Raw genomic sequence first — 120,672 nt, forward strand, 5'->3', positions numbered from 1 at the left:
TGAGCCTCATTTAACTTGTTTTAAGGACATTACATCAAAGTTGGATCAGCATGTAGTGTGGTTTTCCACTTTAATTTTGAGTGTGACTCCAAATCCAGACCTCCATGGGTTGATTTTAATTTTTGTGTGATTTTGTTGTCAGCACATTCAACTATGTAAAGAAAAAAGTATTTAATAAGAATATTTCATTAATTCAGATCTAGGATGTGTTATTTTAAATCAAATCAAATTTATTTATATAGCCCTTCGTACATCAGCTGATATCTCAAAGTGCTGCACAGAAACCCAGCCTAAAACCCCAAACAGCAAGCAATGCAGGTGTAGAAGCACGGTGGCTAGGAAAAACTCCCTAGAAAGGCTATGTGGGGTGGTCAGTCCTCTTCTGGCTGTGCAGGGTGGAGATTATAACAGAACATGGCCAAGATGTTCAAATGTTCATAAATGACCAGCATGGTCCAATAATAATAATAATAAGGCAGAACAGTTGAAACTGGAGCAGCAGCACGGCCAGGTGGACTGGGGACAGCAAGGAGTCATCATGTTCAGGTAGTCCTGAGGCATGGTCCTAGGGCCCCCAAGAGAGAGAAAGAAAGAGAGAAAGAGAGACCCAGACAGGATGATCACATCAGTGACTCAACCCACTTTAGTGTTCCCTTTATTTTTTTGAGCAGTGTATATATATATATGTATGATGGGATGTATAGACAATATGGACAGTATATGGATAGAATAAGTAGTATATCTGAAGAATAGCCTATGTACAGCAATAGATAAATAGGTCAGGCCTTGACTAGAACACAGTATATACATATGAATTGGGTAAAACAGTATGTAAGCATTGTTAAAGTGACCAGTGTTCCATGACTATGAACATAAGGCAGTAGCCTCTAAGGTGCATGGTAGTAACCGGATGGTAGCCGGCTAGTGACAGTGACTAAATGTTTTTTACTACTCTTCCTGGGGTCTTCTTGACATAATACAGAACATGAATAGACAAGAACAAAAAATTTTAAGGACAGAACTACATGCAATTAAAGTGTGTCAGTGTGGGTATGTACATTGACTATGCAAACGATTTGGAATTTAATTAATGCTTCTTCTATAAACAAAAAGTGATGTAGTCAGTCACTCTACTTTTAGCCAAGGGAGTCTTGTATGCATAGAATTGAAATTAGCCTTCTGATTACAGTAAAGAGGAAAACAACCGCTTAAACGTCCTGTTTTGAATGCTTCATGCTGAATTAACCCGAACAAAGACCGCAGTGAGGCGTAAAATAGTAACACAAGAGGAATAAAATACACAAGAACGGAGCCCAAATGTCCTTTATATATTCTTTCTATATACACTTGTGTTCCCCATGTACTATTTGTATTGATTTGTTGTTTAACTTAAAACATGGGCGAGGGAGGAAAGAATGAACTTGAAATGGACCGCCCTTGCCCGGAAATTCATCACTCGTTCGTCCCGCGACGATTGTGTTTTCAGCCACTGGTAGCTTGTGGGTGCTTTATATGCACTACAGTCAATTATGATTGCATGTCGACTTATATTAACTATATAATGATTAATATACGTATGATATCTAGCAAATTAATTAGCTAGTTAACGTTATCCTGCCTAACTAATTCTGATGAAGGAAACATTTTTATTTCTACAATTTCCAAACGCTAACCAAACAAAAACATTACTTTTGCGAGACGTATTCGTGCATTAGTAGCACAATTTCTAACTTATTTACTTTCGTTTTTACTTACACTTGTATGTCGACTCCATATTGACATTGAGGTTTTAAGTTTTGGCAGACTTTTCTTAGCGGATGTACAATCATCGCGAATTGAATTATGGGTCATTTCAGGCCCAGAGTACACTTTTTTTAATATAAAGTGAAAAAAGTTAGCTTTTGAATTAGACCATTTGCATTTGTGAATATTAAATTGACCTAGTATTATTAGCAGATTAATTAAATATACTACATCTTTATCTATGTCAGAATTTCTGAAATAAATAATATCAAAACCATTAAATAGTACAACCGTCCTATTTTTTTTTTTGTAACAAAATTCTGTATGTCAATCCAAGAAATTCTACTATAAATACAGGCAAAAAAACAAATGCAAAATGAAGTCTTCTTCACCATTCCAAAGAAATCACATTTATAGTCAATATTCAGCTTGAATCTTTCCAAAACATGTTTCACCGGATAAATTCTATGTAACATTTTAAATGAAACCTCCTTTACCTTGTTACTGATACAATATTTGCTAGCAATTTTCCATGCATTCCCCCATTGTATATCACCATAGATATTTGACCAAAATAATATTGCGGAGGGAATTGTAGTATCACAAACAATATTCCTAATCTGTTTATTACTACATTTAATAGTTGATGTTAATATTGCCAATTCATATATTTTCATGTAAATCTAGAGATACAACCCCCCCTTGGAATCGCATTAAAAACAATTGCATATTCTTTTGGGGTTATTGGAATTTTAAACTTATCAAGAAATTCCCCATATGAGAGTAGATATCCATCCTCATTCAGTAACTGACCAACCAAAATAATTGTATTCTCAAACCAGTTACGAAAAAAAAGAGACTTATTTTTAAATCGTGTATCTTTGTTGTTCCATATAAAGTATCTGTGAGGGGAACAATTGTATTTATACGCTAACATCCAACCTAAAATGGCCTGCTTATGGAATTTGGAAAATTTTACTGGGATTTTATCAACATTAAATAAAATGACCTCGAAGCAAAAACTTTAAACCAACAGTGTCACGACTTCCGCCGAAGTTGGCTCCCCTGCCTGTTCGGGCGGTGATCGGCGGTCGTCGTCACGTCCTACTAACCGCTACCGATCCCATTTTCGTTTGTCTGTTGGTTTGGTCTTATTAGTTTCAACTGTGTGTCTTTTGGTTTAATTAGCTTCCCTATATGTAGTAGTTTGACCCGCCCTTGTTTTGTGCGGGATTGTTTTTTGTTACTCTGTTGGTTGTGGTTTCATGTTTGTATTCTCCGGACTGTTTGGTCCTGTGTTTGGGCTGGTCTGTTTTATGCGCACTGTATGTTGGCGTGACCGTTTTCTTTCGGAGAATAAATTACGATTTACCGAACCCTGCTGTCTGCGCCTGAATACAACCCACCACTCCTAGTAGGCTGTGACAGAATCCCGCACCTCTACATGGAATCAGCAGGAGCAGCTGCATCTCCTCTCCCATCGATGGAGGAAAGGGTCCTCCATCATACCAGCGTTCTCAATAGGATTGGTTCAGCCATGGACCAAATGATGGAGAGGATGGATCGATGGGAGAGGAGTGGCCTTCCCACCTCATCTCCAGCACCCCCTGTTCCTGCTACCGCATCTGGCTCCGGGGCTCTTAGGCTGACGCTCCCACGGGAGTATGATGGAACGGCGGCTGGGTGCCAGGGTTTCCTTCTACAACTGGAACTGTACCTGGCTACCGTGCGTCCTGCTCCCTCCATAGAGGAGAGCGTGAGCGCCCTCGTCTCCTGTTTGACTGGCGAGCTCTCGAGTGGGCCAACGCAGTGTGGAATGGTCTGGACTCGGCGAGGGATCATTACCCAGAGTTCACCCGCCGATTCCGAGCTGTGTTTGACCATCCACCAGAGGGTCGTGCGGCGGGTGAACGGCTGTTCCACCTGCGTCAGGAGACGAGGAGCGTGCAGGACTTTGCCCTGGAGTTCAGGACCTTGGCCGCAGGAGCAGGGTGGAACGACAGGGCCCTGATAGATAATTTCCGATGCAGTCTCAGGGAGGACGTCCGCAGGGAGCTAGCATGTCGGGACATCACCCTCACACTGGATGAACTCATTGACATGGCTATCCGTCTCGACAACCTGCTGGCTGCCCGCGGGCGTTCGGATCAGGTCCTGTCGTTTCCACTTCCCAGCACTCCTGCCCCTATTCCTATGGAGTTAGGAGGAGCGGCTTCGAGGGGGACCGGAGGAGGAGCGTCCTCCTGCACCAGTTGTGGTCTGCGAGGGCACACGGCCGACCGGTGCTGGAGGAACTCGTCTGGGAGTCGGGAGGGCAGGCGGAGCACTACTCGGTCACCTCAGGTGAGTAAGCACCAGACTCACCCAGAGCTTCCTGTCGGTCATATGTATGTGTTAACTTATTTCCCTGGGTTTCTTCCCTCTCTACAGCATAAGGCGCTAGTCGATTCAGGCGCAGCTGGGAATTTCATGGATCGTGGGCTCGCGTTAAGGCTAGGGATTCCCCTGGTGTCGTTAGACCTACCTTTCCCGTTCACTCCTTAGATAGCCGACCATTAGGGTCAGGAGTAGTTAGGGAGGCTACGGTGCCGCTGGACATGGTAACGCAGGGGGGTCATAAGGAGCAGATTAGTCTGTTCCTTATAGATTCACCTGCGTTTCTAGTGTTGTTGGGAATTCCCTGGCTAGCTCAACACAACCCAGTGATTTCCTGGCGACAGGGGGCTCTTAAGGGGTGGTCAGAGGAGTGTTCAGGCAGGTGTATAGGAGTTGCCGTTGGTGCGACTACGGTGGAGAGTCCAGACCAGGTGTCCACCGTGCGCATTCCCTCTGAATATGCCGATTTGGCTATCGCCTTCAGTAAAAAGAGGGCGACCCAATTATCACCCCATCGTCGAGAGGACTGTGCGATAAACCTTCTGGAGAACGCTGCACTTCCTAGGAGTCACGTGTATCCATTGTCCCAGGAGGAGACAGTAGCGATGGAAACATATGTTGCTGAATCGCTGGGACAGGGGTACATTCGGCCCTCCGCATCACCCGTCTCCTCAAGCTTCTTTTTTGTGAAGAAGAAGGATGGAGGTCTGCGTCTGTGCATTGATTATAGAGGTCTAAATTCCATCACAGTGGGGTTTAGTTACCCACTACCTCTCATCGTTACGGCGGTGGAATAATTTCACGGGGCGAGCTTCTTCACAAAACTGGATCTGAGGAGTGCGTATAATCTGGTACGTATCTGGGGAGGAGATGAGTGGAAAACTGCATTTAGTACTACATCTGGTCATTATGAGTACCGCGTCATGCCATATGGGTTGAAGAATGCTCCAGCCGTCTTCCAATCCTTCGTAGATGAGATTCTCCGAGACCTGCTCGGGCAGGGAGTGGTAGTGTACATCGATGACATCTTGATCTATTCTGCCACACGCGCGGCGCATGTGTCTCTGGTGCGTAAGGTACTTGGGCGACTGCTGGAGCATGACCTGTATTGCAAGGCGGAGAAATGTGAGTTTTTCAAACAGGCCGTTTCCTTCCTGGGTTATCGTATTTCCACCTCCAGGGTGGTGATGGAGGATGACCGTGTTACAGCCGTGCGTAATTGGCCAACTCCTACCACGGTGAAAGAAGTGCAGCGGTTTTTAGGGTTTGCCAATTACTACCGGAGGTTTATCTGGGGTTTTGGTCAGGTGGCTGCTCCCATCACCTCACTGCAGAAGGGAGGACCGGTGCGCTTGCGTTGGTCAGCAGAAGCGGGCAGAGCTTTCAGTCGTTTGAAGGAGCTGTTCACCAATGCGCCCGTGTTGGTGCATCCGGACCCCTCTTTAGCGTTCATAGTGGAGGTGGACGCGTCCGAGGCGGGGGTCGGGGCCGTACTGTCCCAGCGCTCGGGCGTGCCACCCAAGCTCCGCCTTTGTGCCTTCTTTTCGAGAAAGCTTGGTCCGGCGGAGCGAAACTATGACGTGGGGGACCGGGAGTTGTTAGCTGTAGTCAAGGCTCTGAAGGTGTGGAGACATTGGCTTGAGGGGGCGAAACACCCTTTTCTCATCTGGACTGACCATCGTAATCTCGAGTATATCCGGGCAGCGAGGAGACTAAATCCACGTCAAGCTAGATGGGCCATGTTTTTCACCAGGTTTCGGTTTACCATCTCATACCGGCCAGGCTCCCAAAACACCAAAGCCGACGCGCTGTCCCGCCTCTATGATACCGAGGAGCGGTCCGTTGAGCCAACTCCCATCATTCCACCTTCATGTCTCGTGGCACCGGTAGTATGGGAGGTGGACGCGGAGATAGAGAGGGCCTCACGGTTAGAGCCGCCCCCCCCTAACTGTCCAGCGGGGGCTCAGTACGTGTCGAGGGGGGTCCGGGATAAGCTGATCCGGTGGGCTCAGACCCTCCTCGGGTCATCCTGGCATCGAGAGGACAGTGCGGAGTCTTAGAGGGAGATACTGGTGGCCCACACTGGCTAAGGACATGAGATTTTATGTCTCCTCCTGCTCAGTGTGCGCTCAGAGCAAGGCTCCTCTGCACTTGCCTAGAGGGAAGTTACAACCCCTCCCCGTTCCACAACGGCCGTGGACACACTTATCGATGGACTTTCTTACCGACCTTCCCCCGTCCCAGGGAAGTACTACAATCCTGGACGTTGTGGATCGGTTTTCTAAGTCCTGTCGTCTCATCCAGTTGCCCGGTCTCCCTGCGGCCCTGCAGACTGCGGAGACCTTGTTTACCCATGTCTTCCGGCACTATGGGGTGCCTGAGGACATTGTTTCTGATCGGAGTCCCCAATTCACATCCAGAGTGTGGAGGGCGTTTATGGAGAGTGTTTGGGCTGTGTTTGGGCTGGTCTGTTTTATGCTGGCGTGACCGTTTTTTGCCGGAGAATCAATTACGATTTACCGAACCCTGCTCTCTGCGCCTGATTCCAACCCACCACTCCTAGTAGGCTGTGACAAACAGAGTCAAATAAATACTTAGGGAAGGCATTCCAAATACTGTTCTGGTTCTTGATATACTTCAGAATCCAATTTATTTTCAAACTATTATTTAGAGTATTGAAATCTAAAACCTCAAGACCTCCTTGTTATTGGGTATTAGTGAGAATATCTTTCCGTAGATAGTGAGGCTTGTTCCTCCAAATAAAATTATAAAAAATCTTATCTAAGTACTTTACAATTTTAGGAGATAATTCAAGTGATAACAAGACATAAACCAATTTGGATAACCCTTCAGCTTTGGACAATAAAACCTGACCGTATAAAGAAAAACTTCTCAGCAACCAGAGGTTCGATTTCTTCTTTGTTTTCTCAATAATGGGGTTAAAGTTTAATTCACTCCTTTGTTTTTAATTCTCGCATATAACAATTCCAAGATAATTAACCGTATCTTTAATTGGGATACCATATACTTCCTGTAAAACACAGTCCTTGAGTGGAAATAAGACTGACTTATTGATATTAATTTTCAAACTCGAAACGAAGGAAAAATCTTCAATATAGGAAACTGCTTTAGAAATCTAATTTCTGTATCTCAAAAATATGGTGGTATCAGCCATTTGACATTGTTTAAATTCCTTGCCAAGTGCTAAAACACCTTCAAAATTCCCTTTCTTGATATGAAGAGCCATAATTTGAGTAGCCAATGAAAATAAAAATTGACTAATTGGGCAGCCCTGCCTAATGCCACGGCCAATATCAAATCTTCGGGATGTCCCGTGAGCTAATTTTACAGAGCTAGAACAACCACTATATAAAGTTTGGACTGCTTTCAAAAAAAATCACCAAATACCCAAAAAACATATTGCTTTGAACATAAACTCATGTTCTACAGTGTCAAAAGCTTTATAAAATACAAACATAAGAAAACTATCATCAAGGATGAGGTCATTATAGTCAATCATATCTAAGATCAACCTGATGTTATTACTCACGTGTCGACAATGCATTAAACCAGATTGTTCTTCATCATATTTACCTTTCATAAATAAAGGTAAATTAAAAATGTAATAATCTATTATATGATGCAAGCCTTGTTTCAACCTCTTAGCAAATACAAGAGCAAATAATTTCCCATCATTATTCAACAGGCTAATGGGTCTCCAGTTGTCAATATAAAGACTATCCTTATTAGGTTTGGGAATCAAAGTAATTACACCTTGCTTTAAGGAAGCCGGTAACTCCCCTTTTTCTATTGATTCTTGGAACATAGCAAGAATGAAAGGAATCAATTTATCATTGAATGCTTTATAAAACTTGCTTATTAAACCATCATTTCCAGGGGACCTATTGTCCTTAAGGCTTTTAATTCAGTCTTGTCTCAATTTCAGATAACTCATCATCACAAAAATCCCTGAAATCATAATCTATCTTCTTAGCAATGTTTGCTACATTGTCTAAGAAAAGATTCATATTGGAAGTTGACTGGACTGGTGTATATAGATTCTGATAAAACTGGACAACATGCTGAGAGATTTATTTTTGTCATGCCCTGACCATAGAGAGCCTTTGTTTTTCTATGGTATAGTAGGTCAGGGGGTGACTGGGGGGTTTTGTAGTTATTATTTTCTATGTGGGTTTCTAGTTTAGTTTTTCTATGTTGGTGTTTGTTATGATTCCCAATTAGAGGCAGCTGGCTATCGTTGTCTCTAATTAGGGATCATATTTAAGCAGAATTTTTTCCCACCTATGTTTTATAGGATATTGTTTTGAGTTAGTGTATGTTACACCTCTTAGTTACGGTTCGTTGTTTGTTTCGTTCTGTCTTTGTTGTTTTGTGCATTTTTAATAAATAATATGTGGAAACCATATCGCGCTGCAGCTTGGTCCAATAATTATTCAGATGACTGTGACACTTTTGGATTTTCATTGGGAGTATTTTTAATCATTCATTTACATATTTTCACCTGCCCTTTTTTTCTAAATTAAAGAAATATTTTGTATTTTTCTCTCCCTCTTCCATCCATTTTTGTCTTGATCTTACAAATGCTCCCCCAGCCTTTTCCTCGTAGATACAGTCTAAGTGTATTTGCAATGATAGCTCCAGTAATTCCTGATTAGTTAGTTCAGTTTTTTTAGTATGATCCATTATTCCCTTTATGATGTCACATTCTCACTCTCTTGGCATGAGCAATTTCTTTCCCCATTGAAATAGCCAAAAGCCTTATATCAAATTTCACTAGCTCCCACTAACTTCCAAACGTATTCATAACACAGGCACAATTCCAGTATTTATCAATAATTCCTGCTACTTCCTTCTTAAATACTTCATTACCTAGTTAAGTCTTGTTCATTTTACAGTAGCATTTACTAACTTTTTTTGTTGACAAAACATGCATATTTATCTTTATTGAGATCCCTTTGTGGTCTGTTAAAAATCGATGGTTCAATCGAGACTATATCAACCTTGTCAGCCATTTCTTCAGATATCAGCCAGAAATCAATACAGGATTGCATAGATAAATCTTTGGTACCCCATGTAAACATAATATCTGGGCTCTTTTGTCTCCAAATATCTAGAACACCTAACCTTAGACATATATTCCTTATCTCACAAACATAATTGCTATCCTTAGGAGGCCATCTATCTAGATTATCATGTAATACTGTATTAAAATCTCCACCCAGTATTACCTAGGCCAATGGAAATTTAGACAATTTTACTTATTTCCCTCTCAATGTCTCTAAATAAAATACAGTTACTTGACTTATTGGAAGAATAAGTATTTACAACAATGAATTGAATGTGGTTGACATCTACCAATAGTATAATCCATCTCCCTGTATTATCTGCTTCATGACTCAATATATGACCCTTAAAGTTGCCTTTTAAAACAGTGACACCTGCTGACCGATTAGTAGCAAATGAAAACCAAATATTCCCCCATTGCCACTTCCAAAACGCAGTATCTGTGGAAAAGGCATGAGTTTCTTGAATGAAATAAAAGTCAGCACTCTTACCCTTACAATACAAAAAAATATTTCCTTTTCAAAATATGACGGATTTCCCTGGCATTAATAGAAAAAACAGAAATGGACATTTACTATCACAGTGACTATATGAAGAACATTACACTTGTTTTCACATGAATCGGGTTCTCACAAAAATAAAAGGTCTTACTAGTTGCAAATAAAAACAGTCCTATGAACCACGCAAGTGGTTGACCTAAATTATATATATATATTGTTTTATACAATTGCAAATAACATTGTACCATAGATTGGTAAAACAAAAAGCCATCAAGATAACATTGTCAGTGCGAATTTCCTTGCCATAAAAATAGATATATATAAAAAAAGTTTTGCTCACACAAACAATGCTCTTTCCTCAAGAAATATAAAGTTTTATCAGATGCAAATAAAACTCAGTGCTGCACCACTCACTTGATAAATCCAGCAGTCAACAAGCTAGGCATCAGCGTGAATTTCCCTTTGATTAGCAAAAGCCTTGGCTCCCGCAAAGTATGCACTTTTCCCTTCCTTCCTCTGTCAATCATCCTCCACAGATGATTCCGAGCTTCTTTGTCAAATGCTGTCAGATCCTCAGGTTGTTCTTTAAATAGTCCTTTTTCTTTGCACTTTTCCATGTCATATCCCTCGCTGTCCTGGAGATGAATCTCACGATCACTGGTTGTGGTGGCTGGTTGTTTTCCCTATCTCTCAGCCTTCCCAGGCAGTGCACTACATCCAGAGAACCTGCAACAACATTTCGCTCTTCCTCCGCGACTATTGCCCTGCAAATGTCCTTCACTCTTGCTTTGATGTTGTCGTCAGATTTTTCTGCATAAATTCGAATATTCCACCTCCGACCATACCGGTCCATCTTGTTTACATTTGACTCCATTTCAGTGAGTTTTTTCTCCTGCTTTGCAACCTGAATTTTTAATATTGCGTTCTGCTGCTTCAATTTTTACTTTATCAGCATTGAAATCAATCGCTTTCTTCATGTTCAAATCAAATCAAATCAAATGTATTTATATAGCCCTTCGTACATCAGCTGATATCTCAAAGTGCTGTACAGAAACCCAGCCTAAAACCCCAGACAGCAAGCAATGCAGGTGTAGAAGCACGGTGGCTAGGAAAAACGATACTGTTAACGATACTGACAGTGTTCTTTTTCACCAAATCCATGATTTCATCTGCGTTCTCTTTGATTTTAACCGTGAGGATACGGACGATGTTGTCCTGTAGCTGGCTCAGTGATGGTTCACTTCTCAGCTTCTTTGGAAGTTGCTCTTTGGTTGGGGTATTCAGGTATGAATCACATTTATCCCCTTTTTTACACTGCAAACATATGAGTGAGTTTCAACAATGTCTCTTTTCTCCTTGGAAGTTTCAACATCCATTATCTCAGCAACAGTTTGGTCATGTCCTGATTCCATGCTACTAGCTATGAAGACGTTAGCAAGCTAATTTAACTACACATGCTGAAACTTTTCGGTAGCTAACGTTAGCTTGTTCGTTGGAAATCGTCAAAAATATATTTCAATGGTTTGATTAATTACAAAATTATTCAAAATAGCTACATTGTATGGTTAGATATCATTTGTTTGTGAAAACAAAAAACAAATTGCAACTGCACCCTAAAACTATAAACTTTGTGAGAAAATCCTAAAATTGTTCCTCAGCTAGAAGTGTTACACCCTCTCATGCCGCCATCTTGACCCCTTGGTCAACTTTAAACAAGTTTACCAAACCCTCCATGCTTTTTATCTTGACTGTGATATTCGTATCCTATCCTCTTCAGTGTGACAGGCTAGCTGCAGACACAGCCATTGAGCTGAGGAGAAGGGGAGTGGCCTCTGTCAGTCTATGACCTTGAGTAGTTCAGACAGAGTTGGTGTCTCAACTCATCATCATTGAGAAGGATTCTCCACCAGGTATTGATCCTAAGGTAGATGATAAACCATTTGACAGTATTGCTCTTCAATATGAGTTTGGAAGACTGATGCTGTTTTCTTCATGATTTTCTGAATTATACATTTTCATAGGCTTTACTAGTTCTTATTATTTCACTGTAGTGACTTTGATAAAGGCATTACCCTGTTTCTCTCAATTCAGAGATGTATTTGCCAATGAAGACACCACAGAGCTGAGTGGGAAGTGCATTGTGGAGCTGGCGAAAGGTACATTACATTTACATTATACTACAGCATGTACATGGTCATGCACCGTTATACACTCAGTGGCTAGTTTATTAGGTACACCACCCCGTTCACAAAAATGGTTAGCTCCTACAGACAGTTAGTCACGTGGTCATGGCTTGCTATATAAAAAAGGCAGACAAGCATGAAGGCATTCAGTTACTGTTCGATTAAACATTAGAATGGGCAAAACTAGTGACCTGAGCAACTTTGAGCGTGGTATGATCATCAGGTCAGGCGCGCTGGTCCCAGCATCTCAGAAACAGCCGGCCTCCTGGGCTTTTCACGCACAACAGTGTCTAGGGTTTACTGAGAATGGTGCGACAAACCAAAAACATCCTCTGTCCTCTTCCAGGACCTAGGATCAAGAGAGACACTCAAGTGTTTTAGTACTATATCTCTTGACACAATGATGAAAATAATCATGGCCTCTAAACCTTCAAGCTGCATACTAACTAACTAAACTACTGAAAGAGTTGCTTCCTGTGCTTGGCCCTCCTATGTTGAACATAATAAACGGCTCTCTATCCACCGGATGTGTAACAAACTCACTAAAAGCGGCAGTAATTTTTTATTTTAATTTAATTGTACCTTTATTTTACTAGGCAAGTCAGTTAAGAACAAATTCTTATTTTCAATGACGGCCTAGGAACAGTGGGTTAACTGCCTTGTTCAGGGGCAGAACGACAGATTTGTACCTTGTCAGCTCGGGGATTCGATAATAAAGCCTCTTGAAAAAGCCAAACCTTGACCCAGAAAATATAAAGAACTATCGACTATTGGAAACCCAAATTGGTCTACACGGACAAGTTCTGGCCGTGTTTAGATCTTATCTGTCGGAAAGATATCACTTTGTCCTCTGACAAATCAACTGTACATTTCGGTGTTCCTCAAGGTTCCGTTTTAGGACCACTATTGTTTCCACTATATATTTTACCTCTTGGTGATGTCATTCGGAAACATAATGTTAACTTTCACTGCTATGGGGATGACACACAGCTGTACATTTCGATGAAACATGGTGAAGCCCCAAAATTGCCCTCGCTGGAAGCCTGTGTTTCAGACATAAGGAAGCGGATGGCTGCAAATGTTCTACTTTTAAACTCGGACAAAACAGAGATGCTTGTTCTAGGTCCCCAGAAACATAGAGATCTTCTGTTGAATCTGACAATTAATCTGGATGGTTGTACAGTTATCTCAAATAAAACTGTGAAGGACCCCTGATCTCTCTTTTGACAAACATATCAAGACTGTTTCAAGGACAGCTTTTTTCCATCTATGTAACATTGCAAAAATCTGAAACTTTCTGTCCAAAAATGATGCAGAAAAAGTAATCCATGATTTTGTCACTTCTAGGTTAGACTAGTGCAATGCTCTACTTTCCAGCTACCTGGATAAAGCACTAAATAAACTTCAGTTAGTGCTAAACACAGCTGCTAGAATCTTGACTAGATCCAAAACATTTGATCATATTACTCCAGTGCTAGCCTCTCTACACTGGCTTCCTGTTAAGGCAAGGGCTGATTTCAAGGTTTTACTGCTAACCTACAAAGCATTACATGGGCTTGCTCCTACCCATCTTTCCGATTTGGTCCTACCGTACATACTAGAGGTCAACCGATTAATCGGAATGGCCGATTAATTAGGGCCGATTTCGAGTGTTCATAACAATCGGAAATCTGTATTTTTGGGCGCCGATTTCCGATTATTCTTTATTTTATTGAATTTTTTGTATACCTTTTATTTAACTAGGCAAGTCAGTTAAGAACACATTCTTATTTTCAATGACTGGCCTAGGAACTGTGGGTTAACTGCCTTGTTCAGGGGCAGAACGACAGATTTTCACCTTGTCAGCTCAGGGGTTCCAATCTTGCAACTGCACAGTTAACTAGTCCAACGCGCCAACCATTGCACTCCAAGAGTAGCCTGCCTGTTACGCGAATGCAGTAGAAGCCAAGGTAAATTGCTAGCTAGCATTAAACTTATACTATAAAAAACAATCAATCAAAATCACTAGTTATAACTACTAATCCAGTTTAGCAGGCAATATTAACCAGGTGAAATTGTGTAATTTCTCTTGCGTTCATTGCACGCAGAGTCAGGGAATATGCAACAGTTTGGGCTGCCTGGCTCATTGCGAACTAATTTGCCAGAATTTTACGTAATTATGACATACATTGAAGGTTGTGCAATGTAACAATAATATTTAGACTTAGGGATGCCACCCGTTAGATAAAATACCGAACGGTTCCGTATTTCACTGAAATAATAAACGTTTTGTTTTCGAAATTATAGTTTTGTTGATGATTGAATTACAGGAGAACGAGACCAAATCATGGACGCTGGACAGAGTGGATTTCAGTTGTAGCAAAATGGCAGTTTATTGAGTCAAAAGATATCTTGTTCTGCAGTTTAACGTGCACGGACTTAGTCATATGACTCAGTAAGGAGTCAGCTGAAAAAGCGCTTAGACAAAGGTTACAGCAGTTTTTATACATAGAATAATGTAGGTAGAGTCTTGTCGTGTCGCCTTCTGAATGGTCCCGAAGGGTTGGAGGCGGACCTGCTCTAGCCAGAGCAGGAGCCCCATTGGTGCACAGTAGAGTCTTCTGCTCTGGGCACCCGACCAGTAGAGGGGGGATGAAGTGTGTGTGTTTATGCAAGAAGGTATTTGTGTGTCTGGGGATCGTGAGGTAGGGGGAACTGAGAGGGGCAGTTTTATGGCTGGGTGTGTGTGTTCGTGCGATGGAATGTCTGTGTGTGTCCTGGGGTCGTGAGATAAGAGAACTGAGAGGGGCAGTTTATGGTTGGGTATATGTGTTCGTTCCTGTTTGGGCAGGGATACGTGCAATGACTTGAGTCAAGCGGATAAGTTTGGCGCTGTATAATATATGAGCTATGTGTATGAATATATGTATATATGACAGTTTCCGGATTCGATCATATTAAAACCTCTTACTTCTACCCCCTCCTTTTTCGAACATTCTGTTAAAAATCGCGCAACTTTTCAGCGTCCTGCTACTCATGCCAGGAATATAGTATATGCATATGATTAGTATGTGTGGATAGAAAACACTCTGAAGTTTCTAAAACTGGTTAAAGCACGGCTGTGACTATAACAGATTGTGTGTTTCATTGAAAAACGCAAGAAAAACTGCTCTCTGAAAGCTAAAAATAATTTCCATAAGTCACTTCCATGAGTTGTTAAAAGAGGACAAAATTTAATATCGACCTGCATGCAATTCATACAAATTCCACACGATGTCGCCATTGTCGTCATTTTCAATTGAATTAATTGTTGGAAAATCCATCTATCTGGCATCCGTTTCTTCCAGTCTTCACCCGGATGTTGTTAATGTGGACATTGGCAGCCATTGATTTGCAAACGAGGAGCTATTGAATATACATCGCCCTGTAATCATTTTGATAGATTATAAACGTTTACTAATACCTAAAGTTGGATTACAAAAGGATTTCGAAGTGTTTTGTGAAAGTTTATCGTCGACTTTTTTAATTTAAAAAAATTACGCAGCGTTTAAAAACGATGTTTTTTTCTGAATGACACAGCTTCCATACAAAGCTATTTTGGGTATATATGGACCGATTTAAACGAAAAAAAGACCCAATAGTGATGTTTATGGGGCATATAGGAGTGCCAAGAAAGAAGCTCGTCAAAGGTAATGAATGTTTTATATTTTATTTCTGCGTTTTGTGCTGCGTCGGATAAGCAGAGTCTTTGTTTACGTCGCATTCAGGCATTTTCAGGTGGTGCATGCTATCAGATAATACCTTCTCATGCTTTCGCCGAAAAGCATTTTAAAAATCTGACTTGTTGGCTAGGTTCACACCGAGTGTAGCTTTAATTCAATACCCTGCTTGTGAATTTTGATCAAGGTTTGAGTTGTAACGAGTACATTTAGCGTAGCGCATTTGCATTTCCAGGTGTCTAATGGAGACATCTGCGTCTCAAGTATAGTCAAGAAGTTAATGACCAAAGGCTCGTATTTCTGTGTGTTATTATGTTATAATTAAATCTGATTTGATAGAGCAGTCTGACTGAGCAGCAGCAGGCCCGTAATCATTCATTCAAACAGCACTTTCGTGCGTTTTGCCAGCAGCTCTTCGCAAGCACAGCGCTGTTTTTGACTTCAAGCCAATCAGCCTAATGGCTGGTGTAACCAATGTGAAATGGCTAGCTAGTTAGCTGGGTGTGCGCTAATACTGTTTCAAACTTCACTCGCTTTTAGATTTGGAGTAGTTATCCCCCTTGCGCTGCAAGGGCCGCGGCTTTTGTGGAGCGATGGGTAACGATGCTTCGAGTGTGGCTGTTGTTGATGTGTTATTGGTTCGAGCCCAGGTAGGGGCGAGGAGAGGGATGGAAGCTATACTGTTACACTGGCAATACTATAGTGCCTATAAGAACATCCAATAGTCAAAAGTATATGAAATACAAATGGTATCGAGAGAAATAGTCCTATAAATACTATATTAACTACAACCTAAAACCTCTTACCTTGGAATATTGAAGTCTCATGTTAAAAGGAACCACCAACTTTCATACGTTCTCATGTTCTGAGCAAGGAACTTAACCGTTAGCTTTTTTACACAGCACATATTTTACATGGCACACATTTTTACATGGCACATATTACTTTCTTCTCCAACATTTTGTTTTTGCATTATTTAAACCAAATTGAACATGTTTCATTATTTATTTGAGGCTAAATTGATTTTATTGATGTTTTATATTAAGTTAAAATAAGTGTTAATTCAGTATTGTTGTAATTGTCATACTTTTTTTTTTTTAAATCGGCCGATTAATCAGTATCGGCTTTTTTGGTCCTCCAATAATCGGTATCGGCGTTGAAAAATCATAATCGGTCGACCTCTAGTACATACCTACACGTACGCAACGGTCACAAGACGCCGGCCTCCTTACTATCCCTAGATTTTCTAAACAAACAGCTGGAGGCAGGGCTTTCTCCAAAAGAGCTCAATTTTTATGGAATGGTCCTACCCAAAGACCTTTAAGTCATTATTGAAGACTCATCTCTTCAGTAGGTCCTATGATTGAGTGTCGTCTGGCCCAGGAGTGTGAAAGTGAACGGAAAGGCACTGGAGCAACGAACCGCCCTTGCTGTCTCTGCCTGGCCGGTTCCACTCTCCACTGGGATTCTCTGCCTCTAACCCTATTACAGGGGATGAGTTACTGGCTTACTGGTGCTCTTCCATGCTGTCCCTGGGAGGGGTGCGTCACTTGAGTGGGTTGAGTCATTGACATGATCTTCCTGTCTGGGTTGGCGCCCCCCCTTGAGTTGTGCCGTGGCGGAGATCTTTGTGGGTTATACTCAGCATTGTCTCAGGGTGGTAAGTTGGTGGTTGAAGATATCCCTCTAGTGGTGTGGGGGCTGTGCTTTGGCAAAGTGGGTGGGGTTATATCTTGCCTGTTTGGCCCTGTCTGGGGGTATCGTCGGATGGGGCCAGTGTCTCCCGACCACTCCTGTCTCAGCCTCCAGTATTTATGCTGCAGTAGTTTGTGTTGGGGGGCTAGGGCCAGTCTGTTATATCTGAAGTATTTCTCCTGTGTGAATTTAAGTATGCTCTCTCTTTCTTTCTCTCTCTCTCGGAGGACCTGAGCTCTAGGACCATGCCTCAGGACTACCTGGCCTGATGACTCCTTGCTGTCCCCAGTCCACCTGGCCGTGCTGCTGCTCCAGTTTCAACTGTTCTGCCTGCGGCTATGGAATCCTGACCTGTTCACCGGATGTGCTACCTGTCCCAGACCTGCTGTTTTCAACTCTCTAGAGACAGCAGGAGTGGTAGAGATACTCTGAATGATCGGCTATGAAAAGCCAACTGACATTTACTTCTGGGGTGCTGACCTGTTGCACCCTCTACATCCAGTGTGATTATTATTATTCGACCCTGCTGGTCACCTATGAACATTTGAACATCTTGGCCATGTTCTGTTATAATCTCCACCCGGCACAGCCAGAAGAGGACTGGTCACCCCTCATAGCCTGGTTCCTCTCTAGGTTTCTTCCTAGGTTCTGGCCTTTCTAAGGAGTTTTTCCTTCTACACCTGCATTGCTTGCTGTTTGGGGTTTTAGGCTGGGTTTCTGGACAGCACGTTGAGTTATCAGCTGATGTAAGAAGGGCTTTATAAATAAATATGATTTTGATTTGAATCAGTGGTAGTCCTGTGGGTGAAAACAGCTAGTTGATGAGGTCGAATGAGAATGTTAAGAACATCAAGCTAACATGCAGGCCACAAACAGGCAAATAACAGCACAACACAACAGTATCTCGGGAATGCACAACTCGTCGGGCCTTGTCACGGATGGGCTATTGCAGTAGACAACCACACCGGGTTCCCCTCCTATGAGCTAAAAACTAGAAGCGGTGGCTCCAGTGGGCACACGATCACCAACACTGGACAATTGAGTGGAAAAATGTTGCCTGGTCCAACAAATCCCGTTTCTTGTAGCTATCATGCTATCATGCTGATAGCAGTCAGGAATTGGCATTCCCTTGTGTCAACGGTACAGGCTGGTTGTGGGTGTGTAATGGTGTGGGTAATGATTTCCTGGCACACATTAGGTCCCTTGATACCAATTGAGCAATGTTTCCATGCCTTGAAGAATTCAGGTTGTTCGGGAGGCAAAGGGGGTCTCGACTCAGTGCTAGATGAGTGTACCTAATAAACTGTCCAGTGAGTGTATTTCTGCAGTTAATTATAAAGCCTTAACAAAACAGGCTGAATATCCTTTTGAAGATTTGTTTGTTTTAGATCTGGGCTCTCACCTTAACTGTTTTTTGATTTGCAGATGTTTTTCAAAGTTCAAGTTCTGTTTTGCATTCCGTTTCCGATTTGAAGATAACCTGATGTCGCTGTCAGGAAACGTGTTGACCTAGTTAGGGACTACAAGATGTTGACGTTAGGGAGATAATCTATTTGCACGCTGAACTGAAATGTACATAGGCCTATACACGAGTCTCTAACTTACTCTATTTTCAGGTCGGAGTGTGACAGACCACACCTCCTTCAAATTCCTCCTTACCCAGGTCCTATATCTTTCCTGGCTCTCCTAGATGGTACCCGCATTTTTCCGGGTTCCTCTGTTTGTTCTTACCCTCACCATGGACGCTTCTGAGACTCCTCAAACTCGTGACACATGGACTACTGCAGTGGCAGTAATGTACATTACACGGTATTCCTATACATAGAATACTAAATCATTATAATTCTGTGTTCATATTCCTATGGAGGAATACACCATTGTTGTTTATTGAGTATGAGTTTTACCAATTAATAAGCTTGCATGTGATTAACCTTGCCAAACTATTGCCTCAGATTTACAAAAGTTGGGAGATGCTACCACGTCTAAACACAAAATGACTGATAAAGCATACTTTATTCAAATGAGCATTGTATGAAGAGACATGCCAGCTGTGATTTTTAGCTGCACCTAAAACACTAACCAAATGTGAATGTATTTTGTAATACTGATAGCAATAAAAGTATCTACATTCCTATACCACTTAACACTAATATGTTGTGTGTAGCAGGGTAATTGTTATTGCATGAGTTTACTTTGGGCTCTTGTTGTGCACTGTCACGAACCAGCTCGAAGCTCGTAACAAAAGGGAGACAATGTGGAGATAAGGAATAACAAAATATATTAACTAAGGTAACCTAAATGCAATTAGCAGTGTGTGTGTGTAATTGAGTGTTTTGCATGCATAAATGTGAAATCTATGAAGGTGTCTGCATGGAGAGAGTCTCCCCCAATGAATCTGGAAGAGGTCTATTAATCCTGGGACACACTCGGGCCCAGGTGTTTCCCATGTAGCTGACGACCCTCCCAACTCCTCCCACTGGTATCCTAATAAGGAAACGAGAACAAAGAGAGAATATGGCAGACGGAGTGGGAGGGTCGTCACAGCACTTATTTAAACAGTTATTGAATTGTTTTATTAATAGCCTCATCAGAGAGGAATGTGAAGCCAGATGTTTTACTCAGCCCAAAATCTGTACACGAAAAATAAGCCCATGAGGTGAGGAATTTTGGTATTTTTGGGGGGATATCATTGAGTGTTGAATTTGGTCAACAAAAATGGAATTGCTAATTGTTAGGCTGTTATTAATGTACTGATGTAAGTGAACTCAAATTGCATTCCTGCAATTTAGAAAAAAACGACTTTTAATCTGAATTGTGCCGGTTGTCATGGAGATAGTCATCGTGGATATAACCAGAGGTTTACCTTGCGAACGGTTTGTGCTGAACGACATGTTTCTCCAAAACATTCTTGAACAGACTTTGAGGTATTTTTGCGCCCGTTTGGTGGGTGTGGTGAGGTGTGGCTTGAAGTAACGTGTTTAAAGGGCAGTAGCCATGCAGACAGCGTTCCACAACCCAACCCCTCCCCGTTTTTCAACTGGTTTAGTACAGCAACGTTTCCGTTCAATTGAACGTCCCAGAGCGTAAAAACGTACTGAACGCAGCTCCACTTTAGCATGGACATTGCCATCGAGGGCTTACACATTTTTTTATGTAGTAAACTAGGTAGGGAGTACTATAAGTTGGAAGCAATCAGCAAATTAAGACTATATTGGCACAGATACAAAGATGAGTCATCTATCTCTATGGCCTGTTGTTCACACGCGTCTCTGCCCTCTCATTGGCTAGAATGGTCCCACCTGATCTCGATCCTCCCGTCTGCTTTCGATGACATGCACTTCTATTGTTAGAGTGGTCACTTGACTATCTTGTCAATATAATAGACCATCGTTGGACTAATGGAATCTGAACGTACTCTTTCTAAACAACTAAGATAACCTTACAAACATGGCGATTGCGATTCCTATAAGTGTGTAATGGAAGAGTTATTTTGCCGACCAGTCCCAATGACCGGCACCTCCCTCCTCCAATCCCTGTCTTTGCATAGAATGGCACACCCTCTTTACCGTCACTCAGGAGATACTGAGGGAGGGGGGGTGATCTGAGTTCCTGGTCCTCCTAGCCTCGATTTGGCCGGACACGACACACTTTCGGATTTACAGAACAAAAGCAACAACGGACCGAGGGGGGTAGGTACAGTAAGGAAACCATTTCAAACAATTAACAAATCGATTATTCAATTCTAAAGGCGTATCATATCAAGTATCAGTTTTGGGTCTCAACTTGAGACAGCTACAAAGTTCTAGAATTGTTTCCGAAACGAGAACCCGTTTTGAGGTTCGACGGATAAATAAAGCATCAGGGTCAGACAAACGGTATTGTTCCCCCGTTTTGTTCTCCAACTTCAGACATTAACAAAAGAGAAGATTGGGATATTTTGTTTTCACTTTACCCAACTCCAGAGTGAAGGGGTGAAGTACACGATTCCGGTAAGTTTTTATTTTTTGTTATTACTGAAGCGTGTCCGTGTGAGTGCGCTTGTGCAGTCTGACCATTTTAGCTAGTACGCCACAAAGGATCAAGACATCGGAAGGGTAGGCCTATTGTCATGGCCACTACTCCAACCTGTGAGCTGTTTAACATCGTATGCTGTCTTGATGTATGATATGAGGCCTGGTTACCGTTAGTAAAGCGACGAATATCTTTCTGTCGTCGGCTATATAAAATGTTAACGGGCTATTAGTTTGCTCGCTCCCTGGTTGGCCCAATCATTTTTGGGATATGAACGAATAACTTCCGAGAACCAGAGTTCCAACAGACCACTGCAGGATACATTTAGTTCGCTAATCACTTAAGTGATTTGGTTCTGGGTTCCGATACTAGATATTCCTGACCGTTACGTAAATTGGTCAGCATAACTTGATCTAATTTTTCAAATACTTGACTCCCAGTTTCTTTTCGTGTTAGTTTATGTTTATTATTAAGCAATCGTAGGGTTTCCCATACTCGGTCCTGGGGCCTCCCAGGGGTGTACTGGTTGTTTTTTGCCTTAACACGACACATCTGATGAAATAATCACCTCATCAAGCTTTGATTATTTAAAACAGCTATGTAGCACTAGGGCAAAAACTAAAACGTGCATCATTGGGAAGACCAAGGGCTGAGTTTGGGAAACCCTGTGCTGTGGTAATCATCATGTGAACTCCTAGCTGGAAGGACACAGGGTGTGCGTCATTTGTCACAGTCCTGCACGCTTATTCATTCATCATACACACCTGATTCTGCTAACAAAGTTTCGGTATTGGTCATCAAAGTAAGTTGAATCGGGTGTTACACTGCCAGTCTGGGACATGCACACTGCGGCCCGCCAGGGTAAATAGACTGCTTGAGTATGGGCACTTGGAATAAATCCCAGTTTTGTGTGTTTGTCAGGGGGAAATTACTTTAAATTTACACCTGTTGCATGTCATAGTTTGCTCTGCGAATTGGCAATGAACTTATGCTTTTGGTCAGATAAGGACAGAGGGTGCACATAAATTCCTTCAAATAGCCGGTCTCAAGTTGGCCTTTTGTATATAGTCAATGCCTCTGCTTCAGATGTTTTTTAATAATGCAGGTTATTATACAATACTTTCCTATATAAATGACAATGTTTTATTTATGTATATATTTTATCATGTATGAATTGCCTACACATTGAATATGTCAATTGCTCAATCTCTTGTCTTTCCATAGGTGTTTCTGCTGTGCCTCACTGCCTGTCAGGGGGGGGTCAAACTTGATTCTGAGGACTGACGACTTGAAGGGAAACAAGGACGACGGAACAAAGCCAGTGCTGGAAAGGGTAAGAGAAGCGCCTGTGGCAGATTTCTCACACCCCACCCTCAACACAAAAGTCAATCACCACACTTTGGTTCCAAGGGGGAGGGGAGCACAATCTGGACAGAGGGTATACAACCAGTTTCATGGTGAGACTTTGAGAAGGGAGTGTGACTTAGAGGGGGGAGGGGAAACAGCTGTCAGGTCTTTGACTTTGGGAATAGAAAGTCCTCCTCTAGATACTTTCATCTAGACTGTGACTCATATACTGCTCCTTTGACACTTTTTCCCCTAAAGCACATGACACCATTATAGTATCTAGACATTGCCAACCTCCAGTGTGATTTCTCACTGTTAATGTTATAATCAATTTATAAAGCACACAATGTATTTGATATCTTTATCATATCTCTACCAGACTGGAGTGACGGGCGGTGACATCACCGATGGCAACACAGGTTGACCGTAACAGGAGAATAGGACTGGAGGTAAACATGAAGGAGTCATCCCAGTGTGAGGTCACATGGACAGAGAATGAAGGCAAGCATGCCTCCCTGCATTTCTCCAAGACTTCACACTATCAGATCACCAATGGAAAGAGCAATCTATCCTCTGATCCCAGTGCAACAGACAGTGATGTAAGTGAGGGCAGAGATGGGGGTGTTAGTTTCAGCACCAACCATAACTCTGTGGTGTGCCTGCCTTTGGTCTCTGAGGGCCTGAAGCTAGTATGGACACAGTCAGATCAGACACGTGAGCTTGACACCATCCCAGAGCTGGTCCAGGCATTCAATGTGTTCCCATACCCAACATCTCGTGAGGTGAATGCCTTGGCACGCCTCTGTGCCCTGCCTCTGGACAAAGTCAAGGTCTGGTTCATGGTGCAGAGAATCAAATACGGTATCAGCTGGGCCTCAGAGGAGATTGAGGAGACGCGTCGCAAGTTGGCCGGACCTGAGCGGACTAACGACAATGTAAATGAGAAGGAGATAAAAATTAGGAATGGGTGTGGGGCAATATCTGTGGAGGCAGAGGACGATGATCAAATTAATAATGGTCTTCACTCCTATCTGCTTCATCCAAGAAAACGAGCCAGACATGAGACCCCAGAACCCTGCAAACCAGCCGCCACTGTCCAACATTTCAGTTCCTCTCTCCCACCCCCTCAGGATTCATACTACTACCGCCCTCCTGTGGACATGCCAGCAACTACCGCAACTGATGCTTCCCTGAGCCTCTCTGAGACCTCACTTGGCTCTCCACAGCAACAACAACGCGGACGCTACAAAAAGACCAAAGCCCAACTTGCAGTCCTTCGCAGCAGCTTCCTGCGGGAAAACTGGCCCGCAGAGACTGAGCTCCGACGCCTGCAAGAGGAAACCAGCCTGAGCCGCAATGACATCCGCAAGTGGTTCAGCGACAGCCGGTACCAGCTTAGAAATGGGCGTGGACTGCTTGGAACATCCATGGTCTATCCTCAGTTGACCACAGGAGAAGCAAAGAACGAGTCTCAGCAACTTCGACCTCTTCCACTCATAGCACACAGGCCTCGGGATCAAGAAAATGGTGTTGAAATGCAGGGAAGGGCTCAAGAGAAGGGAGCTCGCAGCAACGGGGTGAAAGATTCACACTTCTTCCAGAACTTTCTGTCAAACAGCTTGGAGGCATTTGGGGAGGGAGCAGTGGGAGTGGAGGCAGAGGAGGACGAGGTTGCGGAGGAAGCCTCAGTTCACACTGAAACTGTTAAGGAAGCGAACGAGGTGGTGGTGAAACAAGAAACGCCTCTACACTTTAGGGGCAGTAAGAACCCAGAGATTAAACAACCACCATCAGCCGTTACCATCTCCACTTCCCCTCCCCCCTCGCATTCTACCACCCCTTCAACTTTGACCGCTAATAAGCGTAGTTCTACTAGCACGGTGCAGAGGTCTGCTCGCTCAGCCAAAGCCTCACTGACAGCTCTGTCTCTCTCCAGTCCTTCCTCATCCTCATCTCCTCTTCTTACACCCGCTGGCCGACCACGGAAGACCAAGGAACAACTGGACATACTAAAGGAGCACTTCTTGCGGTGCCAGTGGCCTAAGAGTGAGGACTACACCCAGCTGGTAGAGCTCACAGGCTTGCCTCGTGCAGACGTCAGCCAGTGGTTTGGGGATACGCGCTATGCTGTTAAAAATGGTCAGCTACGTTGGGTGCAGGGGGTCCGTGAGCAATTCCGAGAGCAATTCCTGGCTGAACTAGCCACACAGCAAAATGGCAGTGGCGGAAACGGTTCCAGTGGAACTCCTCGGGTTACGGGTAGCCGCAAACGAAAGTCTCAAGTGAATGGCGCAACAGCGCCAACATCCACTGCAGATTCCCCGGACATCAATCCGCTGGAGGTTTACCATCGCTCGACAGGGGTTCTTCATGAGAAAGACCTAGATGCCCTTTGCAAAAAGTCACGAATGAGCTACCAGCAGGTGCGGGACTGGTTTGCATCTCAGGAGAGCAAGGCATTTGACCCAGAGGCCAATGTTACTAATTGAGATGAGGAACTTGTGGAATGGTAGGGGTTGGAAAATAGCAGTGTCTCTTTTTTTTTTTTTTGAGGACAAGACTGATCATGTTTTACCCAGAATTTCTCATAAATTTGACAACTTTTCATATTGAATTACTTTGCTTTAATGTGAGCAGGTGTGACTCTTAAATGCTTAGTATCAGCACAGATTTTGCGACTGTGCTGAATTATTGCTGCATTCTCTTTTTTTCCCCCATAAGTTTGGACTTTAAATCCTGATGGTGCTGCCTACTGTACAGGACAGTACATAGTACACTGGTTCAATCCCCCCCCACCTTTTTTGTTTGTGCTATATCATTTGTAGTCCAGTATTGTAGCAACATATTAACTGGATAAAAATTATGTATTGGTTGGAGCTCCTTAGGTACTGTAGTTTAGTTCTGTATTTTACAGAAGTGAAACTGCACTGGGAAAACCTAAACATATCATTTATGAGTCTTAGGGTAAAGACACTGATTAATCACTTAATGTAGAAATCATTCCTTTACAACCTACATGTCCTTTTTTCAACAACAAACTGGACATCCACATGTAATACTTCTGAATAGACAGGTTGCACTTGAATTTTTGAGCCCTAACATTTTAGCTGTGATGTTTATTAAATGCATTCCTTTTCATAAAAATTGAATTCCTATTAAAATTGTTATGCAGTTTGCACTGAGCTGCAATGTTTTAAAGTGAAGTTCAATATCCACAGACTACAAGTTCAAACCATATTTTGGATAAACTGAAGAACTGCACTCTTTGGTCCGGTATAATCCTGTATTTTTCACTCTGCTCACCTGTCTCAATTTCTGTTTACTTGTGAAGGGCTGCAATACAGGCTTATTTTATCGTTGGGTTTTTAGTTGATTTCACCTAGTCCATGCCCCAGATTAGTGGGGACAGTATTCTTCCTATATTGAGCATTTGTGTGAGGTGATTGAGGGGCAAAAGAAGTCACTGGAATTGTGTAATCCAACCAAATTCAGTTCAGCAGAGAAGGGATTGAAGCATAATAGATTGTCTTAGTCCACTTTAATCCAAAGCAATAAATAGTGTTTTGTGCAGGCCATTTTCTATGCCTCTGAGAGGAAAATTACTTGTTACAGTCATCCAGGTATACCAGTAAAAGTATTTTAATCAACATTAAGCAACATTTTCTACAATGTAAATGTTTTTTCTATTAGCTATGAGAACATTACAAAGGAAGTACAAGAATGCTGAAGGAGAAATGTTTGTCTGAACACTATTCTCAGTTGCCAATCCCTTTAATTGTAGCTGTAAACAGTTTTTCAATGTTCTACTTAACTGGACACATGGCACTCATTTCAAAAGTCAGATTCTCCAGTACTTTTGTATCTTTTATATCTAGTAGTTGTGAAAGTAACACTCCAAAGCCAAAAGTGGTCCCTGAAAATTGCGTACTACGTCACATATGTGCACCACCTCATTGCTCTCTACTGTTTCCACTGAGTTGTTGGGCCCGTCCTGCAACCTCATTGGATAATGCTGGGCAGGCCTCTTGCTAGCTTCCACTCAACTAAAATTGTTTTGGGGCTGGCCCACGTGGGGTGTAATGTAGGGGAAATGGTGCTGCACAGTTTCAAGAAAAGTATTTTCAAACTAGGGATTTTGTGGCTAATTGAAGACAGTAATTCTGCTCATAGATTATGCATATGAACTACACTTTGACACATCCCAAAGCGGGAGGTTTAAAAAATAAAGTATATATATATATATATATATATATATATATATATATATTTGCCAAAGTACCGGAGCATGTCTTTTTAATGTTGTATTATGTTCAATTTAACATTTGCACAACTGCATCACTGGAAACAAGTAAAAAAAATATATATATAAAAAAAAAAAAACATTTTGTGTGTGTTAACTGCTTCCCTGCACTTTCTGAGATCGGGGTCAGCTGTTCATCAGATTCTGCAGAAAAAAAGTAAGAACTATGCCAAAATGCTTAAGGACACGTACTGAAATCAAAGTTGGGTCTTTGCCATTTCAACTCCAGTCACTTTAGGAGCTACTTAATTTAAAACCTAAATTCAACTGGATCTCAATTTTGTCACTGGAATTGAAATTAAGTCAGTATGAAACAATAACCTACCAGTTTACTGGCCATTTCTGAAAGGCCTTGGGGAGTGCAGTGATGACCCAGTCAAGAACTGGAAAATATTTGGAGTCAGATTCTCAGGCCTGAGAATTGGGGAGAGAGGTTTGCTCATTTAGCTTTACACTAAACTACTTTGACGACACAGTCCCAGGAACGATACTTTTGTAGTGTAAAGAGACAGATCTAGATTCAACTCTCTCTTTGAGAGATGTCTCCCAAACAACTCTTCTGCAAAGGATTCAGGTAGGGCAGTTGTGCTTCATAGATCTGAGGAGGTGAGGACAATCCTCCATTCGCCTATTAATTATAATGAACAAAAATGTTCCAACATGCAACAATTTCAAAGATTTTACTGAGTTACAGTTCATGTAAGGAAATCAGTCAATTTTAAATAAATTCATTAGGCCTTAATCTATGGATTTCACATGACTCAGAATACTGATATGCATCTGTTGGTCACAGATATTTAAAAATAAATAAAAAAAGGTAGGTGCATGGATCAGAAAACAATGGGCCTCAGGATCTTGTTGCGGTACAGTTACCCGGGATTCATCCGCAAAGAGCACATTTTTCCAGCGTGCCAGTAGCGATCGAAAGTGAGTTTTGTCCACTGAAGTAAATTTTGACGCCAAACTGCAGTCAGGTCGACACGCTGGTGAGGACGACTAGCACCCAGATGAGCTTCCCAAGACGGTTTCTGACAGTTTGTGTAGAAGTTCTTCTGTTGTGCAAACCCAGTTTCATCAGCTGTTCGGGTGGCTGGTTTCAGACGATCCAGCAGGTGAAGAAGCCGGATGTGGAGGTCCTTGGCTGGCGTGGTTACACGTGGTCTGTGGTTGTAATGCCAGTTGGAAGTACTGTCAAATTCTCTAAAACGACGGAGGCAGTTTATGGTAGAGAAATGTTCATTCAATTATCTGGCAACAGCTCTGGTGGAAAATCCTGCAGTCAGCATGGCAAAACTTCAGACGTCTGTGGCATTATGTGACAAAACTGCACATTTTAGAATGGCCTTTTTTTTGTCCCTGGCACAAGGTCCACCTGTTTAATGATCATGCTGTTTTACCAGCTTCTTGATATGCCACACCTGTCAGGTGGGTGGATTATCTTAGCAAAGGAGAAATGCTCACTAACAGGGATGTAAACAAATTTGAGAGAAAAGCTTTTTGTGCTTATGAAAATTTCTTTACATGTTGCTTTTATATTTTTGTTCAGTGTAATTGACACTCAACCAATTATCAGTTTCTGGATGACTTTTGTCCAAATGAGAATCTCCCACACTACATGTACCTGTAAGAATTACCTTAATACCAGTAGATAGCATTTTTGCTGTTAGCCAAATTGCTAATTAAAGGCTTAAAATATTAACACATTTGTGAATCATTGCATTAACCAAGAGTGCAACATTATGGTTTAGATGAGAAGCTCCTGTATAGTTTGATGTGCGTTCCTTATTTTGTTTGTCTATATACTATGATATTTACGTTACGCTAATAGGTGCACACACATGCATGAAGCAGGAACGTGGCTCTGGTCACAGAACATCCAAAGGATGAAGTAAGGATAGTGAAAACAGAAAAGTAGCAAATCTGATGTTGAAGAGCGATCTTACTACAACATTACTAATGTAAATCCACCCTTACCAATACTTTCAACGATGCACCATGGAAATGGAAATCAACTGATATTCATCAATTCTTACCGGGTGGGAGTGCTAATAATGGTGGGAGTCCCTATGAGAAGAGATAAAAAATAAAAAATAAACATTTCAGTCCCACCATTAGACAGTTTGATGTTCAAAGTGATTTACAGAAAAATAGTTGTTGCTTGAATGAACTACCATGGTGTGCTAAGACAATTCTATGCCAATCTGTAACCATCTGTTTGTGGATTGTTGATATATTTCTGTGACATCTTTCAAAAATGTTTGGCATGAAAATGTGCCAATGATTATTTTTTTCATGACATTAAGTTAATCTGTTGTGTGCCACTCACTGAAGCCACCACGCTCGTGCAGAGAGCCAAGGCTGGAGATTGATGTGGCAGAACCAGGCGGAGTCTGAGAGCGGGAGCAGGAGAGAAACAGAGACCATAAGAAAATACACTTACTGGAGGAGGGTTTCTCAGTCTGCTACAGTTAAGACAGAGAAGGGACATGAAAACTGCTTTAGCAAAGAAGGAATGAAAACTCACTGCGAGGGTGAGCCTAGGGTTTCTATCTCTGAATCTCTCCTGGGTTTCAGCAAAGCCTTGGTGGCTGAAACAGTTATTGACAGGTAAAAATATCTCTGAATTGAATAAATTGAGAGAATATAGGACATTGTGTTTGAAAGACTGCTGTTAGACAGTCAGTGTGATGTGTGTATGCATACATGCTTGTCTGTGCAACCACATTCATATATCTCCTACCTAACAGGACGTGAGCGAGGGGTGACTGTAAGTGTAAAGACAGATAAGGAAAGTTACACACCATTGCTCATCTGAGGTTTAAAATGGATTGGAATTTCTCCTATTGGGGATTCATTTAAATTGTATCGTCTTGCTAAGATCTCTGAAATGCTTCTGACCACAACCCATCAACATTCATCTTTACCTGGGGAGGTAACAGCCACTGGGAGAGACATCCTTTGGGCACTGCTAGGGGAAACAGATCAGTTGTCAGTAAACACTTTTAACTTATGAGATAATGACAACATATTGAAAATATATTTCTCAGATGTGATAAATATTTGAGACTTATACCCATTTGTTTGAAATTGTCCAGGTGATGCCTGTGAAAAAAAGAGGAAAGTCTAAAATGAGTATTGTGACAGCAATAGCGTACTTGATTAATCAAAGTCAAAAGACAGTCTTTACTAATGCTCAAAGACATTCGATGCTAAACACACTGAAAATCATACCCTCCTCTGAGAGAGAGGTTTCTTCAACTCGGCATTCTCTCTTTTCAGCTCTAAAACTTGCCTGCATAAAGGTTATGCGAGAGAAAGAAATGTCACTAATTGACTGAAGTAATACAGAAGAATAATAGTAACATACTATCAGTTGTTGTTACTGAACCTGTAACACTGATCTGTGACATCCTTCAGTCTCCTCTCCAGCTCCATAGATTTGTTTTTGAAGTAGACAATGACCCTTTCCTTCTGCCTTCGCTGGAATAGAGCAATCTGACAGGCAGATATATCATTGTACAAATAGGTATTGCGCTGGTAGGCCCATAATAAACATTTGTGTTTAACTTTCATTTTTACACTGCTTTTACCCCGCAACTTTTATATCAAATACACCTAACACAAAATGGAAAACAGAGTTGAACCTGTGCTATGTGCTCCAGACGAGACTGAATGAGCTTAACAGGGTCTTTGAAGAACACCTGCTCCTGAGGCTTCATCTTCCAATATAGGAAGAGTAATGTAGGGAAAAGAAAGTGTTATAAGTATGTAGAGATGAGGGACACTTGATTTACTGGGTAGGCTACATGTTGCTGTTGATGAATCAGTGACAGTCATTGAATTGAACAAATTAAACCAACCTGGTCTGAGATGGCCAGGTAATTGCAGCTGGCTCCACACACAGTGCAATGTTCTGAGGGGGAAAAAAGGCAACATTTCGAGACAACACAACAGTATGAAATAAGAACAGATCTGGGACCATAGGATGGGTGTGGGCGGGGGACAGGGAAATGACAACAGTCATACTTTTATTAGGGTTGATGCAGCCTTCACAACAGATGTGACCACAGCTGGAGACAGCAAAGTTCTGCCCCTCTCTTCGGAAGCAGCTGTTACAGTGGAACCAGTCCATCCTAATGCCTTGTTCTTGACTAGCTCTTGAATCTTGACACAAAACCGTGGAGAGAAAGGTTAGAATTCAGGATGACTGGATTCCATCATGATAACGTTAACTAGTTATGTTCACGCATTTTAACCAGGTTTATTGTCTCAAGTTTGCGTATCAATTGGACTTTTGTGTCGCTAGCAAACTAGCCAGCTAACTAACATTAGATATGATCAATGACTGGTTTGAAACCTAGTCTGACTAGCCAGTAATGCTAGCTTAGCAGCTAACGTTACCTAGCAAACCAGCTAGCTAGCATAAGGTTGTAAAGTGATGCAGGGCAGAGAAAACACGTCAGACACACTCAAATATGACTCATTTCAATGTTGTTGACTACCTTAGTTTTGAAATGTTGACCATCAACCGAAGCTGAGGAGCTGAAAAGTCTGCTTTATTTTATATTTTTACTGTAGCTACTAGTCCTGTTCTCCTGCACTGCAGTTTGTTGGTACCGTTGAATGCGCGCGCGTCGTTGATTGGTCGAGTCCTCCATAGCGCGCTAAATTAATAGACGTTTGGATGGTTGCCCAATTTCATCCCTTCACATGATACGGTAACCGTGCAGAGAGAAATCCCAGTGAACAAAATGTCCTGGACTCCCGCTAAAATAGGTCTTTGATGATAACTATATGGTTTATAAAATATAAAAAATGTATTCCATTGTCAATATTGTATGACAAGACTGAGCAAAAACAGGTGCGCAACAGATGTACTTGTCACAACAGTATCAATACCATGGTCATTGTTTGCTCAATTTCACCTTGAATTTCCAAAATATCCAAGTTTAACCAGGAAAAATTACTAAACTAAGGACAGTGGCTAATCATTAATCCTGTTGTTAGTCTTTCACATTGTGTAGGCCTGCACAGCGCATTGGTAAAGTATTTTAGCCTTATTCTAAAATGGATTCAATAGTTTTTTTCCCTCGTCAATCTGCACACAATACCCCATAATGACAAAGCAAAAACAGGTTTGTAGAAAATGTTGCAAATGTATACTTTTTTTTTTTTAAAGTACAAATTACATTTACATAAGTATTCAGACCATTTACTCAGTACTTTGTTGAAGCACCTTTGGCAGCGATTACACCCTCAAGTTTTTTGGGGTATGACACTAATCTTGAACCACTTGTATTTGGGGAGTTTCTCCCATTCTTCTCTGCAGATCCTCTCAAACTCTGTCAGGTTGGATGGGGAGCATATTTTCAGACCTATTTTCAGGTCTCCAGAGATGTTAAATCGAGTTCAAGTCCGGGCTCTGTCTGGGCCACTCAAGGACATTCAGAGACTTGTCCCGAAGCCACTCCTGTGTTGTGTTGTCTTGGCTGTGTGCTTAGGGTCGTTGTCCTGTCGGAAGGTGAACCTTCATCCTAATCTGAGGTGCTGAGCGCTCTGGAGCAGGTTTACGTCAAGGATCTCTCTGTACTTTGCTCCATTCATCTTTCCCTCAATCCTGCCTAGTCTCCCAGTCCCTGCCGCTGAAAAACATCCCCACAGCATGATGCTGCCACCACCATGCTCCACCTTAGGGATGGTATTGGCCAGGTGATGAGCGGTGCCTGGTTTCCTCCAGATGTGACGCTTGGCATTCAGGGCAAAGAGTCCAATCTTGGTTTCATCAGACCAGAGAATCTTGTTTTCTCTTGGTCTGAGAGTCATTTAGGTGCCTTTTGGCAAACTAGAAGCACACTGTCATGAGCCTTTTACTGAGGATTGGCTTTCGTCTGGCCAGTCTACCATAAAGGCCTGATTGGTGGAGTGCTGCAGAGATGGTTCTCCCATCTCCACAGAGGAACTATGGGGCTCTGTTAGAGTGACCATCAGTTTCTTGATCACCTCCCTGACCAAGGCCCTTCTCCCCCGATTGCTCAGTTTGGCCAGCTGTAGGAAGGGTCTTAGTGGTTCCAAACTTATTCCATTTCAGAATGATGGAGGCCACTGTGTTCTTAGGGACCTTCAATTATGCAGACATTTTTTGCTAGCCTTCCCCAGATCTGTGCCTCGACACAATCCTGTCTCTGAGCTCTACGGAGAATTCCTTTGAAAAAGTGAAGGGGTCTGAATACTTTCCGAATACACTGTATTATACATTACATACATATACACTGAATGCTATGACTCAAAAGGTTTTAAGTGAGGAGGTTAGGCAGCGGTGGAAAAAGTACCCAATTGTCCTACTTGAGTAAAAGTAAAGATACCTTAATAGAAAATGACTCAAGTAAAATTGAAAGTCACCTGGTAAAATACTACTTAAGTAAAAGTATACAAGTATTTGGTTTTAAAATATACTTGAGTATCAAAGTAAATTTAATTGCAACAATATACTTAAGTATCAAAAGTAAAAGTATATATAATTTCAAATTACTATATTATGCAATCCAAATGGCACAAGTTTATTTTATTTATTTTACTGATAGTCAAGGGCACACACCAACACTCAGACATAATTTACAAATTAAGCATTTGTGTTTAGTGAGTCCACCAGATCAGAGGCAGTAGGGATGACCAGGGATGTTTTCTTCAAAAAAGTATGTGAATTGGAAAATGTTCCTGTCCTGTTAAGCTTTCAAAATGTAACGGGTATTTTCCTTAGTAATGTAGTGAAGTAAAAGTAGTCAAAAATATAAATAGTAAAGTACAGACACCCTGGAAAACTACTTAAGTAGTACTTTAAAGTATTTTTACTGAAGTACTTTACACCACTGAGGTTAGGTATAGGCCTACTATAGTATGGAGACCACCGTAGTTCTGTTGGTACTGTGCTGCTGTCTGTCAGTGGCAGACAAAGTGAATGATATCTGAGTGAATGAGCTGAGACAGATGAGAGATGTTGGTAGAGCAAATCCTTTGAACTGAAATACACCAAGATGGAACTTGCTGAAGTGGAAGTCAGCCTGAAAACCAGGTGGCAGACCTGATCAGACAGAATGAAGGTAGGGGATCTCACAGCTGCTGAGCTACGTGCCTACACACTGCATTACAACTAAATAGCCTTTGTGTGATATTGATTGGTTTTGCTTGCGTGTTTAAGCACAAGATGTTGAACTGAAAGCCATTGAGGCCAGACTACAGGCAAGTGAACACCTAGCGGAAGAACTGGAGAGCAAATGAAGGTGAAATATTTTGTGGATAATAGGCAGAATCTCCAGCACACCCAAAACAGATTAGTGAAGGTGCAGGAAGCAAAATGCATAACGCCTCAGAACACTTCCTAAATTAATTTTAATAGTAGCTAAACTTTCAGGTAGTAAACCATCAGAACAATAGTGGGAAAAGGCATATTGTTTCTTCCATTGTTGCGCTATTGCTCTTTTTGAAAGCATGGGGGTTCCTTATACAAATCATTTTTTTCTAGTATTTCATCTAGTATTTGTAGTGGAAATATTCATATAGTATTTGTATTTCTGATTCTGCGAGTAGATTTGGGGTACTTCAGATTACCACAGGTGTCAAATTATTTATGTCCCACTGTAGAGATATGCTCTGCAGAGCAACTGACTGAAAGCTCAGCTACTATTAAAATAAACATTAATCTGACTGAAAGTGAGACTTGTTTTTCAAACTAGTGTAATGGAGTGACTTGGCTCCGGCTTCCCGTGACTGGTTAGTGATCTGTAACAAATACCTCAGTTCATAAAAGGTTGCCTTTTCTGCTAAGTCAATATAGGCCCCGCCAATCAGGACATCACCTTGACCTACAGAAACAGCTTAAATAATGCAACGCTTACAGACTCATCTGCATATTTTTATCATTGCAATAACCAAGACAACGGCACTCAATTATTTCACAAATACAGGCATTTTCAGACAGTGAAGGTACTGCAGAGTCAATAGCGGCGGTTATGAAGCACACATCTAGGCTGTCGTAGAAACAGCATCTATGAATATCAAAACGCTGGCGACTAGACAATGCAGTGGTGCTACAACTGGAGAGAGAATTACGTGAGCCTTGAAACAAGTCATCTGGTTTGAGATCATGAAGACAAGTCTATCACAGTCCATGGATTTCTGATCTCCTTTTAAGCATAGTTGAACTATACAATTGCCTAAGCGCGCTTGGTTTAATAAAAGGCTTCAAACCATTTACTTGCATCACATCGGCACAATGACCTGCTTGTAAAATAGAGTTTAAACTCATGGCACAGTCAAGTTTAATGTGCTTGACCTTAGGTTCTTGTTAGATAACAAGTGAGAATAAAACCAAGAAAAAGCGACACATTATTTCAAATCACGTCAACGGCAGCCATTCCAGAGTCAGGACATGCACGGTAGATGGCTGCCCATCTCCCAGGAAACCCAGCTGTACTCAGGGTCACACCTGAAACAAACAAGTACAGTTCAGCTAACATGTCAATGAAACAGAACATACAAAAATGAACTTTGACATGATCATTTGGGGTGTAACAAAACCAGGTTCACATCATAGGCCAGTGAATTGTCAGTGGTTATAAGTGGTCCAAGGACAGCATTTTGAGTTGACCTAAAAAAATAAAAAATAAATATTAAAAAAAAAAGAGTTTAAGCATTGAAAAGGGTGGCTGGACATGCCTTTTTTCCCCCCTGACATCCCATTCTAGTGCCCTGGGACGATAAGTAAATTAATCTTTCTGCACCCCACTCAAGTCATGTAAAACCTGATGTTACTCCCCTTCTGGGACTTGCAGCTGAAGTCACAGCAGCTACAGAGGTTACTATGGGAGGGGTTATCAAGGAGGTCCCAACTGATTTAAAAAAAATTAAGTCAAGATTTGAATGGCACTGTTTCTCTCCAAATTAGATACTTTGGGCAAGTTGAGGTCCCTCCTTTCAGTAAAAGTAGTTAAATTGAATAGGCGTATACAATATTTTTTACCCATGCCCTTGCACATAATGGCAGGCCTTCCTGCTGGTATCAAGGCCGCTGGGGTTCTAGGCCAAAAGTTTGCAGTGTATAAGAGATTAGGGATCAGTGCTCATATTCAGTGTCAAAACGTAAGTCACATAAGTTTACCACTTCAACGGTGAACTTGAACGCTTGCAGAGAGACGGATTTCAGAAATGTTTTGTCTTGGTTCAAATTGAGTTTGAAGTCATGCTATCCACCAGACATGTCAAATGGTTTCCCATCAATCAGGAATGGTTCGCCACATGAATCCACATCGCACAAAAGCACTAGTCACATCCTGCTGTAAAACCCAATTGTAAAAACTCCTTGGCGAAGAGGTACACGGAGCCCACCGGATGCAGCTCTGGTGTTGTGGTCGCCACACACTCAACAGCAAGGGCTGATGGTCCTTCTGCTCCACTGTTGCCAAGATGTGGATGAAGGCACCAAGGAGGTATTCCCTAGACAGATATGATCCAGAGAAGTCATCTGCAGGATACACATCATATGGGCAGTCTTGCATCTGTTAACGTCAAGATTACTAGTAGTCTCAAAAACCTATCCGTCATAAGTCCCATGTGGTAGACCACATCTCCTTCACCATTTGTATGAAACAGCACTAGGTCAAGTATGGGAGGTGCTCAATCTACAGTACAAAGGAAATATATTAAACATGTAGCTGACCGTGCAAGTTCAGGGTTGGAATAGTTCTCCAGCATTAGCATACATGATACAACAGAACAATTATATTCCTTAGGGGTACACAAACATCCACATCTCACCTGTCATAGACAAACAACTGGGTAAGACTGAAAGTCAGAGTTCTGGTGAGCTTTGAGAGTAGACATAGGTCAGCTCATTCAAGTACATCAGTGTGAGGAAGGAGAGAGTTAAACAACCCTAAATCTTACCAAATACACATGGGTACATTTGCTAAAGCCTACCATCCTCCTGAAGGTAGTCATTTAGTGCCACATGGAACATATCCCTCCAGTGTCTGTGCTGGGGAGACTAACAACTTCCCAGACAGGAGTGAGGGATCGATCTGTGACCTGGCTGCCCTGCATCTCAGAGTGATTGAATCAGGGCTACTGCCATATTTGGTAGGATAATTGTTAAAAATGTTTTTTACAAACTAACATCTGCTGCTTTCTGTTCTAGTACAGTTAGCATTAGAAATGCAATAGGCCTGCATGAAAGACAATGATACAAATTACCTTCTTGTGCCACAGAAACAGCCATGCATAGGAGAGCCACACTGCGGCAAAATAAAGCCTTCATGATTGAACGCCAAGGTTCAGTTGGGATGCCTATAATAATTGTCAGCAAGCAATCACGTTAACCACTGCCATCTGTGTGTTTTGCAATATTAAAAACCTCCAGCTGCAGGCAATCAATCACTGATCTGGAAATCATTAGTATGAACTCATTCCAGTCTTGCAATTAATTATCAGATACTTATGCTGTGTTTGTAACCAAGTGGGAGTTATTGATTTACCAGTTGTGAAGTCGTAAATACTAGTTGGATCCATTCCAGTGTTTTGAACTCATTGAGAAACGCAGATTGGCTAATGGCCAACAAGCTGCGCAAACAAACTAAAAGTATGGCAATCATGCTTGTAAACAAATTAGTGTTCAAAAACCATATTAGATTGCTTTATATAAATGTTTTGTTGCATTTAACTGAAGAAAATCAAATGATCGAGAATTTTCATGGTAGATGAAAGGTCAGCATGTGGGAGCTCAGGCTGATCAACAATTTACCCAATTGGTTTCTGTACAGCACTTTCGGCCAATCGTGCGCCACAAGTAGCGACTCCCAATCACGGCCGGCCGAACCAGGGTCTGTAGTGACGCCTCCAGCACTGAAATGCAGCGCCTTAGACCGCTGCACCACTCGGGAGCCCATTATTATTGAACCAATAGTCAAGAGTTCCTGTTCAAAAGTACCAGGTCTACAAACAGCCATGTTGGAGTCACCCCCCAGGCCAAGGAAAAGGCCAAGTCAGCTACAGTCGACATCGTCACCCCACAAGAGGTTCCTGGAGGACAACGCAAAGAAAATTTTAAGGGAGAAAGAAACCTGTGACGCTTGGTCTGTAAGGAGTTCTGTTACCAGATACAGTGCAAGTACTGGGCTCATGAGCTATGATGAAATTTAACTGGGGTGGCATTAATTTGTGACCTGTCAGAGGGGAAATGCCAGTGTTATGAAATGTTTAATCAGTTATATGTCAATGAATGTGCCAAAACCAGTTTGCTCTTGAACTGCTGGGATTTTCAATCTTGCCTTATGCTAATGATAGTCTAGTTAAACTGTTAGAAAGGTAAACATTTGCCAGTGAGGTATGAAAGACACTGAAACCAAGATATAATCTTTGGGGTAAATTCCCCTGATGGGCACTCTCCTAAAAAAGAAAAACACATTTAAACTAAGGTAACCTACAGCCATTTTCCTGGATTGTTACCTAAGCATGGCCATGAGCCACCTACAATCCCTAAACTTGGCTTGTCAAGTTCATCTTGGGGTGGGCTAATGTTGAAAAAGTATAGCCAACAATAAGCAGGTTCACTTATGACCATCTTTCAAATAGCGTTAACATTGCATGAACACCTGCTGTGACTATCATTAGCAAACTAATTATGCCAAGAGAAGAAAGTGTTACAGTTCAAGAGTAATCAGGACACTGGGAAGTCCAGAACAATGAGCACTCTCATTGAGATCTTCTTACAACCAGATGGTCACCTCTTGGCTATTTTGTGTAGATAACGGCTCCGCACTACTGGATTTAGGGTACATCTCATCAGGATCATAACATTTTGACAACCATTAGAAACAAACACCATTGTAAAGTACTCATTTTATTGAAACATGCTCAAGTCAAAGGACTTCATATCCATACTGGGGATAGTGGAAAGTGATGCACCCTTCAGGCCACCTACAATTAGATGGCTGTAGAGACAGAAAAGACAGCCATCCCTGTAACAGGTTGAAGAATTGTTAGTAACATGCATCTCATTGCCGTTGGGGGATTTTACAGTAAAATAACCAGCACACACACCTGGCAAGCAAAGTGTTCCCGACCATTACACCAACCAGTCAACTGAATACAGAACACAATGACAGATGAGTAGGTTACAGGTTCAAGTTAATTTGGCATCAAAGCTGATACAATTAAAAGCCAAGTGTAAACTATAGTCTTCAATGCCAAAATCACCCACCTTGTTCTACAGTAGGATATTTTACAAATTCACTGGGGATCCGGGTTTCAGAGTTTTCCACTATTGTGAGCGGTCCAAGAACAGAGTTTTGAACCAGGCCCTGGGGTTCTGAGAAAAAAATATATATAAATTACTTCAAGCTGCAGTCCCATCAGAACTCAAGAGTGATCAGCTCAAATGAATATGGAACTACAGTTTAGTCAGGCTTGAAATGAAGTGCCTCAAAATACCTGAATCCACACGCCTCTTCAACCGAGGCTTGCAACTCGAGTCACAGCACTTGCAGAGGTCACTTTGAGACGGGTCGTCCAGCAGCTCCCATCTATGAATAAAAAAAGTTGGCTGTTGCATTGGCACTAACATCATTATGGTCCAATGTTAAAGAATGTGACCAATACTTACTCTCCAGTCTCTTTAATGTAGTGGCAGGCCTTCTTTTCTATATCATAAACCTCAGGGTCCCATGCAACAAGCTTACAATGAATATACACCTGGGGTGAAATAAGAAAACAGTCAAGAGCTACAGTATGAAAACAACCCAGTCATACCGAGAACTTGTGGTCCACTCACTTCCTCGCCTAAGGCAAACTTGAAGGACTGCAGGTAAAGCAGAATAGCAGACGAGTGGTACCTAGGCAGGAACCTGGAGTTCCCAGTCTTCCCATCTGCAAGGCAACTGAAAATGCATTGTGCAATGAGCAGACAAACAGAACTTCCATCCAGCAAATAAGCCAACTTTAAAATGTATTCAGTACTTTTCAACATTCGAGTAGGCTGTGTAGCGCTAGGCAGTCAAAAACCAAAACGTGCACCCTACATGGCCATAGCCAGGTCTGGTACATACCCCTTGTTGGTGATGATGGGGTACACCAGGCTCGCAGACTGCAATTCTGGTGTTGTGGCCGCCACACACTCCTCCAAGAGCAGCAGCAAGGGCTGATGGTCCTTCTGATCCACTGCTGCCCAGATGGGGATGAAAGAGCCCAGGGGAAACAGGCTGCTCTTAGCCAGACCAGTAAGGTCTTCTACATGCAACAGAGAAGGGGAAGGGGCGCAATGCTCATACGTACTGTACAGCCACAGGTTTCAACTAGCTTTGGGCAGTGTCCTCTGCTAGGAATTTCTTTACCAGGTAAGTTGACTGAACATATTCTTACAATAATTGATGTTGTATGAGTCACTCACCATTGAGGAGTGCCATGTGGAAAACCAATCCTCCATGACCCTCAGCACTACCATAGGCAGGGATAAGGAATGGGGGAATCCATCCCTCAGGTCTACATACAAGGGGGAATGTTTAGTTTAATAATGAAGGTGGCAAAGGCTTAGGAAGATTTGATTCCAACACCATAGCTAGAGTACACTACACCCAATAGAGCCCTAAAACACTCAACTCAGTTCCACTGCATTTAAAAAAAAATCATTCCCCTCTAATTAGGGACCGATTTAGACCCGTGACACCAGGTGTGTGCAATTAATGATAAAGTAGAACCGAAAGACAGCAGGCGCCAGACCTCTTAGGGTAAGAGTTGAGTGCCCCTGGCATAGATGGTTACCTTATGTAAACACACTTAATATGGTGACTAATGGCAGCAGGTTTGGGCTTTCGGTTAGGTCTGTAAGTCAGACTGGTTGAATAGATGTGTTTCTTGCCAGTCACCTGGGAAATAGAAGGAGAAGCATTAGGCGTCGCAGGATCCAAAATGGCATACATTGGGTCAAGAGTTAGACATTACCCGTTTCTTGATGGCACAGCCATTGAGGTTGTAGTGGAATGTCGCCATCCCTTCTCCCGTGGGAAGAACAGAAAATGTGGACGGAACACAGTGTCCAAGGAAAAGACGGGCAGCATGTTCAACCAACTCTGGACTGACCTTCCATGTCACTTTAATGGAGTGTTTCTCACAATCCACATTAAAATCTAAAAATATAAATTCAATAATGTCATCATTCACATGTCAAGAGCCAACACCACAACTTGGCTAGTCTGTTAGGCGGTCAGCATGAGATAAGTAGCCTATTCAAGTTAACATGGTATTCATTATTAGACGTACCTTCATTGGCAGCTCTTGCTGCTACGATAGCCAAAACAATTGCACATTGCCAAAGGAGAGACATGACTGAATGATCTAGGAGTGCCTACGAACTAGAAATATTTATGGACCAATTGATCCTAATCATCTTAATTCTGAACACCTGTGAGAGGTCAAGGAGCGATAATTATAGACCTAAAAACATACCAACATCATCAGTTTTGGTATTTCCTGGTCTGAAAACATCCTTGAATTTTTATGGGTTTTAAAAGTAAAAATTGTAATAGTCACATATTTTCCCCATAAAGTAGTCTGCAAAGCGGAACCTATGTCTCACAAAACACGATGGACAGACGGAATAGTGACTTACACAGGAAATAAAGTTGAATCAAAAAGATTGAACAATCTGGTTTGCTCAATTTGACAGTACCACACTAAGTGTGGATTAGGTATTTTTTACATCGATTTAAAGCGTATTTTATGCGACTGTCAAAATGCTGATCAAGGATAAGGTAAGACCAGCCATTTAATTGGTGGCCAAGCCCGCTAGTTTACATACTGAATGATCATCTCATCACCGATCTAGCTATCTGCCATAGTTAAATATATGAATAGATCTGAAAAGCGCTATATAGTGGGCATTGCAGCAGAGTTGGCTAACGTTAACTATACTGAACCAAAATGTAAACGCCGCAAGCAACAATGAAATATTTTTCTGAGTTACATTTCATATAAGGAAATCAGTCAATTGAAGTAAATTCATTAGGCCCCAATCTATGGATTTCACAGGACTGGGCAGGGGCGCAGCCATGGGTGGGACTGGGAGTGCAGGGGTGCAGCAATGGGTGGGACTGGGAGTGCAGGGGTGCAGCAATGGATGGGACTGGGAGTGCAAGTGCGCAGCCGCAGGGGAGCCAGGCCAAGCCAATCAGAATGAGTTCTTCCCCACAAAAGGGCTTTATTACAGACAGAAATACTCCTCAGTTTCATCAGATGTCAGGGTTGCTGGTTTCAGAGGATCCCTCTGGTGAAGAAGCCAGATGTGGACGTCCTGGGCTGGAGTGGTTACACGTGGTCTGCGGTTGTGAGGCCGGTTGGACGTACTGCCAAATTCTCTAAAATGGTAGAACAATTAACAGTCAATTTTCTGGCAAAAGCTTTGGTGGACTTTCCTACAGTCAGCATGGCAATTGCATTTTGCATGCTATTTTGTATGCTATTGTATGTGTGAACGATGGCTAGCTCCTCGAATGATCCCAGTCCCTCCTATTGTGCATCTGTTGATTCTCAGAACATATGTTCTCTACAAAATGTTTATTTCCTTTTGGATGCAGATGCAAGATGCAGAGAGTGAGTTCTGCTTAATTAAAACTACCTGATCTCCAAAGTCCACGTCTATAGCCTCAATCAACCACACACAACGCAGAGTTACAGCGGTGCAGTATAGCACCGGTTACATTAACAACCTCCAGCTGCAGGTGTAACCGGTACCTTTCTGCGTTGGGTTCTGGTAAGGTGTAGGTGGAAGATAAGGCTTTGGACACAATTCAGCCAGTTGTCTCTCTTTTAATGACTGCATGGAATGGATACAAATACAAGGCAAAAGTTACTGCTGCAGTCTGGACTCCATACAAGTATATTTGCCTCTCCTCATCACGCTCTGAGCAAACTGAGGAGTAAGAGCATGGCTCCCGTTGATGACATCACAGCATTAACACAATTTAGAAATGAAATACAATACAATAATTCACTCTTGAAAGTATTGTAATACATCTTAAAATAACCTTAAAATAATACATTAAAATAAATGAGAGATTTTTGGTGAAATACATCAAGTATATTTTACACCTGTTACACAGGCAATCAATCACTAATCATTAGTTTGAACTCATTCCAGTCTTGCAATTAATTATCAGATACTTATGCTGCGTTTGTAACCAAGTGGGAGATGTGAATTTACCAGTTGTGAAGTCGTAACTAGTTGGATGCATTCCCGTGCTCTGAACTCGCTGAGAAACGCTGATTGGCTAATGGCCAACAAGCTGCATAAACAATAAACTGAAAGTACAGCTATCATGCTTGTAAACAAACTATAGTGTTCAAAAACCATATTAATACATTGCCTTTTATAAATAATGTTTTGTTGTTGCATTTAACTGAAGAAAATGCAATTATCGAGGTAATTTTCGTAGTAGATTTTATTTTATTTATGATTTATTTCACCTTTATTTAACCAGGTAGGCAAGTTGAGAACAAGTTCTCATTTACAATTGCGACCTGGCCAAGATAAAGCAAAGCAGTTCGACACATACAACGACACAGAGTTACACATGGAGTAAAACAAACATACAGTCAATAATACAGTAGAAACCAGTCTATATACGATGTGAGCAAATGAGGTGAGATAAGGGAGGTAAAGGCAAAAAAGGCCATGGTGGCCTAGCATGTAAAACACTGGAATGGTAGATTTGCAGTGGAAGAATGTGCAAAGTAGAAATAAAAATAATAAATTAATAAATAAAAATAAATAAATACAGTAGGGAAAGAGGTAGTTGTTTGGGCTAAATTATAGGTGGGCTATGTACAGGTGCAGTAATCTGTGAGCTGCTCTGACAGCTGGTGCTTAAAGCTAGTGAGGGAGATAAGTGTTTCCAGTTTCAGAGATTTTTGTAGTTCGTTCCAGTCATTGCCAGCAGAGAACTGGAAGGAGAGGCGGCCAAAGAAATAATTGGTTTTGGGGGTGACCAGAGAGATATACCTGCTGGAGCGCGTGCTACAGGTGGGTGATGCTATGGTGACCAGCGAACTGGTGACATCAGAGGTCAGCATGTGGGAGCTCAGGATGATAGACAAGTTTCCCACTAGTAATTACCAGTTGGATGGCCATTCAAGTGGAATTTTCCCAGTCATATGGTGAATTACCACTTGGTTACTGAACACAGCATTAGGTTGCGATCCCTTGCTCAGACAGTACATGCATCCAGGCGTTGTAAGATCTGGCATGCCTCAGCAAAGCCTGGTTAGTTGAACACACCCTTAATCTTGTGCCAATAAAACTGATTGTGGTTCTATGGCTGCGTTTACACAAGCATCCCATTTCTGATCTTTTGCCCTATATCTGATCTGATTGAGTCAAAAGACCAATGAGTGGGAAAATACCAGAATTGGGCAGCCTGTTTAAACACAGTCATATCTGTCTCATCAGATCAGTAGGCAGGTTTCCATTGACCCAGGCTTATTCGACAAAAGAAATGTTGCAAAAAATATCATTGCTACAAGTGTAGAAATGGCAGATATAAGAAACATTTTCTGAGGATTGACACATTTTTTTTTCCGTTTGAAATGGGGTGAATTTAATTTGGTTAAACTTTCTTGCATGATGGAAACTTTGTTTTTTTCTAATAAATGATGATTGCCAAATCATTTTGAAGGTAGAACATCATCCAGTGGGTCTAACTATAAAGTTCCACTGCATTTAATTATAAATGCCTACTGCATGCAAAATCATTTTTTCTACAATAAAAATGTTTATTTGCAGGACAAGGATTGTCCAGACTTTCAAGAATGCCTGATTTGCTTTGGCTTGCTTTTATGATTGACTGGGTGGATGCAAGCTTCACCATTCAATTATTTCAGATCTAGAGGAGTGCAATTATAATATGGCATGAGACAATTATTGCATTCTGTCCATGCTGGCTTTCGAGGGCTACCTGAGACATGAAACAGATAGCCTGTATGCACTGCCACCTGTCTCAAATGTATTAATTCACATTTTTCCAAAATGGGTAATAAAAACACTTCAACCACTTCATATTTATTTGACACTGGGTTTTAGCAATTTTTGTTGTTACGAGATAAGAAATGAAAACGCACCGTAGCAGGCAATTCAATTGTCGCAACTATTTTTTTATGCCAACTTTCTAAATGTAATTTTTTTTTTGCAAGAAATCACTGGAAAAGTAATGGAATAGCTAGTGATCTCATGGAAGGAAGAAAGCAATACTGCATTTCCAGAGTATTTGAACAGGTACAGAAAGAGACTTAAGCTCGTTTGGAATTGGAACTTTCCCATTTCTTATTCATCGCTTAGAAGTGTTGTAAATTTACCATCAAATCGCTGTGCCCTGAATGCTATTGAAAATGGGCAGGGCATTAAAGCAGCTGCCCGGCCTGTTAATGTGCCACCCAAAACCCTGAGGCGCCACTGAGACAAGCAGGTCAAAACCATTTGGGTGGGTAACCAGTGGTTCTGGTTCTTTAGAATGAGACCTGGTGAGTCATACCCCAAAAATGGAAAGAGCCCTGGGATGTCCGAAAACTTGCCTTTGACCTGGCGGAGAGGACGGGAATCCAATACACATTGAATAAGGCAATTGGCAGGCATAGACTGGTTTTAACAGTTTTCTGAAGCAGCACCCAGGATTATCCATCCGAAAATCCCACAAGCAACCAGTCTGGCTCGAGCTGTAGTCTCCACACCCACCATGGCCTCTACCCCTGACACAACCTCCAACACAACTTCCACCCCACAGGTCTCCAGTGACCTTCCTCCAAATGTTGGTAAGGGAAACGTCAGCACACATTTTAGGAAATATAGTAGCATAGTGTATTTTATTTAACTAGGCAAGTGAGTAAAGAACAAATTCTTATTTAAAATGACCGCCTACCCCAGCCAAACCCTAACAATGCTGGGCCAATCGTGCGGGACTCCCAATCACGGCCGGTCGATTTAGGGTCTGTAGTGACGCCTCCAGCACTGAAATGCAGCGCCTTAGACCGCTGCACCACTCGGGAGCCCATTATTATTGAACCAATAGTCAAGAGTTCCTGTTCAAAAGTACCAGGTCTACAAACAGCCATGTTGGAGTCACCCCCCAGGCCAAGGAAAAGGCCAAGTCAGCTAGTCGACATCGTCACCCCACAAGAGGTTCCTGGAGGACAACGCAAAGAAAATTTTAAGGGAGAAAGAAACCTGTGACGCTTGGTCTGTAAGGAGTTCTGTTACCAGATACAGTGCAAGTACTGGGCTCATGAGCTATGATGAAATTTAACTGGGGTGGCATTAATTTGTGACCTGTCAGAGGGGAAATGCCAGTGTTATGAAATGTTTAATCAGTTATATGTCAATGAATGTGCCAAAACCAGTTTGCTCTTGAACTGCTGGGATTTTCAATCTTGCCTTATGCTAATGATAGTCTAGTTAAACTGTTAGAAAGGTAAACATTTGCCAGTGAGGTATGAAAGACACTGAAACCAAGATATAATCTTTGGGGTAAATTCCCCTGATGGGCACTCTCCTAAAAAAGAAAAACACATTTAAACTAAGGTAACCTACAGCCATTTTCCTGGATTGTTACCTAAGCATGGCCATGAGCCACCTACAATCCCTAAACTTGGCTTGTCAAGTTCATCTTGGGGTGGGCTAATGTTGAAAAAGTATAGCCAACAATAAGCAGGTTCACTTATGACCATCTTTCAAATAGCGTTAACATTGCATGAACACCTGCTGTGACTATCATTAGCAAACTAATTATGCCAAGAGAAGAAAGTGTTACAGTTCAAGAGTAATCAGGACACTGGGAAGTCCAGAACAATGAGCACTCTCATTGAGATCTTCTTACAACCAGATGGTCACCTCTTGGCTATTTTGTGTAGATAACGGCTCCGCACTACTGGATTTAGGGTACATCTCATCAGGATCATAACATTTTGACAACCATTAGAAACAAACACCATTGTAAAGTACTCATTTTATTGAAACATGCTCAAGTCAAAGGACTTCATATCCATACTGGGGATAGTGGAAAGTGATGCACCCTTCAGGCCACCTACAATTAGATGGCTGTAGAGACAGAAAAGACAGCCATCCCTGTAACAGGTTGAAGAATTGTTAGTAACATGCATCTCATTGCCGTTGGGGGATTTTACAGTAAAATAACCAGCACACACACCTGGCAAGCAAAGTGTTCCCGACCATTACACCAACCAGTCAACTGAATACAGAACACAATGACAGATGAGTAGGTTACAGGTTCAAGTTAATTTGGCATCAAAGCTGATACAATTAAAAGCCAAGTGTAAACTATAGTCTTCAATGCCAAAATCACCCACCTTGTTCTACAGTAGGATATTTTACAAATTCACTGGGGATCCGGGTTTCAGAGTTTTCCACTATTGTGAGCGGTCCAAGAACAGAGTTTTGAACCAGGCCCTGGGGTTCTGAGAAAAAAATATATATAAATTACTTCAAGCTGCAGTCCCATCAGAACTCAAGAGTGATCAGCTCAAATGAATATGGAACTACAGTTTAGTCAGGCTTGAAATGAAGTGCCTCAAAATACCTGAATCCACACGCCTCTTCAACCGAGGCTTGCAACTCGAGTCACAGCACTTGCAGAGGTCACTTTGAGACGGGTCGTCCAGCAGCTCCCATCTATGAATAAAAAAAGTTGGCTGTTGCATTGGCACTAACATCATTATGGTCCAATGTTAAAGAATGTGACCAATACTTACTCTCCAGTCTCTTTAATGTAGTGGCAGGCCTTCTTTTCTATATCATAAACCTCAGGGTCCCATGCAACAAGCTTACAATGAATATACACCTGGGGTGAAATAAGAAAACAGTCAAGAGCTACAGTATGAAAACAACCCAGTCATACCGAGAACTTGTGGTCCACTCACTTCCTCGCCTAAGGCAAACTTGAAGGACTGCAGGTAAAGCAGAATAGCAGACGAGTGGTACCTAGGCAGGAACCTGGAGTTCCCAGTCTTCCCATCTGCAAGGCAACTGAAAATGCATTGTGCAATGAGCAGACAAACAGAACTTCCATCCAGCAAATAAGCCAACTTTAAAATGTATTCAGTACTTTTCAACATTCGAGTAGGCTGTGTAGCGCTAGGCAGTCAAAAACCAAAACGTGCACCCTACATGGCCATAGCCAGGTCTGGTACATACCCCTTGTTGGTGATGATGGGGTACACCAGGCTCGCAGACTGCAATTCTGGTGTTGTGGCCGCCACACACTCCTCCAAGAGCAGCAGCAAGGGCTGATGGTCCTTCTGATCCACTGCTGCCCAGATGGGGATGAAAGAGCCCAGGGGAAACAGGCTGCTCTTAGCCAGACCAGTAAGGTCTTCTACATGCAACAGAGAAGGGGAAGGGGCGCAATGCTCATACGTACTGTACAGCCACAGGTTTCAACTAGCTTTGGGCAGTGTCCTCTGCTAGGAATTTCTTTACCAGGTAAGTTGACTGAACATATTCTTACAATAATTGATGTTGTATGAGTCACTCACCATTGAGGAGTGCCATGTGGAAAACCAATCCTCCATGACCCTCAGCACTACCATAGGCAGGGATAAGGAATGGGGGAATCCATCCCTCAGGTCTACATACAAGGGGGAATGTTTAGTTTAATAATGAAGGTGGCAAAGGCTTAGGAAGATTTGATTCCAACACCATAGCTAGAGTACACTACACCCAATAGAGCCCTAAAACACTCAACTCAGTTCCACTGCATTTAAAAAAAAATCATTCCCCTCTAATTAGGGACCGATTTAGACCCGTGACACCAGGTGTGTGCAATTAATGATAAAGTAGAACCGAAAGACAGCAGGCGCCAGACCTCTTAGGGTAAGAGTTGAGTGCCCCTGGCATAGATGGTTACCTTATGTAAACACACTTAATATGGTGACTAATGGCAGCAGGTTTGGGCTTTCGGTTAGGTCTGTAAGTCAGACTGGTTGAATAGATGTGTTTCTTGCCAGTCACCTGGGAAATAGAAGGAGAAGCATTAGGCGTCGCAGGATCCAAAATGGCATACATTGGGTCAAGAGTTAGACATTACCCGTTTCTTGATGGCACAGCCATTGAGGTTGTAGTGGAATGTCGCCATCACTTCTCCCGTGGGAAGAACAGAAAATGTGGACGGAACACAGTGTCCAAGGAAAAGACGGGCAGCATGTTCAACCAACTCTGGACTGACCTTCCATGTCACTTTAATGGAGTGTTTCTCACAATCCACATTAAAATCTAAAAATATAAATTCAATAATGTCATCATTCACATGTCAAGAGCCAACACCACAACTTGGCTAGTCTGTTAGGCGGTCAGCATGAGATAAGTAGCCTATTCAAGTTAACATGGTATTCATTATTAGACGTACCTTCATTGGCAGCTCTTGCTGCTACGATAGCCAAAACAATTGCACATTGCCAAAGGAGAGACATGACTGAATGATCTAGGAGTGCCTACGAACTAGAAATATTTATGGACCAATTGATCCTAATCATCTTAATTCTGAACACCTGTGAGAGGTCAAGGAGCGATAATTATAGACCTAAAAACATACCAACATCATCAGTTTTGGTATTTCCTGGTCTGAAAACATCCTTGAATTTTTATGGGTTTTAAAAGTAAAAATTGTAATAGTCACATATTTTCCCCATAAAGTAGTCTGCAAAGCGGAACCTATGTCTCACAAAACACGATGGACAGACGGAATAGTGACTTACACAGGAAATAAAGTTGAATCAAAAAGATTGAACAATCTGGTTTGCTCAATTTGACAGTACCACACTAAGTGTGGATTAGGTATTTTTTACATCGATTTAAAGCGTATTTTATGCGACTGTCAAAATGCTGATCAAGGATAAGGTAAGACCAGCCATTTAATTGGTGGCCAAGCCCGCTAGTTTACATACTGAATGATCATCTCATCACCGATCTAGCTATCTGCCATAGTTAAATATATGAATAGATCTGAAAAGCGCTATATAGTGGGCATTGCAGCAGAGTTGGCTAACGTTAACTATACTGAACCAAAATGTAAACGCCGCAAGCAACAATTAAATATTTTTCTGAGTTACATTTCATATAAGGAAATCAGTCAATTGAAGTAAATTCATTAGGCCCCAATCTATGGATTTCACAGGACTGGGCAGGGGCGCAGCCATGGGTGGGACTGGGAGTGCAGGGGTGCAGCAATGGGTGGGACTGGGAGTGCAGGGGTGCAGCAATGGATGGGACTGGGAGTGCAAGTGCGCAGCCGCAGGGGAGCCAGGCCAAGCCAATCAGAATGAGTTCTTCCCCACAAAAGGGCTTTATTACAGACAGAAATACTCCTCAGTTTCATCAGCTGTCAGGGTTGCTGGTTTCAGAGGATCCCTCTGGTGAAGAAGCCAGATGTGGACGTCCTGGGCTGGAGTGGTTACACGTGGTCTGCGGTTGTGAGGCCGGTTGGACGTACTGCCAAATTCTCTAAAATGGTAGAACAATTAACAGTCAATTTTCTGGCAAAAGCTTTGGTGGACTTTCCTACAGTCAGCATGGCAATTGCATTTTGCATGCTATTTTGTATGCTATTGTATGTGTGAACGATGGCTAGCTCCTCGAATGATCCCAGTCCCTCCTATTGTGCATCTGTTGATTCTCAGAACATATGTTCTCTACAAAATGTTTATTTCCTTTTGGATGCAGATGCAAGATGCAGAGAGTGAGTTCTGCTTAATTAAAACTACCTGATCTCCAAAGTCCACGTCTATAGCCTCAATCAACCACACACAACGCAGAGTTACAGCGGTGCAGTATAGCACCGGTTACATTAACAACCTCCAGCTGCAGGTGTAACCGGTACCTTTCTGCGTTGGGTTCTGGTAAGGTGTAGGTGGAAGATAAGGCTTTGGACACAATTCAGCCAGTTGTCTCTCTTTTAATGACTGCATGGAATGGATACAAATACAAGGCAAAAGTTACTGCTGCAGTCTGGACTCCATACAAGTATATTTGCCTCTCCTCATCACGCTCGGAGCAAACTGAGGAGTAAGAGCATGGCTCCCGTTGATGACATCACAGCATTAACACAATTTAGAAATGAAATACAATACAATAATTCACTCTTGAAAGTATTGTAATACATCTTAAAATAACCTTAAAATAATACATTAAAATAAATGAGAGATTTTTGGTGAAATACATCAAGTATATTTTACACCTGTTACACAGGCAATCAATCACTAATCATTAGTTTGAACTCATTCCAGTCTTGCAATTAATTATCAGATACTTATGCTGCGTTTGTAACCAAGTGGGAGATGTGAATTTACCAGTTGTGAAGTCGTAACTAGTTGGATGCATTCCCGTGCTCTGAACTCGCTGAGAAACGCTGATTGGCTAATGGCCAACAAGCTGCATAAACAATAAACTGAAAGTACAGCTATCATGCTTGTAAACAAACTATAGTGTTCAAAAACCATATTAATACATTGCCTTTTATAAATAATGTTTTGTTGTTGCATTTAACTGAAGAAAATGCAATTATCGAGGTAATTTTCGTAGTAGATTTTATTTTATTTATGATTTATTTCACCTTTATTTAACCAGGTAGGCAAGTTGAGAACAAGTTCTCATTTACAATTGCGACCTGGCCAAGATAAAGCAAAGCAGTTCGACACATACAACGACACAGAGTTACACATGGAGTAAAACAAACATACAGTCAATAATACAGTAGAAACCAGTCTATATACGATGTGAGCAAATGAGGTGAGATAAGGGAGGTAAAGGCAAAAAAGGCCATGGTGGCCTAGCATGTAAAACACTGGAATGGTAGATTTGCAGTGGAAGAATGTGCAAAGTAGAAATAAAAATAATAAATTAATAAATAAAAATAAATAAATACAGTAGGGAAAGAGGTAGTTGTTTGGGCTAAATTATAGGTGGGCTATGTACAGGTGCAGTAATCTGTGAGCTGCTCTGACAGCTGGTGCTTAAAGCTAGTGAGGGAGATAAGTGTTTCCAGTTTCAGAGATTTTTGTAGTTCGTTCCAGTCATTGCCAGCAGAGAACTGGAAGGAGAGGCGGCCAAAGAAATAATTGGTTTTGGGGGTGACCAGAGAGATATACCTGCTGGAGCGCGTGCTACAGATGGGTGATGCTATGGTGACCAGCGAGCTGGTGACATCAGAGGTCAGCATGTGGGAGCTCAGGATGATAGACAAGTTTCCCACTAGTAATTACCAGTTGGATGGCCATTCAAGTGGAATTTTCCCAGTCATATGGTGAATTACCACTTGGTTACTGAACACAGCATTAGGTTGCGATCCCTTGCTCAGACAGTACATGCATCCAGGCGTTGTAAGATCTGGCATGCCTCAGCAAAGCCTGGTTAGTTGAACACACCCTTAATCTTGTGCCAATAAAACTGATTGTGGTTATATGGCTGCGTTTACACAAGCATCCCATTTCTGATCTTTTGCCCTATATCTGATCTGATTGAGTCAAAAGACCAATGAGTGGGAAAATACCAGAATTGGGCAGCCTGTTTAAACACAGTCATATCTGTCTCATCAGATCAGTAGGCAGGTTTCCATTGACCCAGGCTTATTCGACAAAAGAAATGTTGCAAAAAATATCATTGCTACAAGTGTAGAAATGGCAGATATAAGAAACATTTTCTGAGGATTGACACATTTTTTTTTCCGTTTGAAATGGGGTGAATTTAATTTGGTTAAACTTTCTTGCATGATGGAAACTTTGTTTTTTTCTAATAAATGATGATTGCCAAATCATTTTGAAGGTAGAACATCATCCAGTGGGTCTAACTATAAAGTTCCACTGCATTTAATTATAAATGCCTACTGCATGCAAAATCATTTTTTCTACAATAAAAATGTTTATTTGCAGGACAAGGATTGTCCAGACTTTCAAGAATGCCTGATTTGCTTTGGCTTGCTTTTATGATTGACTGGGTGGATGCAAGCTTCACCATTCAATTATTTCAGATCTAGAGGAGTGCAATTATAATATGGCATGAGACAATTATTGCATTCTGTCCATGCTGGCTTTCGAGGGCTACCTGAGACATGAAACAGATAGCCTGTATGCACTGCCACCTGTCTCAAATGTATTAATTCACATTTTTCCAAAATGGGTAATAAAAACACTTCAACCACTTCATATTTATTTGACACTGGGTTTTAGCAATTTTTGTTGTTACGAGATAAGAAATGAAAACGCACCGTAGCAGGCAATTCAATTGTCGCGACTATTTTTTTATGCCAACTTTCTAAATGTAATTTTTTTTTTGCAAGAAATCACTGGAAAAGTAATGGAATAGCTAGTGATCTCATGGAAGGAAGAAAGCAATACTGCATTTCCAGAGTATTTGAACAGGTACAGAAAGAGACTTAAGCTCGTTTGGAATTGGAACTTTCCCATTTCTTATTCATCGCTTAGAAGTGTTGTAAATTTACCATCAAATCGCTGTGCCCTGAATGCTATTGAAAATGGGCAGGGCATTAAAGCAGCTGCCCGGCCTGTTAATGTGCCACCCAAAACCCTGAGGCGCCACTGAGACAAGCAGGTCAAAACCATTTGGGTGGGTAACCAGTGGTTCTGGTTCTTTAGAATGAGACCTGGTGAGTCATACCCCAAAAATGGAAAGAGCCCTGGGATGTCCGAAAACTTGCCTTTGACCTGGCGGAGAGGACGGGAATCCAATACACATTGAATAAGGCAATTGGCAGGCATAGACTGGTTTTAACAGTTTTCTGAAGCAGCACCCAGGATTATCCATCCGAAAATCCCACAAGCAACCAGTCTGGCTCGAGCTGTAGTCTCCACACCCACCATGGCCTCTACCCCTGACACAACCTCCAACACAACTTCCACCCCACAGGTCTCCAGTGACCTTCCTCCAAATGTTGGTAAGGGAAACGTCAGCACACATTTTAGGAAATATAGTAGCATAGTGTATTTTATTTAACTAGGCAAGTGAGTAAAGAACAAATTCTTATTTAAAATGACCGCCTACCCCAGCCAAACCCTAACAATGCTGGGCCAATCGTGCGGGACTCCCAATCACGGCCGGTCGATTTAGGGTCTGTAGTGACGCCTCCAGCACTGAAATGCAGCGCCTTAGACCGCTGCACCACTCGGGAGCCCATTATTATTGAACCAATAGTCAAGAGTTCCTGTTCAAAAGTACCAGGTCTACAAACAGCCATGTTGGAGTCACCCCCCAGGCCAAGGAAAAGGCCAAGTCAGCTAGTCGACATCGTCACCCCACAAGAGGTTCCTGGAGGACAACGCAAAGAAAATTTTAAGGGAGAAAGAAACCTGTGACGCTTGGTCTGTAAGGAGTTCTGTTACCAGATACAGTGCAAGTACTGGGCTCATGAGCTATGATGAAATTTAACTGGGGTGGCATTAATTTGTGACCTGTCAGAGGGGAAATGCCAGTGTTATGAAATGTTTAATCAGTTATATGTCAATGAATGTGCCAAAACCAGTTTGCTCTTGAACTGCTGGGATTTTCAATCTTGCCTTATGCTAATGATAGTCTAGTTATACTGTTAGAAAGGTAAACATTTGCCAGTGAGGTATGAAAGACACTGAAACCAAGATATAATCTTTGGGGTAAATTCCCCTGATGGGCACTCTCCTAAAAAAGAAAAACACATTTAAACTAAGGTAACCTACAGCCATTTTCCTGGATTGTTACCTAAGCATGGCCATGAGCCACCTACAATCCCTAAACTTGGCTTGTCAAGTTCATCTTGGGGTGGGCTAATGTTGAAAAAGTATAGCCAACAATAAGCAGGTTCACTTATGACCATCTTTCAAATAGCGTTAACATTGCATGAACACCTGCTGTGACTATCATTAGCAAACTAATTATGCCAAGAGAAGAAAGTGTTACAGTTCAAGAGTAATCAGGACACTGGGAAGTCCAGAACAATGAGCACTCTCATTGAGATCTTCTTACAACCAGATGGTCACCTCTTGGCTATTTTGTGTAGATAACGGCTCCGCACTACTGGATTTAGGGTACATCTCATCAGGATCATAACATTTTGACAACCATTAGAAACAAACACCATTGTAAAGTACTCATTTTATTGAAACATGCTCAAGTCAAAGGACTTCATATCCATACTGGGGATAGTGGAAAGTGATGCACCCTTCAGGCCACCTACAATTAGATGGCTGTAGAGACAGAAAAGACAGCCATCCCTGTAACAGGTTGAAGAATTGTTAGTAACATGCATCTCATTGCCGTTGGGGGATTTTACAGTAAAATAACCAGCACACACACCTGGCAAGCAAAGTGTTCCCGACCATTACACCAACCAGTCAACTGAATACAGAACACAATGACAGATGAGTAGGTTACAGGTTCAAGTTAATTTGGCATCAAAGCTGATACAATTAAAAGCCAAGTGTAAACTATAGTCTTCAATGCCAAAATCACCCACCTTGTTCTACAGTAGGATATTTTACAAATTCACTGGGGATCCGGGTTTCAGAGTTTTCCACTATTGTGAGCGGTCCAAGAACAGAGTTTTGAACCAGGCCCTGGGGTTCTGAGAAAAAAATATATATAAATTACTTCAAGCTGCAGTCCCATCAGAACTCAAGAGTGATCAGCTCAAATGAATATGGAACTACAGTTTAGTCAGGCTTGAAATGAAGTGCCTCAAAATACCTGAATCCACACGCCTCTTCAACCGAGGCTTGCAACTCGAGTCACAGCACTTGCAGAGGTCACTTTGAGACGGGTCGTCCAGCAGCTCCCATCTATGAATAAAAAAAGTTGGCTGTTGCATTGGCACTAACATCATTATGGTCCAATGTTAAAGAATGTGACCAATACTTACTCTCCAGTCTCTTTAATGTAGTGGCAGGCCTTCTTTTCTATATCATAAACCTCAGGGTCCCATGCAACAAGCTTACAATGAATATACACCTGGGGTGAAATAAGAAAACAGTCAAGAGCTACAGTATGAAAACAACCCAGTCATACCGAGAACTTGTGGTCCACTCACTTCCTCGCCTAAGGCAAACTTGAAGGACTGCAGGTAAAGCAGAATAGCAGACGAGTGGTACCTAGGCAGGAACCTGGAGTTCCCAGTCTTCCCATCTGCAAGGCAACTGAAAATGCATTGTGCAATGAGCAGACAAACAGAACTTCCATCCAGCAAATAAGCCAACTTTAAAATGTATTCAGTACTTTTCAACATTCGAGTAGGCTGTGTAGCGCTAGGCAGTCAAAAACCAAAACGTGCACCCTACATGGCCATAGCCAGGTCTGGTACATACCCCTTGTTGGTGATGATGGGGTACACCAGGCTCGCAGACTGCAATTCTGGTGTTGTGGCCGCCACACACTCCTCCAAGAGCAGCAGCAAGGGCTGATGGTCCTTCTGATCCACTGCTGCCCAGATGGGGATGAAAGAGCCCAGGGGAAACAGGCTGCTCTTAGCCAGACCAGTAAGGTCTTCTACATGCAACAGAGAAGGGGAAGGGGCGCAATGCTCATACGTACTGTACAGCCACAGGTTTCAACTAGCTTTGGGCAGTGTCCTCTGCTAGGAATTTCTTTACCAGGTAAGTTGACTGAACATATTCTTACAATAATTGATGTTGTATGAGTCACTCACCATTGAGGAGTGCCATGTGGAAAACCAATCCTCCATGACCCTCAGCACTACCATAGGCAGGGATAAGGAATGGGGGAATCCATCCCTCAGGTCTACATACAAGGGGGAATGTTTAGTTTAATAATGAAGGTGGCAAAGGCTTAGGAAGATTTGATTCCAACACCATAGCTAGAGTACACTACACCCAATAGAGCCCTAAAACACTCAACTCAGTTCCACTGCATTTAAAAAAAAATCATTCCCCTCTAATTAGGGACCGATTTAGACCCGTGACACCAGGTGTGTGCAATTAATGATAAAGTAGAACCGAAAGACAGCAGGCGCCAGACCTCTTAGGGTAAGAGTTGAGTGCCCCTGGCATAGATGGTTACCTTATGTAAACACACTTAATATGGTGACTAATGGCAGCAGGTTTGGGCTTTCGGTTAGGTCTGTAAGTCAGACTGGTTGAATAGATGTGTTTCTTGCCAGTCACCTGGGAAATAGAAGGAGAAGCATTAGGCGTCGCAGGATCCAAAATGGCATACATTGGGTCAAGAGTTAGACATTACCCGTTTCTTGATGGCACAGCCATTGAGGTTGTAGTGGAATGTCGCCATCCCTTCTCCCGTGGGAAGAACAGAAAATGTGGACGGAACACAGTGTCCAAGGAAAAGACGGGCAGCATGTTCAACCAACTCTGGACTGACCTTCCATGTCACTTTAATGGAGTGTTTCTCACAATCCACATTAAAATCTAAAAATATAAATTCAATAATGTCATCATTCACATGTCAAGAGCCAACACCACAACTTGGCTAGTCTGTTAGGCGGTCAGCATGAGATAAGTAGCCTATTCAAGTTAACATGGTATTCATTATTAGACGTACCTTCATTGGCAGCTCTTGCTGCTACGATAGCCAAAACAATTGCACATTGCCAAAGGAGAGACATGACTGAATGATCTAGGAGTGCCTACGAACTAGAAATATTTATGGACCAATTGATCCTAATCATCTTAATTCTGAACACCTGTGAGAGGTCAAGGAGCGATAATTATAGACCTAAAAACATACCAACATCATCAGTTTTGGTATTTCCTGGTCTGAAAACATCCTTGAATTTTTATGGGTTTTAAAAGTAAAAATTGTAATAGTCACATATTTTCCCCATAAAGTAGTCTGCAAAGCGGAACCTATGTCTCACAAAACACGATGGACAGACGGAATAGTGACTTACACAGGAAATAAAGTTGAATCAAAAAGATTGAACAATCTGGTTTGCTCAATTTGACAGTACCACACTAAGTGTGGATTAGGTATTTTTTACATCGATTTAAAGCGTATTTTATGCGACTGTCAAAATGCTGATCAAGGTTAAGGTAAGACCAGCCATTTAATTGGTGGCCAAGCCCGCTAGTTTACATACTGAATGATCATCTCATCACCGATCTAGCTATCTGCCATAGTTAAATATATGAATAGATCTGAAAAGCGCTATATAGTGGGCATTGCAGCAGAGTTGGCTAACGTTAACTATACTGAACCAAAATGTAAACGCCGCAAGCAACAATGAAATATTTTTCTGAGTTACATTTCATATAAGGAAATCAGTCAATTGAAGTAAATTCATTAGGCCCCAATCTATGGATTTCACAGGACTGGGCAGGGGCGCAGCCATGGGTGGGACTGGGAGTGCAGGGGTGCAGCAATGGGTGGGACTGGGAGTGCAGGGGTGCAGCAATGGATGGGACTGGGAGTGCAAGTGCGCAGCCGCAGGGGAGCCAGGCCAAGCCAATCAGAATGAGTTCTTCCCCACAAAAGGGCTTTATTACAGACAGAAATACTCCTCAGTTTCATCAGCTGTCAGGGTTGCTGGTTTCAGAGGATCCCTCTGGTGAAGAAGCCAGATGTGGACGTCCTGGGCTGGAGTGGTTACACGTGGTCTGCGGTTGTGAGGCCGGTTGGACGTACTGCCAAATTCTCTAAAATGGTAGAACAATTAACAGTCAATTTTCTGGCAAAAGCTTTGGTGGACTTTCCTACAGTCAGCATGGCAATTGCATTTTGCATGCTATTTTGTATGCTATTGTATGTGTGAACGATGGCTAGCTCCTCGAATGATCCCAGTCCCTCCTATTGTGCATCTGTTGATTCTCAGAACATATGTTCTCTACAAAATGTTTATTTCCTTTTGGATGCAGATGCAAGATGCAGAGAGTGAGTTCTGCTTAATTAAAACTACCTGATCTCCAAAGTCCACGTCTATAGCCTCAATCAACCACACACAACGCAGAGTTACAGCGGTGCAGTATAGCACCGGTTACATTAACAACCTCCAGCTGCAGGTGTAACCGGTACCTTTCTGCGTTGGGTTCTGGTAAGGTGTAGGTGGAAGATAAGGCTTTGGACACAATTCAGCCAGTTGTCTCTCTTTTAATGACTGCATGGAATGGATACAAATACAAGGCAAAAGTTACTGCTGCAGTCTGGACTCCATACAAGTATATTTGCCTCTCCTCATCACGCTCTGAGCAAACTGAGGAGTAAGAGCATGGCTCCCGTTGATGACATCACAGCATTAACACAATTTAGAAATGAAATACAATACAATAATTCACTCTTGAAAGTATTGTAATACATCTTAAAATAACCTTAAAATAATACATTAAAATAAATGAGAGATTTTTGGTGAAATACATCAAGTATATTTTACACCTGTTACACAGGCAATCAATCACTAATCATTAGTTTGAACTCATTCCAGTCTTGCAATTAATTATCAGATACTTATGCTGCGTTTGTAACCAAGTGGGAGATGTGAATTTACCAGTTGTGAAGTCGTAACTAGTTGGATGCATTCCCGTGCTCTGAACTCGTTGAGAAACGCTGATTGGCTAATGGCCAACAAGCTGCATAAACAATAAACTGAAAGTACAGCTATCATGCTTGTAAACAAACTATAGTGTTCAAAAACCATATTAATACATTGCCTTTTATAAATAATGTTTTGTTGTTGCATTTAACTGAAGAAAATGCAATTATCGAGGTAATTTTCGTAGTAGATTTTATTTTATTTATGATTTATTTCACCTTTATTTAACCAGGTAGGCAAGTTGAGAACAAGTTCTCATTTACAATTGCGACCTGGCCAAGATAAAGCAAAGCAGTTCGACACATACAACGACACAGAGTTACACATGGAGTAAAACAAACATACAGTCAATAATACAGTAGAAACCAGTCTATATACGATGTGAGCAAATGAGGTGAGATAAGGGAGGTAAAGGCAAAAAAGGCCATGGTGGCCTAGCATGTAAAACACTGGAATGGTAGATTTGCAGTGGAAGAATGTGCAAAGTAGAAATAAAAATAATAAATTAATAAATAAAAATAAATAAATACAGTAGGGAAAGAGGTAGTTGTTTGGGCTAAATTATAGGTGGGCTATGTACAGGTGCAGTAATCTGTGAGCTGCTCTGACAGCTGGTGCTTAAAGCTAGTGAGGGAGATAAGTGTTTCCAGTTTCAGAGATTTTTGTAGTTCGTTCCAGTCATTGCCAGCAGAGAACTGGAAGGAGAGGCGGCCAAAGAAATAATTGGTTTTGGGGGTGACCAGAGAGATATACCTGCTGGAGCGCGTGCTACAGGTGGGTGATGCTATGGTGACCAGCGAGCTGGTGACATCAGAGGTCAGCATGTGGGAGCTCAGGATGATAGACAAGTTTCCCACTAGTAATTACCAGTTGGATGGCCATTCAAGTGGAATTTTCCCAGTCATATGGTGAATTACCATTTGGTTACTGAACACAGCATTAGGTTGCGATCCCTTGCTCAGACAGTACATGCATCCAGGCGTTGTAAGATCTGGCATGCCTCAGCAAAGCCTGGTTAGTTGAACACACCCTTAATCTTGTGCCAATAAAACTGATTGTGGTTCTATGGCTGCGTTTACACAAGCATCCCATTTCTGATCTTTTGCCCTATATCTGATCTGATTGAGTCAAAAGACCAATGAGTGGGAAAATACCAGAATTGGGCAGCCTGTTTAAACACAGTCATATCTGTCTCATCAGATCAGTAGGCAGGTTTCCATTGACCCAGGCTTATTCGACAAAAGAAATGTTGCAAAAAATATCATTGCTACAAGTGTAGAAATGGCAGATATAAGAAACATTTTCTGAGGATTGACACATTTTTTTTTCCGTTTGAAATGGGGTGAATTTAATTTGGTTAAACTTTCTTGCATGATGGAAACTTTGTTTTTTTCTAATAAATGATGATTGCCAAATCATTTTGAAGGTAGAACATCATCCAGTGGGTCTAACTATAAAGTTCCACTGCATTTAATTATAAATGCCTACTGCATGCAAAATCATTTTTTCTACAATAAAAATGTTTATTTGCAGGACAAGGATTGTCCAGACTTTCAAGAATGCCTGATTTGCTTTGGCTTGCTTTTATGATTGACTGGGTGGATGCAAGCTTCACCATTCAATTATTTCAGATCTAGAGGAGTGCAATTATAATATGGCATGAGACAATTATTGCATTCTGTCCATGCTGGCTTTCGAGGGCTACCTGAGACATGAAACAGATAGCCTGTATGCACTGCCACCTGTCTCAAATGTATTAATTCACATTTTTCCAAAATGGGTAATAAAAACACTTCAACCACTTCATATTTATTTGACACTGGGTTTTAGCAATTTTTGTTGTTACGAGATAAGAAATGAAAACGCACCGTAGCAGGCAATTCAATTGTCGCAACTATTTTTTTATGCCAACTTTCTAAATGTAATTTTTTTTTTGCAAGAAATCACTGGAAAAGTAATGGAATAGCTAGTGATCTCATGGAAGGAAGAAAGCAATACTGCATTTCCAGAGTATTTGAACAGGTACAGAAAGAGACTTAAGCTCGTTTGGAATTGGAACTTTCCCATTTCTTATTCATCGCTTAGAAGTGTTGTAAATTTACCATCAAATCGCTGTGCCCTGAATGCTATTGAAAATGGGCAGGGCATTAAAGCAGCTGCCCGGCCTGTTAATGTGCCACCCAAAACCCTGAGGCGCCACTGAGACAAGCAGGTCAAAACCATTTGGGTGGGTAACCAGTGGTTCTGGTTCTTTAGAATGAGACCTGGTGAGTCATACCCCAAAAATGGAAAGAGCCCTGGGATGTCCGAAAACTTGCCTTTGACCTGGCGGAGAGGACGGGAATCCAATACACATTGAATAAGGCAATTGGCAGGCATAGACTGGTTTTAACAGTTTTCTGAAGCAGCACCCAGGATTATCCATCCGAAAATCCCACAAGCAACCAGTCTGGCTCGAGCTGTAGTCTCCACACCCACCATGGCCTCTACCCCTGACACAACCTCCAACACAACTTCCACCCCACAGGTCTCCAGTGACCTTCCTCCAAATGTTGGTAAGGGAAACGTCAGCACACATTTTAGGAAATATAGTAGCATAGTGTATTTTATTTAACTAGGCAAGTGAGTAAAGAACAAATTCTTATTTAAAATGACCGCCTACCCCAGCCAAACCCTAACAATGCTGGGCCAATCGTGCGGGACTCCCAATCACGGCCGGTCGATTTAGGGTCTGTAGTGACGCCTCCAGCACTGAAATGCAGCGCCTTAGACCGCTGCACCACTCGGGAGCCCATTATTATTGAACCAATAGTCAAGAGTTCCTGTTCAAAAGTACCAGGTCTACAAACAGCCATGTTGGAGTCACCCCCCAGGCCAAGGAAAAGGCCAAGTCAGCTACAGTCGACATCGTCACCCCACAAGAGGTTCCTGGAGGACAACGCAAAGAAAATTTTAAGGGAGAAAGAAACCTGTGACGCTTGGTCTGTAAGGAGTTCTGTTACCAGATACAGTGCAAGTACTGGGCTCATGAGCTATGATGAAATTTAACTGGGGTGGCATTAATTTGTGACCTGTCAGAGGGGAAATGCCAGTGTTATGAAATGTTTAATCAGTTATATGTCAATGAATGTGCCAAAACCAGTTTGCTCTTGAACTGCTGGGATTTTCAATCTTGCCTTATGCTAATGATAGTCTAGTTAAACTGTTAGAAAGGTAAACATTTGCCAGTGAGGTATGAAAGACACTGAAACCAAGATATAATCTTTGGGGTAAATTCCCCTGATGGGCACTCTCCTAAAAAAGAAAAACACATTTAAACTAAGGTAACCTACAGCCATTTTCCTGGATTGTTACCTAAGCATGGCCATGAGCCACCTACAATCCCTAAACTTGGCTTGTCAAGTTCATCTTGGGGTGGGCTAATGTTGAAAAAGTATAGCCAACAATAAGCAGGTTCACTTATGACCATCTTTCAAATAGCGTTAACATTGCATGAACACCTGCTGTGACTATCATTAGCAAACTAATTATGCCAAGAGAAGAAAGTGTTACAGTTCAAGAGTAATCAGGACACTGGGAAGTCCAGAACAATGAGCACTCTCATTGAGATCTTCTTACAACCAGATGGTCACCTCTTGGCTATTTTGTGTAGATAACGGCTCCGCACTACTGGATTTAGGGTACATCTCATCAGGATCATAACATTTTGACAACCATTAGAAACAAACACCATTGTAAAGTACTCATTTTATTGAAACATGCTCAAGTCAAAGGACTTCATATCCATACTGGGGATAGTGGAAAGTGATGCACCCTTCAGGCCACCTACAATTAGATGGCTGTAGAGACAGAAAAGACAGCCATCCCTGTAACAGGTTGAAGAATTGTTAGTAACATGCATCTCATTGCCGTTGGGGGATTTTACAGTAAAATAACCAGCACACACACCTGGCAAGCAAAGTGTTCCCGACCATTACACCAACCAGTCAACTGAATACAGAACACAATGACAGATGAGTAGGTTACAGGTTCAAGTTAATTTGGCATCAAAGCTGATACAATTAAAAGCCAAGTGTAAACTATAGTCTTCAATGCCAAAATCACCCACCTTGTTCTACAGTAGGATATTTTACAAATTCACTGGGGATCCGGGTTTCAGAGTTTTCCACTATTGTGAGCGGTCCAAGAACAGAGTTTTGAACCAGGCCCTGGGGTTCTGAGAAAAAAATATATATAAATTACTTCAAGCTGCAGTCCCATCAGAACTCAAGAGTGATCAGCTCAAATGAATATGGAACTACAGTTTAGTCAGGCTTGAAATGAAGTGCCTCAAAATACCTGAATCCACACGCCTCTTCAACCGAGGCTTGCAACTCGAGTCACAGCACTTGCAGAGGTCACTTTGAGACGGGTCGTCCAGCAGCTCCCATCTATGAATAAAAAAAGTTGGCTGTTGCATTGGCACTAACATCATTATGGTCCAATGTTAAAGAATGTGACCAATACTTACTCTCCAGTCTCTTTAATGTAGTGGCAGGCCTTCTTTTCTATATCATAAACCTCAGGGTCCCATGCAACAAGCTTACAATGAATATACACCTGGGGTGAAATAAGAAAACAGTCAAGAGCTACAGTATGAAAACAACCCAGTCATACCGAGAACTTGTGGTCCACTCACTTCCTCGCCTAAGGCAAACTTGAAGGACTGCAGGTAAAGCAGAATAGCAGACGAGTGGTACCTAGGCAGGAACCTGGAGTTCCCAGTCTTCCCATCTGCAAGGCAACTGAAAATGCATTGTGCAATGAGCAGACAAACAGAACTTCCATCCAGCAAATAAGCCAACTTTAAAATGTATTCAGTACTTTTCAACATTCGAGTAGGCTGTGTAGCGCTAGGCAGTCAAAAACCAAAACGTGCACCCTACATGGCCATAGCCAGGTCTGGTACATACCCCTTGTTGGTGATGATGGGGGTACACCAGGCTCGCAGACTGCAATTCTGGTGTTGTGGCCGCCACACACTCCTCCAAGAGCAGCAGCAAGGGCTGATGGTCCTTCTGATCCACTGCTGCCCAGATGGGGATGAAAGAGCCCAGGGGAAACAGGCTGCTCTTAGCCAGACCAGTAAGGTCTTCTACATGCAACAGAGAAGGGGAAGGGGCGCAATGCTCATACGTACTGTACAGCCACAGGTTTCAACTAGCTTTGGGCAGTGTCCTCTGCTAGGAATTTCTTTACCAGGTAAGTTGACTGAACATATTCTTACAATAATTGATGTTGTATGAGTCACTCACCATTGAGGAGTGCCATGTGGAAAACCAATCCTCCATGACCCTCAGCACTACCATAGGCAGGGATAAGGAATGGGGGAATCCATCCCTCAGGTCTACATACAAGGGGGAATGTTTAGTTTAATAATGAAGGTGGCAAAGGCTTAGGAAGATTTGATTCCAACACCATAGCTAGAGTACACTACACCCAATAGAGCCCTAAAACACTCAACTCAGTTCCACTGCATTTTAAAAAAAATCATTCCCCTCTAATTAGGGACCGATTTAGACCCGTGACACCAGGTGTGTGCAATTAATGATAAAGTAGAACCGAAAGACAGCAGGCGCCAGACCTCTTAGGGTAAGAGTTGAGTGCCCCTGGCATAGATGGTTACCTTATGTAAACACACTTAATATGGTGACTAATGGCAGCAGGTTTGGGCTTTCGGTTAGGTCTGTAAGTCAGGCTGGTTGAATAGATGTGTTTCTTGCCAGTCACCTGGGAAATAGAAGGAGAAGCATTAGGCGTCGCAGGATCCAAAATGGCATACATTGGGTCAAGAGTTAGACATTACCCGTTTCTTGATGGCACAGCCATTGAGGTTGTAGTGGAATGTCGCCATCCCTTCTCCCGTGGGAAGAACAGAAAATGTGGACGGAACACAGTGTCCAAGGAAAAGACGGGCAGCATGTTCAACCAACTCTGGACTGACCTTCCATGTCACTTTAATGGAGTGTTTCTCACAATCCACATTAAAATCTAAAAATATAAATTCAATAATGTCATCATTCACATGTCAAGAGCCAACACCACAACTTGGCTAGTCTGTTAGGCGGTCAGCATGAGATAAGTAGCCTATTCAAGTTAACATGGTATTCATTATTAGACGTACCTTCATTGGCAGCTCTTGCTGCTACGATAGCCAAAACAATTGCACATTGCCAAAGGAGAGACATGACTGAATGATCTAGGAGTGCCTACGAACTAGAAATATTTATGGACCAATTGATCCTAATCATCTTAATTCTGAACACCTGTGAGAGGTCAAGGAGCGATAATTATAGACCTAAAAACATACCAACATCATCAGTTTTGGTATTTCCTGGTCTGAAAACATCCTTGAATTTTTATGGGTTTTAAAAGTAAAAATTGTAATAGTCACATATTTTCCCCATAAAGTAGTCTGCAAAGCGGAACCTATGTCTCACAAAACACGATGGACAGACGGAATAGTGACTTACACAGGAAATAAAGTTGAATCAAAAAGATTGAACAATCTGGTTTGCTCAATTTGACAGTACCACACTAAGTGTGGATTAGGTATTTTTTACATCGATTTAAAGCGTATTTTATGCGACTGTCAAAATGCTGATCAAGGATAAGGTAAGACCAGCCATTTAATTGGTGGCCAAGCCCGCTAGTTTACATACTGAATGATCATCTCATCACCGATCTAGCTATCTGCCATAGTTAAATATATGAATAGATCTGAAAAGCGCTATATAGTGGGCATTGCAGCAGAGTTGGCTAACGTTAACTATACTGAACCAAAATGTAAACGCCGCAAGCAACAATGAAATATTTTTCTGAGTTACATTTCATATAAGGAAATCAGTCAATTGAAGTAAATTCATTAGGCCCCAATCTATGGATTTCACAGGACTGGGCAGGGGCGCAGCCATGGGTGGGACTGGGAGTGCAGGGGTGCAGCAATGGGTGGGACTGGGAGTGCAGGGGTGCAGCAATGGATGGGACTGGGAGTGCAAGTGCGCAGCCGCAGGGGAGCCAGGCCAAGCCAATCAGAATGAGTTCTTCCCCACAAAAGGGCTTTATTACAGACAGAAATACTCCTCAGTTTCATCAGCTGTCAGGGTTGCTGGTTTCAGAGGATCCCTCTGGTGAAGAAGCCAGATGTGGACGTCCTGGGCTGGAGTGGTTACACGTGGTCTGCGGTTGTGAGGCCGGTTGGACGTACTGCCAAATTCTCTAAAATGGTAGAACAATTAACAGTCAATTTTCTGGCAAAAGCTTTGGTGGACTTTCCTACAGTCAGCATGGCAATTGCATTTTGCATGCTATTTTGTATGCTATTGTATGTGTGAACGATGGCTAGCTCCTCGAATGATCCCAGTCCCTCCTATTGTGCATCTGTTGATTCTCAGAACATATGTTCTCTACAAAATGTTTATTTCCTTTTGGATGCAGATGCAAGATGCAGAGAGTGAGTTCTGCTTAATTAAAACTACCTGATCTCCAAAGTCCACGTCTATAGCCTCAATCAACCACACACAACGCAGAGTTACAGCGGTGCAGTATAGCACCGGTTACATTAACAACCTCCAGCTGCAGGTGTAACCGGTACCTTTCTGCGTTGGGTTCTGGTAAGGTGTAGGTGGAAGATAAGGCTTTGGACACAATTCAGCCAGTTGTCTCTCTTTTAATGACTGCATGGAATGGATACAAATACAAGGCAAAAGTTACTGCTGCAGTCTGGACTCCATACAAGTATATTTGCCTCTCCTCATCACGCTCTGAGCAAACTGAGGAGTAAGAGCATGGCTCCCGTTGATGACATCACAGCATTAACACAATTTAGAAATGAAATACAATACAATAATTCACTCTTGAAAGTATTGTAATACATCTTAAAATAACCTTAAAATAATACATTAAAATAAATGAGAGATTTTTGGTGAAATACATCAAGTATATTTTACACCTGTTACACAGGCAATCAATCACTAATCATTAGTTTGAACTCATTCCAGTCTTGCAATTAATTATCAGATACTTATGCTGCGTTTGTAACCAAGTGGGAGATGTGAATTTACCAGTTGTGAAGTCGTAACTAGTTGGATGCATTCCCGTGCTCTGAACTCGTTGAGAAACGCTGATTGGCTAATGGCCAACAAGCTGCATAAACAATAAACTGAAAGTACAGCTATCATGCTTGTAAACAAACTATAGTGTTCAAAAACCATATTAATACATTGCCTTTTATAAATAATGTTTTGTTGTTGCATTTAACTGAAGAAAATGCAATTATCGAGGTAATTTTCGTAGTAGATTTTATTTTATTTATGATTTATTTCACCTTTATTTAACCAGGTAGGCAAGTTGAGAACAAGTTCTCATTTACAATTGCGACCTGGCCAAGATAAAGCAAAGCAGTTCGACACATACAACGACACAGAGTTACACATGGAGTAAAACAAACATACAGTCAATAATACAGTAGAAACCAGTCTATATACGATGTGAGCAAATGAGGTGAGATAAGGGAGGTAAAGGCAAAAAAGGCCATGGTGGCCTAGCATGTAAAACACTGGAATGGTAGATTTGCAGTGGAAGAATGTGCAAAGTAGAAATAAAAATAATAAATTAATAAATAAAAATAAATAAATACAGTAGGGAAAGAGGTAGTTGTTTGGGCTAAATTATAGGTGGGCTATGTACAGGTGCAGTAATCTGTGAGCTGCTCTGACAGCTGGTGCTTAAAGCTAGTGAGGGAGATAAGTGTTTCCAGTTTCAGAGATTTTTGTAGTTCGTTCCAGTCATTGCCAGCAGAGAACTGGAAGGAGAGGCGGCCAAAGAAATAATTGGTTTTGGGGGTGACCAGAGAGATATACCTGCTGGAGCGCGTGCTACAGGTGGGTGATGCTATGGTGACCAGCGAGCTGGTGACATCAGAGGTCAGCATGTGGGAGCTCAGGATGATAGACAAGTTTCCCACTAGTAATTACCAGTTGGATGGCCATTCAAGTGGAATTTTCCCAGTCATATGGTGAATTACCACTTGGTTACTGAACACAGCATTAGGTTGCGATCCCTTGCTCAGACAGTACATGCATCCAGGCGTTGTAAGATCTGGCATGCCTCAGCAAAGCCTGGTTAGTTGAACACACCCTTAATCTTGTGCCAATAAAACTGATTGTGGTTCTATGGCTGCGTTTACACAAGCATCCCATTTCTGATCTTTTGCCCTATATCTGATCTGATTGAGTCAAAAGACCAATGAGTGGGAAAATACCAGAATTGGGCAGCCTGTTTAAACACAGTCATATCTGTCTCATCAGATCAGTAGGCAGGTTTCCATTGACCCAGGCTTATTCGACAAAAGAAATGTTGCAAAAAATATCATTGCTACAAGTGTAGAAATGGCAGATATAAGAAACATTTTCTGAGGATTGACACATTTTTTTTCCGTTTGAAATGGGGTGAATTTAATTTGGTTAAACTTTCTTGCATGATGGAAACTTTGTTTTTTTCTAATAAATGATGATTGCCAAATCATTTTGAAGGTAGAACATCATCCAGTGGGTCTAACTATAAAGTTCCACTGCATTTAATTATAAATGCCTACTGCATGCAAAATCATTTTTTCTACAATAAAAATGTTTATTTGCAGGACAAGGATTGTCCAGACTTTCAAGAATGCCTGATTTGCTTTGGCTTGCTTTTATGATTGACTGGGTGGATGCAAGCTTCACCATTCAATTATTTCAGATCTAGAGGAGTGCAATTATAATATGGCATGAGACAATTATTGCATTCTGTCCATGCTGGCTTTCGAGGGCTACCTGAGACATGAAACAGATAGCCTGTATGCACTGCCACCTGTCTCAAATGTATTAATTCACATTTTTCCAAAATGGGTAATAAAAACACTTCAACCACTTCATATTTATTTGACACTGGGTTTTAGCAATTTTTGTTGTTACGAGATAAGAAATGAAAACGCACCGTAGCAGGCAATTCAATTGTCGCGACTATTTTTTTATGCCAACTTTCTAAATGTAATTTTTTTTGTTGCAAGAAATCACTGGAAAAGTAATGGAATAGCTAGTGATCTCATGGAAGGAAGAAAGCAATACTGCATTTCCAGAGTATTTGAACAGGTACAGAAAGAGACTTAAGCTCGTTTGGAATTGGAACTTTCCCATTTCTTATTCATCGCTTAGAAGTGTTGTAAATTTACCATCAAATCGCTGTGCCCTGAATGCTATTGAAAATGGGCAGGGCATTAAAGCAGCTGCCCGGCCTGTTAATGTGCCACCCAAAACCCTGAGGCGCCACTGAGACAAGCAGGTCAAAACCATTTGGGTGGGTAACCAGTGGTTCTGGTTCTTTAGAATGAGACCTGGTGAGTCATACCCCAAAAATGGAAAGAGCCCTGGGATGTCCGAAAACTTGCCTTTGACCTGGCGGAGAGGACGGGAATCCAATACACATTGAATAAGGCAATTGGCAGGCATAGACTGGTTTTAACAGTTTTCTGAAGCAGCACCCAGGATTATCCATCCGAAAATCCCACAAGCAACCAGTCTGGCTCGAGCTGTAGTCTCCACACCCACCATGGCCTCTACCCCTGACACAACCTCCAACACAACTTCCACCCCACAGGTCTCCAGTGACCTTCCTCCAAATGTTGGTAAGGGAAACGTCAGCACACATTTTAGGAAATATAGTAGCATAGTGTATTTTATTTAACTAGGCAAGTGAGTAAAGAACAAATTCTTATTTAAAATGACCGCCTACCCCAGCCAAACCCTAACAATGCTGGGCCAATCGTGCGCCACAAGTAGCGACTCCCAATCACGGCCGGCCGAACCAGGGTCTGTAGTGACGCCTCCAGCACTGAAATGCAGCGCCTTAGACCGCTGCACCACTCGGGAGCCCATTATTGAACCAATAGTCAAGAGTTCCTGTTCAAAAGTACCAGGTCTACAAACAGCCATGTTGGAGTCACCCCCCAGGCCAAGGAAAAGGCCAAGTCAGCTACAGTCGACATCGTCACCCCACAAGAGGTTCCTGGAGGACAACGCAAAGAAAATTTTAAGGGAGAAAGAAACCTGTGACGCTTGGTCTGTAAGGAGTTCTGTTACCAGATACAGTGCAAGTACTGGGCTCATGAGCTATGATGAAATTTAACTGGGGTGGCATTAATTTGTGACCTGTCAGAGGGGAAATGCCAGTGTTATGAAATGTTTAATCAGTTATATGTCAATGAATGTGCCAAAACCAGTTTGCTCTTGAACTGCTGGGATTTTCAAGCTTGCCTTATGCTAATGATAGTCTAGTTAAACTGTTAGAAAGGTAAACATTTGCCAGTGAGGTATGAAAGACACTGAAACCAAGATATAATCTTTGGGGTAAATTCCCCTGATGGGCACTCTCCTAAAAAAGAAAAACACATTTAAACTAAGGTAACCTACAGCCATTTTCCTGGATTGTTACCTAAGCATGGCCATGAGCCACCTACAATCCCTAAACTTGGCTTGTCAAGTTCATCTTGGGGTGGGCTAATGTTGAAAAAGTATAGCCAACAATAAGCAGGTTCACTTATGACCATCTTTCAAATAGCGTTAACATTGCATGAACACCTGCTGTGACTATCATTAGCAAACTAATTATGCCAAGAGAAGAAAGTGTTACAGTTCAAGAGTAATCAGGACACTGGGAAGTCCAGAACAATGAGCACTCTCATTGAGATCTTCTTACAACCAGATGGTCACCTCTTGGCTATTTTGTGTAGATAACGGCTCCGCACTACTGGATTTAGGGTACATCTCATCAGGATCATAACATTTTGACAACCATTAGAAACAAACACCATTGTAAAGTACTCATTTTATTGAAACATGCTCAAGTCAAAGGACTTCATATCCATACTGGGGATAGTGGAAAGTGATGCACCCTTCAGGCCACCTACAATTAGATGGCTGTAGAGACAGAAAAGACAGCCATCCCTGTAACAGGTTGAAGAATTGTTAGTAACATGCATCTCATTGCCGTTGGGGGATTTTACAGTAAAATAACCAGCACACACACCTGGCAAGCAAAGTGTTCCCGACCATTACACCAACCAGTCAACTGAATACAGAACACAATGACAGATGAGTAGGTTACAGGTTCAAGTTAATTTGGCATCAAAGCTGATACAATTAAAAGCCAAGTGTAAACTATAGTCTTCAATGCCAAAATCACCCACCTTGTTCTACAGTAGGATATTTTACAAATTCACTGGGGATCCGGGTTTCAGAGTTTTCCACTATTGTGAGCGGTCCAAGAACAGAGTTTTGAACCAGGCCCTGGGGTTCTGAGAAAAAAATATATATAAATTACTTCAAGCTGCAGTCCCATCAGAACTCAAGAGTGATCAGCTCAAATGAATATGGAACTACAGTTTAGTCAGGCTTGAAATGAAGTGCCTCAAAATACCTGAATCCACACGCCTCTTCAACCGAGGCTTGCAACTCGAGTCACAGCACTTGCAGAGGTCACTTTGAGACGGGTCGTCCAGCAGCTCCCATCTATGAATAAAAAAAGTTGGCTGTTGCATTGGCACTAACATCATTATGGTCCAATGTTAAAGAATGTGACCAATACTTACTCTCCAGTCTCTTTAATGTAGTGGCAGGCCTTCTTTTCTATATCATAAACCTCAGGGTCCCATGCAACAAGCTTACAATGAATATACACCTGGGGTGAAATAAGAAAACAGTCAAGAGCTACAGTATGAAAACAACCCAGTCATACCGAGAACTTGTGGTCCACTCACTTCCTCGCCTAAGGCAAACTTGAAGGACTGCAGGTAAAGCAGAATAGCAGACGAGTGGTACCTAGGCAGGAACCTGGAGTTCCCAGTCTTCCCATCTGCAAGGCAACTGAAAATGCATTGTGCAATGAGCAGACAAACAGAACTTCCATCCAGCAAATAAGCCAACTTTAAAATGTATTCAGTACTTTTCAACATTCGAGTAGGCTGTGTAGCGCTAGGCAGTCAAAAACCAAAACGTGCACCCTACATGGCCATAGCCAGGTCTGGTACATACCCCTTGTTGGTGATGATGGGGTACACCAGGCTCGCAGACTGCAATTCTGGTGTTGTGGCCGCCACACACTCCTCCAAGAGCAGCAGCAAGGGCTGATGGTCCTTCTGATCCACTGCTGCCCAGATGGGGATGAAAGAGCCCAGGGGAAACAGGCTGCTCTTAGCCAGACCAGTAAGGTCTTCTACATGCAACAGAGAAGGGGAAGGGGCGCAATGCTCATACGTACTGTACAGCCACAGGTTTCAACTAGCTTTGGGCAGTGTCCTCTGCTAGGAATTTCTTTACCAGGTAAGTTGACTGAACATATTCTTACAATAATTGATGTTGTATGAGTCACTCACCATTGAGGAGTGCCATGTGGAAAACCAATCCTCCATGACCCTCAGCACTACCATAGGCAGGGATAAGGAATGGGGGAATCCATCCCTCAGGTCTACATACAAGGGGGAATGTTTAGTTTAATAATGAAGGTGGCAAAGGCTTAGGAAGATTTGATTCCAACACCATAGCTAGAGTACACTACACCCAATAGAGCCCTAAAACACTCAACTCAGTTCCACTGCATTTTAAAAAAAATCATTCCCCTCTAATTAGGGACCGATTTAGACCCGTGACACCAGGTGTGTGCAATTAATGATAAAGTAGAACCGAAAGACAGCAGGCGCCAGACCTCTTAGGGTAAGAGTTGAGTGCCCCTGGCATAGATGGTTACCTTATGTAAACACACTTAATATGGTGACTAATGGCAGCAGGTTTGGGCTTTCGGTTAGGTCTGTAAGTCAGGCTGGTTGAATAGATGTGTTTCTTGCCAGTCACCTGGGAAATAGAAGGAGAAGCATTAGGCGTCGCAGGATCCAAAATGGCATACATTGGGTCAAGAGTTAGACATTACCCGTTTCTTGATGGCACAGCCATTGAGGTTGTAGTGGAATGTCGCCATCCCTTCTCCCGTGGGAAGAACAGAAAATGTGGACGGAACACAGTGTCCAAGGAAAAGACGGGCAGCATGTTCAACCAACTCTGGACTGACCTTCCATGTCACTTTAATGGAGTGTTTCTCACAATCCACATTAAAATCTAAAAATATAAATTCAATAATGTCATCATTCACATGTCAAGAGCCAACACCACAACTTGGCTAGTCTGTTAGGCGGTCAGCATGAGATAAGTAGCCTATTCAAGTTAACATGGTATTCATTATTAGACGTACCTTCATTGGCAGCTCTTGCTGCTACGATAGCCAAAACAATTGCACATTGCCAAAGGAGAGACATGACTGAATGATCTAGGAGTGCCTACGAACTAGAAATATTTATGGACCAATTGATCCTAATCATCTTAATTCTGAACACCTGTGAGAGGTCAAGGAGCGATAATTATAGACCTAAAAACATACCAACATCATCAGTTTTGGTATTTCCTGGTCTGAAAACATCCTTGAATTTTTATGGGTTTTAAAAGTAAAAATTGTAATAGTCACATATTTTCCCCATAAAGTAGTCTGCAAAGCGGAACCTATGTCTCACAAAACACGATGGACAGACGGAATAGTGACTTACACAGGAAATAAAGTTGAATCAAAAAGATTGAACAATCTGGTTTGCTCAATTTGACAGTACCACACTAAGTGTGGATTAGGTATTTTTTACATCGATTTAAAGCGTATTTTATGCGACTGTCAAAATGCTGATCAAGGTTAAGGTAAGACCAGCCATTTAATTGGTGGCCGGGACCGCTAGTTTACATACTAGTTTACATACTGAATGATCTCATCACCGATCTAGCTATCTGCAGTAGCTAAATATATGAATAGATCTGAAAAGCGCTATATAGTGGACATTGCAGCAGGCCATTGACATTGAAACAGTCATCCCCATATAGAATGTAGAGTTAGCTAACATTAACTATACTGAACCAAAATATAATCTCCACAAGTAACAATTAAAGATTTTTCAGAGTTATATTTCATATAAGGAAATCAGTCAACTGAATTAAATTCATTAGGCCCCAATCTATGGATTTCACAGGACTGGGCAGGGGCGCAGCCATGGGTGGGACTGGGAGAGCAGGGGCACAGCAATGGATGGGACTGGGAGGGCAAGTGCTCAGCCACAGGGGAGCCAGGCCAAGCCAATCAGAATGAATTTTCCCTCCAAAAAGGGCTTTATTACAGACAGAAATATTCCTCAGTTTCATCAGCTGTCAGGGTGGATGGTTTCAGAGGATCCCTCAGGTGAAGAAGCCAGATGTGGACGTCCTGGGCTGGAGTGGTTACACGTGGTCTGCGGTTGAGGCCGGTTGGACATACTGCCAAATTCTCTAAAATGACGCAGGAGGCAGCTTATGGTAGAGAAATTAACATTAAATTCTCTGGCAACAGCTTTGGTGGACTTTCCTGCAGTCAGCATGACAATTGCACGCTCCCTCAAAACTTGACACATCTGTGGCATTGTGTTGTGACAAAACATTTTAGAGCAGCCTTTTATTGTCCCCAAGTGGATCGATTGTTTTGGCAAAGGAAAACTGTCTGCCATCTTTTATATCAGCTCATGAAACATGAGACCAACACTTTACATGTTGCATTTATATTTTTGTTCAGTATAACTAATTTACTTTAGGTAGCTTACTACCATACTAAGTTAAGTTGTATGGCCATTGTCCTATGTTTGAGCTGCTTTGCTCACCCAGTCTTCATCTTAATCCAGACAGGATACAAGGCCTCACTTCGTACAATAAACAGGTGCTGTTGAACCATAGCCATTACCCACTAATTTAGGCCAATCCTTATAAGATGTTGCTGTTTAGTGCAATATTGTATTTTATGCTCTGAAATTATCAATTATTTTACTGTAACAGACTCTCACTGGCAAAGAAATAGAGATCGACATTGAGCCCACAGACAAGGTATGAAACATTACATTATCACTTGAGGTTGATGATATTAATCTCATGGATTTGCTTTCTATGTGTAATATTTAGATTACTCATGACAGCATACATTACTGGGGAGTGACGTCCTAGTAAAGACATTTAGCTCATATGCTTTATTGTACACATGAAGGTGGAGAGAATTAAAGAAAGAGTGGAGGAGAAGGAGGGGATTCCACCTCAACAACAAAGACTAATCTACAGTGGAAAACAGATGTTAGTGATCAACCCTTCCATCACAATCTTGTCATGAAACATCCGCTCCATTTAATCAAGTGGTGGCATTACATCTGGGATGTTTTATCTGCTCCCATCCCTCAGGAACGATGAGAAGACTGCCTCAGACTACAAGATCCAGGGAGGCTCAGTTCTGCATCTGGTCCTGGCGCTAAGAGGAGGGCTAGTCTGCCACTGTAACAGAATACAACTCATCGTCTAGTGGGCAGTGGGGCCGGCCTTGTGCCAACCCACAAGTTTCTGTCATTGTCACTCACACCATGTTGCAACACAGAGCAGCAAATTGCCACTGGTGTGGCACTAATGTTCTTAGGCCTCAGCAAACAAAGGACCTTCTGCTATAAATCTGTGTAGATTGTTTTTGTAACCACCTCTTGCTTTAAGTTCAAGTATTTTGCTTGTGATTAAAAAGGTAAAGTTGACTATTTTTGTTTTGAAGTACATGGCTATATGGCTGCTATTGTATGAGTGTGTGACTTAGCAGTGTATTGTTAAACTACTTTCCATATATAGGCAGTTATAGGAATTATAAACTCATTAAGGTTTGATAACCTTTAATTAGAAATGACAACATGGGAGTTGAAGGCAATGCACACAAACCAAATTATCTTTCCGTCTCTATTTCTCCAGCTGGTTCCTTTGAGGGTAGTGGTCTAAAGGGTGGATGTTTTGCTTATTTGCACTGAATCCCATTGGAAGCATACAATTATTAATATCCACAAACCAATTTACTTACAAACAATTGCAAGGGCAGCTGGTAATAAGGCCCAGATGTTTGGAATATTGGAAAGTTACCAAAATAATTTTCTATTACTACTTTTGTAACCTTGTGGAGGCACTTCTCCAATATGCATCAATTATTTGGTATTGCAACAAGATTTGCAATCTCATACAACCCAAGACTATCTAGTGTTTTAAGAACAAGACCATGTATTTCTTTTTTAGCTGAAAGAGGTTGGGTAGTGTATGCAGGGCAGGGGTCAGGGCCAGTCTTTCCCCGGGCATAAAAAAATTACTTTGGAAGCTAAAGCTATGGTAGGGGAAACACTGGATAGGACTGGCACTGATGCTTCAAAGATACAGCAATATGGGGGATTTAAATCATTCACAGATAAAACAGCAACTCTCACCTCAATAAAGTCAATATACACATACACCATAATACCTCAGCTCCAAAAGGGGGTTCTGAGTGACAGGCACAAGGGAAGAGAGAAGCAGCCAATCAGATGGTAAAGAGAGGTAGGGACAAGAGCACACCAACGGAAGGCATGTAAGTATAGATAAGGCGTAGTGTTAAGGGATGCTGATCATGTGGCTCAGATAGACTAAAGAGAATTGTAACAGTGACCTACACCAGTAAGTAGGTCAGTAGTCCTGGAGTGAAAGAAAAGTTGTCAAGCTTTTAACTAGTTTACAAGGTTGCACAAGCCAAGACTACCAACTACTCTTAAAATGTATCCTGACAGACCCCTTTCATGTGGACAGTCATGATTGCAGTTCTCAGGATTTATTGATCTTCTGATTGGACGAGTACCACTGGCTCAGGCAGACAGTTGCATATTACTGTTGTTGATTGATGTGACACAGATGACCTGCAACTCTGGAAATACACAGCGAAGCTAGTACCATGTCAGTGGTGCATTAATACCGCTAGTTAACCTATGGGTAATGTAATACCAGTAGTCCGAACAGGAGCTGAAAAGGTAGAATGGTGACAATGGCTTTTAGGGTGACAGAGTCTCTTGAGAGTTCATCTACATGAATCCTTGTCAAACTGTAGGGGGACAATTTCCACAGTTCACGAGGGTCAGCCATTTAGAAAAACAACAGAATTAAGAGTAATTTGAAAAAACATCAGCTTGGACTGACAGCATCAGGTTGTAGTGTGGAATAGTTGATTGACAGAGAGGATCCCCTCAAAATGATTTACAGGCAGCTGTTAGGTAGAATGGGTCCCCACTCCTGGGCCTGGTCAGCTGTCGATCCTTCCACGTACATTGTCTGATGTCTGTGTCAGTGTTGATGGACAGGTTGATTGCAGCGGTCATTACCAGGCAGTGCTTGGGAAGGAGTCGATCTGCACCGTGTCCTGGCAGACAGAGCTCTGGCTGGTGTAGCACACACGCACCCTAATCTTCAGACTCACCTGGGGGGGGGGGGGGAGAAGTTCATTTTTAGTCCATTGTGGGTGTGCGCATGTATGTGGTGACCATGAACTGACTGAATGAAGACCCACCTTGTTTGGGTTGTTGAGGAGCACAGTCTGGGTCACCTGACCTAAGCCATGCGCAGGGATGACGTCACCACTCGGAGCCTTCATCTGTAACTGGACGCTCTGAGGTGGATGGGAGTGCGAGGTAAAGGTCATGAACAGCCTATAACTAGGACCCAGAGTTTTACAAAGGTCACAAACAGCCTATAAGTAGGGCCCAGAGTTCTTCCTGGTCAGTTACATGGTCTAGAGGACCCTACTCATGACGTAAAAGCTTGGAATACCAAATACAAAAAGGTACTCCGACACAAAGAGATGGGGAAGCAGACCTTGGGTACTGCTGCTTGCAGGGTGAGGCCAGTGATGTCCCCGTCAGTGGAGTTGGTGGCAGTGAGGGTAACGGTCATCCCTGTGTCTGTCTGTGTGTCAGTCTGTAGTTTCAGCGTCACACCGTTTTTCTCATACACTGTAACACTAGGTGGTGCTATGGAAACAAAGAAAAAAAATCTGTCACTGGAAATCATGGAATTCAACACCAAAAACAGATGATTATTAAATACATTATGAAGATGTACTGTATATTTTGTATAAAGCTACAGATGTGTTCATTCCAAAACAGTTGATATTTGACTCCATCTCGCCCTCCATTCATCTCTTTGCGAACCCCTGCTCTGCCCATCGCCCTCTCTCTCCCTCTCTCAGCTGTTGTGTGTGTCTCACCAGGTGTTACATCCAGGCCTCCCAGCAGGTCCAGTAGGTCTCCCCCAGCCGTGCTGCTAGCTGGGCCGGGTGCTGTGAACAGCCTGGACAGGGATGGGCTGGGCTGGAAAGGCTCCCCAGAACCACCCAGCAGGTCCAACAGATCACACACCTTGACAAGGTAAAGCGAGGGTAAAGATTACACATCATGTAATATTCAAGAAGTTTAGCTTGAGAAAGTACACACACGGTATACAATAGTAGGTCAGTTATATATATCCAGGTAGCTGAAATACCTAAGTTTATTGCAGTCATTTTCATCACTTACCTGATTAGAAGGTTCCTGGGGAAATACTATTTCCTGTGTCAGTTTGGTTGGCTCCAACTCTTTCATAGTCCCCCCTGCTGATTCTCCATTGGTATGTCCCGGGGAGCTTTTGTCAATCACCGGCATTCTCTCCAGCACCGCAGCCCTGCGAGCACAGAAAGCTCTCTTAGCAGTGTACTGGGGTGGGATATAGTGGCTACCATGATACAATGTCCCACTCACTGGCAATGTACCCATACATAAAATATAATAGTAGAAATCAAAAACAAATTCTATTAGTCACATGCGCCAAATACAACAGGTGTAGCCCTTACAGTGAAATGCTTACTTATGAGCCCTAACAAACAATGCAGTTTAAAAAAATACAGATAAGAATAAGAAATACAAGTAACAATTCAAGAGCAGCAGTAAAATAACAATAGCGAGACTATATACAGGGGGGTACCGGTACAGAGTCAATGTGCGGGGGGCACTGGTTAGTTGAGGTAATATGTACATGTAGATAGAGTTTAAAGTGACTATGCATAGATGATAACAATGGACAGTAGCAGCGGTGTAAGCGAAGGGGGGGGGTCAATGCAAGGAGACATTTGATTAGGTATTCAGGAGTCTTATGGCTTGGGAGTAGAAGCTGTTTAAAAGCCTCTTGGACCTAGACTTGGCACTCCGGTACCGCTTGCCGTGCGGTAGCAGAGAGAACAGTCTTTGACTAGAGTCTGACCATTTTTAGGGCCTTCCTCTGACACCACTATATGCATGTATGATTGGCTAACATTGCAAATAGTATTATGTACACTATAGGTTGTACCTCATGTGGTCGTATTTCTTGAAGAGAGCGTTATATTCCACTGCTCTCTGCTGGAGTTCCACGTCGATACAGCTGCCGTAGATGCTGACAATGCTCCTAATGCGACTGCCAGAGAGGGACAGGGGAGAGAAAAACAGGCGGAAGCAAGAGCTATTTTAGTATTCGCTGTATCAGCAATGTAGAGAGTCAAGTCCCAAGACCCCACGCAGTGGGCAAAAAAACTGACATAGCAGTTTTCAGTTATTGCTGTATAGTAGTTCAAGCAGTGTGAGATACTGATGCTTACTCCACGTTATGTGTTATGCGTGTGCTGAGTTTCATGGTTGCTGTGAGAGCGAAGCCCCTGGTTGCTGGCGATGACATATGTGACTGTAGAACCGTTTCCAAGGCATCCAGGACATCATCCTCTGTCACCTAAGGGCAGGACAGAAAACAAGAACTACTGCCTCGGTTTAATGACAATTACTACTGTATTGTCAATTGGTATTATCCATGACTGTGTTACAACAACCAAAGCATGTACCTGAACAGGTTCTGTCTCCTCACACTCTCCTCTCAGAAGCAGGTCTCCATACTCCCCAATACACCAGCACGCAACCTGTACCAGGGATTGCTGCGTACACACAAACGTTGCACAGTGCCACAGCTGATAATCCGAGTATAACCAGAGCCTTGAGATTTTCCTGATTGATAACACACACACACATTCCTACAGAGCATGGCACACAAACACATTCATACTAAAGTCATACCACTGAGATGTCTGTAATCAGGGCTCTGTACAGCTTGTGGACCGTGTAGCAGTGAAGTTCTGTTGCGGTGGTGATGAGCTGGATCAGGTTGGGCACCGTCTCATCCCGCACGTCACCCCCTGCCTGAAAGAGAGTTCTTAGTTTGACTGAGCTTCAAGTTCCTTGGTGTCCACATCAACAACAAACTAGAATGGTCCAAACACACCAAGACAGTCATGAAGAGGGCATGACAAAGCCTATTCCCCCTCAGGAAACTAAAAAGATTTGGCATGGGTCCTGAGATCCTCAGAAGGTTCTACAGCTGCAACCTACAGTTTTGCATCCCTGCCTGGTAATGACAGCAATTGCTCGGCCTCCGACCGCAAGGCACTTCAGAGGGTAGTGCGTATGGCCCAATACATCACTGGGGCAAAGCTGCCTGCCATCCAGGACCTCTACACCAGGCGGTGTCAGAGGAAGGCCCTAAAAATGTTCAAAGACCCCAGCCATAGACTGTTCTCTCCACTACCGCATGGCAAGCGATACCGGAGTGCCAAGTCTAGGACGAAAAGGCTTCTCACAGTTTTTACCCCCAAGCAATACGACACCAAATGGTTACCCAGACTATTTGCATTGTGGCCCCCCCAACCCCTCTTTTTATGCTGCTGCTACTCTCTGTTCATCATACATGCATAGTCACTTTAACCATATCTACATTCTAGCTCAATAAGCTTGAATGTCTGTATACAGTGGGGCAAAAAAGTATTTAGTCAGCCACCAACTGTGCAAGTTCTCCCACTTAAAAAGATGAGAGGCCTGTAATTTTCATCATAGGTACACTTCAACTATGACAGACAAAATGAGAGAAAAAAATCCAGAAAATCACATTGTAGGATTTTTAATGAATTTATTTGCAAATGATGGTGGAAAATAAGTATTTGGTCAATAACAAAAATGTATCTCAATACTTTGTTATATACCCTTTGTTGGCAATGACAGAGGTCAAACATTTTCTGTAAGTCTTCACAAGGTTTTCACACACTGTTGCTGGTATTTTGGCCCATTCCTCCATGCAGATCTCCTCTAGAGGAGTGATGTTTTGGGGCTGTTGCTGGGCAACACGGACTTTCAACTCCCTCCAAAGATTTTCTATGGGGTTGAGATCTGGAGACTGGCTAGGCCACTCCAGGACCTTGAAATGCTTCTTACGAAGCCACTCCTTCGTTGCCCGGGCGGTGTGTTTGGGATCATTGTCATGCTGAAAGACCCAGCCACGTTTCATCTTCAATGCCCTTGCAGATGGAAGGTTTTCACTCAAAATCTCACGATACATCGCCCCATTCATTCTTTCCTTTACACGGATCAGTCGTCCTGGTCCCTTTGCAGAAAAACAGCCCCAAAGCATGATGTTTCCACCCCCATGCTTCACAGTAGGTATGGTGTTCTTTGGATGCAACTCAGCATTCTTTGTCCTCCAAATACGATGAGTTGAGTTTTTACCAAAAAGTTATATTTTAGTTTCATCTGACCATATGACATTCTCCCAATCTTCTTCTGAATCATCCAAATGCTCTCTAGCAAACTTCAGACGGGCCTGGACATGTACTGGCTTAAGCAGGGGGACACGTCTGGCACTGCAGGATTTGAGTCCCTTGCGGCGTAGTGTGTTACTGATGGTAGGCTTTGTTACTTTGGTCCCAGCTCTCTGCAGGTCATTCACTAGGTGTGGTTCTGGGATTTTTGCTCACTGTTCTTGTGATCATTTTGACCCCACGGGGTGAGATCTTGCGAGGAGCCCCAGATCGAGGGAGATTATCAGTGGTCTTGTATGTCTTCCATTTCCTAATAATTGCTCCCACAGTTGATTTCTTCAAACTAGGCTGCTTACCTATTGCAGATTCAGTCTTCCCAGCCTGGTGCAGGTCTACAATTTTGTTTCTGGTGTCCTTTGACAGCTCTTTGGTCTTGGCCATAGTGGAGTTTGGAGTGTGACTGTTTGAGGTTGTGGACAGGTGTCTTTTATACTGATAACAAGTTCAAACTTGGTGCCATTAATACAGGTAACGAGTGGAGGAAAGAGGAGCCTCTTAAAGAAGAAGTTACAAGTCTGAGAGCCAGAAATCTTGCTTGTTTATAGGTGACCAAATACTTATTTTCCACCATAATTTGCAAATAAATTCATTAAAAATCCTACAATGTGATTTTCTGGATTTTTTTCTCTCATTTTGTCTGTCATAGTTGAAGTGTACCTATGATGAAAATTACAGGCCTCATCTTTTTAAGTGGAAGAACTTGCACAATTGGTGGCTGACTAAATACTTTTTTGCTCCACTGTATAGCCTTGCTACTGTTATTTTCAAATGTCTTTTTACTGTTTCACTGTAAAAGCATTTTAGCATTTCACTGTAAGGTCTACCTGTTGTATTCAACACACGTGACAAATAAACTGGGATTTGATTTAGTACTGCCTAGTAGAAAGTTAGACAGCGGGTCCGGATCTAGAACTCTAAATAATGTCACGAGTCTGGGTCGGACCTAATTGTCCCAGGTATGTGTCATTTTTACTGACTTGTCCTGAAGGACCCGTATAGATCTGAATGTGACTGCTGCAGTAGAGAGAGAAATTCTAGAATTTATGCTGCTGCTCTTGGTGCGGGTCGGAACGGGTCCTTTCTGGATCAGTGAAGAACTCCACTGTCTAGACTAAAGTCAAACATTGGCAATGTGGGGTGGCCTAGTTTCCACCCAGACGGCTTGAGGTATAGGCTAGTGGGGTGAGACCAGTGAGACACATCATGGGGGTATTTACAATAGATATTCATAGTTAAAAACAAGTTGTAAAGGCTCTGAAACCAGGTGATTGTGGTGCAGTATATAGTGTCATTATTTACCGTGGTGAGGACATGCAGGATGGTGTCAATGTGCCAGCGCTGAGAGGGAGCATACCTAACAGAGACAGAGACTTAGTGGTCAGTGTTGCGGCTCAGACACAAATATAGACAGTCACAGAGACTGACACACAGGGAAGGCAGGCTCCTGGCTAGGCCTGTGTATGTTTTATGATAGAACAGCCAGATAGCTGTGAGATATACAGACACTGAGAGCAAGACAGAAACACAGTAACGTGTCACTCAAAGAGACAGGGAAACATTCATATAGACAAAGACACAAAATGAGACATCCCAGCACACACAGACCACAAAGAGAGACTATGTGGCATAGAGATTAAAGCCCATAGCCAGGCGAGGTCCAGCCCTGTACCTCTCTGCAGCGTTGAAGATGCCCGAGGTGGTGTGTGCTCGGAGCTCTGGGGGACAGCTGGAGAGGAAGAGGAGAAGCTCCTTCATCAGAGAGCGGATGTTGACAGCTGACACCAGGGCCAAAGAAAGCTCCAACGCCCGGCTGAGTGATAAACATAAATAATAGAACAATATACTGTTTGCTGTTCTCTACATTACCACACCTCCTTCCATCGTAGCTCATGTATAGGCAGCACATGGCCAGCTGGTAAGATAAGTTCAGAAATCACAACATTACCGTTTGACCGAAGCATCCTGGTCCTTCAGGCAGTCCACTATGGTCCCCCTGTGACGCTGCACTGCATTGTGGTCCGTCTGAACAATTTTCTGAAGGGAAGTCATGGAGATATACCTGCGCATGAATAAAAAGAAAGACATTCAGACAAGTTATATTTGTGCATTATATTTGTGTGAGGGCTGTGAATTGATCAACACAATTGGTGCATGGATACATTTCACAGAAAATATACTCTGCTCAACCAAGCAACATGCTTGTGATTCTTGTCTACAAGTATAATTTCCAAGATCTCCCATCTCATATATCTTATGTAAAAAATTGCTGTGTGCTTTCTTCCCTGGTGTTAAGAATGACTGCTCTCCTCCAAGTTCAAGGTCTTTTAATTTTCTTTTAAATATCTACACTACATGACAAAAAGTATGTGAACACCTGCTCGTCGAAAATCAAAATCATGGGCATTAATATGGAGTTGGTCCCCCTTTGCTGCTATAACAGCCTCCACTCTTCTGGGAAGACTCCACTAGATGTTGAAACATTGCTGAGGGGATTTGCTTCTATTCAGCCACAAGAGCATTAATGAGGTCGGGCACAGATGTTGTGCGATTAGGCATGGCTCTTAGTCGGCGTTCCAATTCATCCAAAAGGTGTTCGATGATTTTGAAGTTAAGGGCTTTGTTTAAGCTAGTAAAGTTATTCCACACCGATCTCAACAAACCATTTCTGTATTAACCTATTAACCTTAAACTGTTTCCACAGTTGGAAGCACAGAATCATCTAGAATGTCATTGTAGTCTGTAGAGTTAAGATTTCCCTTCAGTGGAACAAAGGGGCGTAGCCCGAACCACGAACAACAGCCCCAGACCATTATTGTGCACGGCTGCTCGGCCAAGGAAACACATTTCATGAAGCTCCCGACGAACAGTTGTTGTGCTGACATTGCTTCCAGAAGCAGTTAAAAAACATATATTTTTTTTTTTAAACGGTAGTGAGTGTTGCAACCGAGGATAGACAATTTTTACGTGCTAAGCACTTCAGCACCCTGCGGTCCCATTCTATGAGCTTGCCTACCACTTCCCGGCTGAACCATTGTTGCTCCTAGATGTTTCCACTTCACAATAACAGCACTTACAGTTGACCAGGGCAGCTCTAGCAGTGCAGACATTTGCCGAACTGACTTGTTGGAAAGATGGCATCCTATGACAGTGCCAAGTTGAACGTCACTGAGATTTTCAGTAAGGGCATTCTACTACCAATGTTAGCTATGGAGATTGCATGGCTGTGTGCTCAATTTTATACACCTGTCAGCAACAAGTGTGGCTGAAATAGCCAAAATTGAATGGGTGTCCACATAGTTTTGTATATGTAGTGCATCTGGTGAAACGATATGACAGAATGATCCCATCTAAGCCAGTCTAGCAGCTCTCCAGCAGCCGTCACACTGTCACAGGGATGTGAGCTTAAGCCTAAGACCAGACAAGAATAGCCTGCTGGACCAGACAGACCCTACTGAGGCAATCCCAACAGGAAGTATGCCTCAGAACAGACAGATAAAAGGAAACTTCATATGTGAACGTAAGCCCACGACGTACAGAGAACCCTGTCTTTCATTCTAAGGGCTCTAGCTAAATAATCCCACAAATAGACATTACTGACCGTGTTAAGCATGATCAGAATCCAGATGTTTGTCTGCCTCAGGCAACAATAATCTTCTAGGCAACAGGCCAGAAACCATGAAAAAGGACCAGATGAGATCAAAGGAAGAGAGAGAGGGAAGACTAACCGGATGTTCCGATCATTGTTCAGAAGAAATCTCCCCAGGATGTTCACAGCCAAGACCTGTCACACACAAAACATCTTAGATACGGCTTCTGTTATGCAGAAATGTAAGCTACATTAGCCTCCATCACTTGTAGCACTTCCAATAGATATAAATATATACAAACAAGAAATCTCTTGATGACACTATCACACGTGACACTTACCCTCAAGCCACTTTCTGATTTGATGTCCATGACAGTGAGAACAGTTTCATACAAAACAGCACTGCCTGCGGTCTTACTGCTGTCTGTGTTCGTAGCCACCTGAAGGTCAATAACACAAAAGCTGTGATTAAAATCTAAATAGTTCATACAACAACCCTGCATGACTATTTACTGATGAAAATACTGTACCTGGGCCAGCAGGTCATTCATGGCATCACTGGCTGTGTCATTATTGCGCCCCAGGATCCTCAGCAACCTAAGAATGCGCACCTAATGATGGAGGAAGGAGGAGGAAGAGAGAGAGAGAGAAACATGTAGATTCAGTCACAATATGCTTGTTTTTACCCCGATTCCAATTCACTATTCAAAACACTGACCTGCAGGAATGGGTCACTGATCCCAGCCACATTGTGTTCTGGAGAGTAACCCGACATCACCAGGCCTTTCATCATCAGGACCAGCTCCGGCACCACCTGGACCAAACACACACAGAGCAGGAGTCAGGCTCACAGACCATCATCTAGGGTTGTGGGAGAATGTGTTCCGTTTTTGTAATTAGATGTTTAGATGTTTTACAGTGTAAAACCAAAGATATACATTTTAAGGGACTGAAATGGAATGTCTCATGTTGAGTGGATGTACTGGAATGGAGTAGGATGAGGTGTATGTGTGTGTCTTACCTTACGAAACTGCTCTAGAGTGTCTGGGTTGCGCTCACACAGCTCAGTGATCAGAACCACAGCTCCATGTAACACCCCTGCAATTGGACCAAACCATTAGGACAGGGGAATATTTGCCACACTGACACCATTTACTATAACATGCATAATAACAGCTCACAGTCAAAATGTAAGACTACGTACTGTCCTCAAATGTAAGACTGTGAAATAGGTAGAGACGGACAGCCTGGTACAGAGGAGCAGACAGTGAACAGCTGTTTGATTTATTTATTTGAACAGATTGCTGGTAATAAAAATCCATTTTTTAAATGGTTAGAGGAAAGTGACTCACCGTGGTTCTTTTCAGAGAGCAGGGATCGAGCTGCAGGGGTGAACAGCTCCCCTAGCTCTGGTACTTTTCTCACCATGTGTACTGCACATAGAGCTGCCTGAAATGTCAAGGTCATCACGATCCGCTTCATAACTAAAATAACCTTCAACATCAGTGCACATGATTGTTTACATCAGTCTGTTGCAATGCAGTGTTTGACAGTAGTCATCAAGATGGATTGGTTTGTGTTTCTGCATTACCAAGCTCAACCATGATGGAAGGAGTGGCGGTGTGTGTGTGTGGCTACAGACGGTGCTCACCTTCTTCTTGATGTAGGAGTTCGAGGCTCTGAGGAGGCGGTCGATCTCTGGGGCCAGGTCTCGACACATCTCAGCCGAGCCCATACAGGCCAGAGTACACAGAGCCAGAGACTGGACATACTGACTGCTGTGGGACAGGTCACTGAAACACACACACACACACACACACACACAGAGAGAGAGAGAAGGGGTTTCATGACCATTTCTCAATGACTTTGTCCTCAAGTAGAGGCTACTAGACCACTATGTTTATGTGACTAATGACTACATTGATCATACACAGCCTACACATGATTATGGAACTGTAGAACTGTCCATCTGTCTTATATTTCCCCTTTAATATAGCATTTCAGATAAAATTGTCCTTACTTCTTGATGGAGTTAGTGATGAGCAGGCTGGCATCCTGTTTCTCGTCTAGAAGCATCATGGCACCCAGGTACCCAACACGTTTCTCATTGTACCGAGGGCTTGCAATCAGACGCACACACTCCATCTGACACCAGATTGGGGGGGGGGGGGGGGGGGGGGGGGGGTCGTTAGGATACAAAAAGAGCAAATATACCAACTCTAGAGTCATCCCCTGACATCTTATGTACACTGAACAAGAATATAAATGCAACATGTAAAGTGTTGGTCCCATGAGCTGAAACAAAAGAGCCAAGACATTTTCCATATGCACAAAAAGCTTATTTCTCTCAAATTTGGTGCATAAATTTGGCTACATCCTTGTTAGTGAGCATTTCTCCTTTGCCAAGATAATCCATCCACCTGACAGGTGTGGCATATCAAGAAGCTGACTAAACAGCATGTTCATTCCATAGGTGCACCTTGTGCTGGGGACATTAAAAGGCCACTAAAATGTGCAGTTATCACACAATATAATGCCACAGATGACTTAAGTATAGAAGGAGCCTGCAATTGGCATGCTGACTGGAGGAATGTCCACCAGAGCTGTTGCCAGAGAATTTAATGTTAATTTCTCTACCATAAGTCGCCTCAAACATCGTTTTAGAGAATTTGGCAGTACGTCCAACCGGCCTCACAACCGCAGACCACGTGTAACCACGCCAGCCCAGGACCTACACATCTGGCATCTTCACCTGCGAGATCGTCTGAGACCAGCCACCTGGACTGCTGATGACACAGACTGTGGGTTTGCATAACCAAAGAATTTCCGCACAAACTGTCAGAAACCGTCTCAGGGAAGCTCATCTGCGTGCTCGTAGTCCTCACCAGGGTCTTGATCCGTCTGCAGCTCGGTATCGTAACCGATTTCAGTGGTGAAATGTTCACCTTCGATGGCCACTGGCACGCTGGAGAAGTGTGTTCTTCAAGGATCAATCCCGGTTTCAACTGTACCGGGCAGATGGCAGACAGAGTGTATGGCGTTGTGTCGATGAGCCATTTGCTGATGTCAACGTTGTAAACAGAGTGCCCCACGGAGGTGGTGGGTTATGGTATGGGCAGGCATAAGTTAGAGACAACGAACACAATTGCATTTTATCCATGGCATCCGGAGGCCCATTGTCTTGCCATTCATCAGCCGCCATCAACTCATGTTCCAGCATTATAATGCACATCCCCCATGTCGCAAGGATCTATACACAATTCCTGGAAGCTGAAAATGTCCCAGTTCTTCCATGGCCTGCATACTCACCAGACATGCCACCAATTGAGTATGTTTGGAATGCTCTGTATCGACTTGTACGTCAGCGTGTTCCAGTTTCCGCCAATATCCATCAACTTCACACAGCCATTGAAGAGTGGTACAACATTCCACAGGCCACAATCAACAGCCTGATCAACTCTATGTGAAGGAGATGTGCCGTGCTGCATGAGGCAAATGGGGATCACATCGGATACTGATTGGTTGTCTAATCCACGCCCTTACCTTTAAAAAAAAAAAGAAGGTATCTGTGACCAACAGTTGCATAGCTGTATTCCCAGTCATGTGAAATTCATAGATTTGGGCCAAATTAAATTATTTAAATTGACTGATTACCTTAAATTATCTGTAACTCAGTAAAATCTTTGAAATTGTTGCATTTATATTTTTGTTCAGTGTAGCTACATTCTGTATATGTTGCTTGTTTATTTATATTATCAACACTGAGATGTAATGAAAAGCACTGTACAAACTAAATAAATTATTATTATCTTAAGAGCACTGTTCACTACCTGACCAAAGTGGGCGGGGTAGCCCAGCATGTGCACATACAGCAGCTTTGCCAAGTTGTGAGAGCGGGTCCCATTGTCAGCCTGTCTGAACTGTGCCCGGATGGCAGCACACTCTCTTTGGATCACACCACGCTCCTCACCCTGTGTACGGGCTCCTCTGATCACCCTGATCATCTCCTGCAGACGCACCGAAGGAGACATGGCTCTGCTGTTTGAGTGAGTGAGAGAGAGTTCAGGATGAGCTCCAACAACATCAACAAAGGTCCCTATTACCTGCCTGGTTCACCGACATACAAGTATACATAGTAATCTGAACGGGAAAATGCATTGAGTATCGGTCCAAGCAGGACTAATAACACGTTCATGAGCGCCTGTAAAAACACTCGCATTTCCTGTAGTCATGAAGAACAACAATATTACTTCCGAGGTGCAAGTGGGGTTAATGATACACCTGAGAAGGTCTCTAATTCGTTTAATAGAGCAGCCGTTCAGTCATTATTTACAGTGAAAAGTAAAATACGAAACGACCATGATGTACAACTAAACAAGCTTTACGTGATACAGGCAGCCGTGAAATATAAAACAATGACGTCAATTTTATCTTGACACAGTCAATGTAGTTAACTATCAAATTCACTCACCTAACTAGCACTCCTAGCCACACAAAACACACGATGTTTTTATGCTGTGATGGCAAGCGAGGAACCACAGCTCTTGCATAGAAATTCAGATCGTTGGGCGATCTACTTTTAGAACATGTTTAATAGAGATGTCAACCATGCATTTATTTAGCCAGCTAGCTAACGTTAATGCCCGAGGATAACCTCCGATTACATGGGAGCTTGTCTCTTACCTTCAGAAAGTGAAAACGCCCCTATAAAAATACCAAGACGGTTTCTTTGCTCAATAAACGGAGATGTGTCAACATTCATTAAACTCTTGCCTCACAAATGAATGGGCAACTAAACCTAATCGGCGGCTTATATTGTCTGGACGCCTAATGTACGACAGTACCTAAACCCATAAACTTCATCTGAAAAACATAATGGCAGCATCACTTCCGAAATCGGATCTCTGACAAGCCCTGAACTCCGCCCCTTAAGAAAACTGAAGGCTAAAAAAAACAAATTATTTATATACACACTAGATGATTTGTAGGGGGGCGCTGTGTTGAAGCCTCTTGCCTCCATCTTGGCACTCCCTCGCCGTTGGAAAGAAAAATAGCTATAGAAATGAATGCCTACATTCATTTGCCACATTTGTTGTATTACATACACCTTAATGCATGATGTTAGTGTCCCACTATAACAAAAACATACTTAAATATGTAATTTGGTGATATGTAATTTTGTAAACATTTAATTTTAATACAGTACAATTCCATTCATTCCCACGTAGGACTGCGCCTACTGGGGGTTGCCAATATGGCCGACCACTGGCGTCAAAGCCTCTCAATTTCCAATCCAGAATTTATAGACACCTTTGCTAGGAACACTGTCTGTTCCTAGGCCTAGACTGTAGGCTACGTGGAGGTCGGTGTCCTTGACAACAGGGGTGTATTAAGTCGGATTCCGTTTTGCAACAAGAAACGTTTTACAACATTTAGCAACAAACAGTTAGCAACAAACTGTTTATCGTTTGTTCTATGAATCAAACGAAAGCAAACAACTGAATTTGTCCAATACAAACTAGTTGCAAAACAATCCAACTAATGAATACACCCCAGGTGGATGAAAGCTTGAGGTGGGGGTGCTGAGTAAACTGAGGGTGCATTGACAGAGAAGCGATCACCTGAACAATTACATTGAAGGTCATGGTCAGTCATCTTTTTCCATATTATAGCAACATTCCTCTCATCAGTCATCCCTATAAACGTCATTTTATTTTCATCCATAACATTGTGTGTGTAAGTGTCTAAGCATGCACGTTTGCCTTTCTGCCGCTGCACAACTCAATTAACACACATGAGCTGTATTACATGTTATTACTAAACAGTGGTGGTAAGTTAAATGGAAAGTTAAGTAATATCCTCAGAAGCATAGATCGGACCACAAATGGAGCAGAGAGATAGTGTTTGTGGGAGGATTTTAATGGCAGGAAGGAACTAAACCAACAGCATTGGGCTTCCCAGCACCACAAGGAGACAGTAGGAGCATGCCTGTTCATTTTCATTGCCTGTTGTTGCTTGACAAACAGGGTAACAAAGCATGTAAGATAGATGGTGGCAGTTCAGTGAGGAATTTATCATTCAAATGACTAGTGTGTTACTGTGTTTCACTGCGTGTTTCTATTGATAGAGAATATCAGATGGTAATGAATCTTGAAAGTGTAAGGAATTAGTGATTCCATGCTGAGCAGCACAGTAATATCAAACATTTCAATCAATGCAAGATGTGTATCACCAAACAAAAATACCTGTGACTGGCATTAAGGGAACACGTTGCATTATTATTGACAATCATACACAGACGAGGTTTGCCCCTTTGAGCAAAACTTAATGTAAATTATATTTTCTCTGCAGCATTTCTATGATTATTAATCATTTGTTGACATAATTATTACATTTAGTGTATGGGTCATGCTAGTTCTTTTGCAAGAAATAAAAATCTAATCTTGAAGATCAACATATCAAGTTGTGAGTGGTATAACGTGACTATCACATAAAAGGATCTAATCGTTCAGGAGTACACCTACCCTCTAGTTCATTGAAGAGCAGTCTACAGAAGACATTACTCTCATGTACAACAATAAAACAACGAAGGGGTGATAAATGAAATGCAGTAAACAAACATTTAGGGAATGACAGTTTGTTTAGTGTTATGTGGAAGACTATATATTAAGATCACTATTCAACTTTACCACAACCAAAACAGAAATTAAACCGATACCAAAACCTAAATAAAAAGACAATACAGTACAACATTTCCCAAAACAGATCCTACAGAAAATTCTCTTTACATCTGATCATCAACATTACTTATCTGTCCAATATATTGATATTGCAGCTCAGACTCATGGGAATGGGCAGTAGTATTGCATTGAGGCAGATGTGTAAAGTCTTAAGGCCAGTCAACATTTACAAGAGAAAACCAAGTGCTGTAGCATATCTCCTTGAGTGCATCCGTCCATCTTTTGATGTCTCCCAGTCTCTCTCAACACCCTTTTAAGAGTGACTGTCTGTGCCAATGTCCATTCAGATGGGTTGAACACATCCCCTAGATCTTTCTGTCCCTATTCCGTTCCCTGGTTTCCTACATTTCTGCTTTCGCCCATGTCTGGGTACACCACCACACAGAACTTTTGGCACACATGGGTCATCTTACCTGGGTGGGAGAAAGAAGTGAGGAGTAACCAAGTGTAGAAGAGGAAAACATAGATTTCATATCAATACAGTCGTGGCCAAAAGTTGAGAATGACACAAATATGAATTTTCACAAAGTCTGCTGCCTCAGTTTGTGTGATGGCAATTTGGATATACTCCAGAAGGTTATGAAGAGTGATAGATGAATTGCAAAGTTCCTCTTTGCCATGCAAATGAACTCAACCCCCCCCCCCCAAAAAACATTTCCACTGCATTTCAGCCCTGCCACAAAAGGACCGGCTGACATGTCAGTCAATCTCTCGTTAACACAGGCGTGAGTGTTGACAAGGACAAGGCAGGAGATTACTCTGTCATGCTGATTGAGTTCAAATAACAGACTGGAAGCTTCCAAAGGAGGGTGGTGCTTGGAATCATTGTTCTTCCTGTCAACCATGGTTACCTGCACGGAAACACGTGCCGTCATCATTGCGTTGCACAAAAAGGGCTTCACAGGCAAGGATATTGCTGCCAGTAAGATTGCACCTAAATCAAGCATTTATCAGATCATCAAGTACATGAAGGCTTCAGGGCACCCAAAAAGTCCAGCAAGTGCCAGGACCATCTCCTAAAGTTGATTCAGCTGCGGGATCGGGGCACCACCAGTACAGAGCTTGCTCAGGAATGGCAGCAGGCAGGTGTGAGTGCATCTGCACGCACAATGAGGTGAAGACTTTTGGAAGATGGCCTGGTGTCAAGAAGGGCAGCAAAGAAGCTACTTCTCTCAAGGAAAAACAGGGACAGATTGATATTCTGCAAAAGGTACAGGGATTGGACTGCTGAGGACTGGGCTAAAGTCATTTTCTCTAATGAATCCCCTTTCCGATTGTTTGGGGCATCCGGAAAAAAAGCTTGTCTGGAGAAGACAAGGTGAGCGCTACCTTCAGTCCTGTGTCATGCCAACAGTAAAGCATCCTGAGACTATTCATGTGTGGGGTTGCTTCTCAGCCAAGGGAGTGGGCTCACTCACAATTTTGCCTAAGAACACAGCCATGAATTAAGAATGGTACCAACACATCCTCCGAGAGCAACTTCTCCCAACCATCCAGGAACAGTTTGGTGACGAACAATGCCTTTTCCAGCATGATGGAGCACCTTGCCATAAGGCAAAAGTGATAACTAAGTCGCTCGGGTAACAAAACATCGATATTTTGGGTCCATGGCCAGGAAACTCCCCAGACCTTAATCCCATTGAGAACTTGTGGTCAATCCTCAAGAGGCAGGTGGACAAACAAAAACCCACAAATTCTGACAAACTCCAAGCATGGATTATGCAAGAATCAAGAATGGGCTGTCATCAGTCAGGATGTGGCCCAGAAGTTAATTGACAGCATGCCAGGGTGGATTGCAGAGGTCTTGAAAAAGGGTCGACACTGCAAATATTGACTCTTTGCGTCAACTCCATGTAATTGTCAATAAAAGCCTTTGACACTTATGAAATGCTTGTAATTATACTTCAGTATTCCATAGTAACACCTGACAAAAATATATAAAGACACTGAAGCAGCAGACTGAAAATTAATATTTGTGTCATTCTCAACTTTTGGCCACGACTGTAATCCCGAAGACTAAGCATTTTGCACAACAATAAATGGTACAGGTACTGTCATTTAGCACTTTACTAGAAAGAACTAGGGGTCGTAGTAATGAGCATCATCACTAGTGAATATGGTTTCCATACCGATGAAGGTGTTGAAGCATTGGGGCTTGTTGTCCCAGAAGACCCCCAGGAAGTAGACAGGGACTCCAGTCAGCATGATAGCCAAGCCGAGGCCACACACCACAGGCTCAGAGTACAGCGAGAAGAGGAGCAGGAAGGCCCAGAACAACAGGTAGATCACTGGCCACACCAGGCTCACCTAAAGACAGGACAGCCAACAATCTATACATGATGAAATTTACACAAACAATGTAATGCATACAAAGTACAGAGTAAACAATTGAACAATCCACAGGGGGAACACAACACATGCTTTGACAACTATGGCATTGTGCATGTGTCAGCTTGTAACTTGTCATAAACAAGAGTAGACCCATGACTGCAATCAGGACAGTATTGAGTAAAGAATTCTTATCAAAACCATGCTCCTCCCAAAATGTGCAAGCAATAACCTTGTCCAAACGGATTGAGTGATGGAAGCACAAACATGAAGGGTTTACCTTGATAGGCCGATATAGGTCTGGCTGTTTGATGCGCAGCACAATCTGCCCAGCGACGGTGACCCCATAGAAGAGGTAGTTTATGAAGCCCACATAGTTGATGAGGGTATACATGTCACTGGTGCACAGCATCAGTAGGGTGGATATACACTGTAAAGAAGCAGGGTGGTGGGGCAAAAGTCATCCATTCATTTTAAAGTCAAATTAAACATTAAAGACTCGAGAGACTACTGTACATAGAGTGAACTGGGATGACACGTTTGTAGGTGTGAGAGAGGAAGAGAGATTATGCCGGGTAAAGTTAGGACTCACGGTGAATAGTAGGGCTGGGATTGGGGTACAGCGTTTCACATGAATCATTGCCAGTAGCCGGGGGAGATGGCCTTCCCTTGCACCAGCAAAAAACAGCCTGAAAGAGACGGTCAAGAACATGAACATAAGGTCAGCACTGAGATACTGGAAAAACAGTCCTCTCTCTTGTTGCTTTTGGACTCAAAGAATGAGGGGGGAAAAAAAGGGAAAAAAAACTGTCCATTGAGGTGTAGAAAAACAAACAAGTGATAACAAATGGGACAAAGAAATTAAGACAAAGCAAGGCAGTGATGGTAGAGGCACACAGAGGTGCAACATATGGAATAAGAAAGGGGTTAGAGAGTGCAGAAAGAACAGGAATCATAGTGACTAGATGTGATCATTCTGTGGTCTGATATTTCCACACGTATGAAGGACGCACTACAGACAGGAGCCAAGAATGGGGAATGTAATTACAGACAGCGTGAGAGCAAAAAGACAAACCGAGAGCGAAGGATGGGGTGCATAAACTGACCTCGACGAAGTGAAGAGGGAGCCATTGACCCCCCCAAAAGTAGACAGCGCGACAGAGATGGGCATGATCCATGACATCACTCCAAGTAACTTCTCACCAAATGTCTGGAAGAGAATTTGTGGACATAGAAGAGAGGAGAGTTTCAACAAACACATTCTACTAACTGATGTTTCTGGATGACTTTGAAATCCAAGTCTGGTGACTAAAAGCATTTTCTACTGATAACCAGACTTTAGAACAAGCTGCATGAGTCCCAAAAGCAGCCATTCCCAAAAGCAGCTACACAAGGGCAGCAGAATGGGGAGGGCCGGGGCATCTCACCACAGCGACGGCATTGGAGGCCAGCAGCTCCTGAGGACTCATGGCGGTGACATAGGCGATGTTGGCGAACACATAAACAAAAGTCACCAGAGGGATGGAGATGAAGATGGCCCGAGGAAGGTTCCTGTTATACAGAGAGAACAGTGTTGAAGAGCTGGGGTTCTGGTGTGGGTGAATTACCATCCAAATTGATAACACAGGCCTAACAGGACACCGTCTCATCTGTAATACAGAGTTAAAAGGTATGGTTGACTAGGATAACCAGTGCTCGACTTGGACTGAAATAGGTACCGATACTCATTTTGGGTGCCGGTACCGTATATATTTAGGTACAGCATTTCCACAATATATTTGAGCTACTATTCTATAAGGAAGTGCAGGAGCTCAAGCAGTAGAACATGTTTGGTGCCAGTACTCCACTCCAGTGAGCTCCTGCCCAAGTCGGGCACTTATGATATCCAGACATGAAACTGGCTAGATTGGGTGTGTATGTAATGCTACCCTGTTGAGACCATGTGCAACTTGTTATTTCGGTCAAGTTGGGGGATCTTGCTCACTTGTAGGGGTCGACAAGCTCCTCTGTGACATAGTTGAGGAAGTTCCATCCCCCGTAGGCAAAGGAGCCTTGCAGGAAGGACAGGGCTATCTGGCCAATGTCATAGGGCTGGAACGTCTCAAATGCATGCGCAGGCTCCAGCCAGTAATACTCCCCTGGGCACAGACAACACAGACAACACAGAGTGGGTAATGGAATTGTGTGTGGGGTCCATGGACATGAAAACCAGTAGATCGTGACAGCGCTGACGTCATCCATGTATTAATATGGAAAAAAATCAGCTGGCGCATGAAGCCAGAAGTATTTTAATTTGAAGCGCGCAATTGCTGAATGGCACCAACAACAAAAAAAATCACTAAGGATCATGTTGAAAGTGGCTGTACCTGCAGGAAAAGATTGTGGTCGATGTAGTCATTTTCATCCTGCCTGAGAGTCAACCTTAATGTCTATGGCATGAGGGCGTGGCCCTCCTCAGAGCCTACTGGCCAGTGATTTATCTGTCAGCACGTGGTCCTGCGTCACAACAAATGAGGTCAGAATGGATAACTACACTGAACAAAATTATAAATCAACATGTAAAGTGTTGGTCTCATGTTTCATGAGCTGAAAAAAATCCCTGAAATTTTCCATAAGCACAAAAAGATAATTTCTCTCAAATCTTGTGCACAAATTTGTTTACATCCCTGATAGTAAGCAGAAATCTGCTCCTTTTATTCTTTGTCCCCAACGCTCTAGGCGACCAGTTTTGATAGCCTTTAGCCGCACCCTCATACTACTCCTCCTTTGTTCCGCGGGTGATGTGGAAGTAAACCCAGGCCCTGCATGTCCCCAGGCACCGTCATTTGTTGACTTCTGTGATCGAAAAAGCCTTGGTTTCATGCATGTCAACATCAGAAGCCTCCTCCCTAAGTTTGTTTTACTCACTGCTTTAGCACACTCTGCCAACCCTGATGTCCTTGCCGTGTCTGAATCTTGGCTTAGGAAGGCCACCAAAAATTCTGAGATTTCCATACCCAACTATAACATTTTCCGTCAAGATAGAACTGCCAAAAGGGGCGGAGTTGCAGTCTACTGCAGAGATAGCCTGCAAAGTAATGTCATACTTTCCAGGTCCATACCCAAACAGTTAGAACTACTAATTTTTAAAATTACTATCTCTAGAAATAAGTCTCACTGTTCCCGCGTGCTACCAAACCCCCTCAGCTCCCAGCTGTGCCCTGGACACCATTTGTGAATTGATCGCCCCCCCATCTAGCTTCAGAGTTTGTTCTGTTAGGTGACCTAAACTGGGATATGCTTAACACCCTGGCAGTCCTATAATCTAAGCTAGATGCCCTCAATCTCACAAATCATCAAGGAACCCACCAGGTACAACCCTAAATCTGTAAACAAGGGCACCCTCAGATGTTATCCTGACCAACTGGCCCTCCAAATACAACTCCGCTGTCTTCAATCAGGATCTCAGCGATCACTGCCTCATTGCCTGTATCCGCTACGGGCCCGCAGTCAAACGACCACCCCTCATCACTGTCAAACGCTCACTATAACACTTCTGCGAGCAGGCCTTTCTAATCGACCTGGCCCGGGTATCCTGGAAGGATACTGACCTCATCCCATCAGTTGAGGATGCCTGGTCATTCTTTAAAAGTAACTTCCTCACCATCTTAGATAGGCATGCTCCGTTCAAAAAATGCAGAACTAAGAACAGATATAGCCCTTGGTTCACTCCAGACCTGACTGCCCTCGACCAGCACAAAAACATCCTGTTGCGGAATGCAAAGGCATCGAATAGTCCCCGCGATATGCAACTGTTCAGGGAAGTCAGGAAAGCAAAGGCCAGCTTTCTCAAGCAGAAATTTGCATCCTGTAGCTCTAACTCCAAAAAGTTCTGGGACACTAAAGTCCATGGAGAACAAGAGCACCTCCTCCCAGCTGCCCAATGTACTGAGGCTAGGTAACACGGTCACCACTGATAAATCCATGATAATCGAAAACTTCAACAAGCATTTCTCAATGGCTGGCCATGCCCCCCTCCCCCCATGTTCTGAAAGTGCTGCAAAACCTGGACCTGTACAAATCAGCTAGTCTTGAATATCAAACCCCCGAGCTGACAAGGTACAAATCTGTCATTCTGCCCCTGAACAGGCAGTTAACCCACTGTTCCTAGGCCGTCATTGAAAATAAGAATTTGTTCTTAACGGTCTTGCCTAGTTAAATAAAGGTAAAATAAAAAATCCTGCCCTGCCTATCTAAGGTCTTTGAAAGCCTAGTCAACTAACAGATCACTGACCATCTCGAATCCCACCGTACCTTCTCCGCTGTGCAATCTGGTTTCCGAGCCGGTCACGGGTGCACCTCAGCCACGCTCAAGGTACTAAACAATATCATAACCGCCATCGATAAAAGACAGTACTGTGCAGCAGTCTTCATTGACCTGGCCAAGGCTTTCGACTCTGTCAATCACCATATTCTTATCGGCAGACTCAGTAGCCTCGGTTTTTCTAATGACTGCTTTGCCTGGTTCACCAACTACTTTGCAGACAGAGTTCAGTGTGTCAAATCGGAGGGCATGTTGTCCGGTCCTCTGGCAGTCTCTATGGGGGTGCCACAAAGTTCAATTCTCAGGCCGACTCTTTTCTCTGTATATATCAATGATGTTGCTCTTGCTGCAGGAGATTCCCTGATCCACCTCTACGCAGATGACACCATTCTGTATACTTCTGGCCCTTCCTTGGACACTAATATCTAACCTCCAAACGAGCTTCAATGCTATACAACACTCTTTCCGTGGCCTCCAACTGCTCTTAAACGCCAGTAAAACCAAATGCATGCTTTTCAACCATTCGCTGGCTGCACCCGCACGCCCGGCTAGCATCACCACCCTGGATGGTTCCGACCTAGAATATCTATAAGTACCTAGGTGTCTGGCTAGACTGTAATCTCTCCTTCCAGACTCATATCAAACATCTCCAATCTAAAATCAAATCTAGAGTCGGCTTTCTATTCCGCAACAAAGCCTCCTTCACTCACGCCGCCAAACTTACCCTAGTAAAACTGACTATCCTACCGATCCTTGACTTCGGCGATGTCATCTACAAAATAGCTTCCAATACTCTACTCAGCAAACTGGATGCAGTTTATCACAGTGCCATCCGTTTTGTTACCAAATCACCTTATACCACCCACCACTGCGACCTGTATGCTCTAGTCGGCTGGTCCTCGCTACATATTCGTCGCCAGACCCACTGGCTCCAGGTCATCTACAAGTCCATGCTAGGCAAAACTCTGCCTTATCTCAGTTCACTGGTCACGATGGCAACACCCACCCGTAGCACCCGCTCCAGCAGGTGTATCTCACTGATCATCCCTAAAGCCAACACCTAATTTGGCCGCCTTTCCTTCCAGTTCTCTGCTGCCTGTGACTGGAACGAATTGCAAAAATCGCTAAAGTTGGACTTTTATCTCCCTCACCAACTTTAAACATCTGCTATCTGAGCCGCTAACCGATCGCTGCAGCTGTATATAGTCCATCAGTAAATAGCCCACCCAATTTACCTACCTCATCCCCATACCGTTTTTATTTATTTGGTTTTCTGCTCTTTTGCACACCAGTATTTGTACCTGCACATGACCATCTGATCATTTTATCACTCCAGTGTTAATCTGCTAAATTGTAATTATTCACCTACCTCCTCATGCCTTTTGCACACAATGTATATAGACTTTTCTTTTTCTACTGTGTTGACTTGTTTATTGTTTACTCCATGTGTAACTCTGTTGTTGTCTGTTCACACTGCTTTATCTAGGCCAGGTCGCAGTTGTAAATGAGAACTTGTTCTCAACTAGCCTACCTGGTTAAATAAAGGTGAAATACATTTATTTAAAAAAAATCATTTTCCAAGATAATCCATCCACCTGACAGCTGTGGCATATCAAATAGTTGATTAAACAGCATGATCATTACATAGGTGCAGCTTGTGCTTGGAACAATGAAAGGACATTTTAAAATGTGCAGTTGTGTCACAACACAATGCCACAGATGTCTCAAGTTGAGGGAGCGTGCAATTGGCATGCTGACTGCAGAAATGTCCACTAGAGTAGTTGCCAGAGAATTCAATGTTAATTTCTCTACCAAAAACTGCCTCCAATATTGTTTTAGATAATTTGGCAGTATGTCCAACCGGCCTCAACCGCAGACCCCATGCCCTCCGCATCTGGCTTCTTCACCTGCGGGATCGTCTAAGACCAGCCACCTGGACCGCTGATGAAACTGTGGGTTTGCACAGCCGAATAATTTTTTCACAAACAGTCAAACCGTCTCAAGGAAGCTCATCTGCGTGCTCACTGTCCTCAGTGTCTCGACCTGACTGCAGTTCGGCGTCATAACCGACTTCAGTGGGCAAATGCTCACCTTGCCCAGTCAAGTGAAATCAACAGGTTATGGCCTAATGAGTTCATTTCAAATGAGTGATTTTCTTATATGAACTAACTCAGTAAAAACGTTGAAATTGTTGCATGTTGCGTTTATATTTTTGACAAGTACAGTTGAAGTCGGAAGTTTACATAAACTGAGTTTGAATATATTTGGCTAAGGTGTTTCACAATTCCTGACATTTAATCCTAGTAAATATTCCCTGCCTTAGGTCAGGATCACCACTTTGTTTTAAGAATGATTTATTTCAGCTTTTATTTATTTCATCACATTCCCAGTGGGTCAGAAGTTTACATGCACTCAATTAGTATTTGGTAGCATTGCCTTTCAATTGTTTAACTTGGGTCAAATGTTTCAGGTAGGCTTCAACAAGCTTCCCACAATAAGTTGGGTGCTTCTACACCTGCAATGCTTGCTGTTTGGGGTTTTAGGCTGGGTTTCTGTACAGCACTGAGATATCAGCTGATGTACGAAGGGCTATATAAATATATTTGATTTGGGCCCATTCCTCCTGACTGAGCTGGTGTAACAGTCAGGTTTGTAGGCCTCCTTGCTCGCACACGTTTTTCTGTTCTGCCCACAAATGTTCTATAGAATTGAGGTCAGGGCTTTGTGATGGCCACTCCAATACCTTGAATTTGTTGTCCTTAAGCAATTTTGCCACAACTTTGGAAGTATGCTTGGGGTCATTGTCCATTTGGAAAACCCATTTGCGACCAAGCTTTAACTTCCTGACTGATGTCTTGAGCTGTTGCTTCAATATATCCACATCATTTTCCCTCTTCATGATGCCATCTATTTTGTGAAGTGCACCAGTCACTCCTGCATCAAAGCACCCCCACAACATGATGCTGCCACCCCCGTGCTTCACGGTTGGGATGGTGTTCTTCGGCTTGCAAGCCTCCCCCTTTTTCCTCCAAACATAACGATGGTCATTATGGCCAAAGTTCTATTTTTGTTTCATCAGACCAGAGGACATTTCTCCAAAAAGTACAATCTTTATCCCCATGTGCAGTTGCAAACCATAGTCAGGCTTTTTATGGCGGTTTTTGGAGTAGTGGCTTCTTCCTTGCTGAGCGGCCTCTCAGGTTATGTTGATATAGGACTCGTTTTACTGTGGAAATATATACTTTTGTACCCGTTTCCTCCAGCGTCTTCACAAGGTCCTTTGCTGTTGTTCTGGGATTGATTTGCACTTTTGGCACCCACATACGTTCATCTCTAGGAGACGGAAGGCGTCTCCTTCCTGAGCGGTATGACGGCTGCGTGGTCACATGGTGATTATACTTGCGTACTATTATTTGTACAGATGAATGTGGTACCTTCAGGCATTTGTAAATTGCTCCCAAGTATGAACCAGACTTGTGGAGGTCTACCAAAAAAAATTCTGAGGTCTTGGCTGATTTCTTTTGATGTTCCCATGATGTCAAGCAAAGAGACACTGAGTTTGAAGGTAGGCTTTGAAATAAATCCCCAGGTACACCTCCAATTGACTCAAATGATGTCAATTGGCCTATCAGAAGCTTCTAAAGCCATGACATCATTTTCTGGAATTTTCCAAGCTGTTGAAAGGCACAGTCATCTTAGTGTATGTAAACTTCTGACCACTGGAATCGTCATAGTGAATTATAGATTATTTCACTTGTCTAAACAATTGTTTGAAAAATGACTTGTGTCATGCACAAAGAAGCTGTCCTAACCGACTTGCCAAAACTATAGTTTGTTAACAAGAAATTTGTAGAGTGGTTGAAAAACAAGTTTTAATGACTCCTAAGTGTATGTAAACTTTCGACTTAAACTGTATATTTAATTAAATATCCCGATTTGTAGCGAACTTTAAAATGATTACCAGTGGGGATCGAACGTCATAATAAAACACATTTTAGTGGCCAAAACAGCAGTCTAAAAAAACTTTAGTTTGGCCATTCTGCCAATGGTAATTTACATAGGCTTTCGGCACCGCTAGGTTGCTACGCAGGAGCCGACCAGCAGAGCTCGTGACTTCACGCTCTAGACAGGACACTGGGGTCCTGCTTTGGTCAGAGATGTGTGAGATGAAGAGGTAAGTGGACTTTAATCGCCTTTCTCACATAGGGACAATGCAAATCCTGTGGGAAGCACGAGTTAACAGTATTATGGTGTTCTGGCACTATGTATATTCAGCCATACTTCCCCCTCTCACATCTTGTGATTATTCTTGTGTAAAGGTTCTGGGTGAAGAACAGATTAGACTAGTTTCGCAAACTTCTAGTGGCCTCACACTTTGTCCAGCAGGTGGAGACAGATTAAGACCGTAAAGTATGTGTCAGTGGGGAACGATAGCACAGAGTTTGTAAACCCGAGGCGCAACTTTGCGAGACTTCCAGGAACGACACGGTCAAAAACAACTTGGAGTGCCTTTGATTTGACAGCCTGCACATGGGCAGGTCCGCACAAGACTACAGTTAGACCCCATGACATGTTTCTACGCATTAATTTAGCTTACAAGTGTGATCTGGGATTTCTATTGGAAAAGCATCTACATAGTGTACCTTCTTTGCCAATACTCTACGTACAGTAGGCCTATCCTGTAGACATCCCAATGACTAATGAATGATGAAACAAATCAACAGTTACAGATCAGAATCAAAATCAAAGAGACCGAGTCTACCTTTGCAGATCTGCACAAAGCCCATGATGATGATAAGACCCAGGGCTAGCAGCTTCCCAGTAGTGAAGACATCCTGAACACGAGTGGCCCAGCGCACACTGGAGCAGTTCACCCACGTCAGCAACACTGGGACGAAAGGAGGAAGAGTCACATCACGCATCATAGCAACTTACCACACATGGAATACAGTAACACTATACTAGACTGGGTAATACGGTATATTTGACCTACAAATATACCGCAAGTCTCAAATTCAGCGAAGAGAGCCAGGAGGGCCAGTGATCAGGCTGAAGTAAACAAAGTAGTCCAAAAACAACTAAGGCGGCATATGCATGTTCTCTGAGGCGCTCACATAGACAGACAGCAGCCAGCAGGCGGAGGCCATTCTCTGGGGGGAAGCAGGAGGGAAATAGGGGCTGCAGGACGTAGTTGGAGAAGGTGAGGGCGATGACCGCTTGGTTGGTGGGGTAGATCACCAATACCGCGATCCACAGACGCAGGAACCTGGGAGAGGTAGGTAGGGAGGGAAGGAGGGAGGAGGTCAGAGAATCACACATCAAAACACCTCAATCACGTATATCAACATCTACATTTCTGATGTAGAGCAAAAACCTGTCAGAATACTTGAGATACTGTATGTGAGGAAAATAAATACCAGTGCTCATTAGAGGACAGTGTGAACACAAAGAACCAACTAGCAGACATTCAATAATATGGGCTGATGCATGTGTACAATAAAGGGCAGACACTAAAACAAGGTTAATGACATACAGGAAATGGTGGGGGACAAAAGGATGGAAATGTACTGCTTCGTGGGGGGGAGGGGGGGACCTTTGTACAGTATACTGTCAATTTCTGTGTCTGAGAAAAGGGTGGCTCAAAAAAATGACAGATGGTAACCAGCACTTCTCTTGCAGTACTCTTACAGTATAAGTATTCTCTCATCACCATGCATTTCCCTTACCCGGCAAGTCCTCCAAATATGTCCTTGACGTATGAGTAGTCTCCTCCAGACTTGGGGATGGTAACGCCCAGCTCGGCATAGCAGAGTGCGCCAATGGCTGTGATCACTCCAGTGACAATCCACACGATGAGAGCCAGCCCCACAGAGCTCGCATTCTCCAGAACACCCTTTGGGCTCACAAAGATCCCTGAACCGATGATGTTACCTGAGACCCAGACAAAGAGACAGGGAGGTAAGGAGGAGTGGAAAATGCTGCATCAATCTTTCAAAAGTGGAGGGTAATATTACACAACATTGACTAAGGCCGACATGGTCCCTCAGTGGAGTGTGGACTGGAACGGAAAGTGAGCGTTTCCGGTCACTTAGTCCACAGCTTCCTGCTTAGTGGCCAAGTAAGCACAACATCACAGGAACCCTTTGCCAACTTTTCATACTGTACAACTCACTTTCCACTACCTCTTCTCATTTACATCAGTCTCAACACAGCAACTACATCTTCAGACTACTTGTTGTGACTCAAACATAAGATCAGGATTATCAGAATGTTTTTGGGAGTCTGAGATAATACAGTAGCACAAACAGGACAGCAGGGCAAAACCACCAACTGCTGACTAATCACGCTCAGGAACAGACTGCTGACACTCACGTTTCCCCCAGGCTTATCTGACTGATCCCTTCACCACAAAGACCACCCAGGAAGGAAGATCCCAGTCAGACTCCGACTTCAAAAGTAATTCTAAAAGATCAGATCTACATGCAGAGAAATTGTTATGAAGTGTGATTCTACAGCACCGGTCTGGCTCTCTAACCCGGTTCCTGGAGCGCTATACTGTCCTGTAGGTTTTCACTTCAACCATGGAGCCCAGTTACATAAAACATCTTAAGTATTACCCTTAAAGGAAAGGAAGCACAAGTTTTTACTTGCCAAAGTAGCAGTGTGGTCAAAGACTTAGTAACTTAGTTGTAGTCACGATCTGGTTACCTAAAACTACAAACAAATGTAAAAAAGCTTAAACATAACTTATTTACGGATATCTTCGGAACTACCCACAATGCATTTCTCAGCGTCATATGGAGAACCGGTGCTACCTAGCTAATTTCAGCTGGCTAACACTACCTACTTATCCCCTTACACTGTGTACAAGACAGTAGTTTTGGAAATGTTAGTTAGATTACTTGTTATTACTGCATTGTCGGAACTAGAAGCACAAGCATTTCGCTACACTCGCATTAACATCTGCTAACCATGTGTATGTGACAAATAAAATTTGATTTGATTTTATTTGATTTACTACCTGCTAGCATGTAATTACATTCCAAACCAAGTGTTGGCACTGGTGAGCTACTATGTACATCCACAAAGAAGAAACCATATAAAGTAATGTTTGTTAGTGGTAGTCGGGTGAGTGTTGTAGTTCTGTTTGTCGCTAGTGCAGTAATACCCACAAGGACGGGGTTAGGACTCATTTGTGGTCCAAAAAGGAGAAGCAAGCCTTGAAGTCGGAACAGTTTGTCCGGTTGAAGTCAGCAGGTTATAATCAATAGAAGGCAGGATTCAGAATGAGTGACAAACCAGGTGAATGTGAAGCCTGCAACCTCTTTCCTACAAACCTATATGGCAAGTGTCAACAGTGGAGATAAACCAGGTAAATGTAATGCGGATTTACCTCACTATATTGCTATTGGATTAGCTAGCACTCCCTCTGAAGGTCTCTCCTTAGCTCTTCTTTGACTTTGGTAACCAACTCAGCTGTCAATTTTTTGGGGGGTGTTTTGTGGGTTCCTGCCTATGCTAGACTAATTTCTCTGGCTTACTACTTAGCTATGTAGACCATGGTGGTTGGCTAGCTAGGTTAGTTAGCTGTCAGACTAAAATAACTTTAGGTGGCTGGATAAGAACTACATATACCGGTAACATTATTGGATAACTGGTTAGATGGCATTATGCATTTTCAAAAAGTTGCTTTACTTTAATGTTGCTGGAAGGTAGGTGCTGATAGCATCTGGCTGACTCACAATACTAATGTAACATTAGCAGATTGTAGGGCTAACGTTAGCAGGCTAGTAACCTTGCAAGCTGATTTGTAACATTCATATTTGCTTGTAAGTTGGCTGAATTTAATTGAAACCAGTAGTCATGAGTGCAATTGATTTGGTATAATTTGAAGTTATACATTTGAAGTTCTGTTATTTCTGTTGGAGTTTACATATAGGGAATAGGCTGACTTGTCGCATCCTCCATATTAAGTCACACCCCACAATTTATTTTTCTTTCCCGGCCGATCAGTTTTATGTAACAACTCAAAATGTAAAAGTGAAGGGTAACGTTGCACTGGGACTTTTGCTGCGTATTCTAATGCAAATTCATGTTACATGTGGTTATGTTTATGCTACATACCCTTTAAGGGTTTACCTTAAAGCTGCAATATGCAACTTTTTGGGTGACTTGACCAAATTCACATTGAGTGAGATCTAACTCACATTTCTTTGAAAGCAAGTTTAAGAGGTGGTAGGTCTGTTCTGTGCGCTATTTCTGTGTGCCATTTCTGCAGTGCACCTTTAAAGATGCACTACTATACAGAAATAGCTCCGCCATTTCCTGGTTGCAAAAATTCTAGTAGTTAGTCTAATTTCAGTTTGACAAAACAAGCGAGTCCAGTACATTCTGAAAGTTTTCAGACCCCTTAACTTTTTCAAAATGTTGTTACGTTACAGCCTTATAAAATTGATTAAATATTTGTTTTCCTAAATCTACACACAATACCCCACAATGACAGTGAACACCGGTTTTTAGAATTGTTTGCAAATGGATTATTTACATAAGTATTCAGACACTTTGCTATGAGACTCGAAATTAAGCCCTTGTGCATCCTGTTTCCATTGAGCATTCCTGATATTTCTACAACTTGATTGGAGTCCACCTGTGTTATATTCAATTGATTGGACATGATTTGGAAAGACACCTGTCTATATAAGGTCCCACAGTTCAGTGCATACCAGAGCAAAAACCAAGCCATGAGGTCGAAGGAATTGTCCGAAGAGCTCAGACAGGACTGTGTCAAGGCACATATCTGGGGAAGGGTACCAAATAAATGCATGAAGCATTGAAGGTCCCCAAGAACACTTTGCTGATCCATGCTGATGATTTAAATTGCAGCTGGTACACAGGCCAAGCATTATTGAGATGACTTTTTATTGACTTCCTCTGCATGTGGGTGGGATGGATGCTGCTCTGTGACAGCCATTTTAGAACAAATCCACATACCAGTTAAATAGACAACCTCACACAGGCACATAATGTATTTTGAGCCCTGTGGATTTTCTTGCAATCACAAAACTTTCAGAAAGTAGTCTGGCCATTAAAGAATGTACAGATTGAAAACAGGTTTTTCAAGACCAGTTCATATCAGCTACAAAATTAGCACTGTTTGTGCAATCCATGTGGACCATACATTTCATCGCAATCTATTTAGGTTGGATTTTAGGTAGACACACCCATACCTACATTGAGGAAGACATAATAGATAGCAAGAACGGATGAGCATAATAATGACTTGCCCACAATAATTCCACATGCGCTGACAAGGCCAATCTCCTTCTTCAGGGCCACTCTTCCGGAGCCCTCTTCAGTGGATTCGGAGGAAAGCGTATCCCCATCTGCCGATGCATTGCCCCGCAGCCTAGGACCATCGGTCATCTCGTCTCCAAGATTACTTTTGTTGGATGAAAAGCGCAGGTGCGGTGCAACCTAGCTCAGTTTGGTGTTACCTGCATCAATGGAGAACAAAAATCGTTTATCTACAGAAACACTATTTATCAGTATCAAAGTTATCTTTGATGCCATAAAAAAAAACATAGCCCGTGGCACAAATGTGATTTACAAATAACAATTGTCAGTGAGAATTCTCTAGTCAACTAAAACAAATGTAAGCGTTCAGACTGATGAAGCGTACAATATACCGCCCTATAACGTTTCCCTGACATTCGAATAGTGTGTGGGCTACACCGAGATTACTGCTATTATTAGAAACGACATTGCTTCATAAATAATTCAGTTGTTCGACGCAACGCGGTGCGACCAGCCAGCCCTGCCCCACCTGCGTAAAGTAGGCACAAGATCACCCAGCAGTAATAGGCTTGGTAGAGGAAATAGGCCACTGAAGATAATCTTATAGGCCTACTATACACAGCGGCAGGTCGACCACATTGAAAATAACAATGGCAAACTGGCAATGGCAAGCAATTTACAGTAGGCTATATCAGTAACCTAAATGTTCCCAAGAACCCATACTGTGTGCCAGACTACTACATTCCTGTTGCCTATAACAGTATGTATTATTTCTCATTTGCCCCTAAAGTTAATTTTTTTAATTATACAAAAAAGAATGCATGATATAGCCTAGTAGGGACGCAACTTTGGTTTTAGAAGTGTGTGTGGGGGGGCATATTTATATTTTCCAGTCGGATAAATACTCCAAACAGCCTACCCGACCGCTCACAGGCGTAAGCATGGTCATACGGCACGATGTTTCGTTTTGTATCGTGGACAAAAATGCAATTTCAGAATGTGGGGAACGTCCCCTGTCCCCAGTGACAGTAGCGCCCCTGTAATTTAGTGATGAGGGCGATTCAGTTTGGCTGGATACAATATAGCCTATGCCATTGTAATCCTTGACACTGTTTTACAGCCTCAAATTCAAGTAATTGACAAAATTATCGACCCACCTCTTCTTCGGAGTAGCCGTGACTTTTAAAATGACGAATCACCAGCATCCTGTTATCAGCACACCCGACAGCTGTTCTACATTAGCAAGTGAACAAGATCTCCGCCTTACCAGAAAATTTAACACAATTTGCTTGAAATGCTCAACCAATCAACGTGGCCGAAATAGTCAACACAGGGTTAGCCCCTCCCCTCCACGTTTCAGCAGGGTTGTTCATTTATTATTTTACTGTTATAATGCTTTAGTAAACTCAAATACAATTTAAGAATGTTAGTTTAAATTAGTTTGTGAAAGGTCAAGAGGAAGTAGAATGATATAAATAATTCAAATGCATTAAATAGGAAGGGTGTGAGTAGCCATCATATTATATAGCATTGACACTGATTTCAGTGTTTTCTGTGAGTTGTCTGGAAACTAGATTGATCTGAGAAACAAAACGGGTTCCTCTAAAACAACCATGCCTTTGGGGTGGATGCTACAACCTGTCCTCCTTCACACCTGTGTTTACAGCTGGATATTTGTTTTCTCTTAACATGAGCAACTCTGTCATCACAAGAAATCTGTCAAAACACCTTATTAGGGTCACGCAGACGGACAGATGAAGAGAAACACTGACTTTGAGTTGGTCAAATTCCAAGCTATGCCTCAGTGAATTAATGTTTAATTGGGGAAAACACATCTTATACTTGTGTCACTTACTGCCATAATGACAATTATCATGTGTGCACACATTACGTACACAGCTTGTTGGTAAGACAGCAGCCAGAGTGAGCGTGTGGTTGAGCTAGCGTTGCTGCTGGTCTTCTCATGGTAAAAGAGCGTGGGACAGAGACAGCAACACCAGTCAGCATTTTGAGAGAATGAAAACATCAATGGCGGTTAGTGAGCAGTTTGGTTTGTGATGTGGATTAAGGCCAACATTTGAGAATATTTTATAGCTTGTTTTGCATTAGTGTTTGTCCCACCCTAAAATGGCAGGGTACCTATATATCTAGAGCAGACACTATTTACAGGAATATGAGAGGGCCTAAGTATTCTGGTCAAGAAAGGTCACTTGGTGCCAGAACTGTGTTGAAATACGTGTATTAAATTCTTTATTTAAATTCAAATGTTTCTGTGTACAGTATTTGAGTATTTTCAAATAATGTGGCCGAAATCAGCTAATTCTATTGGAAGTATTTTCAAAAAATGTCCAATTTCCTATTTGAAAATACTTATTTCCAATTACATTACAAATACTCCTAGGACATGAGTTCAAATGCATCAGAGTATTTATTTGAAAATACTCAGCATTTGAATATTTTGAAATACACATCAATACATTCCAAGTACATATAAATTCCCCTGAAAAAATATTTGAATATTGCTTCGAAATGTGAAAGTAATTGAAATAGTAGTTGAACCCAGGATTGCTCGGTGCCATATTGATGTGGGAATAGGTGAAAGTATTACCTAGAGGTCTGCACTGCAGCAATAACACTCTCGCCTTGTGGAGACGATTTTAAGAGAGGTCTTCTTTTCCAGAAGGAAACTTGGTGTTTACCAGCAATTCCAAGAATCTGTGATAAACATTCCTCTGTTGGTATAGCTGTGTTCCTTCTCCATTTCTATTGGACCTGATCCCTAAATGACAGCATGTGTGGCTTAGCTACCTACTTGTTATTTTGATAGGTTTGCCTCTAATGGTGTAGGCCATCATTGTAAATAAGAGTTTGTTCTTAACTGACTTGCCTGGTTAAATAAAAAATAAAATGCTAATTACATTCAATGATGCCATTTGATCCTGACCTCTCCTATGGTGACACCTACTGGACAGAATACATCACCACAGTACATGCCATGGTGCAGTCGGACATTAAAACCAGGGTGCAGTCTGATCAGACACAAAAAGGAATAGATCTTTTATATACAATTTCTTTGTGTACATGCATGCATTTAAGTTTTCCATTCCAAATATCCTTTTGATATGCATACCCTGAATTCAAAATAATTCAGTGGAATAACAACCTTACCACAGCCTGCCATTTAACCCATGAGGGAACATGCTAAATAAGTAAGTAGATGCAAGAGGCACATATACAAACAGGGCAAAGAGCAGCAAGTTGCTAGTAGTTGTCTTTATTGACAATATGGATCCGACAAACGTAACAAAAATAAATGAACACCTGACAAACATATGACCTGAACAGCCCATCTCCTACACACTGCTGTATCGGAGTTGTAACCAGTTTAAGTGTGTTGATTTACAATTTAGAGCCATTTCATCAATCCGTTATAGTATGGAATAGGTTTTTTGACCAATCACATCAGATATTTTTCATAGATGATCTGATTGGTCAAAAGAACAATTAGTGAAAAAAATATCAAAATTCAGCTGCCTGTCTGAATACTGCCATTGGGGGTATCTTGACTGCTGGCAAAATAAGTAACTTCAACTCAATAGGTATGGGAATGTATGTGGATGATAGTCCATGCCTGAAACTGACTCCTAACTATACTGTAAAGTAACAGCCTCAAATCGGTCCCATCTAAACCATTGATTGGGTTCTTATTCCCAGCTCTAAAGCCTCACTGTGACCCTGGTCTGTAGGTTTCTAAAGCCTCACTGTGACCCTGGTCTGTAGGTTTCTAAACCTTCAATTTGGCCCTGGTCTGTAGGTTTCTAAACCTTCAATTTGGCCCTGGTCTGTAGGTTTCTAAACCTTCAATTTGGCCCTGGTCTGTAGGTTTCTAAACCTTCAATTTGGCCCTGGTCTGTAGGTTTCTAAATCTTCAATTTGGCCCTGGCCTATAGGTTTCTAAAATCTTCTATTTGGCCCTGGTCTATAGGTTTCTAAAATCTTCTATTTGGCCCTGGTCTATAGGTTTCTAAAATCTTCAATTTGGCCCTGGTCTGTAGGTTTCTAAACCCTCACTGTGACCCTGGTCTGTAGGTTTCATGGTATGAGCAGGCTCATGATTACAGGTGAATATGTAAAATGCTAGACCTTTTGAGCAAGACTACCTCAACTTCATTTGCAACTAAGTGCCTGTTTAATTGTGTCTGTATGCATGTGTGTGTATGTGGGTGTGAGATCTTCACAGGCCGATGGTGTAGGATCGTCCTGCTGGGTTGTGGATAGCGGAGCATGAGGGCTCTGTCACGGCCCATTCGTACCACACCTTCTTCCCATTGTTACACCTCCAGAACCTCACCACGACGTCATCATCCTTCGTCACAGGGATCGGTTGCTGCAGGTGGGAGAGGGAAGGAAAATAGTAAATACACTACATTCTTTTGGGTAATAAAATGTGCTAAATGTAAAGACATTTTACATGACCGTATGACAGTCAACTTACTTTGAGAGGGAAGAGGATGGGAAACCAGGAGAACATTCCAGGAGAGTGGGTCTCTGGCTTGATACCTTGACCAAACAGATGCACACATTGATGTTAATGTTATCCAAACACCTTAAAACCTCATCATCATCGTTGTCCCCTCTTACTACTTACTGAGTGTGACATCTCCGTAGAGTGTGGTCTCAAAGTATCCAGCAAAGCCATGCAGCACTGTGTTACACCCCACAGAGAATCTGAGGCACTGATACCGGTTGTTGTTCATATCTGAAGGAAAGGAGAGAAGCGCATTTAGTACATATCTTATGTGTGATCATTAACCGTGTTAGCTAGGGTGCGTAAGCATTAGCCATGTAAGGGTGTTTGATGTGTGTGTATGCGTGTGTGTTACCTGTGGTAGGGTGAATGAAGGTGAAGCAGGCCTTGGGCTCAGCCAGCTGGTGGAAGTTGTGGAGTCGGACTACGTAAGGGGTCTCAAAGTGGCACTCAGGGTCCTTGTCCCGCTCCCTGCACCCCCGGACCTCGTTATACAGCTTGGAGGAAGAGAGGGGGGCCAGGAAGGAGGTGTAGGAACAGGGGATGCTCACCCCGCCATCTGAGAGGAACAAGAGAATGGGAACACGTTTAAGATGAAAGGGTAGAGGTGGATGAGGCAAAATAAATGGTAATTGTCTTTCAATGCCCATGATATGTATAACTATCAAAGATTTCAATCTTTATTGAAATTTTGATGAGCAAAATGTCAATATCAACGAGTTGCAAATGACTGCAATTAGAATGACTCCTCCTCCCCCCCTACCTTTGAGAAAGTTCTGTGCTCCATCTAAACACTCTGGGGACAGCTCATTGTCCCCGAAGGACCCGAGCAGCTCGCTGACGATGATGTCCGCCTTCTCAGGTGCCACCCACTCCCTCATGTCACATGACACTACGGTCACCTGATCGCCCCACTCCTCAAACTTCCAGTTCTCAAGCCTGGGAGTGTGGGACAGGATCAGTACAGGGAATTTTTAGGAGCTCAGTGGAGATTAAATGTTGCCAACCTCCCATTTTCATCTGGATTTATTAATCTGCCAGAGAGTATTAAAGCTATCCGGGGAAATTACTCCTAATGCCTGAATTAAAAAAATGGAGGACTTCAATTATCTTCTGGAATGAGTTTAGTCTGTGCTGGCAAATCTTTTGGAGGTCAGGGTTCAAAATGAGAAAAAGTTCCACTCACGTTACGACAGCGTTGGGGTTCTTCTCCACGGCATAGATACGGAGCTTTCTGTCAGCCTGCTTGGCGGCCCGCAGGGAGGCATTGACCAAAGGACCTCTCCCAGCACCCAGCACCATCAACACCCTGGGGTTACAGAGAATACATACCGTTACCCACCAGATACAGAGGGGGAAGGTGATTGTCAGGAGAATAGATACTCATTAACAGAGGACATACAGTGAGGTGTTGGAGCTACTCACTGTGTATTGGTCTCCTTCTGCTCCTCCGGGACTCTGTCCATTAAACACTTATACACAGCCTGCATAAAGATCAGGAGAACCCAATCGGAACTTAATGATATTACTGTGTTAAACCCTACCAGCCACATCACTAATACTGTCAGTGTATTATACTGTGAGAACATGCATGTCAAAGGCTCCTTACCTGCTGGTACTGGGAGTATTTGATGGGATCCTTCTCAAACACTTCATATGTCTGAGACTCCAGATTGTCCATGAGAGGCTAATGGGAAGAGAACAGTTAGACATAAAGAATCCAATGCATACAGACAATAGGTATGCCTATTTACAAACTTAAACACAAACCTGAAGAGGAGACTGTAGGTAATCCTCGTAACCCTTGGCGAACAGTTCATAGGCATTGGGGGCAGGGCGGTTCTGGTTGAGGTATTCAAGGTACTGCAAGTAAGAGCGGAAGTCCTTCTCACTGTGACGACTGGTGCCAGTGAAGATGAACTGGGCCTCAAGCTGGGAGAACAAGGAAATGTTTTGTAAAATAAATGTTTAAGAACAGAAGACAGACTGAAGATAAAACGGTTGTAGTTGCTATAACAATTGCCATATAGCCTAGTATTTACAGTACCTTGAATAGACGGAAGATGATTTGCTGGTGGGCTTTTGAAAGGACTGGGAACCCTTTTTTATTGGTCAGAAAGATCCTGGTGGGAAGAATAGCTGCTTTAATTGGCTCTCCAAGCCACTTGTCGATCACAGCGTTGGTGGGCATGTTTGCTCCAACCTCAATGGCTTCAGGGAAAGGAAGGGAAGACAGGTCAGTATCAATTGTGACCAAAACAATTCCTTATCAGTTTGTCAACACTCCAACCATGTTTTCCTGTCCTGCTTCCTTACCTAAACAGATTCTCTTGTTGTAGTCACAAAGAGTTCTGAATGAATGCCACCTGAAAAATTAAAAACAGAAGGTACATTTTTACAAAAAGCAAAAAGACAAGGCTGAAAACCTTGATGCCGTAGCCACGTGGCCCTAGCTGTGATGACAGACCCACCAGGCCCAGGTCTTCTCGTCATTACTGCCATCATCTGTGTGTTTCGTTTGCTCATTCTCGGTGATGTCATCACGCATATCATCAGAGGAAATCAGGGGGACCCGGATCCAGAACTGATATGACACAATCCACAGTTTCTTAGTTGTAGGTTTCATAACTTCAATTTTAAGTTCACTGAAATACCATGAAATTGCCAGTCACAACACAAGCCAAGGATTAAGAATGAGTTATAGTTCTTATATGGTACAGATAGATAACTCTTGACTGCTGTAGCTACCATGCAGGAGTGGTGTCCAGTCTGGATGTGGTTGAGCAGCACGCGGGCCAGGTTGGCACAGTGAGGGCCCTTCAGAGGGATCATAAAGGCTGGCAGACCCAGATACGCTGAGAAGTTCAGCTCCTGGACCAGAGCCTGAGACATGACAGAGGGATGAAAGGAGAGCAACAATTCAACCTGTGGCAAAGATGTTTCAAATGTTCTGCTTGAGCGGACAAAGGAGGCCATGGTGTATTCACAAAAATTCAAACGGAAGCCAAACAGAACAAAATGGGGAGGAACCTACCTGAATTTAAACAATAGAAACAGTCATTTTCATAGCGAAACATCCTCCATTGCAAAGCTTTTTGCTACTTTTTGTTACGGTGTGAATACGTCTTTTCAGGATGTCCAACTCACCGCTTCTGAATTCCTGCGCTCCGTCTCCACCTCTGAGTCTGTCTCGATCCACGGAGAAAGCTTTCCAACAACCAGAGTGTTCCAGTCTGGGTAAGGAAGAATTGTATTTCAATATCCTGACACTTAATAAAAAATGTGATTAGATATTTATGCAAGTAGATGCTCCTGTGCTCAGTGGAACTTGGGAATGAGAATGTACTGTCTAGTTCCTACCATTGAGGCCAGTATAAATACAGGTTGCCTCTGACCTCACCTCGCCCACAAAGTAGCAGGTCCGAGCGTGTATGTGCTCCAGATCGGACTTTGGCGGGATCCAACTCAAACTCCCTCCTGAACCTCGGGTGGAAGAGGGGCATGCACAAGAAGTCAAACCTGTAAGAGAAGGGACACTTTAGTTGAGTTGTCGATGATCTACAGTCCCTGGTTGTAATCCAGGCTGAATCCCATCCGGTCGTGATTGGGAGTCACATAGGGCGGCGCACTACTGGCCCAGCGTCGTCCGGGTTTGGTCTGGGCAGGCCGTCATTGTAAATAAGAATTTGTTCTTAACTGACTTGCCTAGTTAAGTAAACGGTTAAATAAAAAATAAATAAAATCATTTTAAATGTAAACTTGCCTGATGCTCTTGCAAAGTTTATTGTACGAAAATTACTTTACAAACGTAGTTAACATTTAATTGGATAATACATTCAAGTAACGTCATGGATCTACAGTCAAATGTATTCTCAACAGATCATATCGAGGTAATGGCCAGGAGGAACATTTCTTAGCCATTGTGATAGTGCACGTGCTAATATTTCACCGGCAAATGAACCTAGCTAGTTTGCTGTTACTGCCGCGCTAAAATAGTTAGCTGGCTACATCACGTGTAGAAATGAAGCCGGGGGTAGATAGGCATATCCTACTCGTCTCCAGTATTTGACTGCTTGAACGAAGCAGTTTACTTACCCAAGTTTAGCGACCGCTGCAAGTGTGTCAGCAACCTCGGGCACACAATTCAAATCTCTCCCGCAAGACACCCTGGCCCCTGTACTGTGGGACGCCATCATTAACCGAGGGAATGGGAAAGAAGGGAGTTGCAACTAGAATCGGGGAAACTGACGCCATTCTGGCTCTAGTCAAGCGTATGCTGTCATAGCGTGGATATGGAGCGCAGAATCAAAATGACTTCCCCCGGAATGCAGTTTCAACATGATCCCAATGTCGCGACACTTGCACATCCAGCGAGATTATGGTAGTTTGGGGTCACGTCATAGAGACAGACGTTTGATAAACCATTGGGATCATATTTGGTCACACCCAGACAACGTAAGTAAGTATCTAGCTGCAGAATTTTGGGGGGTGGTTGTTAATTAGATTTGTCCCGCCGTTCTTGATTTTCTAGTTTCTTTAATTTATATTTAAAAAATATATATTGGCTCTATAAATCACATTTTCAGTGATGTTTAGTACTTAAGTAAATATACTTTAAAGCACTACTTAAGTAGTTATTTTGGGTATCTGTACTTTACTATTTATATTTTTGACTACTTTTACTTCACTGCATTACTTAAGAAAATATTGTACTTTTTACATTTTCCTTGACACCCAAAAGTACTCTTACATTTTGAATGCTAAGCAGGACAGGAAAATAGTAAAATTCACACACTTATCAACCGAACATCCCTGGTCATCCCCACTGCCTCTGATCTGGCAGACTCACTAAACTAACTTACTAAGAAATGCTAATATAGGTACCATTTGACTTCCATTAGATTTATGACACAACTGCTGAAAAGTTTGCATTTGAAACAGTGGCCAGATAAATAAAACCGAAGCGTTGCTTGTGATACCGGGGGCGTATTCAATACACAGATTCTGTTTCAAAACGGAAGCAAACAAAATGGGGCGGGACCTACCTGAATTTGTCCAATAGTAACTCTCATTTTTCTTTGTTCGCTTCAGTTTGGTTCTTAAACAGTGAACGATTTCCGTAATGAATATGCCCGTGGGCCATAGACTGCTTACAGAGTAAGAAAACCAATATGTATTTTTGTAATTTGAGTGAACTATCCCTTTTTAAAAAAGAATCACAGAATAGCAGGAATAGCACCATCTTCTGGTCAAGAACCTGGTAATATCAGGATGTGGGATGGTACATAAACCCAACAACTCCAATGCCAAATTTCAATTTCTCAAAAAAAAAAAACAAGTTCACTGAGAATACGATGAAGAAACCATACTCTAAGCCACAGCTCCATACTATTTGTCAAACAGAGAACTGATAGTATATACTCGTTGTTGGGCTGGGATTGTGGGGGGGTCTGTGGGTGTCTTTTGTCAATTCCTCATGTCTAACTCATTAGCTAGGTTTCCATTCAATTGGCCACAGATTTCTGTGTGAATATTCAAAAATCTGCATAAAAGCAATGTATGCATTTTACCACCAGAGCTGAGTTTCCATCAAATGTACTTTTTGCGGATAAAAGGCTGTGTGTGATGATGTAGTGCACATAAAAAAAACTTTTGCAGTTTAATTCCCATGAACCGAATAAAAGAAATACAGGTTAAATGGGTTTCCATTGCATTTTCAACTCCACTGATGGTTTTGTCACAAAATGTTTTGCATTATAGCGAATGTGCCCACTCTGGTATTGGCACATGTGCTCTAGCCAACAGATCACAGCTACAGTGTGGGTATAGTGTACATTATGAGATTATTATGGACAGAGTGAGATTATTTTTATTTGTCAAACGGCAGCCAAGCATCAACCATCATGTCACAATAATAAAACCCTCGATACTGTGCAGTATTCACACCTTGACTTTTTCACATTTTGTTGTGTTACAGTCTGAATGGAAATTAAATTAAATTGAGATTTATTTTCACTGGCCTACACACAATACCCCATAATGTCAAAGTGGAATAATTGTTTTACAAATTAATTCGAAATGAAATGCTGAGCTATCTTGAGTCAATAAGTATTCAATGCCTTTATTATGTCAAGTTCAGGAGTGAACATGTGCTTAAAAAGTTGCATAAATTCACACTTTGTGCCTAACCTAATCTCTGTACCCCACACATACGATTATTTGTCCCTCAGTCCCTCAGTCCCTCAGCCGAGCAGTGAATTTCTAACACAAATTCAACCACAAAGATCGGGGAGGTTTTCCAATGTCTTGCAAAGAATGGCCCCTATTGGTAGCTGGGTAAATATATATATATATATTTATTGATTATACAAAGTCGTTCTGCCTCTGAGCAAGGCAGTTAGTGGATGTCGATTAAGGCAGACCCTGCACCTCTCTGATTCAGAGGGGTTGGGTTAAATGCTAAAGACACATTTCAGTTGAAGGCATTCAGTTATACAACTGACTAGGTATCAAATAAAATTAGATTTGATACCTAGTCAGTTGTATAACTGAATGCCTTCAACTGAAATGTGCCGAAATTAACAGGTATAATACAACAACATTTCACCTTACAGTGAAATGCTTACTTACAAGCACTTAACCAACAATGCAGTTTTAAGAAAAGACCTAAACAAAAGTAAGAGATAAGAATAACAAATAATTAGAAAGCAGCAGTAAATAACAATAGCGGGGCTATATACAGGGGTACCGGTACAGAGTCAATGTGCAGGGGCACCGGTGTCGAGGAAATTGACTGCACGGCCAGGCACAGCTCCAACACCATCATTAAGTTTGCTGATAACACAACAGTGGTATGCCTGATCACTGACAATGACGAGACATTGTACATGTAGGTAGAATTATTAAAGTCTCTTGGATCTAGACTTGGCGCTCCGGTACCGCTTGCTGTGCGGTAGAATAGAGAACAGTCTATGATTAGGGTGGCTGGAGTCTGACAATTTTTAGGGCCTTCCTCTGACACCACCTGGTATAGAGGTCCTGGATGGCAGGAAGCTTGGCTCCAGTGATGTACTGGGCTGTATGCACTACCCTCTGTAGTGACCTTGCGGTTGGAGGCCGAGCAGTTGCCATACCAGGCAGTGATGCAACCCGTTAGGATGCTCTCGATGGTGCAAATGTAAAACCTTTTGTGGATCTGAGGACCCATGCCAAATCTTTTCAGTCTCCTGAGGGTAATAGGTTTTGTTGTGCCCTCTTCACAACTGTTTTGGTGTGCTTGGACCATGTTAGTTTGTTGGTGATGTGGACGCCAAGGAACTTGAAGCTCTCAACCTGCTCCACTACAGCCCCGACAATGAGAATGGGGGCGTGCTCAGTCTGCCTTTTCCTATAGTCCACAATCATCTCCTTTGTCTTGATTACATTGAGGGACAGGTTGTTGTCCTTTCACCACACAGTCATGTCTCTGACCTCCTCCCTATAGGCTGTCTCATCGTAGTCGGTTACCACTGTTGTGTCATCAGCAAACTTAATGATGGTGTTGGAGTCGTGCCTGGCCGTGCAGTCATGAGTGAACAGGGAGTACAGGAGGGGACTGGGCATGCACCCCTGAGAGGCCACCATGTTGAGGATCAGCATGGCGGATGTGTTGTTACCTAACCTTACCATCTGAGGGCGGCCCATCAGGAAGTCCAGGATCCAATTGCAGAGGGAGGTGTTCAGTCCCAGGGTCCTTAGC

The 120,672-nt window shown here is 42.5% G+C and overlaps 9 protein-coding genes and 2 pseudogenes across 18 annotated transcripts; 2 read left to right on the forward strand and 9 right to left on the reverse strand.

Moving 5' to 3' along the window:
• Positions 1-20,892: 20,892 nt before the first annotated feature.
• LOC139386840 (homeobox and leucine zipper encoding a) lies at positions 20,893-26,287 on the forward strand. Its single transcript, XM_071132690.1, has 4 exons — positions 20,893-20,969; positions 21,189-21,269; positions 22,516-22,624; positions 23,018-26,287. The coding sequence occupies exon 4, from the start codon at positions 23,046-23,048 to the stop codon at positions 25,125-25,127; it is 2,082 nt and encodes a 693-aa protein (XP_070988791.1). The 5' UTR covers positions 20,893-20,969; positions 21,189-21,269; positions 22,516-22,624; positions 23,018-23,045; the 3' UTR covers positions 25,128-26,287.
• A 3,876-nt stretch (positions 26,288-30,163) lies between these two features.
• LOC139386756 (E3 ubiquitin-protein ligase RNF212B-like) lies at positions 30,164-31,188 on the reverse strand (annotated as a pseudogene).
• A 7,637-nt stretch (positions 31,189-38,825) lies between these two features.
• LOC139387177 (zona pellucida sperm-binding protein 3-like) lies at positions 38,826-41,325 on the reverse strand. Of its 2 annotated transcripts, XM_071133234.1 has the most exons (11): positions 41,243-41,325; positions 40,925-41,109; positions 40,745-40,848; positions 40,374-40,465; positions 40,033-40,213; positions 39,759-39,864; positions 39,591-39,679; positions 39,419-39,510; positions 39,189-39,296; positions 39,029-39,070; positions 38,826-38,919 (listed from the first exon to the last, which is right to left on the reverse strand). In XM_071133234.1, the coding sequence occupies exons 1-10, from the start codon at positions 41,304-41,306 to the stop codon at positions 39,054-39,056; spliced, it is 1,038 nt and encodes a 345-aa protein (XP_070989335.1). In that variant the 5' UTR covers positions 41,307-41,325; the 3' UTR covers positions 38,826-38,919; positions 39,029-39,053. The 2 variants fall into 2 exon arrangements, with proteins under 2 accessions (XP_070989335.1, XP_070989333.1); XM_071133232.1 differs by having other exon boundaries at positions 38,829-39,070.
• A 5,647-nt stretch (positions 41,326-46,972) lies between these two features.
• LOC139387187 (zona pellucida sperm-binding protein 3-like) lies at positions 46,973-49,469 on the reverse strand. Its single transcript, XM_071133252.1, has 10 exons — positions 49,387-49,469; positions 49,069-49,253; positions 48,889-48,992; positions 48,518-48,609; positions 48,177-48,357; positions 47,903-48,008; positions 47,735-47,823; positions 47,563-47,654; positions 47,333-47,440; positions 46,973-47,214 (listed from the first exon to the last, which is right to left on the reverse strand). The coding sequence occupies exons 1-10, from the start codon at positions 49,448-49,450 to the stop codon at positions 47,198-47,200; spliced, it is 1,038 nt and encodes a 345-aa protein (XP_070989353.1). The 5' UTR covers positions 49,451-49,469; the 3' UTR covers positions 46,973-47,197.
• A 5,644-nt stretch (positions 49,470-55,113) lies between these two features.
• LOC139387176 (zona pellucida sperm-binding protein 3-like) lies at positions 55,114-57,613 on the reverse strand. 2 transcript variants are annotated; one of them, XM_071133231.1, is made up of 11 exons: positions 57,531-57,613; positions 57,213-57,397; positions 57,033-57,136; positions 56,662-56,753; positions 56,321-56,501; positions 56,047-56,152; positions 55,879-55,967; positions 55,707-55,798; positions 55,477-55,584; positions 55,317-55,358; positions 55,114-55,207 (listed from the first exon to the last, which is right to left on the reverse strand). In XM_071133231.1, exons 1-10 carry the CDS (start codon positions 57,592-57,594, stop codon positions 55,342-55,344), a joined length of 1,038 nt encoding a protein of 345 aa, XP_070989332.1. In that variant the 5' UTR covers positions 57,595-57,613; the 3' UTR covers positions 55,114-55,207; positions 55,317-55,341. The 2 variants fall into 2 exon arrangements, with proteins under 2 accessions (XP_070989332.1, XP_070989331.1); XM_071133230.1 differs by having other exon boundaries at positions 55,117-55,358.
• A 5,649-nt stretch (positions 57,614-63,262) lies between these two features.
• On the reverse strand, positions 63,263-65,760 carry LOC139387135 (zona pellucida sperm-binding protein 3-like; annotated as a pseudogene).
• A 5,653-nt stretch (positions 65,761-71,413) lies between these two features.
• On the reverse strand, positions 71,414-73,913 carry LOC139387156 (zona pellucida sperm-binding protein 3-like). Of its 2 annotated transcripts, XM_071133198.1 has the most exons (11): positions 73,831-73,913; positions 73,513-73,697; positions 73,333-73,436; positions 72,962-73,053; positions 72,621-72,801; positions 72,347-72,452; positions 72,179-72,267; positions 72,007-72,098; positions 71,777-71,884; positions 71,617-71,658; positions 71,414-71,507 (listed from the first exon to the last, which is right to left on the reverse strand). In XM_071133198.1, the coding sequence occupies exons 1-10, from the start codon at positions 73,892-73,894 to the stop codon at positions 71,642-71,644; spliced, it is 1,038 nt and encodes a 345-aa protein (XP_070989299.1). In that variant the 5' UTR covers positions 73,895-73,913; the 3' UTR covers positions 71,414-71,507; positions 71,617-71,641. The 2 variants fall into 2 exon arrangements, with proteins under 2 accessions (XP_070989299.1, XP_070989298.1); XM_071133197.1 differs by having other exon boundaries at positions 71,417-71,658.
• A 248-nt stretch (positions 73,914-74,161) lies between these two features.
• Positions 74,162-76,212, forward strand: LOC139387038 (ubiquitin-like protein NEDD8). The gene is made up of 4 exons (XM_071133010.1): positions 74,162-74,321; positions 75,477-75,524; positions 75,682-75,764; positions 75,870-76,212. Exons 1-4 carry the CDS (start codon positions 74,304-74,306, stop codon positions 75,985-75,987), a joined length of 267 nt encoding a protein of 88 aa, XP_070989111.1. The 5' UTR covers positions 74,162-74,303; the 3' UTR covers positions 75,988-76,212.
• Positions 76,213-76,322: 110 nt separating this feature from the next.
• LOC139386526 (AP-1 complex subunit gamma-1-like) lies at positions 76,323-90,649 on the reverse strand. Of its 4 annotated transcripts, XM_071132134.1 has the most exons (23): positions 90,425-90,647; positions 89,572-89,779; positions 89,051-89,284; positions 87,762-87,886; positions 87,393-87,534; positions 87,094-87,190; positions 86,763-86,839; positions 86,460-86,555; positions 86,272-86,352; positions 86,083-86,181; positions 85,881-85,936; positions 84,101-84,214; positions 83,825-83,965; positions 83,455-83,509; positions 80,585-80,707; positions 80,356-80,445; positions 80,119-80,246; positions 79,833-79,937; positions 79,025-79,169; positions 78,718-78,868; positions 78,327-78,481; positions 78,022-78,120; positions 76,323-77,931 (listed from the first exon to the last, which is right to left on the reverse strand). In XM_071132134.1, exons 4-23 carry the CDS (start codon positions 87,884-87,886, stop codon positions 77,833-77,835), a joined length of 2,178 nt encoding a protein of 725 aa, XP_070988235.1. In that variant the 5' UTR covers positions 89,051-89,284; positions 89,572-89,779; positions 90,425-90,647; the 3' UTR covers positions 76,323-77,832. The 4 variants fall into 4 exon arrangements, with proteins under 4 accessions (XP_070988235.1, XP_070988236.1, XP_070988233.1 ...); XM_071132135.1 differs by lacking the exon at positions 89,051-89,284 and having other exon boundaries at positions 89,712-89,779; positions 90,425-90,649; XM_071132132.1 differs by lacking the exon at positions 89,051-89,284 and having other exon boundaries at positions 90,425-90,649.
• Positions 90,650-91,639: 990 nt separating this feature from the next.
• On the reverse strand, positions 91,640-109,705 carry LOC139386950 (large neutral amino acids transporter small subunit 2). Of its 2 annotated transcripts, none has more exons than XM_071132854.1 (12): positions 109,564-109,705; positions 108,397-108,606; positions 104,839-105,043; positions 104,227-104,378; positions 103,875-104,000; positions 96,794-96,947; positions 96,237-96,360; positions 95,916-96,019; positions 95,402-95,498; positions 95,090-95,239; positions 94,611-94,788; positions 91,640-92,894 (listed from the first exon to the last, which is right to left on the reverse strand). In XM_071132854.1, exons 2-12 carry the CDS (start codon positions 108,533-108,535, stop codon positions 92,803-92,805), a joined length of 1,521 nt encoding a protein of 506 aa, XP_070988955.1. In that variant the 5' UTR covers positions 108,536-108,606; positions 109,564-109,705; the 3' UTR covers positions 91,640-92,802. The 2 variants fall into 2 exon arrangements, with proteins under 2 accessions (XP_070988955.1, XP_070988956.1); XM_071132855.1 differs by having other exon boundaries at positions 108,401-108,606; positions 109,564-109,582.
• A 1,953-nt stretch (positions 109,706-111,658) lies between these two features.
• LOC139386999 (protein arginine N-methyltransferase 5-like) lies at positions 111,659-117,312 on the reverse strand. Of its 3 annotated transcripts, none has more exons than XR_011629114.1 (17): positions 117,030-117,240; positions 116,335-116,453; positions 116,082-116,167; positions 115,683-115,817; positions 115,406-115,518; positions 115,251-115,300; positions 114,982-115,145; positions 114,705-114,866; positions 114,544-114,621; positions 114,360-114,418; positions 114,121-114,243; positions 113,698-113,873; positions 113,290-113,493; positions 113,055-113,165; positions 112,902-112,966; positions 112,243-112,793; positions 111,665-112,141 (listed from the first exon to the last, which is right to left on the reverse strand). XR_011629114.1 is itself a non-coding variant. In XM_071132935.1 (16 exons), exons 1-16 carry the CDS (start codon positions 117,128-117,130, stop codon positions 112,641-112,643), a joined length of 1,899 nt encoding a protein of 632 aa, XP_070989036.1. In that variant the 5' UTR covers positions 117,131-117,312; the 3' UTR covers positions 111,659-112,640. The 3 variants fall into 3 exon arrangements, 1 of the variants encoding a protein (XP_070989036.1); XR_011629113.1 differs by having other exon boundaries at positions 111,667-112,248; positions 112,351-112,793; positions 117,030-117,209; XM_071132935.1 differs by having other exon boundaries at positions 111,659-112,793; positions 117,030-117,312.
• Positions 117,313-120,672: the final 3,360 nt, after the last annotated feature.

This window comes from Oncorhynchus clarkii, chromosome 28 (assembly GCF_045791955.1).
Source record: "Oncorhynchus clarkii lewisi isolate Uvic-CL-2024 chromosome 28, UVic_Ocla_1.0, whole genome shotgun sequence".
Classification (NCBI taxonomy): Eukaryota; Metazoa; Chordata; class Actinopteri; order Salmoniformes; family Salmonidae; genus Oncorhynchus; species Oncorhynchus clarkii.

Excerpts from the sequence above, each read along its gene's own strand:
- LOC139386950 (XM_071132854.1), bottom strand. The coding sequence starts at position 108,535 with ATGACCGATGGTCCTAGGCTGCGGGGCAATGCATCGGCAGATGGGGAT. Across the intron at positions 96,948-103,874 it reads CTTTGTGCAGATCTGCAAAG|GGGAGTATTACTGGCTGGAG; the intron begins GTAGACTCGGTC and ends GTCTGTGCCCAG. Across the intron at positions 95,240-95,401 it reads TCCCAGCCCTACTATTCACC|TGTATATCCACCCTACTGAT; the intron begins GTGAGTCCTAAC and ends GCTTCTTTACAG.
- LOC139387156 (XM_071133198.1), bottom strand. The coding sequence starts at position 73,894 with ATGTCTCTCCTTTGGCAATGTGCAATTGTTTTGGCTATCGTAGCAGCA. Across the intron at positions 72,802-72,961 it reads CCACATGGCACTCCTCAATG|AAGACCTTACTGGTCTGGCT; the intron begins GTGAGTGACTCA and ends TGTTGCATGTAG. Across the intron at positions 72,268-72,346 it reads AGTTTGCCTTAGGCGAGGAA|GTGTATATTCATTGTAAGCT; the intron begins GTGAGTGGACCA and ends ATTTCACCCCAG.
- LOC139387176 (XM_071133231.1), bottom strand. The coding sequence starts at position 57,594 with ATGTCTCTCCTTTGGCAATGTGCAATTGTTTTGGCTATCGTAGCAGCA. Across the intron at positions 56,153-56,320 it reads CCCATCATCACCAACAAGGG|TTGCCTTGCAGATGGGAAGA; the intron begins GTATGTACCAGA and ends ATGCATTTTCAG. Across the intron at positions 55,585-55,706 it reads GAAGAGGCGTGTGGATTCAG|AACCCCAGGGCCTGGTTCAA; the intron begins GTATTTTGAGGC and ends TTTTTTTCTCAG.
- LOC139387038 (XM_071133010.1), top strand. Across the intron at positions 75,525-75,681 it reads ACATTGAGCCCACAGACAAG|GTGGAGAGAATTAAAGAAAG; the intron begins GTATGAAACATT and ends GTACACATGAAG. Across the intron at positions 75,765-75,869 it reads ATCTACAGTGGAAAACAGAT|GAACGATGAGAAGACTGCCT; the intron begins GTTAGTGATCAA and ends CCCATCCCTCAG.
- LOC139386999 (XM_071132935.1), bottom strand. The coding sequence starts at position 117,130 with ATGATGGCGTCCCACAGTACAGGGGCCAGGGTGTCTTGCGGGAGAGAT. Across the intron at positions 114,867-114,981 it reads TCATCTTCCGTCTATTCAAG|CTTGAGGCCCAGTTCATCTT; the intron begins GTACTGTAAATA and ends TTGTTCTCCCAG. Across the intron at positions 113,874-114,120 it reads AACCCCAACGCTGTCGTAAC|GCTTGAGAACTGGAAGTTTG; the intron begins GTGAGTGGAACT and ends CCACACTCCCAG.
- LOC139387177 (XM_071133234.1), bottom strand. The coding sequence starts at position 41,306 with ATGTCTCTCCTTTGGCAATGTGCAATTGTTTTGGCTATCGTAGCAGCA. Across the intron at positions 40,214-40,373 it reads CCACATGGCACTCCTCAATG|AAGACCTTACTGGTCTGGCT; the intron begins GTGAGTGACTCA and ends TGTTGCATGTAG. Across the intron at positions 39,511-39,590 it reads TACATTAAAGAGACTGGAGA|ATGGGAGCTGCTGGACGACC; the intron begins GTAAGTATTGGT and ends TTTTATTCATAG.
- LOC139386840 (XM_071132690.1), top strand. The coding sequence starts at position 23,046 with ATGGCAACACAGGTTGACCGTAACAGGAGAATAGGACTGGAGGTAAAC.
- LOC139386526 (XM_071132132.1), bottom strand. The coding sequence starts at position 89,772 with ATGTCTCCTTCGGTGCGTCTGCAGGAGATGATCAGGGTGATCAGAGGA. Across the intron at positions 87,535-87,761 it reads ATCACTAACTCCATCAAGAA|TGACCTGTCCCACAGCAGTC; the intron begins GTAAGGACAATT and ends TGTGTGTTTCAG. Across the intron at positions 87,191-87,392 it reads ACTCCTACATCAAGAAGAAG|GCAGCTCTATGTGCAGTACA; the intron begins GTGAGCACCGTC and ends TTGACATTTCAG.
- LOC139387187 (XM_071133252.1), bottom strand. The coding sequence starts at position 49,450 with ATGTCTCTCCTTTGGCAATGTGCAATTGTTTTGGCTATCGTAGCAGCA. Across the intron at positions 48,009-48,176 it reads CCCATCATCACCAACAAGGG|TTGCCTTGCAGATGGGAAGA; the intron begins GTATGTACCAGA and ends ATGCATTTTCAG. Across the intron at positions 47,655-47,734 it reads TACATTAAAGAGACTGGAGA|ATGGGAGCTGCTGGACGACC; the intron begins GTAAGTATTGGT and ends TTTTATTCATAG.